General features: G+C 41.0%; 2 protein-coding genes across 4 annotated transcripts in view; one reads left to right on the plus strand and one right to left on the minus strand.

Annotated features, from left to right (window-relative positions):
* Positions 1-6,217, plus strand: part of aoc2 (amine oxidase copper containing 2) — a 10,540-nt gene extending 4,323 nt beyond the window's left edge. The window contains exons 3-5 of one of the 2 annotated variants that reach the window (XM_044182141.1): positions 1,003-1,169; positions 1,999-2,131; positions 2,302-6,217. In XM_044182141.1, coding sequence (XP_044038076.1) covers positions 1,003-1,169; positions 1,999-2,131; positions 2,302-2,592 — 591 coding nt within the window. In that variant the 3' untranslated portion in view covers positions 2,593-6,217. Of the gene's footprint in view, positions 99-1,002; positions 1,170-1,998; positions 2,132-2,301 lie in introns of those variants that run through there. The other variant, XM_044182142.1, reaches the window with a different exon arrangement.
* Positions 6,218-27,256: 21,039 nt separating this feature from the next.
* Positions 27,257-79,940, minus strand: fbxl16 (F-box and leucine-rich repeat protein 16). Of its 2 annotated transcripts, XM_044182151.1 has the most exons (7): positions 79,540-79,932; positions 60,701-61,415; positions 57,942-58,184; positions 52,161-52,426; positions 37,990-38,074; positions 32,522-32,585; positions 27,257-31,397 (listed from the first exon to the last, which is right to left on the minus strand). In XM_044182151.1, the coding sequence occupies exons 2-7, from the start codon at positions 61,406-61,408 to the stop codon at positions 31,249-31,251; spliced, it is 1,515 nt and encodes a 504-aa protein (XP_044038086.1). In that variant the 5' UTR covers positions 61,409-61,415; positions 79,540-79,932; the 3' UTR covers positions 27,257-31,248. The 2 variants fall into 2 exon arrangements, with proteins under 2 accessions (XP_044038086.1, XP_044038085.1); XM_044182150.1 differs by lacking the exons at positions 27,257-31,397; positions 32,522-32,585 and adding an exon at positions 36,588-37,150 and having other exon boundaries at positions 79,540-79,940.
* Positions 79,941-144,179: the final 64,239 nt, after the last annotated feature.

The following is a 144,179-nucleotide window of genomic DNA, read 5'->3' on the forward strand; positions in this document are numbered from 1 at the left end:
TGTCCAAATGACTACAACTGAAACCTTTTCTACGATGGAACACTCCTGGACGAATGAGGGACTACACCGTCCTCTCAGCTAATTGTTTTAGTTTTAAGGCCAGTAAACTCATCTCATTAACCTGATTTCCAGCAGTAGCACATAGCTGTTTTCATTGAAAAAGCTCTAAAACCCATTATACATTACCTGCCCAGTACCAAACAACAGGCAGACAAAGTTAGAGCCTAGGGAGGGTCATAAGACTATAAAGGTACCTGAGCTGCCATTTCAGTGACTAAGGTTATGGCAGCAAGACTTACTATCCAAGGTCAATGATTTGGTCGTCCAAGAAGAGCAAGCAGACAGTGATTTGGAGGAGGAAGTGTCAGAGCAGGAGGACAATATGATCACATTAGCAATTTTTGTTTTGTTTTGTTTGTTGGTTAAATGTTACTTAATGTTGAATTAATAGTTAATAGTTATAATTAGTAGTTATGAGGATTTTTTATGCTATAACAGTGAGGACAGTGTTTGATGGTTGTAATGGTTTTAAATGGTTATATAAAAAAACCCCACAGTTCCAGAATGTTCTTGCCATTTTCAGTTTCAATACAATATATTTAAATCATTATTTGGTATAAACACATGTTATGATGGGATTCTTGGGAAAATTGACCCAGACCATACTGTGAAAGTGTAGAATATGAACAGTATGTAAGGGTTAAGCAACAACCCACATTAGTATTCCTGCTAATGTCTCTTATGTAACTTACAAACAAGGACACACGTCTTGTCCTGCATCTTAGCTTGCTGAATTAGAACAACCAAACAAACATCTACCAGGGAAAATCTTACTGCCCATTCATCATTTATTGCTGGCAAACAATGATGTATTCCAGTGTTCCTACTGTTTATTAAAATTAATTAAAACAATTTAAAACTGTTTCTTCATCCATCAGTGTTGCAGCTAATAACTCTTGAATCTTGACTGTGGGACTAATGCCTACTGTGGCACATCTACAGGAGGCTGCTCTGCGTTACGACACCAAGACTCCTCGCTACCTCCACATCGCCAGCAACAAGACTAACCGCTGGGGTCACCAGCGGTCCTACAGGCTGCAGGTGTTCAGCTTCACCGGGGACCACCTTCCAGAGAACCAGGCCGAGGAGAGGGCCATGTCCTGGGCCAGGTGAGACTGGACAGCCGCAAAGTCAAAAAACCTCAGATTCTCAAAAGTTTGGTTGCGAACACTTCTTTTCCCTTGATGATTAAAAATTGTGTTAGACAAGATGTGTGATACTCTTAGGGCTAAGAATATGACCTCCAGCAGGCTCAATTTAAACTTTGGGTACATTTTATTTATAAATAATTCTAGTAAAAATCACAGCCAGTATGCAGCATGGAAAGAGGATGAGACCCCCTGTGGACAGGGAAGTCCTAGAGTCAGACTCTGTGTGAACTGTGATTTTTTTTTTCTCCAGTTAAAGTACTTTGGAGAAAGGAAGATACATACGCTGCCTGATGGCAGAACACATGTCCTAAATTTCAATGATTAATTTTTGGACCACTTGGACCACAAGTTGTTATTGATATGCTGTCACTGGGCCAAATATTACACAAAACATGACATTAAATTTCAGCCATATGCAGACGACACACTGCTGTATGTCACCCTAAGACCTGATGATACGACTAATACATCTTGCAATTTGGGTGTGATTTTTTTATTAACCGTAACCATGATCTTTCCCTTGTAATAATCAATAAGTAATACATATTGATGAACATTGTTAACTATGCTGTAGTAGCCATGCATAGATATTGAAGAAGGCGAGAATTTAAGAAATGTTGACATTATACGTAATCTGGAGTTATGCACAATCCTTCAATACTAACGTTCTTCTCTGGTAATAGGGTTGAAATCCCCTATCAGCCACAATGCAGCCTGAGATCTTCAGGCATGGGTCTGCTGGCCATCCAAAGCCGTCTCTCTCTGTCCCTCTTCTGTCTGTCTCCAGGTATAAGGTTGCCATCACCAAGCATAAGGACTTAGAGCAGACCAGCTGCAGTCTGTACAGTCAAAATAACATCTGGACTCCAGCTGTCGACTTCAGCAAGTACATTGAAGACAATGAAAGCATTGAAGATGAGGCATGTAAAAATAATTTATATATATATATATATATATATATATATATATATATATATATATATATCTATGAAATATAAATATAAAATATACAACCACATATGTAGTCTTGAAATGAGACTTGAACTTAGCTGAAGGAATTTGTATGATGTGTATGAAAATGTGGCTGCAGGACCTGGTTGCCTGGGTGACCACCGGTTTCCTCCACATCCCTCACTCCGAGGACATCCCCAACACGGTAACCGTGGGCAACGGGGGCGGGGTCCTACTGCGGCCCCACAACTACTTTGATGAGGACCCGTCCATCCACTCTGCTGATGGGGTGTACATTGGCCCGGGCACCGAGGACAGCTGTGACAACAACAGGATGGCCTGCCTTGCTCAAGAGACCTGCAGCCCCGTCATTGAACCCTTCACCTACCACGGCTTTGATGGAGTCATGAAGTTTGAGGATTGGGTCTGATTTATTTTGCCCTGCGTGGTTATGTCTGATGAACTCAGACATGTGCTTCGGCTTATTTACTGATATTTCAAGAAGCTTGTGTCAATGTTAACAAATTTATAGAGGGAGTTTGGGATAGCAAGTTATTTGTGCTAAATGTGTTCTAAAGCTGCACCAGGCAAGGAATTGAGTACATTTTTCAACAAAGTATGCTAATTCCCTTTGTGTCCGAGAGTGCAATAAGAAGATCGATACCACTCTCATATCTGTGCGTTAAGTACAGAGCTAGACTCAGGACGTGGTTAGCCTAACTTAGCATAAAGACTGAGAGCAGGGGAAAACAGCAAGCCTGGCTCTATCCAAAGTTGAAAAATGCACCTACCAACACCTCTAAAACTTACTATTTACACACTCTATCTTATTGGTTTAATCTGTTCACAAACTGAAATGTAAAAACATCAATTTGTGGTTTATTTGTAAGTGAACAACAGCCAGGCGCAGTGACAGTGCATAGCTTTCCAGAGTTTGTTTTCACAGGTTGTGCCTGTACTGAGACCAAAACCAACACTGTGCTCACAGACTATATCTGGCAACCTCAGTTATTAGCCTATATGACTGAGAAAAGTGGAGAAAAGAACTCCATCACCACTAATAGAGTCCTCTATAGATTCCCCCTATCCTAATCATGCTGGTATGGACACTGGTGGGGAATGTTCTCAGTGACCAGAAAATTATGCCTCAAAAGGTCAGAGTAAAATTCACAAATATCTCCTAGAAATAGCAGCAGTTTTGGCTGTCACTGACGTTGGCACGTGCAGCTTTAAAGGTCCAGTGTGTAACATTTAGGAAGAGCTATTGGCAGATATAGAATCTAATATTTATAAGTATCTTTCAATTAATGTATAATCACCTGAAATTAAGAATCGTTGTTTTTTTCATTACCTTAGAATAAGCCATTTTTTAATCTACATAAGGAGCAGATCCCCTTCCATGGAGGTCGCTATGTTGCACTGCCATGTTTCTACAGTAGCCCAGAACGGACAAACCAACCACCTTGCTCTAGATAGGGCCGTTCGCGTTTTTCGCACTGTAGTTTCTCCTACACGCTTAGTAGGGGAGGGTGATGCAAGCGGTATTCAAATGGTTGCGAACTGCAATTTCACCGCTAGATGTCACTAAATCCTTACACTGGACCTTTAAAGGTCCATTTTGTTGGTTGGCATGCTTTAGCGCATTAACTACAAGTCATGCATACTTTACATAACTACGGAACATTTTTCAAATCATGTAAGCTTTTGCAGCGATTTCCTAACTACCAGGTAACCATTGGTTTCCAATCATTTCACTAAAAATCCACTTACAGAGACTTGAAACATGCTTGATAATGCTAATCCAAGTCCTAGAATGTTACATTAACTTATTTTTAGTGAGTTACATTATCATCACATGATAATGCATAAGTTTTTCCAAATTATTCCTATTGTTGTGTTCAAGGATGTTCTGATATGTGATACTTGGCTGTCAAACTTTATGCAAGGGAAAACATTTCCAAGTTGTTCATGTTTGCCTCCTGTTTGTCCTCAGGGTTGGATTTCCTGATGGCACATTTGGCTCTTAAATTTCAGATGGCCTTGTCCAGCAGTATCCATGAAAGCATCAGAAAGGAGATTATTCGAAGTCAGCCCCTACCTGCATGTTCATTACGATAGGACAATAAAATAACTTTAACAAATATAAAGCAGACAGTGTTTACTGTGATGGAATAGCTATATCAACCAAGTTTTAAATCTCTGCATGATGACTTTCATACTGTACTAAAGTGAATGGAAACCAGGGCCAGGGTCCCTCACCAAATTTATTCAAGTAATAGAATAGATAGAATAGAACTATACTTTCTGTATATTGTGGTTTAGTGGTGTATATTACCAAACAAATTTGCAGTTTGTAAAAATGATCACAAAATAATTGCCATGCAATGAACCTGGGTCCTTCTTGGCCCCTTGGGTAGTTTCCCAGTTGGTAAACAAGCCTTGGCGTACACATATGGCTGCCTAGAAGGTAGGGAATCAATCTAAAAGTGTATAGTATAATTTCAGTGATACAATTCTAATCTGGAAATCAAAATCAAAACAAAATACCTAAACTTGTCAAACTTACAATTGTAAAATTTGGCATTTAGTTCTGTCACTGTGTTTGCATAGTAAAGTGAAAGAATCCTTACTAATATCAGTCTAAGAACATAGTGACAACATGTACCGCACTACTTGGCCTGATGACATTTTATATTCTTTACAAATGACCCTCAAATTTGCTAACTCACTGATGCAGCAAGGATTCTGCTCAGCTGCTCTGATGCACTCCATCACTGTGGATTTGACGTTGTCGTTGTGTGTTGCATTTCGAGTGACGCAGAAGACACAATTTTCAATTTCAATTCAATTCAGTGGCTTTGAAATCCTATTTGAGTGTCCAGAGTGTCCAGACTGAGACACATCTGTAGAAATCCAATTGGAATCGCATTTCAAGGTACAAGGTCATTTATTTATCATTTTACAACACAAGGTTGTATAATGAAATGAAAGTTTGTAGTCCCTTCATGCTAGAAATATATATAAAAATATATAAATATAAATATATATATATATATATATAAAAATATATATATATATATATATATATATATATATATATATATATATATATATATATATATAGGGTCTACATGCACAGCCGTTGCCATTAGCTGCTTCAAACCACCTCCAAATGTGGCTTGGATCCGATTTGCAAAAATTGCATTTCATGTGGTTTTTTTTGCTGTCCAGACTTTCTATAATCAATCTGGATACAATCTGGATGTGCCAAAAAACAGATTTGGGCTGGCAATCGGAACAAGGCCTTAGTCTTGTTGTGCCTTTTTTGGTGGTATCACCAAAGTTAGCAACCATACTGACGGATTTGGTTTGTTTTCTTATTTTCTCATTTAGTTCACTAATTGTACCTATAAAACTGAAAATTTGAATTTGTCATTGTTAAAATAAAAATCAAAGTTGTAGTTTCACAGAAATGAGGGATATGCCAACACTAGTGGGAAATGTATTACTTTACTTACTTTTACTTACAAGACTATTCACTGCAAGCTGATATTTTATTAGTAGTAATTGTTGTCTGGGATTCATTGCTCATTTTTGTCAAAACCATATGATGACATCCTCAGAAATGTGATCTATGGTTTAAGATTTTGTAAGCGAAGAGGCTATCATCTACCATCATTTCAGTAATGTTTTCAATCATTTTTGCTTTTATGCCAGCAATCACTTTTTAGGATGAAGTCAAAATATATGCAAATGGCAATGCAAAAGACAAAATTCTTTGTTTCTGTCTCTGTTTCTTACTGATGAACCACTGTGATATAAACTGTGATGCAAACATTGTAAAATGACACTGTATAGTCAGCAGTGTGTAAATGTGTGCACTGACAAATATGACCATTCAGTCCAAAGCAGGATCTCTCTCTGATGTAGCTCGAGGCTGGGACTACTGAATATCTGATGTCTGATTCACTTTGTATATTTTTTCTACAGTGCAACATTCTGAGGAATGTTGTTGTTGTTATTTCCTCTCAAAATTAAAAATATGTTGAAGAAGGGTTCCGGAGGTCTGCTGCATTTGGTCTTTGCAAACAGACACACACACACACACGCGCACACACACATTTTTGTATAGTTTAATACATTTGATTTTAAAATATTAGTGTCGTTAAGTATTACTTTGAGGACATTTAAGGCTACTTAAAGTATTGTTACACAGACAAAATAGAAGCTCAAGATGCCATTATAGTCCCACTCTTCCACATTGCATTGTGCCCCCCCCCCCTCCGGCAGCGGCGGATGGCTGCCCACCATTGAGTCTGGTTCTGTCCAAGGTTTCTGCCTGTTAAAATGAAGTTTTTTCTTGCCACTGTTGCCAAATGCTTGCTCATGGTGGGATTTGTTGGGTCTCTGTAATTAATATTATAAAGAGTACGGTCTAGACCTGCTCTATAGGAAAAGTGCAATGAGATAACTTCTGTTATGAATTGGCGCTATATAAACAACATTGAATTGAATGGTTTTTCCAGGAGGGAGGATATTGAAACCAGACCAAAACCAAACAGCAAAATAAGGGTAAAACTGCCACATGTACATACACAAAAACACACACACACACACACACACACTCAGTGTAATACATACCCACTCACCCCCAACTCCTACTCTACATACTTAATGGGAACAGAATCAGGGGAGGGGATATTAGTGCATATAAGGTTTCAGCCCGTTCTCATTCTCAGGTCGTCAAATGCCGACATTTTGTCACACCCCTTGGTGTCTCATACAGACGCACAAGGTACCCTTGAGTCTACATGAGACACCAAGGGGTGTGACAAACCTCTTACTCCTTGGTAAGTGGTTCTTTGCCTCAGATGTCGAGTGAAATGTTTCTGTTAAAGCTTTCTTTTTCCTTTGTGACTTGCACTTGTTTGAGAAAGGCAGTAACAGGATGTGAAAAACAAAGGAGAGCAGAGCTCCCATGAAGACCCTTACAATGTTATCCCCAGAGACCAGTGGTGGAAGATGTACTTCGATCTTTCCCTTAAGTAAAAGTACCAATACAGCAATGTAAAATAACCAATACAGCAATGTAAAGCAATGTCCTCTATTACAAGTAAAATTCCTGCATTTAAAACCCTACTTAAAAGTACAGAAGTGTTATAAGCCAAACGTAATTAAAGTATCAGAAGCAAAAGTAGTGCTTGCGCAGTAAAATGTCCCCTGTAACTGATTTATTATTATATGACATTATTAAATTGTTAATACTGATGCGTCAATGTGTAAGCAGCATTTTACTGCTGCATGAGTTGTCATGAGATGATTAATGGAAGATGTTAGTTATTTAAATATATAACCTTCATTTAATCAGGTAATTCAAGGCAATTCAAAGTGCTTAAAGGCATTAAGACAATATATAAAAGAAACAGAAGGCAATATAAAAACATAAATAAGATTCTAAAAGAAAATATACAATAAGCTAAAATATAAAATGATCATCTGAGAGGACTGCTTCAAAATGGAGCAGGAGACCAGAAATGTACTTTGGCCTTAAACCATTCAGTGCTTTATAAACCAAGCATCATATTTTAAAATCAATAATTTGACAAACAGGAAGCCAGTGCAAATGTAACCCACCCCAAATTTGGTGGTTGTATTTAAGACTCATTAGCAGGGATGATGTGATTGTATGATCAATATTTATCATCATAATAGGACATTTAATATATCCATCCAAGCTAACTTGAACTGAAGTTTAAAACTGCCTCAGATAAGTCTGAGTTTCCTATTTCACTTGATAATCAGACACAAATAGCTCAGACTAAGCCACTTTGTTTTAACTGAGTCAGTTTTTTCAACATTTCACAGCACTTGGTAAAAGCTTTGTGGTAATGTCCTCTAGGTGGCAGCTGTGCTGCGCTGGTGTGTTTTTTTTCTGAGCCTGCTGCAGAGGGAAAAATGACAGCATTAGTTAGCTCTCTGTAAGAAAAGGAAAATATTATCCAGACCTGTGGATTTTTTTGTAGGTATCTGAAAACTGCTGAAATTAGCTGGACTGTAAGGCGGGCTGTGAGAGAGACGGCACGGATGTGTAGTTTGGATGAGAATGTGAGTTGTTACATGGTATTGTTGAACTGTCAATAATATTCGTATTACAAAAGAGTTACTGTGTGTTTGTGTAATCATTCTCGGTGTGAAGTCTACAGCCAAAGACAAATTATTCAGTGTCAGTGCATTTGATAACTACCCTATCTTTATCCTCGAACCTGGACATCACTATAAGAGTAGATGTGGTAATCCCAGACCTGTTATGGACAGACAGGCAGGGGCTGGATGCCTCGGACGGACAACCTGGAAGCTGAACCAGGGTGGAGCTGGGGAACTCGGGTGGACGGTCCGGGGGCTGGACAGATGCAGAGCTGATCTCATGAGGTCTGTGACAAAGTTCAACACCATCTGGAGGCCTGGCGGAATGCCGGTGCCACAGGAGGAAGGTCACAGGAGACCAGACTGGGTCCTTCTGGAGGCCGGCGGCGAAGACGAAGGCTGGGACCTTCTGGAGGCTGGCGGTGAAGACAAATGGGTGACGGCCATATGGATGCTGCCCAGCGGAGCGCCAGTCCGTCGAGCCAGGAGATCAAGAAGGCCACCTTGGATCGGTCGTTGGGATACTGGTGTGGATGCAGCCCACAACCAGAGAACACAGCAACAAAAATCTATCGCAGTCCTCTGCCAAGCCTGAGAAGGTCGTTAGTTGGGAAAAAATGCTAGAGGACTTTGGTGGTGAAGGAGTGACTGAGGGAGTGCTGGAAGTGACGGTTGGAATGACTGGTGGTGGATGGGTATAGAGATATCGTCGGATAATCTCCTCCAGGTCCGGGAAGGGGTCAGCGGGGCTCATGGCTGTAATCCTTTCAGTAGGTCTGACCTTCTGTTATGGACAGACAGGCAGGAGACACTGAGATGGAGATAGATTGTTCTTTATTGGATTACAGCCAGAGAGTACAGGTGTACAGGTATGGAGAGGGGGAAGTCTGTAGGAGGGAAGATTCTCTGGTGTGTAGATTGCTGGAGAAGGAGATTGCTGGACAAGGGAATTGGCGTAATGCTGAGTAGCATGGGGAGTCCTAGTTGCAAACGAGGTCGGACCATGGCTGAGGTGAGTGCAGGGCTTTTATGCAGGCTGTGATTGGGAGCTAATGGGGAGCAGGAGTATGATAGGGAGCAGTTGTGGATGATTAGTAGATGGTGGAGCCTGGCGTATTCATGACAAGACCTTAATAGCTCTGTTTTTTTTACAGGAAATGTTAGTCTGATTAAGACTTGGTTACACAATGATCTGAGAACTGGAGTGTTGTGATCCACTCTCCCAGTCTTAGTGAGCATTCTGAATCAGCTGCAGCTATCTGATCCAGTTTTTAGAGAGACATGTAGACCATTAGAGTAATTTATTAGTTGAGCGCAAGATCTCTTTTGCAAGAGAGACCTGAGTACAGCAGAGAGAAAGAAGAAAAACACAGCCAGACATAAAAAAGGCACTTAAGATACAAAGAACATATCCACACATAACAAAAGTACATATTGATACAAAGAACATATGCAGACATGCTGTAAATGTGATGTTTTTGAATCTACTGCCCAAAAGCTACTGGGAAATGTAGTTAACTCGACGTCACTCGACACTTCAACATGTGTGCTGGGGGTAGCCGGGATCGAAACACTGACTTTCCGATTGGTGGATGACCCACTCTACCACTAAGCCACAGCCACCCCACATAATAAAAGCACATATAAATACAAAGAACACAGCCAGACATAACAAAAGAACATACAGCATCAGAGACAATCAAAGACATCACTAAATAGATTCAAAGTTTAAAGTTTAAAATCAGCAAGCCAAGCCCAAATAATTTCAATTAATTTTTCTCTTGATGCTGCCAAAATGACAGTGCCATCCATCAGCATTAAAACATGAAACCATTTTAGGAACCCATCTTCTCTACATACTTGTTTAAGCATTCTCATTAGTATGTCTGTCACAAACAGTTGACACGTGTGTATATTCTGTACAGATTTACCTGTATATTACATACTTGTAAATACCTGTACATATGGATCCACTATTATCTTCAATATTCACCTATGCAATTCCAATGAAGCACCTTCCCATATCCGTACAAGACAATGTACAGCATATATTAGCTTTACTAAACATGTACAGAATATTACTAGGCACTAACATGCCTATTTACATACAGTGGTGTGCAAAAGTGTTTGCCCCCTTCCTGATTTCTTTTTTTATGTTTGTCACACTTAAATGTTTCAGATCATCAAACAAATGTAAATATTAGTCAAAGATAACACAAGTAAACACAGAATGCAGTTTTTAAATGAATGTTGTTATTATTAAGGGAAAACAAAATCCAAACCTACATGGCCCTGTGTGAAAAAGTGATTGCCCCCTAAACCTAATAACTGGTTGGGCCACCCTTAGCAATCACTTTTTGTGTGACAAACATGCAAAAAAAATAAGAAATCAGGAAGGGGGCAAACACTTTTGTGTACACCACTGTGGATTTAGCTTGTAGTTTTTTAGTTGTGCTTCAGTTTCAAGTTAAGATTTTAGTTATTTATATTGTTATTATTTCTCACCTATGATTCTTATGTGTAATTCGGCATAGCAGCTACACTACAAGTTATTCAGAGTTACTCAAAAGTAGCTAAACACACTGAGGCTATTTCATATCCAGAAACAGCTACTGTTAGGTAATATAAAAAGCACATGTACTTATCATTTTCTACATTGATTTATTACACCACAAAACAAATAAATCTGGTTGTTGTTGTGTTGTCAGGGGTTATTTTTCTTTTTCCTTTCCTTCACGCCTCGCCAAGCTAAGATAGAAGTTCAAACAGTTCCAAACTACTGTCGGATAGCTGTCAGTGAAGGTGGAGGCTCAGGGAGACTGAGGTCTGTCACTCCTTCCCATGTCAGTCAGTGTGTGGGTTTGAATGTATTCTTTTATTTGTGAAGGGGGTGTGTTTAAGGTAAACAACCTGCATTTATTGATTTTTTTTATGGCCACTTAGGGGCAGCACATAAAGCTTTTAACATAACAATGACATATTATGGTAATGGTAAATAGACTGTACTTGTAGTCTTTTGACAACTCAATGTGCTTTACACTACATGTCACATTCACCCCATTCACACGCATTCATACACTGATGGCAGAGGCTACCATGCAAGGTGCTAACTGCTCATCAGAAATAAATGAATAATTCACACACCGATGGCACAGACTTTGGGAGCAATTTGGGGTACAGTATCTGAGGACACTTCGACATGAGGGGTGGGGGAAGGCGCAGATTGAACCAAATCTTCTGATTAGTGGGTGAACACTAATCTTAGCATTAATTTGGAGTGGTGTTTGTGTCCACCTGATGAATGTAAATACAATATTCATTCTCCTTTTAGCTCTGTTTTTGGTCTCCACCAACTCCTGAGAAAAATATCTGTCTCTATAGCTGCTAAATGCTCCACTATATTCACCAGCTATTCTCTAACTGTCTGTCTGCTGTTTGGTGCAGCTACCTGCTGCTGCTGCAAACCAGAATGGAGAGTGATTGGCACCAGACTAGATCATCAATATCTCTGTCTACTGTAAATGTGATGTTTTTGAATACACTGCCCAAAAGCTACTGGGAAATGTAGTTAATCTAGTAGCGTAAAAGTGTTGCACCCTAAAACTGCATATCTAAAGACAAAAAGCAAAAACAAAGAATTTCATTTCAAGAATCAACAATTGCTGGTTTGTGGGGTCAACACGATCCAGGATTCACAAAACACTAAACAAGCACTTAAACTTTCACTTAAGGTATCTGACCAGCCTGAAGAAGGCTTGGTATTAGCTTTTTCCACAGAACAGTGCTCATGGTCTGAGGCAGGGGAGTTTTAAAAACATTCTCATAAACACATTGTCAACACAAGTCACAGAACACTTAAACGCATTTCTGCTGCTAGGGGTCTCTCACATCAAAATAATAACAAAAGATGTTGTTTGATGACATCATGAAGTAGTGTGTGATCATGGAAGTTGTTGTCTTCACCACAATTGCCGTCATTGCAGTCATCTTCTCAGGGTTATCATGTTCATCTTTCAGGAGGTTTTTACCGGGAGCCAAATTATCTGCAGATACTCCTCTTTAAAAGAAACAGACCAGGTGATTAAAACTGGTAAACAGTGAATAAAATAGCTTCACATTAAAAATCAATGTTCCTCTGATGCTGTTCGGCGGACAAAGGACGTCCTGTAGAGGCTGCGAACCCAGCTGTCGCTAATGATTTCTCAGCTTATTTTGATGCAGGAAAACCTCCCTCAGGGCCAGATGGAGTTAGGTCCCCTACCTCAATTCATTTAATTTCAATTTTATTTATATAGCGCCAATTCATAACAGAAGTTATCTCATTGCACTTTTCCTATAGAGCAGGTCTAGACCATACTCTTTAAAATATTATTTACAGAGACCCAACAATTCACACCATGAACAAGCACTTGGCGACAATGGCAAGGAAAAACTTCCTTTTTAAGAGGCAGAAACCTCGAACAGAACCAGACTCAGGGTGGGCGGGCATCTGCCGCTGCCAGTTGGGTTGAGAGACAGAGAGAAAGAGAGAGAGCGAGAGAAAGAGAGTGAGCGAGAGAGAGAGAGCAGGAGGTAAGAGATACACACAGTAGCACAATGCACATTCCACATAGAATTTTATAATAATGATGTAATGGTAGTGGTAATATTAATGGTAATAGTAATAAGACTAATAATAATAATAATAATAATTGTAGTAGAGGTTTTCAAGCAGGAACAGAAGGTGCCTCACAATCATAGATCCAGACTCTGCAGCAGTCTAGGCTTATAGCAGAATAACTAAAGAATGGTTCAGGACTCACCTGATCCAGCCCTAACTATAAGCTTTATCAAAGAGGAAAGTCTTAAGCCTACTCTCACTCTGAGTGTCTAACTCAGGAAGACACTCAGGAAGACTCCTCCCTGAGGGCAGGGCCTAAGCTTAAATTTTTGAGTTCTCAGACCATTTTCACAATTTAGAATGACTTCTGGATGGGAGCCGAAACGTCTTGATTCTGAAAACAGTGTCCAGATGACTACGACTGAAACCTTATTCTTCCAGGTTGTTGGAACGCCATTTCCTTTCAAATTTTCGTGATGTTTACTTTAATTTGTGGGTTATACCATGGAGCTAACCTTCTTTGTTTTATTGTCTTCTTTTTTAGAGGAGCGATAGAATTGAGTGTTGTTCACAGTGAGCCTGCAGCGCTATCAACTACATGGTCAATTTGGGAGGGGCTGCGATTTGCATAGGAGTCCCCTGTTATATTGAGACATAACATTGAATTAAATGCAGATTGGATCGCTTCCTTGAATCTAGCCACAGCAATATCAGATAGACATCTAGAGTAAGAATATTTGCCTACTGGAGTGTAGTCCAGTAATAGCAGTTCAAAAGTTATCAAGTAATGGTCCGATAAAGAAGGATTCTGTGGAAATACTATTAAAGGTTCAATTTCAATGCCATATACCAGAACAAGGTCGAGGGTGTGGTTAAAACAGTGAGTGGCTTCATGTACACTCCATTTGAATTTAATAATGAGATAAAGGCAGTAATAAGGATAATTTTCAATGTCCACATGAATATTGAAATAACCTACAATAATTACTTTATCTGTTTTAAGGACTAAACTTGATAAAAACTCTGAGAATTCAGATAAGAATTCAGAATAAGGACCAGGAGTGCAGTACACTATAACAAATGGAACTGGCTGTCGTGTTTTCCTGGTTGGGTGTGAAAGACTAAGAACAAGGCTGTCACAGATATGCCAGGCCTCACCAGCCTGTAATCACCCACACCTGCTCCAATTAGCTTCAATCACAGCTAGTATAAAAGCACACCACTCACATCAGTCAGGGTCCAACCTCGTTTGAATCTAGGACTCTCTATCACTCAGTAGCTTACCTATTTCCTTTGTCTCAGCGTTTCCCGTGTCAACCAATGTCAGTGTTTCAACAACACTGACTAATTTCACCCAGTATGTGAGTTGTCCTACTAGAGAGGAAAGGACACTGGACCTGCTGTATGCTAACGTTAAGGATGCACTCCCCCAGCTATGTGGAGTCCTTCAACATGTCTTCAACCTGAGTCTTCAAAGGGTCCCTGTTCTGTGGAAGACATCTTGCCTCATTCCTTTGCCAAAGATGCTGCATCCCAGTGGCTGCAAGGACTACAGACCGGTGGCACTGACCTCCCACATAATGAAGACGCTGGAGAGACTACTGGTGCTGGAACAGCTGCGGCCCATCGTCAGATCCCTCCTGGACAAGTCGGCAAGCATAGTGAGGATCATGTTTTTTGACTTCTCCAGTGCTTTCAACACCATCCGGCCAGCACTGCTGGGTGAGAAGCTGGCAGCGATGCAGGTGAATGCCCCCCTCGTGTCCTGGATTGTTGACTACCTGACTGGCAGACCACAGCATGTGCGCCTGCAGCACTGTGTGTTGGACAGCGTGGTCAGCAACACTGGGGCCCCTCAAGGGACTGTCCTCTCTCCCTCCTTCTTCAAAATTTACACCACAGACTTCAGCCAAGAAGTTTTCTGATGACTCTGCTGTGGTGGGTTGTATCACTGGTGGTGATGAGACTGAGAACAGGGCTGTGGTGGGTATTATACTGTGTACTCTGTTTTCAGTTTAAATTCCCTATTTATTGATATTTATTCACACTTCTATTACTGCTGTGCAATATCCACCGTCTCATAATCATATTAATAAGCTACACTTAACTTGACAGTACTCACTATTGCACATTATTACATTGTATACCGTACATACATATTAACCTATCAACCTCTAAATCCACTTTGGTACTTACACTTATTTTAGCTTTTATACTTATATCCACTTCTACTTAATTTATCTTACCTGTATTATAGTGTATTATATTTAGATTTGCTTAGTACTTCTATTCCTTGCATTGACGTGATAGTGAGCAGCTGTAACAAAAGAGTTTCCCCTCGAGGATCAATGAAGTATTTCTGATTCTGAAACATGGTTCCGTACCATGGGAAGTCAATAATTAGCTGCTGTAGTTAGTCAGCCCCCAGTAGCCGCTGAGAAACCAACTCTGATTATTGGCAGCTCCATTTTGAGAAATATTAAGTTAGCGACACCAGCAACCATAGTCAGATGTATTCCTGGGGGCAGAGCGGTCGATGTTGAATCCTAGTTAAAACTACTGCCTAAGGATAAATGTAAATACAGTAAGATTGTTATTCACGTTGGTGGTAACGACTCCCGATTATGCAAATCGAAGGTCACTAAGGTTAATGTTGAGTCAGTGTGTATGTGTGCAAAGACAATGTCGGACTCCGTAGTTTTCTCTGGGCCCCTGCCAAACCTGAACAGTGATGACACGTTTAGCCGCATGTCTTCATTCTGCCACTGATTGTCGAGGTGGTGTCCAGCAAATGATGTGGGCTTTGTAGATAATTGGCGGACTTTTTGGGGAAGACCTGGTCTCTTATTAGGATAGACGGTATTCATCCTACTTTGATTGGAGCAGCTCTCATATCCAGAAATCTGACCAAGTTTATTAGTGGACCTAAACCATGACAACTCAGAATTGAAACCAGGAAGCAGAGTTGCAGTCCTACAGGCTTCTCTGTGCTTCCAGAGCAGTTGCCCACCCAAAACTCTTTACTGACGGTGTCTGCCTCCTCACTTAAATTACTAAAACCAAAAGTTAACAGAAGAGGAGTTATATATAAAAACCTAAACAAAAATGCTGAAATAGCACAACAAAATGGAAGAATTAAATGTGGACTCTTAAACATGAGATCTCTGTCATCTAAAGCTGTACTAGTGAACGATTTAATATCAAAGTATCATATTGACTTATTTTGTCTTACTGAAACCTGTCTGGGTCATGAAGAATACGTTAGCCTAAATGAATCCACTCCGCCCAGTCATATTAATACTCATATTCCTCGAGGCACCGGCCGAGGAGGTGGAATTGCAGCCATCTTCGACTCAAGCCTATTAATCAACCCTAAACCTAAACTAAATTATAACTCATTCGAAAGCCTTGTTCTTAGTCTTTCACACCCAACCTAATAATAAATAAACAATAAATGTATAACTTCATGTGACACAGATTGTATTCAGCAGAAAAAAACAAATGACAGTTTAGTTTAAGTATTTTTCCCATGACAACAATGAAGGCAAGGATTTAAAAAACTCCAGTACAGCTAAAAAAAACAGTGTCAGTATCAACAAATAAAATGCATTCCTATAAACATAGATTAAGGATAGAAGTACATTGAAAAATGTATTGAAATCCTGTGCTTGTGAAAACATGTCAAGGGAATTTTTGGGGACTGAAACACTTAACCATTTCAAAGGTCTTGTAAAAATCTGATAATAAATCAGTTTTTAGCGATTAATTAAAAATGAAAAAAATGCATACTTCACTATTCCACACAGGTCATAAAAATGACCAATGAACACAGAAGACTATGAATTCCCCAAAGAGAAAATTAAAAATTGTGCATTATTATAAATATTATATCATAATAATAATAATAATAATAATAATAATAATAATTGAAGCCTAGATAAAGATTTTGTTTCTAATACTACAGTCCTTGATATTAGTGCATGCAGCCAAGTTACTTCTGAATTGCAGGTAAAACATTATTTATTCTCAATTAAAGTGGCCATGATTATTTTTGTAATATTTCTATCACAGAGAAATGCTTACATATTGATAAAATTAAAGTTAAATGATCCATTTTTGAAAAAAACAAATAGTCTTTGCAGTAAACAAATCCTCATTAGGTGAAAGAATGGGTACATACAGTTCCACTGCTGTAAATGGAGGCCCCCCCTTTGACAGGCAGATATCGTTGAAGGATGCAAGTCCTCTCTTGGCAGTTTCTTAAAAAAAAATAATATAAAAATGTAAAAAAAAAAAAAAAAAAGCAGATTTGCAGTGGATTATGGGAGAGACCTTAAAAGTATATTTTAGTTTTTTTCGAAATGACCAGAAACAGAGGTCCACACCTCAGTGTAGAATGATAGACCACTGTTGGTAAAATAGGAATGTGTGTGTGTGTGTGTGTGTGTCAAACTGCAATAATTGGCTCATCTAAATCACCTGTGTTTCCCCAGTGAGCTCAAAGGTTACCATGGTGATGGTAACTGCTGTGTGTGACTCCTGCCTCAGAGAGTTAGTATCATTGAGATTTTAGTTGAGGCACACCTCTCAAATTCCTGCTTCAAGCTCAAAGACTGTAACTCCTATCAGCAAAGTTAAAACACCTTAAGAGAGAGGAGAGCCTGCTGCAGAGGCTGTGTGAGATTTGTGTGTGTAGTGTAGAAAATGTGGGAATGAGAGCAGGTTAGAAATGTCTCTGTTTCTGCCTCCCTCCTGAAAATTCTGGTCTACACGGCAGTTGGCCGGCACTGATATTACTTTGAAGCTGACTGTGCCAACTGTGGGAGTCTGTTTGATTCCACAGTTACATGTCTGCAACAAGTTTTCTGCCACATACACACCCATTATAAACTCAGAAAGGGAATGAAAATTTCATGAATTTTGAACTGCGATTGTGTAAAAAGTATAAAAGGGATAAAAAAGTAGAATTATTGTGAGGATGTCCCAAGGATTGTGAATTTTTTAAAGTTTGAACTGAGTTTCTACATGAATGTATGAAGGAGTGGGAAGAGGATGAAGAGAAGAGTTTGAAGGTTTTTCCAATTGACTCATTATAACTTAATTTCAAACAAAGTTGAATATTTTGAAAGATGTTAATGGCATTTGAAAAGTTGAATAATACCCAGAGTTTACAGAAGATGTGGAACATGTTGATATTTGAATGGAGTTTCTAGCTGAAAGTATGAATGAGTAGTTAAGACTTGAAAAAGTGAGTAAATGTGGACATTTTGAACATTCATTTTAATGGAGAAAATTTCCTTGAAAACCTAGAATATTTTGTAAAGTATGAAAGGTATGAATGAGAAAGGTAATAGCTGGCATGTCCTAATTGAGCTGAATATTTTGATTTGAATTACGTTTTTACATTGAAAAATGTGGAATTACTTGAGTGCCAAAAAACGTGGCGGAATAATAGTAAAGATCTTTTTTGTAAAAGAACATAGGTTGTGAATGCTTCCTTTAGGATGCAGAAAAAGTCTTGAAACTTTTTGCCTAGACTTGACCTGGTAAATACTTCAATTTGAGTAAAATTTTGGGCTTAGGGGTGGCACGTCGGCTCTATAGCGCACCCTAATGACTTTTAGCGTTCAAAATGGCTAGGGATAGTGGAAAACTCATTACACTTGGCACACGCGTCAGAAGTGGTGTGTTTTGTTTTCTGGTATAGTCTGAGGCTTGGGTGGGACAAAATGGCTCGATAGCACCCCCTACAAAAGTTCAACAAAGCAGCCCCCGTGGTACATTTAAACTAGATGTACGAAATTTGAGAGGCAGATGTATCATCTCTAGACTTTAAAAAAAGCCTACTGGAGCCTAAACCCTACACTAACCCAAAAGGAAGTCAGCCATTTTGAATTTAACATGCCATTTTTCGCCATTTACAGGCTCTGTACTTTAACAAACTCCACTTAGAGAATTAATGGGATCGACTTCAAATTTGGGCAGTGCAATCTAAAGACCATTGCGACGCTAAATTGCAAAGCTTTTTAGGTTTCCTCAAACTGCATTGCCGTGGCGATGCGGCAAAGTTTAGCGAATTTTACAGATTTTTTTTATTTTTTTATGTTGAACTGCTGGTAGAGAATTAATCCGATCGACTTCAAATTTGGGCAGTGTAATCTAAAGACCGTTCTGATGCGATGTGGCGAATTCTGGGTTCCAAAATTTGTAGCAGTGCTACCTCGTTCCATAATTAGTAACTGTGCTACCTCAGCTCCACATCGTCAGATCTTTTTAAAATTTTACATGTTTGATAAGAGTCCCAGTCTGAAGATATCTACATACCAATATTCAGACAAAGTCATAGCGCCACCTTCTGGCAACACGAAGTTATAGCCAGCCAGGGCTGACTATGGAAAAATCTATGTGTAGCAGCAAGCCTGCTGCAGACCTCAGAATCATTGTGTTAAGAATAAGGATGTAAGCACACATCTTAAAAGGGGCCATCCTACAGTTATGTGAAATGTTTTTGTGTAGCAGCGAGCCTGTTGCAGACCTCAGAAATGTAATATGTTGAGAATAAGGATGCAAGCATACGTCCTGAAAGAGGTCATACCACAGTTATGACCAAATGTCTATAAAAATGTTTGAATGAACAATGCCGCTTTACCGAAAATGATTTGTGGTAATCATAAAAAAGAGTGCCCTCAGAAGACATTGCCAGATCAGATATGAGAGCTAAATAAGTGTCCCGTTCAGATCTACGTTCCTGATAAACTTCACATTAGATATCTGTGTAGACGCCAAAGGCAATGTTAAACTCGGCCATGGTCAGATTTTTCAAATTTAACGAACTCCTCCTAGAGAATTGATTGGCTCAACTTCAAATTTGGGAAGTGCAATCTAAAGACCTTTGTGACGCTAAATTGCAAAGACTTTTAGGTTTCCTCAAACATGTCAGTATTGAGTTATAGTCATAGCACCACCCAGTGGCAACAGGAAGCAAGCCATGTGTGGCAAACATCATCTGATCTCCATAAAATTTACATTGTGTGGTCTACACTTGATGTACAGCAAAATCATGTATGATTAGTGCGTGTTCTCCACCCCCACATAGTGGATGCAGGAAGTGATATTTAACTCCTTTGAGCAGTGCCTGATGGTGGTGAACATTCAGAGCAGTGTCAGTCGGCCTCCAGTCACAAGACCGCCGCTGTCGCTCCCCCAGAGGCACGCTAGAGGTGAGGGCCGTTCAATGCTGCTTGCAGCTTTAATTGGGTGTGAATAACCTATGTTCTTCTACAAAAACGTTCTTTATTATTATTATTATTATTATTATTATTATTATTATTATTGTGAATGCTGATCAGGAATTCCCACTATTGTTATTAAAATCTTTATTATTCTGACTTCTTCTTCAGTGCATTTTTTGCATCGTTTCAACTCCTGCATACTTTCAGCTACAGAAACCATTCATTTATCAAAATGTACAGCTCTTGAAGGACATTCAAGCAAGTTTTACAATGTAAATCAATGGAGCAATGCTCAAATCCTCTTCAAACATACTCCACTTTGATGATGACAGATGACATTTAAACTTTAAACTGGTCACAAGACTTTAAACTATTAAACTGGTATTCAGCTTTTTGATATGTTTTACAGTTTTTAAATGATCAGAGTTTCAGTTGTAAGCTTTTTTCAGTCCTTTTCTAATTATGTTTATAATGGGTGTGTATTGGGTGAGCTAGATGACATCATCGCTAGAATGCGGGGCAGTTGTAAAATCTTAAAAAATTCTGTTCAACTTGCTCTTATTCCCACAATTTTCACTCTTCATACATAGTTTATACATCAATTAGTAGACAAACGTGTCCTAGTTCAGATAATGTAACTATTTACGCCACAGGACATACAGCTTGTGAATTATCTGCCTCAAAGCACCAAGAGAACCCTTCAACTGTCGTGTATTTTACCTCTCACAGTCTCAGGCAAAAACAAAAATGTGCTGACTTTTGAAACTGTGATTTCTTGGTTATTTTTAACTTTATCCACACAAATTTCACATCTAGATGTTAATCAATGCCTTCCGATGCTGATGGTGAGGTCATTTTGCCGGTATGACCTACAGTTTAAGCTTCATTGTGTCTTTTTTGAAGGGAACATTTACAGGACTCTCTCTGTCTCTGAGCACTTTCAGACTACACAGATACAGTTACACATAAGTGATGTTGATTGGCTGATTACACATCAAAGCAGTTTGTTCCTCTGTTCTGATTGGTGGATAAAGGTTGAGCTATTTTTGGCAGTTTAGACCTTTCTGTCTGTCTTACTCCCTGCCTGTTTGTCTGTCTGTCTCTCTCTCTCTCTCTCTCTCACTCTTCCTGCCTGTCTGTCTGTCTCTCTGCTATCATTCTGTCTATCTGACTCTTACTCCCTGTCTGTTTGTCTTTCTGTTTCTCCCTGTCTGTCTGTCGACTTCAAATTTGGGCAGTGTAATCTAAAGACCCTTCTGATGCTAAATTGCGAGCTTTTTATGTTTCCTCAAGCAGTGTTGCCATGGCAATGCGCCGAATTCTGGGTTCCAAAATTAGTAACAGTGCTACAATATTCAGACAAAGTCATAGTGCCACCTACCTGCAACAGGAAGTTACAGCCAGCCAGGGGTGACTATGGAAAAATGACTATGGAAAAATCTGACTGTCTGAATAAACTCTGCTCAGACCTCTGGATCCAAACTGATTTATTCCCCTCTCAAACAGAAAAGGTGTAAATTTGCATGCTTGCCAGACAAGACCAAAGCTTTTCACCCTGGAGTCTCTGGATTAGTTTAACTAAAGGAGGAGAAACTAAAAACATCTTCTCCTCCCTTAACTTGTCTAACACACACACACACTTGCAAACAAACACACTCTTTCTTCTCTCACCCCCTGATGTTGTCTAAGAGATAAGGTTTGCCAGACACCTATCATAACAGTGATGTTTGCTTTAATTTGCTGGTTTGGGGGTTATACCACAGAGCTAACCTTCTTTGGTTTATTATCTTCTTTTTTAGAGGGATGATAGAGCCAAGTGTTGTTTGCAGTGAGCCTACAGCACCATAAATTACATGGTCACTTTGGGAGGGGCTGCGATTTGCATAGGAGTCCCCTGTTATATTAAGATTGGATTAAATGCATATGGGATCACTTCCTTGAATCTAGCCACAGCAATATCAAATAGACATCTAGAGTAAGAGTTTTTGCCTAATGGTGTGTAGTCCAGTAATAGCAGTTGAAAAGTTATTAAGGAATGGTCCGATAAAGAAGGATTCTGTGGAAAGACTATTAAATGTTCAATTTCAATGCCATATACCAGAACAAGGTCAAGGGTGTGGTTAAAACAGTGAGTGGGTTTATGTACACTCTGACAAAAGCCAGTCGAATCTAATAATGAGATAAAAGCATTACTAAGGATAATTTTCAATGTCCACATGAATATTGAAATCACCTATAATAATTACTTTATCTGTTTTAACGACTAAATTTGATAAAAACTCTGAGAATTCAGATAAGAATTCAGAATAAGGACCAGGAGCGCGGTACACTATAACAAATAGAATTGGCTGTCATGCTTTCCAGGTTGGGTGTGAAAGACCCAAGGCTTTTGAATGAGTTATAATTTAGTTTAGGTTTAGTGTTGATTAATAGGCTTCAGTCGAAGATGGCTGCAACTCCCCCTCCTCGGCCGGTGCCTCGAGGAATATGAGTATTAATGTGACTGGGCGGAGTGGATTCATTTAGGCTAATGTATTCTTCATGACCCAGACAGGTTTCAGTAAGACAAAATAAATCAATATGATACTCTGATATTAAATCGTTCACTAGTACAGCTTTAGATGACAGAGACGTGATGTTTAAGAGTCCACATTTAATTCTCCTATTGTTTAGGTTTTTATATGTAACTCCTCTTCTGTTAACTTTTGGTTTTAGTAATTTAAGTGGTTGGGGGGCAGACACCGTCACTAAGGAGTTTTGGGTGGGTAACTGCTCTGGAAGCACAGAGAAGCCTGTAGGACTGCAACTCTACCTTCTGGTCTCAACTCTGAGTTCTCATGGTTTAGGTCCACTAATAAAATCTGTCAGATTTCTGGCTATGAGAGCTGCTCCATCCAAAGTGGGATGAATGCTGTCACTCCTAATCAGACCAGGTCTTCCCCAGAATGTCCGCCAATTATCTACAAAGCCCACATCATTTGCTGGACACCACCTCGACAGCCAGCGGCGGAATGAAGACATGCGGCTAAACGTGTCATCACTGTTCAGGTTTGGCAGGGGCCCAGAGAAAACTACGGAGTCCGACATTGTCTTTGCGTACGTACACACCGACTCAACATTAACCTTAGTGACTTCCAATTGGCGTAATTGGGAGTAGTTACCACTGACGCGAATATCAATTTTACTGTATTTACGTTTATCCTTAGGCAGCAGTTTTAAATGGGATTCAACTGAAAGAAGTTGTCTGTGTATTTTCTTTGAAGCAGAACACAAGGTCAAGAATTCAGTCCTAAGAGACTGATCAATTTAATGGTTGAATTTTAATTAATTTGTTTTTGTTTTCCTGGTTAACCGGGTGGTACCCCTTAATGAGTATATTATAGTGTAATTATTTGATTTGAGTAGTTGATTTTCCTACACTACTACTACTACTACTACCACTACTACTATTTCATTCTTGACAACTACAACTAGTACTACAGTCTTTACTAATACTAATACTGCTACTACTACCACTACTACTACAGTTCTTACAACTACGACTACTACTAGTGTTTACTACTACTACAATCTTTACTACTTCTAGACCCTACTAATACTACTATTAATAATAATACAGTCTTTACTACTACTAGCACTACAGTCTTTACTACTACTACATTTTTCCCAACTCTTCATACTCCTTTCTACACTAGCTCCCAGTCGTTAGTCAAGCAATGCAGATTAACTACCAGCTTACTGTATATTTTGCATTCTTCATCCCTTTCCCTTTGAATGGGTTGAGAAGTGTTTCAACCCATTCAAAGTCCTTCAACTGCTTCTTTGAACAAATTAAAGCCAGCAATGCAGTTCAACTGTCTCATTGAGGGTCGTCATATTTTGGCTCTGAAACTCTTGAGCAAAAACACAAATGTGGGGACTTTTAAAACTGTGATTTCTCGGTCACACACACACACACACACACACACACACACACACTAACTGGTGTTTCAAAATAAAAGCCCCCAGATAATTACAGGAGTTAATGCAGTTCAGCTTCCAATTCTAGCAATCCATTTCACATTTCTGCATTTTCAGCAGTGCTTTGCAATTTATTCTTCTTCTGTATGTTTTTCGATCAACTAATAATTCTGCATACTTTCAGCTACAGAAACAATTCAAATCTAAAAATGTTATGCTCTTTAAGGACATTTATATTTGTATTCGACTTTTCCAACTCCCAATAACCAAGAGAGTGAGGAAGGGAGCACCACGCCCACGTCAACATACACACAAACAGAAACATAGACAGCGGGAGACAGACAGGGGAGCGCTGGGAACACAGGGAAGGGGAAAACACAAGGAAACACTAAGGAATTTACTGGAGTACGGCCACAGCCGTAGAAATTTATGAGTCACCAAGTCAAGTTTCCTGAGCTTTTTGCTTTCAAGTCTCCAGTCAAGTCGAGTTTTCAGGCATTCAAGTTTCAAGTAAGTCGAGTATCACAGCAGATGAGTCCAAGTCAAGTTGCAAGTCCTCATTTTTGCTACTCAAGTCCGTCTCGAGTCCGAATTAGGATTAGGTGGAAATGCAGACTTGACCTTAGGGCTTTTACCATTTCAGTTTTTGTGTGCTTCAGTGTTGCATATTTCCAACTAAATTTGCAATTAATCAAATTGCCAAACAAATCCATTGCCACATAGACAACCTGTGGCCTTTATCGAACTGGTAATCCAGCTTTGACCACTCTTCATCATTGCTAATTCAGCATGCAATTTCCTGTTGTTGACACATTAAATGATTTAAACCAGCATTTATCAAGATTTTTGATTTTAACATTGAATCAAATGACACTGTAATATGAAACGATCACCCATAGCTTGTCAGTGAAATTGCAGAGAATTATCATCCAACTCATCTCAACTGAGCTCTTTAGTCTGTTTTATCTCATTGCTTTGTTTTTTGTTTTTTTGTTTCTCCTGTATGGTTTTCAGCCATTTCCGGCAAAACAGCTCTGACAAATCGACTGAACTCCACCTGCCCAGCTCCAGACAGAAGACAAAGTTAATGGTAGCTGGTGAATATAGTCCAGCAGTCTAGCAACTAAAGAGCCAGATATTTTTCTCAGGCGTTGGTGGAGTCCAAATCAGAACTAAAAGGAGAGTGAATATTGGATTTACATTCATCAGGGGGACACAAACGAGACTCCAAATAATTGCTAATGTTGCTCTATGTTGACTGAACGTGTATGTTGGCAACCATTTGTTAGTTGTGTATTTGATGTCTGTTGGACCTCTTTCTGATTTCTAATAAAGTTTTAGCAACTATTTGTCCTCTGTGTAACCTTCATGTTACCTTGAAAACACATAGTGTTACAGCATAGTGGGTAGAGTACTGAAAATGTAGTCAAGTAAAAGTACAATTTCTCCCATAAAAATAGTTCCAGTAAAAGTAAAAAATTACCATTTGACAAACCTCCAGGAAAAGAACTTGCTAGCTGCCTAGCTTACTATTGTTGCCTGTATCTGTTGATCCATATCTTGATATGGACATGTAGCCAACCAAACCACTTGCTTTGATATGAAGGGCACTGAGCCATTGAACTCCCACAATCCTCCAGACTTCACACCTGTATGTGAACTCTGCCCCTGGACCCAGCTTCCTGTTACCATTGGCCAGTCTGACTTGTGACCTGTGATGTCACCAGGTCAACAAAAACCCAGCTCACGCCAGTGTTCTTTCTTTTTCCACTCTCTTCAGGTCATTGTAACCTTAGTTCTCAGCCACTGCTAAGTTGATGCTAGTTTATGTTATACTCCACACAGACAGTCTTTGCATGCTAATTAACTCCTTTTAACTTGGCGCTGTTATCCTAAACAGACTCATACACTTACACCTCTAATTTGGCCTACACAATCACACATGGTGGAGAGGAACTTTAAATCTTCTGATTCACATGTTTCTTTGTTCTGACCACGTGTCCATGCTCATGCACACGAGACATACATACAGAGGCAGAACAAAAGAAAACACACATTCTTTCTGGCACGCACCCAGACACACACTCAAACACACACTCTCACATACATGTATTTTGTTCTTTAGTTTAGTACATTTTAGTTAGATTTCAAATTGTTTGTTTTTGCTTTTATTATATTCTTTATAAATGCTTGTGGATAATTATGCTGGTTTCTTTAATGTTGTACATAGAATGAATGCTACCAACCTCTTCTAGAACTCCAAATCCTATAACCTAATAGCTATTAATGGTAATTTTGATTATAGTTATTAATTTAATTATTAATCAGAGTTCCAAATTAATGGTTAAGTATATTTTATGAGACTCAGTCAATTTATGGCTATCATTTCTCTTCTTTAAGAGTGGTGCCCTATAAAGATATTTATTATTATCATCTTTGATAATTCTGATTCCATAATTAATTGATTGCACCAACACAATTTGGTGCCCCTTTAACCATTGTAATTCCCTACACTACTGAGTGAAAGCCAAGACATTCTATTTAATTAATTCACCATTGGGCATCACTATAAAACAAATTGCAACCAATGCAAATTAGAGAAAAGAAATAGGCTAATTTCCATCAAAAGAAAGCTATACTCTGCACAACAAGAGGATTCTAATATTCAATCCAGTGATCTGACTTAGATGTTTATACAGTGTGTAGCCTACATTTGTTTTTATTTGTTTTGTTAGACTAAATACACTTTTAATACACCATTAATGAAAAGTGTATCTGCTGGCTTGTGAAAGAATGATGCAGGCTGCTTTCAAACAAGGCCATCAGTTGCATAGTATGCAGTTACTGGATTTGAGTTACATTAGTAGAACAACCAAACCTTAAATTGAAAAGGTATTTGCCTGATTTTCTCAATTTTTGCATTTGCCCAGCTCATTAATATATGGCACAAGCACATGTCTCTTTGTACCGCAAGGGAGGCCGGTTAAAGCTCTCCTGCATAACTGCATGCACACAGCTTGGATGACAGCTCATTTCGGTTAATGTAGTAAAATGCATAGTAGATAACAGAAGGTAGAAATTGCAAATGTACCTTGACAAAAGAAGCACATTATCAGTAGATGTGTAACTATGTGGTGTTTGTTATTTAGTCCACCCCATACTTTCCAACATTACATTTTATTTGCTTAAGAGCTGCAGGAAAACTAATAATACATATTTGACCGGATCCATCATTTTTTGCAACATTTTCATCTTGCCATTGAAATCATTGATATATGCATGTGTGAATAGTCTACACACAACACAGCTTTACACACGATCAGTTCATTTCCATTGTTACCAGAAGTCCAAACCACTTACTGACCACATCTGGCTCTGGCACTTCTTGTCAACAGGCATGTTGGTGTGATGTTGGTATGAGTCAATGCTTTTTTCAAATGGTCTAGAACATCTGCAGGTACCAAAGCACAAAAGCCGCTGGTCATTAGTGCAAAGGTGGTCTTCGGTCAAAGTAAGATCAGTACAGGCACAGGTGGGCTAAACACTCTGAGACTGAAAGAGCACACAAATCCTGCCAATTTCAACATTATCAGTCAACTGTCAGTATTTATTTTACTGCTTACTTAAAGTTGTGCTGTACAAGGGTTGTAACAAAATGGTGTAGACCAGATGTAGACCAAAGACTGTAGACAGTAATAGATGTGACAGGAATTATTTACCTTAGAAAATGTACCTTAGATAATGTACCTTGGATTTGTTGTTAGTTGTTAATAGCTGAGAAATGCATGACTGTGCATGTCAAAGTTCATGATATGTAAACTTACATTTGAATTCTCCGGAAGCTCATTAAAAGCAAAAATACTGAAACAGCACAAAACACATTTGTGTTGAGTAGTAATCAAATTGTGAGTCAGGGTGCAGGAACAGAGCTGCAGAACACATTTTGAAATGTATGTTTTTAGGGTGAAAGAGTAGGGATGGGACCAATTATCGACTTATCAATTCATTATTGACAACTTTACAATATAGATATTTAAAATGACTTGATTTTTGCACATGAAAAATGTTTGCATGCTGATCTGACACTGTAAATTAAACCACTGTTAACTTTGTGTAATGAAAACCATTTAATTTAGTTATTAAAAACTAAACAGCAATTTTAAATAAGTAATTGTCATTTTTCTGTCTAATTAGGCATTTTAGTCTTTAGTTCTCCCAAATCAAAACTTTAGTAATTTAATGATAATTCCATGAGCTGGCCAAACTAAAAACAATGAAACTCTTGGCTACATGTCTTGTACAGTTACTCGGCAAGTAGCCCCAGAGGGCGCAGTAACGAACATCTATCAAGTAACTGTTGCTTCCAGATGGCCTTCATTTATTAGTAAGGTGTGGCATAAATATCAAATTGCACTTGAGTGGACAGTTACAGTAATAATAACAAAATCAACATATCAACACACTTGCCATCCTAGTATCTATCATGCCACCATGAAGTTCCAATAAAGTCTTAAGCTCTCCCAAACCAAAGCTAGTGAGTGCAGAGCTAGTGTTAAAGCTAGCTTGCTGGATCATGCTCAAAATGTGTTTAATATATAAAGTTTTTCCTTTTCAATAGTTATGTCCGTAATAAGCTTCCACAGAATCCTCATCTTCAAATCAGACATCTTGCCATTTGTCTTTGTAGACAGTGTAAACATTTCTTAGCCATCACAGAGGTCAATCTCAGACTCATACTCTGTATTTCCATTTTCAGGACAATGACAGTAAATATAACTTGTCACCACTGTTTATCCCATTGTTCTTAATGATGGACCCAACGGTAATACAAAGTTGACACATACTTGCACAAAAAATATACTCTTGCGCATTATGAAGATTAAAAAACTTTAAGTCAGTCTTAATGATGTGAACTGTCACTGGTGTCTAAAAGAGTGTATGTTAAATGTGTAATAAGTAGATTATTTCACTCAGGGGTCTGAAATGTCAGAAAATAATAATAACAAAAACAAAACCAGTAATAAATGCATAAGCTAATTCAGGCCCAAATTTGAAGCAAGTTCCATAAAACAAAATCATTTGAAAAATGCCTCTTCAATAAATAAATCATGTAAATAAGACACAAATTAATTTAAAGAAATAAATAGATTAATAAATAAATAAATAAATATACTGTACAATGAAGATATTCAGAACAACCTGTAAAATGGGCCTTCTTGAAACAAAAATGCAGACCAACTAAAAACATGCATGGTCTGCCATGTCCGTACAGTACACACTGAGTCAGTTTCAGTGTAGCCAGCAATCAGCTAGAGACAACCAGCCACATTTTATGTGCTGCTACGGATGCATTTGGCACAACCTAATACTGGCTGACACTGATCCAATCCCTTCAGTGGCTCACTGTTGGGCTCATTCATTTCTTTTTAATATCAGATGATCGTGGGAACGAAACTACTGGCATTTAAATTATTTGTTTTTACTTTGTAACATCAATAACGTATTCATGATAAATAAATACTTTGGTTTATGGGAAACTTACTTACTACTGTTTTCCTTCTTACCCAATGTCAGACACACTTTCAGATGCCTTTTTGTACCAGTGTTGAATACAAAGCTTAGCCTTGCTTAGCTCAGATTATGGATGTATATGGGAATCTAAGGTCTAAGAAAAAATATGCTTTATAACAACTTGGGTTTGCAACAAAAAAAGCAACAAAAGCATAGCCCTGAACAATGACAGCTTCCTTGATTGATGTTAATTTATGTTTTTGCTCACATTTTATATACTTCCAAAGGCAGTTTTGCCTTTAAAAAACAATTTGTGGATTTAAGTTTCACATAAACTCACTTCTCAGTTTGCAGATATTAGGAACATTAGAATGTAAATGGCGATTGTAATATGTCATTTACAATTCAAACATTCAGTGTAGTTAGACCAGCCATCAACTGTAGGGCTAAGGACTAATAGGAGCTGTTACGTGATCCCACTGACATCAGTTAATTGAGCTAAGCTAGGCTAAATATGAAAGGCCATTCATAAGATTCTCTGACTCTGGGTTAGTAGGAAAATGTGTAAATTTCCCTCAAACAAAATTATCTTTTAAAAACTGCCCCAGTACAAGAGCCCTGAGCTCCTACTCATTTCTGACCATGGCCTGTAGTGTAGACTGCTCTAATAACAAATACTGAAATCCCCTAGCCTCCCTTTTTACCTTTTGAGGTAACCTCATGTTAGCCAGGGGGTCACACAATGCAGCTTCAGGACCACAAAAGTTCAAATCAAATTCATCATTCTGATAAGACACAGATATGGAAAAAGATTGTGGTATCCCAAGAGGATGGGAACCTGTGAGTCACTTCACACACAGAGGAAGGGAGAAAAAGAGAGATCCATCCCTGTCACTCACTTCCTCAACTGCTTTAGTTGCCTCTGATTCCTGTTTCTCTAGCTGGCATTTGGTGTCTTTCTTTAAACAAGAGAAAACTTAACATTTGATACCTTCTGAGAAAAAGAATAGCAGTTATATTACACAGAGTGATGGAAATAGAAACGTCAGTACTCATGGTCTTGAGGACTTACATTTGTTTCACTTACCATATACAGTATGTGTGTGAGTGTGTTTACAGTGTATGAGCGCATGTGTGAGTTCCACCATATCAGCTCAAACACAAGTCATTATTTCCCCTTTCCTAATTCATTTACGTTGCATCTGGATCTGCGCATGTAACTCCCTTCAGTGTCCATTCAGCGAAAAGAAAATCATCAAAGTCTTTAGAGAAGCTCTCCTCTGTACAAAAGCCTTTTGTTGATTCTGAAAAAGAAACTTGCTGTCAGACAAGATGTCACACCAAGCTCTTCACTCCAGTATCTTCTTAAATGAAGCTCAAACGCCATCCCATCATCCTCTGGGTCAGGCATTTACCATCATCTGCCTTTATGCCTATCTGTCCATCTGTGGGTCAGTCTACTCAATGAGGTGTGGAGGAAGACGGGTAGGGGGTCAAGTAATGAGCAACCGTGTGGTACAGTAGGAGCAGTTCAGTCTCCTGGCTAGCATTTGAGAAAAGAGTGAGGAAGAGTAAGGAGGAAGAAGGTAGAAGTATGGCGATCGGTCGGTCGGTTGGTTGGTGGGATAGGTCAGTGGTCTTACTCAATGACCATGCAGTGGGGCAGGTGCTGGGAGTAGTATTTGAAGAGCTCGGCAGTGGCTCCAGGGCAGTTGGTCAGCTCCAGCTCCTCCAGCTCCTGCAGCTGGATAAGGCCTGATAGACCAGTGGTGGTCAGCAGGGGGCAGCCTGGGTGGACACAGCAGGAGGGACAACATTCAGCTGTGGGCTGGGTAACAGGTAAATAGGATGCTAATCCGGCCAAAAGGTTACAAAATGTATCTGCAGTGTATCTGCTGCAACTAACATTTTTTCTCATTAATGGTTAGTCTGCTAATTACTTTCTGATTACTTTCTCGATTAAGATATTCAGTGTGCTATCGCATAGACAAACAAAAGCAGCAAATCCTCACAATTTAGAAGCTGGAATTAGTTGCAGTTTATATTTTTGTCGATTTGCTAATTAATCAATTGACTTTCAGCTCTGAAGTGTATCTACTTTCTATGAGCAAATGTAAAATATTTGCATTTCCGATTGGTAACAGATTTTAAATTCAACTGAAGTTACAAAATGCTAATGTGACCTATCTGCTAAAAATAAAGCTTGTATTTTGAAAAATGTAGTTTGTCCTGAGTGTAGTGGTAGAGGAAAGCCCATGGGGTCATTAACATCAAAAGGGTTAATATACCAAATTCCATCACAATCTGATTATTAGATCAGCTAATGTGGAGCACTGTGGGTTTTAATAGCATCCCTGCAATGTACTGTACTCTTTGATTGGATTAAAATGTAAATATTTACCTAATGTCTTATAGTGTAAGGGTGATTGAAATGTGTGAAAAGTGTTGCAATATAGGGCCCCTGTAATTATTAAATGATGGAATATAATGGGTTATTTTAATTTTTTGGCTGCCAGGCCAGTGAAAATATACTAGGGGCCAGGAAAACTCTGATCTACTGGCCAAGTGGGGGAGGAGGAGTGCGTCATCAAGTGGGTGAATGTTATCAATGGTATCAATAGCACCTCTAATAGCTTGGCATGAGTGGTCTGAATACATTGAATACAAACTAAAATTTACATACGTATTGAGTTGAGATTCTCTTTACCATACATATATGTTCTTCCTTCTTAACTTACTGTGTATTACAAAGTATCTAATGCATGCGAGAACAACAAAGGTTTTTATATTTAAAACTTAATGTAATTATATTTAAACATGGGTTTCAGTGTGAATAGAATCTAGACAGGTCAAGACACATTTTAATACTAGTAAAGGCTTTCTGTGGGGAAAGACGGAGTGATAAATCATACCTGCAAGAGACAGTAGACGAAGACTCCTCATTCCAAACAAATGCTGCAGTCCAAAATCTTGCACCTGCAATCTCACACGAACAAGTATTCCAATTAAAGACCATCATTTCAGAAACCCTAAACATTGTGAGTGACAAGTTAAAGAGCAATTGTTTGTATCACTTTTATATCAATAAATTACTAAAACATTAAAGTTTAGGCAATTTTCTTGCAATAATCATCTTTATTCCTACTCTAGATGTCTATCTGATAGTGCTGTAGCTAAATTTAATTCGGTGCTATGTCTCAATATAACAGAGGACTCCTATGCTATTATCAGTACCTCCCAAATTGACCATCTTCTTGATAGTGCTGTAGGCACTATGTAATTTAAACATCTTCTTAAAAAGCCCACTCTTGATCCAGGGGTTTCAGCCAACTATAGACCTATATCTAACCTTCCCTTTCTCTCTAAGATCCTTGAGAAAGCAGTCGCCAATCAATTGTGTGACTTTCTAAATAACAATAGTTTATTGTCTATTGCTGAACTATTGCAATTCCTTATTATCAGGCTGCCCGAATAAGTCCCTTAAGACTCTCCAGTTGATCCAGAATGCTGCGGCACGTTTACTGACAAGAACTAGGACAAGATATTATATTTCTCCAATATTAGCTTCTCTGCACTGGCTCCCTATAAAATCCAGAATAGAATTTAAAATCCTTCTCCTCACCTACAAAGCTCTTAATGGTCAGGCACCATCATAGCTTAAAGAGCTCATAATACCTTATTACCTGACTAGAACACTGCATTCCCAGAATGCGGGGTTACTTGTGGTTCCTAGAGTCTCCAAAAGTAGAATGGGAGCCAGAGCCTTCAGCTATCAAGCTCCTCTCCTTTGGAGTCAGATCCCAATTTGGGTTCGGGAGGCAGACACCACCTCCACATTTAAGAGTAGGCTTAAGACTTTCCTCTTTGATAAAGCTTATAGTTAGGGCTGGCTTGGGTGAGTCCCACCACCTACTATAGGCCTAGACTGCTGGGAAACTTCCCATGATGCACCTCTTTCCTCTCTCCTTCTCTCCCTCTCCATCTGTATGCATTTTTATCCCATTACTGCATCTTCTCTCTCCCATGGTTTTGTGCTTTCTTGTCTCTCTCTTCTCTCTCCTTCTGTCGCTTTCAACAGGTATTTCTACCTCTGGAGCTGCAGAGACTGGACCTTTGGTTGTGGGTCACCTGCTGTCCCCATGTTCCTGCTCGACTACTGCTACTACAGTTGTTGTTACTGGCTTTATTATTATTATTATCATTATTATTCCTATGACCATCATTCCTATCATTATTACTTTATTAATATTAATATTACCATTACATTTTTACAATTTTAAAATTCTAGGTGAAATTTGCATTGTGCTTCCCTCTCCCCCGCCCCCTCTCTCTCTCTCTCTCTCTCTCTCTCTCTCTCTCTCTCTCTCTCTCTCTCTCTCTCTCTCTCAAAACCTAACATGGCAGCAGCAGATGGCCACCCACCACTGAGTCTGGTTCTGCCCAAGGTTTCTGCCTGTTAAAAGGAAGGCCACTGTCGCCAATGTGCTTGCTCATGGTGGGACTTGTTGGGTCTCTGTAAATAATATTATAAAGAGTACGGTCTAGACCTGCTCTATAGGAAAAATGCAATAAGATAACTTTTGTTATGAATTGGTGCTATATAGATAAAATTGAACTGAACTGAATTTAGTTGTCCAATTAAACAAATGCTTGCAGGTTGTAAAATCAAGTAGCAAACTCTTAACTTGTAGAGTGCTGCAATCTCTCATAGTGTACACCAAGTCTGCATTATAGTTTTGTACAATTGGTAACACACCAAATTTATTATACTTTTGCATTTTTCATTAGTTTTTATTTTTGTCATTTTGACTTTTTGAATTTCAATTTAGTTTTAATTAGTTTTTAAAGTGGGTTTGCTAGTTTAGTTTTTATTTTTTGAAAATGCTTAGTTTTAGTGTTAGTTTTAATTTGTAATATGGGGTATTTGTCAGAGGCAAGATTAAAAAAAGACAGAAAAGTATTGCGTAATAAAAACAATACATCATACAACAGTACAGTACATCCACTCAAACAAGGCTGCAGGCCCCAATGGCGTTTGCCCTGGGGTGCTAAAAGCCTGTGCCCCCGAGCTATGTGGAGTCCTTCACCATGTCTTCAACCTGAGCCTGAGTCTTCAAAGAGTCCCTGTTTTGTGGAAGACATCTTGCCTCATTCCTGTGCCGAAGAAGCCGCGTCCCAGTGGCTTCGAGGACTACAGACTGGTGGCACTGACCTCCCACATAATAAAGACCCTGGAGAGACTGGTGATGGAACAGCTGTGGCCAAGTGATCAGTCCCTGCCTGGACCCCCTTCAGTTCGCCTACCAGCCCTGGCTGGGAGTTGAGGATGCCATCATCTTCCTGCTGAACCGCATCTACACCCACCGGGACAAGCCGCCAAGCATAGTGAGGATCATGTTTTTTGACTTCTCCAGTGCTTTCAACACTGAGAAGCTGGCAGCGATGCAGGTGGATGCCCCCCTTGTGTGCTGGATTGTTTACTACATGCACTGTGTGTTGGACAGCGTGGTCAGCAACACTGGGGCCCCTCAGGGGACTGTCCTCTTTCCCTTCCTCTTCACCATCTACACCACAGACATCAGCTACCACACAGAGTCCTGCCACCTTCAGAAGTTTTCTGATGACTCTGCTGTGGTGGGAAGTATCAGTGGTGGTGATGACTCTGAGTACAGGGCTGTGGTGGGGAACTTTGTCTCATGGTGTGAGCAGAACCATCTGCAGCTCAATGCAACAAAGTCTAAGGAGCTGGTTGTAGACCTACGAAGGGCCAAGGCACCAGTGACCCCTGTTTCCATCTAGGGGGTCCGTGTGGACATTGTAGAGGATTACAAGTACCTGGGAGTACACATGGACAATAAACTGGACTGGGCTAAGAACACTTAAGCTCTTTACAGGAAGGGCCAGAGCCGCCTCTATTTTCTGAGGAGGCTGAGGTCCTTCAACATCTGCTGGACAATGCTGAGGATGTTTTATGTCTGTGGTGGCCAGTGCTATCCTGTATGCTGTTGCATGCTGGGGCAGCAGGTTGAGTAGGTTGAGGTTGAGGTAGCGGACGCTAACAGACTCAACAAACTGATCCGTAAAGCCAGTGACATTGTGGGGGTGGAGCTGGACTCTCTGGCGGTGGTGTCAGAGAGGAGGATGCTGGCCAAACTACATGCCATCTTGGACAGTGTCTCCCACCAACTCTATGACGTGCTGGTCAAACAAAGGAGTAAAAGACTCATCCCACCAAAAACACCACAGAGCGCCACAGGAAGTCATTCCTGCCTGTGGCCATCAACCTCTTTAACTCCTCACTCTAAGTGTCAGTTTATATGACCTTAAGTCACTAAACTGGACATTGGATCATTAACATCACTGTAATACTTGAAATAATTGTGCATTATTCACTGTTTAATAGTCCTGTGCAATATACTCTGTTTTCAATTTAAATTCCCTATTTATTGATATTTATTCATACTATTACTGCTGTGCAATATCCACCATCTCATAATCATTATTATGATATATGATTATATGATTATTATCATAATCAATAAAGTATTTCTGATTCTGATTCGTACTGCCTGGCTTGGATCTAACGTTAGCTTCTATTTCACGGGAGGGGGGCTTGTTGCTTACCTTGTTAAGTTAAGCAAGGTTAGCCTTCTTCTGCAATTTATTTCAAAAGGACTTTCAGATTTGTGATTTCTCCCCTTGAGAAATGTTTCACATATTTTATCACCTTCCATTACTACAAGGCACTTGCTTTTATACGTGACACAGTTGTATTCAAAGTAATCCCAAATGGGACTCTGGTACTTTCTTCCAACTTTCGCCGCCGCTGTGATGCCAGCCACGGCGTGGACAGATTGACAACATCGGACCGTGAGGTGTTGACAGCTGGCGTAAAACTGGCACAGCTAAAAAACTGGAAGATAGATTTCATGTCCACTAGGCTTGTATAGTATGAAATAAATTGACAAAGACAAAAAGGACATTTTCTCTATAATTTTAGTTTGTTTTAGTTAGTTTTGTAAACACACAATACAGTTTCAGTTAGTTATTGTTTCTTTGTAAAGCCTCGTTTTTATTTTTATTCCAGTTAACAAAATGTTTATTCACATTTAGTTTTCGTTATTTTGTTAGTTTTCGTTAACGATAATAACATTTCTCTTTACTGACTTCCTGTTTTGAAAACTGTTCAGACAGTTCTTTACCGACATGCAGTACAGCACAACAGACAAAACTATACATATTCACTATACATACATATATAGGATAGCTAAAGATATAGAAATACAACAGTGCTAGTCAACCCCGTCTTCTGCATTTGGCCACAAGTTCTCATTGAATGTTGCTGAATGTAGCACATTGCCGTCACATTTACAGGAATTTTGTGTTATGTAAGGTTGTGTATGTAAATTTAAGATTTTTACAATAGTCTGTAATAGACTGTAAATATAGAGTTTGTGTTCATGAATGTGGTCAGTGAATGCATTTTGTATCAAATCAATGAAAAGTGATCCATAGTTCAGTCCACAATGACTTCTGTTGTGCTGAAAAAGTAAACTGTGTGTTAGCAATTGTAAAAAAACAAACAAACTTAAGTTTTGTCAATTATTGTTGTAAGATAATGCAGTTCAGACTTTTCTGTGCTTAAACCAAATTACCACTCAGCAATCCTGGATGTTAAAAGTGATGGATGACAAGACATATGCAAGTTACAAGAGTGCTAATGGATTTTCATACCACAGAGAAATAAATACAAACCAATGGCTGTCTGGAATTATAGAAAAAATGATGTCCAAAAATCTAAAAGTACATAGCTTGCAATGTAATGTAATAATGGTCAGAACATGTTTTAATAAAACTTAACCCTAACCCTAACACATTGGCATGATCCTTTAAGCCATTTCAGATTTGACAGGTAATAAATGCACTTTAAAAATGCAGAATCCTCACAGCCCCCAGAGGCTACAGTGTTTATCATAGTCCCATATGAGAGTTGGATGGAACCAGCTACAATACTGACTATTTTGCTATTCTTAGAGCCTTACTTCAAGTTCGAGTAAAGTACAAAGTTTGTGATATAGTTGTGCTACAGGTAAGGTCATGACATCATGAAACTCAACAAGGTTCATCCTGTCAGTAGCATAAACATACTCAGCAAACTTCATGGCAATCTGCTTGTTGGATATTTATATTTCTTGCTAGAAGTTATTAGTTTCTCAGATATTGTCCATGTACATTGCCAAGTTGTTTTTCACAGCCTGTAATCTTGGTTGCTAAATGATAAATAGTAGAACATCTGCTCATCTAAAATACATCAAGAAAATCCAGTGTGGTGTAAACTCTTCCCATGCTTTGTTACATATTTTTGTGTGTGTTTTGTTACCTGACAGCACCAGCGCAGATAGAGGCTCCTTAATGATGACATGGTGGACAAGTAGCCCAAGCCAGTGTCTGTGATCCGCACACACCTAAAAGTAGACACAATACACAACATTACACCTGGGTAAACCATGACTTTTCCTTATCGACTGATGCAATAACAAACTGGTGGAAACAAAACATTCACACGCTCACTCTTTTAACAGGTTGCCATTTATGTACTGTAATTCCTATTTGCATAGTTACTAACATATATGCCAATACCAATATACACTCAATGGCCAATGTTATTATCTACTGTATATCTGTACACCTGCTCAGAAAATATCTAATCAGCCAATTACATAGCAGCAGCTCTATGGATAAAAGCATGCAGACATGGTCAAAAGTTTCAGTGGTTCAGCTCAAACATCAGGATGGAAGAAATGTCAAATACGCGGCTGTGGCTTAGTCCTACACGCTTCTCTGCGCTTCCAGAGCAGTTACCCATCCAAAACTCCTTACTGATGGTGTCTGCCCCCCGACCACTTAAATTAATAAAATCAAACGTTAACGGAAGAGGAGTTATACATTAAAACCTAAACAAAAACGCGGAAATAGCACAACAAAATAGGAGAATTAAATGTGGACTCTTAAACATAAGATCTCTGTCATCTAAAGCTGACTAGTGAACAATTTAATATCAGAGTATCATATTGACTTATTTTGTCTTACTGAAACCTGGCTGGGTCTTGAACAATATGTTAGCCTTAATGAATCCACTCCGCCCAGTCATATTAATACTCACATTCCTCGAGGTACCGGCCAAGGAGGTGGAGATGCAGCCATCTTCGACTCAAGCCTATTAATCAACCCTAAACCTAAACTATATTATAACTCATTCGAAAGCCTTGTTCATAGTCTTTCATGCCCAACCTGGAAAACACGACAGCCAATTCTATTTGTTATAGTGTACCGCACTCCTGATCCTTATTCTGAATTTTTATCTGAATTGTCAGAGTTTTTATCAAGTTTAGTCCTTAAAACAGATAAAGTAATTATTGTAGGTGATTTCAATATTCATGTGGACGTTGATAATGGTATCCTTAGTACTGCGTTTATCTCATTATTAGATTCGATTGGCTTTTGTCAGAGTGTACATAAACCCACTCACTGTTTTAACCACACCCTTGACCTTGTTCTCGTATATGGCATTGAAATTGAACATTTAATAGTCTTTCCAGAGAATCCTTCATTATTGGACCATTATTTAATAAATTTAGAACTCCTATTACTGGACTACACTCCATTAGGCAAAAATCTGATAGTGCTGTAGCTAAATTTAAGGAAGCGATCTCATCTACATTTAATTTCGTGCTATGTCTCAATATAACAGAGGACTCCTATGCTAATTTCAGTCCCTCCCAAATTGACCATCTTGTTGATAGTGCTGTAGGCTCACTGCGAACGACACTCGACTCTATCACCCCTCTAAAAAAGAAGATAATGAAACAAAGAAGGTTAGCTCCATGGTATAACCCCCAAACCCGCAAATTAAAGCAAACACCGCGAAAACTTGAAAGGAAATGGGGTTCCAACAACCTGAAAGAATCTCGTTTAGTCTGGCAAGATAGTCTTAAAACATATAGGAAGGCCCTCCGTAATGCCAGAGCAGCTTACTACTCATCATTAATAGAGGAAAATAGAAACAACCAGGTTTCTTTTCAGCACTGTAGCTAGGCTGACAGAATCACAGCTCTATTGAACCATGTATTCCTATAGCCCTCAGTAGTAACGACTTCATGAATTTCTTTAATGATAAAATTTTAATTTTGTTAGAGAAAAAATTCATCAGGTCCTGCCTTTAACTGGTGCTGACATCTTCAAACACAGAAACAGCTGTAGAGCCTGATGTGTGTTTTGGCTACTTTGCTCCTGTCAACCTTCTTCAGCTGACTTTGACGATTAATTCATCTAAGCCATCAACCTGTCTCTTAGACCCCATTCCATCTAGGCTGCTTGAAGACATTTTATCCTTAATTAGCACTTCTTTACTGGATATGATCAATCTTTCTTTATTAACAGGCTATGTACCACAATCCTTTAAAGTAGCTGTAATTAAACCGCTTCTTAAAAAGCCCACTCTTGATCCTGGGGTTTTAGCCAACTATAGACCTATATCTAACCTTCCCTTTCTTTCTAAGATCCTTGAGAAAGCAGTTGCCAATCAGTTGTGTGACTTTCTAAATAATAATAGTTTATTTGAGGATTTTCAGTCAGGTTTTAGAGTGCATCATTGCACAGAGACAGTACTGGTGAAAATTACAAATCACCTTTGTGTTTGTTGTTATGTGTTCGCAAGTCATAAAAGATATATATAGTCTCTCTCTCTCTCTCTAGGTCGCTGTCCCTTTATATTGCATCGCTTTGTACATGCCCAGCAAGCCGGCCAAGTACGGAATCAAGTCCTGGGTGGCCTGCGACACAAAGTCCAGCTACACCTGGAAGATGCAGATCTACACCGGGAAGCCCACAGCTGGCGGAGCCCCAGCCGCCACCCCCGAAAAGAACCAGGGGATGCGCGTCGTGCTCGACCTGATCGAGGGCCTGAGGGGTCCCCGCAACGTCACCTGCAACAACTTCTTAACTTCCTACGAGCTCGGACGGCAGCTCCTCCGCTGGAACCTCACCATGGTCAGCACGGTCAGGAAGAACAAGCCTGAACTCCCGCCCGCGCTGCTCGCCATCAAGGGCAGGGTGGTCCACTCCTCCCTTTTCACTTTCATGGGCACCACCACCCTGGTCTGCTACATGCCCAAGAAGAACAGGAACGTGCTACAACAGGAACAAAGGCGGCGTGGACAACCTGGAGAAGGTCATCGCCACCTACAGCTGCAGGAGGATAACTGCCAACTGGCAGCAGCAGCAGCGGCAGGACCTGCCGGCCGCCTCCTCTTCCACGGCCAACAAGAGGAAGAGGTGTCAGATATGCCCCCCTAAGAAGGACAGTAAAACACACACCATGTGCCGTGGGTGCAACAGGTACGTGTGCAGAAGCTGCACACTGCTGTACTGCCCCGTGTGCACTGAGGCTCTCTGTGGGTCAGTCTGAACCGAAGGACACAGGTGGCGCTACAGAACTCCGAGGCCGCGGGAGGGTTAAATGTACATGACAAGCAACCGCACGTACATTGGTGTTGGGAAAGGGGGGCGTTTTTAAAATCCATTCCCAAGCGCACAGCACCCCATGGGCGAGGAAGCGAATCACACAATAAAGACAATAAACACACCACAGAATCCCTGTTCGTCTTTATTTCAAATTAGGGGTGCATGAAAATCATGTGGGCTTTACAAAGGCATGTTGCTGTTCATAATATTCTTTCAATCCTGCACCTGCAGGGGTGGAAGGGGTCTGGTCACCCCGATCGCCTTTGGTGGTCAGGGGTCATCATCTTTGTACGGATTGAACCCTATGAAGTCCTTTTAGATGTGGCGGAATACCAATCTCTTGAGGAGTAGTGCATCAAACCACTCATGGTAGGGAAGGTTTGTGTCACTGTTTCTGGCGTGGCTGCTAGTACCTGTCCTTTGTCAGTACGCTGTTTCGTAAGCTGTTTCCAAGAAACCGTATAACCAGAGCTAAGATGTACCATGTGTCTCTTTCTATTGGTTTCAATGGTGAATAGGTACCCCACATTGTCTTCGTCCGCCTAATACACCACCACCACTGGGTTGTTCTCTTCCCAACACATTTCTAGATCGTCCATCATGTGCCAGTATTCGGGTGACATCGGACTGTGCACACTGCCCCACCACGCGTCTTTGAGCCCCTGTAGCATCGCCTGCATCGCCTCCCCGGTGTGGGACTCAGCCCGAATGTGGCTTGGTTTAGGGATCAAGTGTCCGTTTGTGATCTCGTCCTTCATCTCTTGTACCAAGGCTTTAAGAGACCGATATGAGCCTACTACAATGTCGGTGCAGCGGTACCAGCTTTGCCGAATGATCAAAGTGCAGCCTACGATGCCATCAGCAGTCTTCACCTCAAAAGTACACAGTCCTCCGGGTAGGGCGGCGACGGCAATAGCGCCAACGTCGACCTCGGGGTCGCTCAGGGCATACTCGATCCTCCATTCAGGGACCGAACCCCACCACTTATCATGAACAGCTCCCACGATTTGTTCAATGGAGGCCAGTTTCCCACTGCTTGCCGCTGTCCTGCGGTTGACCAAATGCGGTGGTCACAGGGCAGAGTGCGTCAAACTGACGTGGGTTCACATACGCCATTGCTATACGTAAATGCATGGATTGCGAAGCTGACAGGATTGAGACGCTTGCAAATGCAACAGGTAAGGGATACGGACTCGGGTCATCCCCTGCAAGCGTCCGAGTACGCCGTGTGTGCCACCGGGACTCTCGTACGCTTAGACTGTACTAATGAAGTTACGCTTGGAGACTAACAGATGCAAGAAGCTGCAGTGCAGTGAGCAGTCTGATACATCAGACGGCGGTGCGTTAGGCGCACCCTGTAAAACCATGGAGATACTGGGAGATGGAAACTGTTTCTTCAGAGCAGTCAGTGAAGCGATGTGCGGCGCGGATGAGTACCACAAAACACTTCGCCATTAATAGAGGAAAATAAAAACAACCCCAGGTTTCTTTTCAGCACTGTAGCCTGGCTGACAAAGCCATGTATTCCTATAGCCCTGAGTAGTAACGACTTCATGAGCTTCTTTAATGATAAAACTTCTTTAATGCTAAACTTTAACTATTAGAGAAAAAATGCATCATGTCCTGCCATCAACCAGTGCTGACTCAGGAACAACTGTAAAACCTGATATATATATTTACTGCTTTGCTCCTACCGACCTTCTTCAACTAACTGCAACGATTAATTCATCTAAGCCATCAACCTCTCTCTTAGACCCCATTCCAACTAGGCTGCTTAAAGAAGTTTTACCCTTAGTTATCAGAATCAGAAATACTTTATTGATCCCTAAGGGGAAACTCTTTTGTTACAGCAGCTCACTATCACGTCAATGCACACAGGAATAGAAGTTTCTAAAAAACAATAGTTTATTTGAGGATTTTCAATCAGGATTTAGAGTGCATCACAGCACCGAGACAGCATTGGTGAAAATTACAAATGACCTTTTAATTGCATCAGACAATGGACTTGTCTCTGTACTTGTCTTGTTAGAACTTAGTGCTGCATTCAACACCATTAACCATCACATCCTATTACAGAGACCAGAACATTCAATTGGCATTAAAGGAACTACCCTAAGCTGGTTTGAATCCTATCTATCAGATTGATCTCAGTTTGTACATGTTAAGGGTGAGTCCTCCGTGCACGTCAAAGTTAGTCACGGAGTTCCACAAGGTTCTGTGCTTGGACCGATTCTATTCACCTTACATATGCTTCCTTTAGGCAATATTATTAGGAAACACTCCATAAACTTTCATTGTTATGCGGATGATACCCAATTATTTCTATCGATCAAGCCAGATGAACACCTCCGAGACACATAATCTAAAGGTATAGTTGCTCTAGATGGCATTGCCCTGGCCTCCAGCACCACCGTAAGGAACCTCTGAGTTATCTTTGATCCGGGTTGATCCTTTAACTCCCGCAGGAAATAAACTTCAAGGACTGCCTTCTTTCACCTATGTAACCTTGCCGAAATCAGGCACATCCTGTCTCAAAATGATGCTGTAAAACTAGTCCATACATTTGTTACTTCTAGGCTGGACTATTGCAATTCCTTATTATCAGGCAACTTTTGGTTGTGGGCCACTTGCTGTTCCTGCTCAACAACTGCTACTACAGTTGCTGTTATTGGTTTTGTTATTATTATTGTCATTATTATTCCTGTGACTATAATTCCTATTATTATTACTTTATTAATATTAATATTACCACTACCATTACATTATTACAATTTTTAAATTCTAGGTGGAATTTGTTTTGTGCCCCCCCTCTCAAAACCTAACGCGGCAGTGGCGGATGGCCGCCCACCATTGATTCTGATTCTGCCCGAGGTTTCTGCCTGTTAAAAGGAAGTTTTTTCTTGCCACTGTCGCCAAGTGCTTGCTCATGGTGGGATTTGTTGGGTCTCTGTAAATAATATTATAAAAAGTACGGTCTAGACCTCCTATATAGGAAAAGTGCAATGAGATAACTTCTGTTATGAATTGGCGCTATATAAATAACATTGAATAGAATTTAACTGAAGTAGAGTGGGTCGCCCAAGATCAGCAGTTCGATCCCCGGCTTCCCCCAGCCCACATGTCGAAGTGTCCTTGGGTAAGATACTGAACCCAAAATTGCTCCTGAAGGCTGTGCCATTGAATGATTAGTTTCTTTCTGATGAGCAGTTGGCACCTTGCATGGTAGCCTCTGCCATCAGTGAATGAATGCATGTGAATGGGGTGAATGTGACATTTAGAGTAAAGCGCTTTGAGTGGTTGGAAGACTAGAAAGGTGCTATACAAGTATAGTCCATTTAAATGACTCAAGTAACTAAGTGATTCAAATGATCTTTGTGGTCATAGAATGATTGTTGGTGAGTGGCTTGATAGGTCAGAGGAGAATGGCCAGAATAGACAGGAGGGTGACAGTAACTGATGTAACCCTTTTGCCAACCAGCTTGTTATTAACAAGGAATAACTACAGTATATAGACTCCTTTAACTTCCAAATTTAACACTGGCAAAAGAGACATCCCGATGTATAAAACCTTTTGTCTAGGGTAAAAGTATGATTCTAGCTTCAAATTAAATGAGAGGATTCTCAGGTATAATAATTTATAATTAGTTAAAAACAGGTAGCTCTAAATGTAATTACCTTGTGGTTATTTTCCTTTTACAGTGTTGATTTTACAGTGTACAAATGCGAGACTCACACAGTGGATACGTTTTATGCTTTTATATTGAAAAGGTTCAGTTTTAAATCAAATATATTCACTATAAGAAATTCCCCCGACATAAATTATTTACCAGTCATTCCCACCACGAGTGCACTCGATTTTGAGTCAGCAAGCTTGCGTTTTGTTGGCGCGCGCGTTGGAGCTCAAATCCCTTTGTAATAGTGTTGAATAATCCTACCAGTCTGCAGTTCACCATTACGGCCAAAAAACGAAGGAAGTACATCGATGAGATGGGCACACGGAATCCGCTCTCCTGGCTGTCGTCCTCAACACAGGCGAGTGCGGGATCGTCCGGTGATCACGCCGTCTCTCTCTCCCGACTGGTTCCGAGGTGAATTAGCAAAGTCACGGTGCTAGCAACTTTAGATTAGCTCTTCCAGCTCATTCTTTAGAAAACTATTTAAACTCGCTCCAGGCTGCACGAGTCGTCGGCGAGTCCTCCGCAGTCCTCCGAAACAAGGGGAAGTTTTCCCAGTGTGCTGAAGCGCGGCTTTTTAAACACTTTTTCCTAGGTTTTGTGAGCTCCTGTAATGTGCGGCCACGGTCACTGCTGCTCCATCCTTCCCGCTTCTCCGGTGGTGTTTTTTTCTCTCTTTTCTCTTTCGCAATGCTCTATTGTTGCGTCATTACGTACACTCCAGTAAATCAAATAATAACAAAACAAACATTACTGGGTTTCTTTCCTATTGAATAAACTATGAATTCTTATTCTATTTATAAACTTTTAACACTATACAAATGCATATTTTAACTGTATAATAAACAATGAAATTATTCATCACAAATGAAATTACAATGCCTCAATGCAATTATAATAATGAAATGGTATACATTCTCGTAAATAATAAAACAAAATACCCTTATATACTAAATAATCAGGTTATTACACTGAAATAACCACATATTTCAGCAGTGGTATGCAGAAGAGCATGTATGCACAAACTTGGATACTTGAGGTGGATGGGCTACATCAGTAGAGGATCACAGTGGCTTTCACTCCTGTCAGCTACAAACAGGAAGGTGAGGCTACAGTGCCAGGAAAAAAACATGCCTGGTCTCATGAATAAAAATTTCTGCTCCAACATGCAAATGATAGGGTCAGAATGTGGCTTAAACAGCATGAAACCACAGATCAATCCTGTTCAGTGTGTTGATGGTGTAATAATGTGGGAAATATTTTCTTGGCACATATTAGGCCACTTAAGACCGAGCATTATTTAAATGCCACAGCCTGGGGCCTGTTCCATGAAGCAAGATTAGTGGGTTAGCCAGCTATCTGAGGGGGAGGTTTTTTTCTTGGGGGAGTGCACATGCGCCAGCCCGCATGCTGCCCGTTGGCGTAGCTCTGTCTCATCGTCTTACTTTTTCCAACTTTTAACTTTCTTTTTTCTTCCAAACTTGAGTAACTTGTGTGTAAGTATAGTTTAAACTACGCTCTTTACGAAAATGAGGGTAGAAAGTGTTTTGGTACTTTTTTTCGCCGTGGAACTTCTTCCTTTACACCAGGGAACAGCTGATCGCGCTGAAGCTGAGCAGCATGGTGCCCAGGACAACCGATGTCCCTACTGAGATCTGGAGGAGGACACACCGAGGATGCAGTGGTGGAACGAAGCGGCGAGGGAAGAGAGAGGGGTGTAGACAAAAGAGACTTAAGAATAAGAGATTTAAGCCGTGTCTGCCTTCTCTCGTAATGGGCAACGTGAGATCGCTGGCGAATAAAATGGACGAGCTAACGGCATTAGCCCGGAGTCAGACGGAGTTCCGTGAGTGTAGTTTGATGTGCTTTTCTGACTGGCTACACCAGGATATCCCGGACCATAACGTTTCCATCGACGGCTTTCAGACTGTTCGGGCCGACAGGGATCACACCGGGAGCGGTAAGCGGAAAGGCGGTGGGCTTGCTGTTCTGGTTAACACGTTACCATCAAGCAGAGTATCTGTAGCCCAGACATTGAACTGTTAGCTGTGCGACTCCGACCATATTATCTGCCATGTGAATTTTAACATGCCATTGTTGTGGCTGTTTACATCCCCCCCTCTGCTAACCCGGCATCGGCGTGCAACGCCATTCACACCGCCATAGCACATCTACAGACTTAACACCTGAGTGCACTTGTTTTAATCTTGGGTGACTTCAACCATGTCAGTGTTTCAACAACACTGACTAATTTCACCCAGTATGTGAGTTGTCCTACTAGAGAGGAGAGGACACTGGACCTGCTGTATGCTAACGTTAAGGACGCATACAGCTCTTCCCCCCTCCCCCCTCTGGGTAGGTCAGACCACTACCTGGTTTATCTTAAACCCTGCTATGTGCCTCTGGTTAAAAGGCAGCACGCGGCCACAAGGACAGTGAGGAGATGGTCAGAGGAGGCCTATGAGACGCTGCAGGAGAGGAGTTGAAGGCAGCTTGGACAGGGCCAACAAATTTAATCTGTTCTTTAACAGATTCGACACACCGGCTCCTGCTCATCCCCCCTCTAACTCTGCTGCTGTCGGCCCTCAAGCTCCTCTGAGTACTGCAGGACTGGACTGCAGACCAGGTGAGAGGACAGCTGATGAAACTCCAATCAAACAAGGCTGCAGGCCCCGATGGCGTTAGCCCCGGGGTGCTAAAAGCCTGTGCCCCCCAGCTAAGTGGAGTACTTCAACATGTCTTCAACCTAAGCCTGTGTCTTCAAAGGGTCCCTGTTCTGTGGACGACATCTTGCCTCGTTCCTGTGCCGAAGACGCCGCGTCCCAGTGGGTCCAAGGACTACAGACCGGTGGCACTGACCTCCCACATAATGAAGACCCTGGAGAGACTAGTGCTGGAACAGCTGCGACCCATGGTTAGACCCCTCCTGGACCCCCTTCAGTTCGCCTACCAGCTGGGAGTTGAGGACGCCATCATCTTCATGCTTAACCGCATCCACACCCACCGGGACAAGCCGGCAAGCACAGTGAGGATCATGTTTTTTGACTTCTCCAGTGCTTTCAACACCATCCGGCCTGCCCTGCTGGGTGAGAAGCTGACAGCAATGCAGGTGGATGCCCCCTTCGTGTCCTGGATTGTTGACTACCTGACTGGCAAACCACAGCACGTGCGCCTACAGCACTGTGTGTCGGACAGCGTGGTCAGCAACACTGGGGCCCCTCAGGGGACTGTCCTCTCTCCCTTCCTCTTCACAGACTTCAGCTACCACACAGAGTCCTGCCACCTTCAGAAGTTTTCTGATGACTCTGCTGTGGTGGGATGTATTACCTGTGGTGAGGAGTCTGAGTACAGGGCTTTGGTGGGTAACTTTGTCTCATGGTGTGAGTAGAACCATCTGCAGCTCAATGCGACAAAGTCTAAGGAGCTGGTTCTGGATCTACGGAGGGCCAAGGCACCAGTGACCCCGGTTTCCATCCAGGGGGTCAGTGTGGACATTGTGGAGGATTACAAGTACCTGGGAGTACACTTGTATAATAGACTGGACTGGACCAAGAACACTCAAGGTGTTTACAGGAAGGGCCAGAGCCGCCTCTATTTCCTGAGGAGGGTGAGGTCCTTCAACATCTGCCGGACAATGCTGAAGATGTTTTATGAGTCTGTGGTGGCCAGTGCTATCCTGTATGCTGTTGCATGCTGGGGCAGCAGGTTGAAGGTAGCAGACGTCAACAGACTCAACAAACTGATCCGTAAGGCTAGTGACATTGTGGGGGTGGAGGTGGACTCTCTGGCGGTGGTGTCAGAGAGGAGGATGCTGGCCAAACTACACGTCATCTTGGACAGTATCTCCCACCCACTCCATGATGTGCTGGTCAAGCAAAGGAGTACCTTCAGCGGAAGACTCATCCCACCAAAAAGCACCACAGAGCACCACAGGAAATCATTCCTGCCTGTGGCCATCAAACTCTTTAACTCCTCCCTCTAAGTGTTAGTCTGTATGACCCTAGGTCACTAAACTGGACATTGATCATTACATCTCTGCCATACTTGAATAATTGTGCAATATTCTGTGTATTACTCCTGTGCAATATGTTAGTTTTTCCTCTTTATGGATATTGAAATTGTATACCTCCATTACTGCTGTGCAATATCTTAATAATCTCAATAAGCTACACTTAACTCGACAGTACTTGCACCACTACTTATTACTTATACTATTACATTCTATCATTATACTGTATTATCATCATCAACCGGTAAACCTACTTGGTATCTCACACTTATTTTATCTTATACTTATACCCACCTGGTACTTAATTTATTTTCTGACCTGTTTTATAGTGTATTGTATTATAGTTTTTGCTAGTACTTTCTCCTGTGTGCACTGACGTAAAGGCGAGCTGCTGTAACAAAGAGTTTCCCTTCGGGGATCAATAAAGTATTTCTGATTCTGATTCTGATCTTTGGGCTTAACTCAGGTTTTCTGGTATCATGAAGCTGGCTCATTGTTAATTGGGGTAGATCACCATGGTAACCTATGCTGCAAAGCTAACCTGCTTCAGAGGCAAAGATCAAAATCTGCCAGCAGCCCGACCACCAACTAATCAGCTCACTGGAAAAAAGGAATCATCATTCCTCCAGGATCACGACATGGACATAAGTACTGACTGTAAAATAAAGTGACAATAAAGAGCAATAGATATGTTTATAGAGGTCAAACTGCATTTCTGTTCCAGGCTTTCCATGTGTCCACTCTGGGTTTAAGATAGAACTTCTTAAAATCAGAGGGAAAGACAATTATAGTTGCATTATAATTGCACAAGGATTTTTTCATTTCCAAAGGGATTCCTGACAGTGTCGATGCTTTCACACTCTAATCCCATCACTGCAGCTCAGAATAACATGAGGTGATATAAAATATAATTGGATATAAAATACCCTCTGTTGTCTTTTATTATAAAAATAATCCACACACTGTTAAATATTTCCCATGATAGTAAATGCAACATTTATATCAGATAGACTTCATTAACAGGCATTAACTACTTTTCTCCTCTCTCCTCTCCTCTCTGCTTTGGCAGCAGACACAGTCTTACGATAGTTTAAACTTTTTTATGTGCATCACATATTCATAATAGTTTGTTCAACATTGCTGGTGTCACTAACATGACAGTGAGTTCAGTGTAGGGCTGGACAATAGAAACAAAATAAACACTGACTGCAACATTTCCTTGATTATTGTCAATAAGGTACATTGCTTGACAACATATTAACAACCAATCACATAAACAACAAATCTATTTCCAACCAAACTAATTACCTCTTTTAGGAAAGGGCAGCCCACTTCCCAAAACTGGCACAGCAGGGTTACTGAAACATACCACATGCTGTTGTTTTAGTATCAAAAGTCAGACAGATGGAAGAGACCAGAGACAAGAAGCGTGTTTCATAAAGGTGGCTCAGAAAAACAGGGCTTGTTGACGAACAAACAAATACAACTAACATCTCCTGTCTCTGCTTTTCCTGTATAAAACAGAACACATCATCTGTTCACAGGTAACTCATGCTTGACCCTGTAACATCAACATTTGGATATAAATCCTTTAGTCCAATTTATCCCTGCATTTCCACCTTGTAGACTTGCTGCTAAGAAGAAAATATTTGTCCACTGTTTTAAACTGAGCTCAGTAGAAGTACCATCTTCATCATTCTAGAGCTCTGCTACCTTGGAACACACCTCACACTGTGATTTATTTTCATCCATTTCCCATCTGCAGCACTACAATGTGTTGTCAAGACTGTATGGACTGTGTTAGTATAGTATTGTCCTCTGCATCTACTGTACATTATAAGCATGAGTTAGTTTATCAAGTATAGTATATCAAGAGTCCTGCAAGCCATAATTTATTCTGGCTCACATGCATTTCTTCTGCTTTCACATACATATGTTTTCACTCACACATATCAGTACACTCTACTTTCAAACACATGTATATTAAATACATACATCACGTATATTTTAACTCTTACATACACTCAGTGGCCACATTATTAGATACATCTGTACATAGCATAGCGTATCTTGATAAACCTCATAATGTACAGTTTTTGGTGACGTTGTCAAGAAATGTGAAAATTCAATTTTCAGTTTATTATTGAGGTTAAAGGAGGTGTTATACTGGACTATATTATATTGAGGTGTTTCTAATTTTTTGTCCTTTCCATTTACATACATGATGGAGTCAGAATATTAGAAACACCTCTCAATATAATGCAGTCCAGTACAACACCATCACTAACTATGACCTCAATGCTAAAACATATAAGGAAGGAACTTTTAAACATCCAACAAGTCAAACTTTTTTACCATTTTTCACTGACCCGGAAAGTTTTACCAAGCTTTTAGTTGGAGGAGCAGCTCTATGGGATTTACAGCCACGCCGAAGGGGGAAGCTAGCCGGAGCGCTGATTTCAAACTGCGCTCCTATCAATGCATCTGCCGAACATCTGCTGCTCCTCAACAGAGCAAACGCGGACTTTTGAAGATCTGCCACCCTATGCCTCTCCAAAAGCTTGCTTTGTGAGCACATCCTGGACACTACACTACATCTGCCAGGCTTCCAACTCCTCCAAGTGGACAGCGTAACCAAGCTATCTGGGAAAATGGAGACAGAAAAGGCGGAATCTGCTTCTATATAAACAAAGATTGCTGTACAGATGTCACAGTTTTAAGGAATTCATGCAGTCCTCACTTAGAGATCATTTTCATAGACTGTAAACTGTTTTATTCATTGTGGGAGTTCTCCTAGTTTATTCTGGTCAGTGTTTACATTCCACCTTAGGCCTGATGGACGAACAAGGCAAAGCTGGAATTACAGGCCTGCTTTGACTGTACTGATTGGAGTATTTCTGAGGCTGCAGCTACAGACCTGGATGAACTCTCTAACATCTTACATCAGGTAAGGGACCTATTTATGTTTGGTGCCAGATCCAAACTGGACAGGAACAGACTACAACGGACAGTAAGGACTGCAGAAAAAATTATTGGTATCAACCTGCCCTCCATTCAGGATTTATAAATGTCCAGAGTCAGGAAACGGGCAGGAAACATCACTGCATACGCATTACAACCTGGACACAACCTGTTCCAACTTCTCCCCTAGGAGAAGGTGCTACAGACCACTGTATGCCAAAACAATCAGACACAAGAACAGTCAACGCTCTGATGAACACTTAAATCAGTCATACAGTGTCTGAGTAATTGTTTACTTGAGTACAGTTATGGCTACTCTACCCACCTCTGCACATATCAGTCTCTCTCTGCTTTTCACAAGGATGAAAGCGCAAACACACTTACCTGTCCAGCACCAGTTCTTCCAGTTTATGCAGGTCACAGGCAATGTACTCCAGGGCCATGTCAGTGATCCGAGGGCACCAGGACAAGTCCAGGCTGCGGAGCTTACGCAGGTTCTCAGCAACCAGCTCCACACCATCGTCAGTGATCTTGGAGCAGCCAGAGAGGCTGAGGGCAGTCAGGTTGGGAAGGCTGTGCACCATGTTGACCACACCGTGATTGGTGATCTCCCAGCAGGAGTGAAGCCGCAGAGTGTGGGTGGTGTAGCCCTGTGGGTGGAAGGTAATTTCAATTTATTTGATTATGTAAGTGAAAAAAATGGCTACACAGACAATATTGTTCTTTTTCATTTGCAAACCAGCCACCTCCATACCTTGGTTTCTCAAAATCTCAAAATAAATCAGTTCAAAACTTCTCCTGGATACAGACTCAATACCAAAATCAAAAACCTTCCACCCTCTGCATCTTCATTAAACTTGGCCCCTGACAAATTTCCATATTAATATTCTTTCACTAGCAAGGACCATGCCACAACAGTGGATGTTAAAGGTTTGATGAAATAAGGTAGTATAGGATGTTGGAAAAAGGGTGAATGGATGTGAGGAAGGGCTTAGTGGTTGAGCGGGTCATCCACCAATCGGAAGGTCGGAGGTTGGATCCTGGTGACCCTCAGCCAACATGTTGAAGTGTCCTTGGGCAAGACACTAAACCCCAAATTGCTCCCAAATTGCTATGAGTGTGTGTGAATGATTAGTTAGTTTCTTTGAACTGATGAGCCATTAGCATCTGCCATCAGTGTGTGAATGGCGTGAATGTAGTAATCAGAAGACTAGAAAGGTGCTGTACATTACATTTACATGAACGTGGGGGAGGCAGTTGTCCGTTTAGGCCAGTCTGGGATGGATGTATTGGAGACTGGGGAGGAGGACACTCAGTGTGGGGGATCCGTCTCTGGACTAGAGTCACTCAATCCGATTACGGGCCCCCAAAAGAGTCAATGGATTTAAATGGAGCTGAGGTGAGCATGACAGATATTTTAAGATTGTTGCAGATGTTGAAGCGATATGCCTGGGACGACCAGCAACCAAGGACTTGTGGAATGGTTTGAACCAAGATGCCCAGTCTGGCTGCTGTGGAAGCTGTGCCGAAAGAATGGCTGGAATAGTGTTCTGAAGATATGCCAGACATGCGGAGGACTTAGTGAAAATGCCTATGAAACCAGAATCGAGTGGCCATTCTCCCTGTTTCAGTGAGAAAGAGTGGGTCTTGAGGTGAGGTCTTAGTGGCGCACCTGCAACTGATGTATTTGGTCAGCAGCTCATATGGGCTGAGGTAGGAGTCTAGATGGAAAATGTAGAATGAAGCTCCCAGCTGGTCAGTTTTACTTCTCCGGGGTATGAATAAGAGAAAGTCGGACGTATGGACGGTGATGTCAGATAGACTGAGATGAAGAGAATGGTTTTAGGTAGATGAAGTTGGGCTGAATTCGAAGCACCGTAGGAAACTAGAATCCATGTTCTTCATGGCTTTTTTCAGAGTTAGGTTGTCCACAGGGTATGAGTAGCCTGAACGTAGAGAATGGATGCAGAGGCTGAGAAGGTCGGAAGTGAGTGGCGAGCATTTTGCTATGAGATTGGGTTCCCTTTTTTGCAAGCCTTTAATTAGCATTAGATGAGATTCAACTTTATTGTCATTACACATGTACAAGTACAAGGCAACAAAATGCAGTTTAGGTCTAACCAGAAGTGCAATAAGCAAGTGCAGGATATAAAGTATGTGCATTAATGCAGGATAGAGCCATATTATGAAAATATTTTACAAGTGGTATATACAGATGGCATTACTATAAACAGAAGTATACTGATATATATGTACAATAATGAACTGGACTGGGCAGAACAGTAGTTCAATGAATATTAAGTAGTGCAAATTACGGACAGAAATAGTTAACAGTCCAGTAGATGAGTTATTGCAGTATTAAGTACATAGTACTGGAGGGAAAATGATGCAGTATATGTATAAATAAATAGTCCAGTAGTGCAAATGAACATGTGGTACATGTAGCAAAAACAATATAGCAGCAGCAAAAACAATAGAGAGCAGAGCAGTTCCCATACCAGCGTTTGACACAGTTGGTTAGGATGCTCTCTACTGTGCAGCGATAGAAGTTCACCAGGATAGCTGAGGACAGTTGGTTCTTCTTCAGTGTCCTCAGGAAGAAGATGAGCTGGTGAGCCTTCTTGACCAGGCAGGAGGTGTTGGTGGTCCAGGACAAGTTCTCCGAAATATGGGTCCCCAGGAACTTAAAGGTGGAGACACACTCAACAGCCATCCTGTTAATGTGGTTGGGGTCATGTGTGCCTCCTCTCTCCTTCCTGAAGTCCACGATGACTTCCTTGTGGTGGTGAGGTGTTAAGGAGCAAGTTATCGTCTTAGTACCAAGGTGCTGGACCTCCTCCATGTAGGTAGTCTCATCGTTGTTGCTGATGAGACCAATCACCGTAGTATCTGCAAACTTGATGATGGCGTTAGATCCATGCACAGGATGTTGGGATGACAGTGACAGTGTTGAATGCAGAGCTGAAGTCAACAAACAGCATTCGTGCATAAGTGTTCTTATTGTCCAAGTGTGTGAGTACAGAGTGCAGTGCCATGGAAACTGCATCCTCTGTGCTCCTATTGCTGCGGAAGGCAAACTGGTATGGGTCCAGTGTGGATGGGAGGAAGTCCTTTAGGTGTGCCAGGACCAGCCGCTCAAAGCACTTCATAACAATGAGTGTGAGTGCTACAGGGCAGTAGTCGTTCAGGCACGTTGGACTAGAGTGTTTTGGCACCGGCACAATGGAGGTGGATTTAAAGCATGCTGGCACAGCTGCTTGGGCGAGGGACAGGTTGAAAATATCTGTAAAGATCCCAGCGAGCTACTCTGCACATGCCTTGAGTACGCGACCGGGGATGCCATCTGGTCCAGCAACCTTGCACGCATTGATCCGGCTCAGTGCATCTGTGTAGACATCTGTGGAGGTGAGTGTGATGGTCGAGTGGTCAGCTGAGGGTGTGAGCTTGGTGGCAGTTTCCCTATTGTCTCTCTCGAAGCGAGCATAAAAAGTCGTTAAGCTCGTTCAGGAAGGAGACATCTGTGGCTATGGGGGTGGAGTGTCTGGGTTTGTAGTTGCTCATGGCCTGGATGTCCTGCCACATGCATCGAGGGTTGGAGTTGGAAAAGTGCTCCTCTAACTTTAGCTTGTAGCAGTGCATGGCCTTTTTGATGCCCCACCTTAGATTTGCCCTGGAAGTGCTGTAGGCCTGTGTGTCATCTGATCTGAAGGTAGTGTTACTTGCCTTCAACAGGAGGCGCACCTCCTTGTTCATCCATGGCTTCTGATTTGGGTATGTGGTGATCTGCTTCTGAGTTATAACACTGTCTATGGTGATGTTGATGTAGTCCAATACAGAGGAGGTGTAGCTGTCTATGTCCGTATAGAGCCACAGGTGGCCTGAGAGGCAAACATACTCCAGTCTTTGTGTTGAAACCTGTCCTGGAGTGTGGAGTCTACCCACGCAGGCCATGCTTTGATGGTCCTCACTGATGTCTTCACACGATTGATGAGAGGTGAATACTTGGGGGTAAGGAACAAAGAAAGGTGATCAGATTTACCCAGGTAGGGGAGGGGGGTCACGGCGTAAGCTTCAGCCATGTTTGTGTAGACATGGTCCAAAGTTTTGTTTTCTCTGGTGTGACAGGAAGCATGCTGGTGAAATTTGGGGAGCACTGCCTTTAAGTTTGAATGATTAAAATCTCCTGCAACAATAAATGCAGCCTCCGGGTGAGCAGCCTGTTGTTTACTGATGGCGGCATGAAGTTCGCTCATAGCAAGCTTGGCATCAGCATCCGGAGGAATATAAGCTGCTGTTATAATGGTGGAAGTGAACTCCCGTGGCAGATAAAACGGTCTACGTGAGACATGAGAAACTCTAGGTATCTCCTAACAATAACAGAGTTTGTGCACCAAGCTTTGTTAACATAAATGCATAATCCTCCGCCCTCTGGTCTTACCGGATTCATTTGCCGTCCTATCTGCCTGGAGTGTGTGGCATCCAGCTAGCTCAATAGCATTGTCCGGTATGCCGCTGTGTAGCCATGTTTCAGTGAAAATCTTCGACTCGTCCCTGAGATCGCCAGAACACCCGATGCTATGCACCCTACAAGGCCGGGCGGAAGTGCTCGCAGGCGGCGTCGAGATCGTAAATGAAGCGTGGGATAGCTAACACCACACCGGCTCTCTTTACCCAGCATTTTCCTCGCAAAGGTACAATCATTGGTGAACAAAATGGACGAGATTCGACTCCACATCATAGGAGGAATAGGAGGTAGAGAGGGAAAAGGCAGCTGGTGCACATTGCCTTGAAACAATTCCAGCCAGCTAGATAGGCTTAGAGAGTGCTTGGGGTGAAGTTGTTAAGGATGGCTTCTTACGAGGTGTTTGAAAGGTTCTCCAACTGTGGAGTTAGTTGTATGTTGTGGCTGAAAATGGTGGGACTGGTATGGGATGAATGTCCGATTCTGGGGCCAAGAGTCTGAATTTCTGAAATGAGAAGTAGGACAGTGAATCAGTGATGCTGTTTGGTGCCCAGGAACATGAGCTGCACAGAGAATGAACTGGTGTTAGACGGATATTAACGTGAGCCTGCACATGAACTGCATGATTGCTGGAGAACAAGATTGACCTTTGTTTATGATTTCTACAACTGCTGTGTTGTTGGAGTGGAAGAGTATGGACTTCCTAGACCATTCGTGCCTCCAAAGATTGGCAGCTATGATGACAGGGTACAGCTTATGGAGCGCAGACGAAGGAGAGTGGGACGAGAGATCTGAACTCTACGGAGGAATTTTTGAGATCGATCCGGAGTTGAAGAGATCTCATTAGGGCAACTTGAGTGGAAGTGCCCACAAGGCCGAGGTACGTGCACCACAGAGCACAGGAAGCTCTGCCGGGAAGGTTGGCTGTGGTCTGACTGCTGCGGGAATATGATGGCTTGAGGAGAGTTACTTTCAAACAGATCTTCGACTGAATCAGACAGATTGATCTTCAGTTTGGGATGCACGGTGAGTTGGTTATTGGTATAATCGAAGGTAGCATGAGTCTTACTTTTTTAGATTTATGCAAGCGTGCAATTAAGCACAAAGCACAGTCTGTCATTGAGAAAACTGAGACAAACTAGACAGGATGGGTTGACAAGGTATAAGTAAGATTGACAGGTGATTAGAGGTGTAGTTGAGGCATGGGCCTGAACCTAAGTTAACTAGTTGACTTCATTTCATAGAATTAACTATTTATGGAAGTAATTATGTAAAGAGTTTTTTATTCATAGTTTTTAACTTTTATTTAAAAACTCAGTAACTAAAATTAAAAAACACTTATAGCTGAAGGGCTATAAAGTTGTAGAGAATGATAATTCTCTGTGAGACTGTTACTATGTGTGGCCCTTATCACATTACACATAGTCAATGATCCATTGTTAATAGACTAGTGCAGGTTTGATTAATAAGAAAATTGTTAGTTTAGCAAGTTAGTTTAGTTTTTTTCCTACTAAACCAGATGGTTTTTTGTTTTTCATTACTATGATTATGCTTATTAATAATAGGGATAAGAATTTTATGGAAAAGAAAATACATCGTGTGTCAACTCAAAAACAGAATACTTTAGATCCACAATGAGAATTAAGGTGTGTTAATGTGGACAGTTAAGTACCAAGCTGGTTTCTCTTATTTTCACATCCTACCTGTTTGGCTGTGAAATAGGCCATGGCCGTGTCAGTGACGTGGTAGGCCTGCAGGCTCAACTCTGATAGGTTGGGCAGCAGCTGTGAGATAGCAGCAATAGCGTCATCTGCCACATTGATGCAGTCACTGACACTGAGGGAAGTTAGCCGGGCATTCAGACTGGACCACAGGCCGGCCTCCGTGAAGTCGTTGCAGCCTGACAGTTCAAGGTGCATCAGGCCTTGCATTTGCTCCAACATAACCTGAAATATAAATGCCACCAGTTTGACTCACTGATGTAGCTGGTGTAGATAGTAGAGTAGATAGACAGTACATTACTAATCAGAAAAACAACAAAATTCTGGACCACATAAATTGAAGAAATACAAAGGTTGTGCATACGCAGTATTACTCTTTACTCAATAAGAGAGTTTATTGCAGCTTTTGTTTGTTTTGTCTTCAGTTTTTTTTGTTGGTTTTGTTTTGCATTTTTTGTTTGTTTGTTGTCCCTCACTTTTCTGGTAAACATTAAGTCTGAAATATAAACAGGAAGTGTTGAGTTTATGGTTGGTTAGCATCAGTCGCAAACAGTGGAAATAATTTGGAAATAATTCATGAATAAAACCAGTATTCCTATTACAGAAGAGAGAGTGACAGCAGCAGAGTGGTCAGCATGACATGACTCAATGGTTATACTGCTGAAAAATAGTGTCATGGATGTACATTATGCTGAATCTAACATGAGAGCTGTTATAATAAATGTAATAAATATAAATTTATTTATTAACAACTATAACTCCTCCTGTGGACCATAAACAGATAATGAATGACAATATAGTAAAACACATTTGAAATAATATAAAATATGTCTTCAGAAGTTTTAATTGCTGACAAATACTGTACATTAATACACTTAAAAATGTCCTTATAGCTGCTTAAAACTGTGTTATAAACCATTAATTAAATGTTTGTATAAAGCTTATAAATACTAAATAACGGGACTCCTAACGGGAGTAAAGTGTTCCCAATTTCTTTTCCCATCCTTTATATCAACCAACCTTTATCTGTTCATCTTGGCTACGGCCCCAGCTATTTTTAAGATTATTTGAATAATGGCTTTTATTTGAGAATTTACAGTACTCCAGGTCAGTGCCATCACTAGAGAAATCAAGGAGTTGAATAAAAAAAGATGATGAAGAGAAAATGAAATATGCATATTAATATCAACAATGCTGTCAAGTGCATTGACATATAAATATTGGGTACATAAATATTACTACACTTTAGTCTGGTTTTGGTTATTAATCTGTATATATTATCTTTGGACATTAAGCAACATAAATGCCTCTTGTTTGTGTTATAATAACAGAGCATGTTAGACAGCAGTGTCAAAATATCTGAAGACACAATTTTTCATAATTGTGACCAACTTCCACTCATTAAGACCAAAGAAACAGCCAATCAAGTTACTAGCTCATGACACGTTTGTCTCGATTGACAAAGGCTTTGTGAAAAAAAGTTGCATCATGAAATAAAACATGGCAAGAACATTTTGAAATAAAAACAGCTAGAATGAAATAAAAATGAGCTGCAATAAACTCTGTTATTGTGAAAAAAAGAGGATGAAATAACATTTCATAATGCAGAGCTAAGTTTAGATTTTTTCACAATTTTATTTATATTAAACATACTCCATACTCTGAGAATGGACACTGTACAATATTGTGCTGTCAAACTAAAACCTAGACTTTTTTTCATTTGGTTTTTAATCCCCTTTTTGTTTTTTTAAATGGAATTCTCCCTTTTAAGATACAATAAAATGGTAATGCACAAATCAGCACTCCACAGCAGGAAAGATCATCATATATAGCTCATGCAGGCAACAATTCCAGCTTTCTCCATGGTAACCATCCCCTCATCCCAGAATAGCAGAATAGCCTAGCAGAATAGCAGGTATGAACAGCCATCCGACAAAAACTCTGCAGGCATTATTCCTCTTTTGCACTAATTCCATCAGTACAACAGTCTTGTCATATTCACTCTGCTGCTCTCACTTTCTCTTTTTAACACTGTTTTCATTCTCTAATTATTTCCTATCACTTCTCCTTTCCAATCAATTTTTAGCTAGAGCTAATGAAACTCAACACTTCCTGTATATATTTCAAATTAAAAGCTTACCAAGGCTTTGAGCCACTGGAATGCTTTTAATGCAAAACATGTGTGCAGGAAGTGTTGAGTTCCATTGATAGCAGCTTAACACTGAAAGCAAAAAAAAAGGCAAACTGGAAGCAAATGGAAATAATGATTGAATGAAAACAGTATTTGCGTTAACAAGAGAAACTTAGAGTAGCAGAGTGGTGAGTATGACATGACTCTGTTGTTGTACTGATGGAATTAGTGCTGTGGAAATTGAAATTATACTAAATTTTCAAGACAACATGTAACAAAAAATAAAAACAGGAAGAATTCTTACTAAAATAAGATCAAATATAATATAAAACAGGGTAAATAATAGTAATATTTTTGTGGCTCTTTCCACAAATAACCATAATATATTAGTGGCTGCTCACAACTGTTGCTGACCACAGCCACTGCTTTGTTGCCTCAATGGCTGCTGAGACTGCAAGGGAGAGCTGGAATGGCTCTAGGTATAGCTAGGAATGCTGTAATCTGCCAAGCACTCTGAAATACCCACCATGTGCAATTTAGAATCATCTCTAAGATCAGGGTAAATTCTCATCCAATAACCTCTGTCTTTTCCAAACACATCCTGACTCACCTCCAAACCAGCATCTGTGATGGTGGACCTCTTGAGGCTGACTGAGCGAACACCTTTCTTGGACAGTGGGTAGTTGTCAATGAACTCACAAATGTCCAGGTCTGACACGCCCACTAAGCAGAAAGATTGGAAGCCACGCAGGGCAAAGGCCTGCAGACTGACAAACTCCTTCTCCCCATTTGGCAGCAGGGTATAGAGCTCCTTGGCATGCAAGATGGGTGTCACGCCCTCCCAGAACTTGGGCTGGTACAGCACCTTGCGCCATGTCTTGCATACCTGCGCCAGCACACATTTTTCAGCTGTGGTAAAGTACCAGAGCAATCGGTTGAGCAGCTTCTCATCCAGGATAAGCTGGCGCTCCAGCAGCATGGGTTTCGGTAGAGTGAGAGGGGGAAGCTGACGAAAGGATGGCTTCAAGCCCACCAGAGGCTTTCCAGGCTCCAGGTCAGAGCCCAGGAGAGAGGCTGCTGAGTTGGGCATGCCAGGGCCATCCAGGTGGTGGTGGTGGTGGTAGGGAAGGGACGACGGTAGAGGGGGCAGGATGGAGGGTACTGAGGAGGACTGGCACAGGCGGTTCTTGGCAGCAGGTGTCCCCTTAGTGATACTCGCACTGCCCAGACCATTAGGCTGGCTGGGGGGCAACTTCACCATTCCGTTACGAGTCACACAGGGAGGCTTCAGCTCGCTGGGGGTGGACATGTTCAACATTGGGAACCTGGTTAAAAAGAAAAGATCCATAGTGTGCTGTTAAACACTGAAAACTTGTATTTAAAGACTAAGGACTGGGTTGTGTAAAGACTTATTTAAACTTTTTTGAAACTATGACAAGATTAATAATATACAAGCATTTTGCTTCAAACCAATGGAGTAGCTAAACAACTATAAGTACACAATCCCTCCATGTTTCACTAAAATGAACAAAAGAACTTTGTGTATAGCAGTACTTTTACATTTTGCTCTGGATGGTTTTAGTGAAGTTAAAAACAAACTTTAGTGTCTTTGAGGCATATATTACAGCACAGTGTGCAGTATGCTAATAGACACTCTAACACACTGCACTTTCAAAACTTGCAAACTTAGTTTCAGAGTTTCAGGCATTTTAAAAGCATTTTCTTTATGGAGTGGGTGACCATGGCATTTGAGGATCATTTTATGCACATTTCCCCAAACTTATACATATGGTTTCTTTGGGATCTCTATTAGAATTTAAGTGTTTTGTGGGTTGTAACAATGCTGGGCCTAACAACATGTTTTTGTAGGCCAGGGTTTCCTTAGGAAAGATTAGTAGAGCTGGTAAGTGTTGAACAGCTCACCCTCTATTCTAACTGTTGGGAATCCAAGCAGACTACACCTGCCATCAAACTTAAAGGAGCAAGCTACGAACTTTTCATAGCCACCTCTCAATGGGTAAATTTCCAGGGGAGTATTACTTTGAAATTAGAGTTAAGCAATATGACGATATATAAGACCATGAGACAGTATAAATTTGTCATTTGCCATACCGTTCATACTGTGGTATTTCTCCTTTTAATATCTGTGGTTGTGTTAGACCATTGTAAGAAATGTTGCAAATCAATAAGCAGCTCTGATTTATGGCACTATTTGATTTACAATATTTTTGCATCAGTGTGGTGAAGAAGGAACTTCCTCTCTCATGTTTGTCAATTGATATTCCAAAACTATATAGTACTATATCAAGATTTACATCAACATAATGATATAAAATTGCATATTCAAATTATCTATTTTGCCTGACCATCGATGACAAAAAACATTCAATTTATGATATAAAACAGAGAAAAGTAGTAAATCATCACATTTGAGCAGTTTTTACAAGGACATATTTGGTTTTGAAAACAAGTTTGCTGTTAGTCAAAATGTTGTAACTATTATCAGCATGCTGTTTGAATAGGCTACTTCTCTTTTGTTGTTTGCATTCATCAGAGCTGGGCGTCTCTGTGATCTCGCTGTATCAGCTGCAGGAGGACAGCTCACAGGCTCAAACCACTCAGTTATGTAACATGCTGACTATAGGGCTTCACACAAAACAGCATCTCTTTGTCCCACTCTACTGACACCATCCATTTACACATGCATCTACTTATATGTTCATACTGTCTATAAGTGATCAAGAGCACTTTTCAATATGACCACATCGAGCAGCATTTTAAATTTGATCAATTTATAGTATTTGTTGATGGTCCCTTAGCAAATGGAGACTTCCTCCACTGTAGCATCACCGAGGTTCATTCATTACATAATTCAACAATGTTGTCAACTAGACTGGCTACAGCAAGCACTGTGAAACATATCAAAAAGCAGACATGTTTCAGAACAATGTCAGGATAACCCATCAGGGAACAGATGAAGAAGATATTCACTCAGATGTAACAGGCTGGGCTAAAGTAAAATGTTGCAAGGTCATCGTAAGGTAATGAATGCACAGCTACAGCAAAATCTACCATTCCTCCATCTGTTATGTCAGACGTATGTTATGTAGCTAGTGTGTCTCTGTCAGGCAAAGATGCTAAAGCATCTGCAGGCTCTGCTGCCTGTTCCACCAGAAGCAACATTAACAGACATCCGGCTCCTCACAATAAAAACCCTTAACACCAGAAATACTGACAACTGACTACATTGTAAAACAAAAAAAAATCTGTCTAACTTAATGTTCAATTTGATTAAGTTGAAAAATATAATATCTATAGCAAGTTATCTACTACAACTAACTTTATTTATTTCCTTCTTTTTTCTAATGTAAGGACAGCTACGTGATGGAGGCGTGTCTTTTCATAGGCATGTGTTCTGTTGTAATTAGTAGTAAAAACATTACAACCAAATTTGAATGCAACAACTCTTGTTGTAAGTCTCATAATTTTAATGGCTAAATTCCATATACACAAAAAGTCTTCTCTTGATCGAATTTTATGTATAATTAAGCTGTGCACGTTGGTGGGCTGAGGTTGCTGTGGTGTTGTTACTAGAGGTTGGTGGATACAGCTCTGAATATTTGTGTCTATTGGACACTGCATGACTGAAAATATTATTTCCTGTGTGGAGTACATGGCTCTGGAGATGACATAATGGAAATTTTGTATACATTTGATGAAGTACATGCCACCTAGGCTTTACTTCCTTTTGTCAGTAGGCGGTGCTGCATAAGTGAAATATTAATGCAGCAAATACATTTACTGGAGGTCGCCTCTCATGGATATACATTTTCATGAATATTGTACGTTGCATGAAAGAGTTAAATATAATTTCCTATGTTCACTCTGTGGCGCCAGAGAAAACGCAGTCAGTATTGGCATGTAGACATCTTGAGGCCTGGATCTTATCAAATGTAAAGTTTGGGGCAGATTTGATAATGTACCGTCGAATTACAACAGCTTCCTGTTTCATGGCAAAACATGCAAATTGTCCGGCTCGCCATGGCAACGGTGTTCCATGGGAACTCAAAAGCTTCCTAATATCCTGATTTCACTGACAAAATTTGAGGTGGATCCTGTAAATGTGCTAGGAGTTCATAAAAGTATTTTGTGTCATCACCTCTCTCTCCCCGGCCTTTCTTGTCTCTATCACTATCAAATAAAGCAGAAATGCCAAAAAAATGATCTCCAAAAAAACCCCACATAAATCTACATTCAGAAACATTTAATGTAGCTTATGACCTTCAGTGAAGATGTGCTTCACGACAGTTGTTGCTATTTTAATAAAAAATTGATTGGCTTGTATAATTGAAACTGATGGCAATATCGAAATTTCTTCAACAACTTAAGATCAGTGAAGTCTGTAGAGTATCCTGACTAAGTTTTGGGACAATTTGCCCAGCGGTTTCTGATGAGATGTCGAATGTACAATTTTGAGAAAATTTTGAGCCAGATGAAAATGACATGCAAGATTAAAATGATGAAAGAATTTTGACTCTAGGCCAAGCTGTTTTTGAAATAATTGCGAAAATGTAAACTTGGTTATTACAGTGTCACCTGAGGTCAATGATTGTCATAATATGTGCCTGAGTAATGGGTGGAATTTGCAACCCACCTGCCAATTTTGGTATTTCTATGTCAGACGGTTTTTGCTGCACAAACACTTTTAGCAGAGAAAAATAAAAGGAAGACAATAGGCAACCTTCGACTTAATATGACCTCAATAAGCACTTGAAAACATACCACATGCATGAATTGCTACATTGTTGGCAAGTAGGACATGGCCACCTGGGGATGTGTTTAAAAATGAGATGAAATAGAAAATGTTGTGCATACAGTACTAATTACAGCAAGATATTGAATATCACTGCAGACTCACCGTTTGACATATGGTAAATGGTAAATGGACTGTACTTGTATAGCGCCTTTCTAGTCTTCTGACCACTCAAAGCGCTTCACATTACATATCACATTCACCCCATTCACACACATTGATTCACTGATGGAAAGTGCTCATCAGTCCAAACTAACTAAACCAAACTAACTCATTCAAACACACTCACATCGAAGGCACAACCCTTGGGAGCAATTCGGGGTTCAGTATCTTGCCAAAGGACACTTTGACATGTGGGCTGGGGGAAGCAATATAAATTTCATGTAAATCGAATAATGTTTGTTACATATGGCTTGCATCCTATTGCCAGTAGTGCTACCGGTTGCCAGTAGGTGGCGCAATGAATCAATACTGACATGTAAAAATCTAACCTCCCTGTTCTAGTCCTGTGTTGTCTGCCTCCTTGTTCTCCTTGTGTTCTCTCTCTATTCTCCTCCTGTGTTGTAGTTCTTTACATTCCAAATAAAAGTGAACAAACATTCCATAGTCAGTCAACTAGGTGTTAGTCACCAGTGCTGCTGCCACAAAAGACTCAGTAGCTGTATGAGTTCATAATTGATATTCATATTAAATATTTTGGCAGTAAAAAAAGATTATAGCCCAAGAAGATTGGGCAATGTACAGTTGAGTTACAACGGAAAAGAGATTGAGATGTGGGAGTTACTGGCCAAAATGCGTTTACCTTGATTAGAGTACCATCTGCTGGTGGACATGTGTCAGTGAGTTGTGTGCACCAGTCTATACCTCCCCTGTGAATTGCACTCTTATGGTGTAGGCTGCAGTACCACTTTCACCAAAGAAGAAATAAAAATAATAATAATTTAAAAAAATCTGAGCAATTTCAATAGGGTTCCTAGCACCGCTGGTACTTTTACGCTGGACTTCCGGTTGGACGAAAGTTAATGAAGCCAAAGTGAAATATGTCCGAAATGATTAGAAGAATGTGTGTATGAAATCTGGTGAATATTAGAGAGCTTCCAGCTAAGGCCTGCCACACATTAGGGGGCGCTTCGAAGCCCGCTAAACATGCATGAACCTAGTCACTATATTCTTGCAATGTTCACAGGTTCTGATGTGTTTACCAAGTTTCTTGAGTTTTCGTGTATACCAAAGGCGTCAAAATGTGTTTGAATGCTAAAAGTAATTAGGGGACGCTATAGAGGCAACGTGCCATGTTGCCGTTAGCCCTGGCACTTTTGTTCTCAGGCCCTATTATTATTATTATTATTATTATTATTATTATTATTATTATTATTATTATTATTATTATTATTAATAATAATAATAATAATAATAATAATAATCCCTAGAAAACCAATAGGTTCCATGCACTGTCAGTGCCAGGGACCAATGCCCTTGGCACTTTATAGCTTGGGCCCTAATAATCCCTAGAAAAACAATAGGTTCCTGGCACTTTCAGAACCAGGGACCATTGGCCCCGAAACTGAAAGTGCTCGGGCCTAATAACCCCTAGAAAAATAATAGGTTACTTGCACCATTGGCCCTGGCACCTCTGGTTGTCTGGCCCTAATAATAATAATAATAATAATCCCTACAAAAAGAATAGGTCCCTCGCACTGCCAGGGACCGAAAACATTTTTTTGTTCAAAACAACTTACATAGTTTCCTATACAAACACTTCGGGGTTCAGCATCTTGCTCAAGGACACTTCAAGAAGTGGAGCCAAAGAATGAACCACCAACCCTTTAAATTACTGACCCATCGCTCTACCAATTGAGCTACACCCAGGGCCAGATTATAACACATCCACACAACTCCAGCTGAATTTGCAAACAGAACTTTTTCTCTTCATTTCAGCCCCCCATCCAGACTAAAATTGCCTTGCCAAAAACAGCTTTCCCAGAGTACATAAATCTTAAAATGCCAGCTTGGTGTTTCAGTGTGTACAAGGTAAACAGAGCGTTTCCAAAATGATGACAAAAGCTGTCCAGTGAGGGTCATTTGCAGTTAAGAAGACAACATTTAGTCGCCTCTAACTTTCTCTGTGATTGTTCATTTTCATTGTCACTATAGCTGAATACACAGCAGAGCTGTTGTCATTAACCTGTATTGATGATGATTTTGTCATTGCAGCTTGGGAATGACTGCTGATTAACAGGTAGTATTTATGAGAAACGATTATATAACTATTTCATACTCATTCTGTTGTCTGACAACAGAAATAGACAAATATCTAAATGAGAATAACTATATCATGAGTTCGGCTGTATGAAAAGACAGCATAGGTGACCACAGCACGAGGAGACTGACCCAAGGTTTAACGAGCTGTCACTCGGCAGAGTAACCAGCTTTGTTTGTAGCTTCCCAGACAGTCGGCTGTGTAGCAGTGAAGTTAAGAAGACAACTGTCTGTCATTTATTTCTCTGTGATCACTGTCTGTGTTCACTCATGTCAATATAGCCAATGATACAGCACAACCGTTGTCAACCTGTATTTATGTTGATTTTGTCAGATGATGATGTGATCATGAAATAGTGATTTGGTCAGCCGGGCTGTCTGTCCCACTCCTTACCAGATGTTGGCTGTGATGCAGTTTGCTGTTTGCCAACTGAAAAGAGGACAAAATAGAAGAGATTCTGTTGTTTTCATGTTGTCCAGGTGTTTTACTGTGGACTCTACTAAAATGACCAGGAAACACTAGTGTGGACGCAAGTCATTTTCACACAAAAACAGCGTTTTAAAAATTAGACAGCATACTGTAGATGTAGTCTTAAGTGGTGCAGGGCAACGGTGAGCTGTGGGCCCCTGATCAGACCCCCACCCTCTGTTAGTTTGGTGGATAATTTGATTTAATGCAAATGTATTTAAGAGTATGCAGCATTTAAATATAATATCAAGCTCAGTCATTCTTGTCTGTGATCTTTCTTTATATCTTCGCATTATTAATGAGATGGTGAGATAACTGTTTTATTCTGCAGCTGTGGATGTCTGGCCTTTATCGCTGTCAATGAATACAGTGTTAACTCATCCTTCAATAACAGGCCACACAGTGATGTAACCATTCACAAAGTCACCACGGTCACTCCCTCCTGAATCAAACAAGAGCAAGCATCTGTCATTGTGCCTTCACATGGGAAAAAACATAGAAAACACTGTTAAAATGGTAAGAAGATGCTGCTCAATCAAGTGCACACATTCAGAAAGAATTTAGGCATACGTTTTACACTACAGATAAAATAAGAAGCATGAAAGAGTGATTTCTAACAGAGCAAACATGCAAACACAGTGCATCAGAGATTGGGACTTGCAACTTGGAAGAAAGCAGGGGAAATTCTGAAATAAAAGGCTTCAGCTGCTTTCGAGATTTCACAGTAAATTTATATAGCGCCAATTCATAACAGAAGTTATCTCATTGCACTTTTCATATAGATCAGGTCTGGACCGTACTCTTTATAATATTATTTACAGAGACCCAATAATTCCCACCATGTGCAAGCATTTGGCGATGGAGGCAAGGAAAATTTTCCCTTTAACAGGCAGAAACCTTGAACAGAACCTATTGTGACAGTAAACTAATATAAACTAACTTCTTCATCATTGTGTCTGTATTTATTTATAGTAACAGTGAGCCAACAGGGCCAAACGGGAAAACATAACATTAACATCTTACATTTTTATAATCTAGGAATATCTTCTAAGGGTTCTAATGTTTCAGGTTACAGAGAAATAGAGAAAAGAAGATTAGAGAAAATGGCCAATGAGAGAGGGGGGCTGGTGTTTAAAAAAAAAGACAAAAAAGAGAGGAAACACAAAGAACAAAGAGATATACAGAATGCCCACAGTGTTTAAAAAAATAACAAAGACAAAAAAGAGGGGAAACAGAGGGGAAACACTGTGAAAAAGACATAGGCCTATGCAGGACCTGTGGGAAGAAGTAGGCATGTGATTCGCTCTCCCAAATTATTTGTTTACCCAATACTTACAATAATACAATAATATATTTAATCATTGTAGGGGTCTGATTTACTCTCCTTACACCAACGGGAATGACTTGGATAGAATGTTGACTGAATTCAATGCAATTCAATTTTATTTATATAGCGCCAGTTCATAACATTGCACATAAGTTCATAACATTGCACTTTTCCTATAGAGCAGGTCTAGACCGTACTCTTTATAATATTATTTACAGAGACCGAACAAATCCCTCCATGAGCGAGCATTTGGACTAGTGGCAAGAAAAAACTTCCTTTTGACAGGCAGATATAGGATAGAACTAGACTCAATGGTGGGCGGCCATCCACCGCTGCCGTGTTAGGTTTTAATAATAATAATAATAATAATAATAGGAATTACAGCTATAGGAAAAATAATGACAGTAACAGAGCCAATAACATCAACTGTAGTAGCAGTAGTTGAGCAGGAACACGGGGGCAGCAAGTGGCCGAACCGTCTGCTGGATCGTAGCACACCAACTCCCCAGAAGGGATCCGCCTTCGCCGCCAGCCTCCAGAAGGGTTCCGTCTTCGCCACCGGCCTCCAGAAGGGTTTCGTCTACGCCGCCGGCCTCCAGTGACCTTCTGCCTGCGCAGCCGGCATTCCGCCAGGCTTCCAGATGTTTTTGGTCTCCGATGCAAACCTCAGGTGTTGCTCTCCACACAAGTCCAGCCCCCGGGCCATCCGCCCGAGGTCCGCAGCTCCGTACATTTCCAGCCCCAGCTCCGCACATGTCCAGCCCCCAGGCCGTCCGCCCGAAGTCTACCACTTGGCCCTCCAAAATGGAGCTGCCAATAATCAGAGTTGGTTTCTCAGCGGGTGTGTCGCTGAGTGGGGAGAACTTGTTAGAAAGTTAAACAGGTTGGTGGTGAACCGTGAGCGTCTGCTTAGGGCTATGCTTCCTTCGGATAGTCACCCAGCCTCCCTGGTTTCTCCCTGGGACAGCTAACAGGATCTACCTCTGGTCAGTCCAGAGTTACTAGTGTACGTTTAAATGTATATCAGAAAGTTAGTCACTATAATAAAGAATTGAACAAAATGAACTGTGATGAGCTAGAGCAGCAAAAATACACTACTAGTAACACACACCGGTGACTGGAAATTACCGCAGCACAAATTAATTGGAAAGTGAATTGAGAGAGGATTGACAGGGATTTTATTTTAGTAGAAGGTCAGAGAATGAGTTTACTAGACCTGTGGAGTACATAGAGTACAATAGCTGGTACCAAGAGTATAAAACTTGTTTTACCATAAAAATAATATTTTTTCACAGCCAGTACAACACAGAAACATACAGATATGGACAATACATAAACTGTATCCCAGCTCACTTCTGCTATGGCAGAAGAGACAAAACTCTTCTCCATTTTATGGTCCTCTATCTCTGACCAGATGGTAGTAATGTGAAGTGTTAATTGAGGGGGTGAGCAGTGTAATTTGCTATTGTGAGTGCTAGGTGTGTGATGACTCCGTTGTTCATATCTGAAAGATTGGGTGTGGGAAGGCAGATGATTTTGCAGGCAGTATGTGTGATGCCAGTAAGTTTATTTTGGTTGAAGAGTGCTGAAAATGCAGAATCTTAAACAGCTTGATCTACAGAAAAAAAAGTTAATTGCAGAAATCACAAAAGAGAATAGCACAATGCTGAATAAAACTAGCGCTACTACTAGAACAAAAAAACACGACACAACAAACCAATCCTATAGGATAAGCCTTCCAGACGCATCAAAACAAACATAAATGATGGTGTTTGTCACTATGTGTGTCTTTGTCTATTGCTGTTTTAGAATGTTTTTTTTTTCCTTTTCAAACCTTGGAGAGTTGTGGCAAAGAATAAGATGGGGATCTGACAGAATTACAAAACGTGAAAATGTTTATGAAAACTGGATAGACGGGAAAAAAAAGTTGCTTTAACTTAAATACATTAAAATGCTAATCGATGTATTCACTACACAGGCGGAACAAAGAAAAGGACAAAATGGCTGAGCAACCTTCAGGGGAAGGACGTGAGTCCAAAGTCGTGGTCCAGGAGGTCACTCACACATTGGAAAAAAAGCCACTCCTCACCCTTCTCAAACAAAGGCCTTGGGAAGTGCATCCATTGTGGTGAGTTTAGTGTAAATATACAGTAATTGAGGATACCAGGTGTACAGACATGTTGAAGTATGATAAACTAAATCCAGCTGAGGTGGCTTCAGAAAAAACCCTGTTGTTCCAGTTACAAATTAGTGGGTCCTCCCATTCTTGCAAGGTTGAACTAATGAGTTCAACTTGCCAAGTTCCAACATGTTTAAACATGTTCTCTGTATTGAGAAGGTCCTACAAACAAGCTGACATAGCAAGAGCAGAAGAATGAGAAGACTGAGCCCTATTTAAACTCTATTAAAATCTATTGCGCATATTCTAAAGTGCATGGTGCGTGTCCAGCTCCACTTTTGCTAGTTAAACAGCGCATAATCTGGGCACAAAGTAAGGTGCAAGGCTCAAAGGGGTTGTATTTAGTAGGTTGTACAGGAACCTTAGAAACAACTGTAAAACCTGATATATATTTGACTGTTTTGCTCCTATCGACCTTTTTCAACTAAGTTCAACGATTAATTTATCTAAACCATCAACCTGTCTCTTAGACCCCATTCCAGCTAGGCTGCTTAAAGATGTTTTACCCTTAGTTAGCACTTCGTTACTGGACATGATCAATATGTCTTTATTAACTGGCTATGTACCACAATCCTTTAAAGTAGCTGTAATTAAACCGCTTCTTAAAAAGCCCACTCTTGATCAAGGGGTTTTAGCCAACTATAGACCTATATCTAACCTTCCCTTTCTCTCTAAGATCCTTGAGAAAGCAATCGCCAATCAGTTGTGTGACTTTCTAAATAACAATAGTTTATTTGAGGATTTTCAGTCAGGATTTAGAGTGCATCATAGCACAGATAGCACTGGTGAAAATTACAAATGACCTTTTAATTGCATCAGACAATAGACTTGACTCTGTATTTGTCTTATCTTAGTGCTGCGTTCGACACCATTGACCATCACATCCTATTACAGAGACTGGAACATGTAATTGGCATGAAAGGAGCCACACTAAGCTGGTTTAAATCCTATCTATCAGATCAATCTCAGTTTGTACATGTTAACGCTGAGTCCTCTGTGCACGTTCTGTGCTTGGACCGATTCTGTTCACCTTATTTATGCTTCTTCTGGGCAATATTATTAGGAAACACTCCATAAACTTTCATCGTTATGCGGATGATATCCAATTATATCTATCGATCAAGCCAGACGAAACTAACCAGTTAGCTAAACTTCTAGCATGCCTAAAAGACATAAATACCTGGATGACCTGCAATTTTCTAATGTTGAACTCGGACAAAACTGAAGTTATTGTACTTGGCCCCAAACACCTTCGAGACACATTATCTAAAGATATAGTTACTGTAGATGGCCTGGCCTCCAACACCACCGTAAGGAACCTTGAAGTTATTTTTGATCAGGATTTATCCTTTAACTTCCCCATGAAACAAACTTCAAGGACTGCCTTCTTTCAGCTACGCAACATTGCAAAAATCAGGCACATCCTGTCTCAAAATTATGCCGAAAAACTAGTCCATGCATTTGTTACTTCTAGGTTGGACTATTGCAATTCCTTATTATCAGGCTGCCCAATTAAGTCCCTTAAGACTCTCCAGTTGATCCAGAATGCTGCGGCACATGTACTGACAAGAACTAGGAAAAGAGATCACATTTCTCCAATATTAGCTTCTCCGCACTGGCTCTCTGTAAAATCCAGAATAGAATTTAAAATCCTTCTCCTCACCTACAAAGCTCATTATGGTCAGGCACAATCATATCTTAAGGATCTCATAATACCATATTACCCGACTAGAACACTGCACTCCCAGAATGCAGGGTTACTTGTGGTTCCTAGAGACTCCAAAAGTAGAATGGGAGCCAGTGCCTTCGGTTATCAAGATCCTCTCCTGTGGAATCACATCCCACTAAGACTTTAGACTAAGACTTTCCTCTTTAATAGAGCTTATATTTAGGGCTGGCTTGGGTGAGTCCTGAACCATCCTATGCTGCTATAGGCCTAGACTGCCATGAGACTTCCCATGATGCACCTCTTTCCTCTCTCTTCCTCTCCCTCCCCATCTGTATGCATTTTTATCTCATTACTGCATGCTACTAACTCGACATGTTCTCTCCCCGTAGTTTTGTGCTTTTTCGTTTCTCTCCTCTCTCCTTCTGTCACTTTCAGCAGGTACTTCTACCTCCGGAACTGCAGAGACTGGATCTGTGGTTGTGGGCCACCTGCTGCCCCAGTGTTCCTGCTCGACAACTGCTACTACAGTTGTTGTTATTGGCTCGGTTATTATTATTGTCATTATTATGCCTATGACTGCATTCCTATTAATTTATTAATATTAATATTATCACTATCATTACATTATTACAATTTTAAAATTCTAAGTGGTATTTGCATTGTGCTTCCCTCTCCCTCTCCCCCACTCCCTTCTCTCTCTCTCTCTCTCCCAAACCCAACACAGCAGCGGTGGACGGCCGCCCACCATTGAGTCTGGTTCTGCTTGAGGTTTCTGCCTTTTAAAAGGAAGTTTTTCCTTGCCGCTGTCACCAAGTGCTTGCTCATGGTGAGATTTGTTGGGTCCCTGTAAATAATATTATAAAGAGTATGGTCTAGACCTGCTCTATAGGAAAAGTGCAATGAGATAACTTCTGTTATGAATTGGGGCTATATAAATAACATTTAATTGAATTGAACTGATCAAGATCTTGCCTCAGATGCTAGCATATGGCAATAAATAATAATCACCCACCACCATGGGCTGCAGACAGTTCTATTTAATTTCAGAACTTTGCCCCTTCAAATGACACATGCAAATAAACATTTAATTAATCAATTTTTAAAATAATTTATCAGAAATATATACACCTATATTTCACCACATAGGTCTTGCAAAAATTTTGACTGTATTCGGCTTGATAATAGATGTCCTGAAATAAAATTTTTACAAAGGCCTGCTTCTGTGGAGGCCGCCTTTTTAATGCAGGGGCCAAACTGCTCAGGTAGACCAAGATGTCGTCCTCCCTCCTCTCCTGCCTACGTTGTGCCCTGTGGGTGCAACACTGTGTATAGTGTAAATGCTGAGCTTCATTGAACTGATTTTCATCATTCATTACTGGACTGAACAGAGGGTGTTAGTATATGTTTGCATTTAAAGCATAAATCTAAATGTGCTATCATATGTATGTGTTTATTATTTGTGAAACATGTCCTTTAATACAAGGATTAATGGTCTGTTTATAATGGTCAGCGTATAATAGCAGATTTCTCAAGGAAAGACATTGAGATCATGTGTTTCCATTGCTTCTTTGGTTTTCCTCCTGCCTGTCCACTCTTTGTTGATTTATCCTCTTTCCCCCTCTTAACGTACATATACGAGGTTTCCATCTTTTCTGGACCTTTTCCACTAAACTGTTAAACAGTAAAGTAGACCACGGTACACACATTACATTAAAACAACAGCCAACAAATGTATGTTTTGCTGCTAGCTAGCAATTATGCTAGCCAACTATCTTGGCACCAGACCGTGTACAACAGAAATAATTGATGTAATGCTATCGTTATCCTATATGATAACCTTTCACAACGACTACATGTAATTTCTGAAATGCATGATGTCCATAGCATAATGTTAGCTAATGCACTTGGAAATGAATGGTTCGCTATACGTTCCTTTGACAACAAAGTATGTTTACCCCTCTTTTGTAGCGTACTCACCTTCACAATCAAGTTCAACTGCTAGGCTTCCGTAGATCTTCTCTTTATATTTGTTGTCTTTATAATCTTTACTATGTTTGTCAAAAAGGGCACTATGTTGCGAGACCAAATGGATCAATCGACCAATATCCATGTCTATGTTGTGTGACAGTATGAATAACGGAATTATGATATTGTCCACTATGACAACAGTCAAGAAAATGTATTGATCACATGAGCAAAAGTCTTATCGGTTAGCTTGTTTTAATCAGCATCTGACATTAGCAGAACTCAAACCATCTGCAAAAAACAAAATATCTGCAATTATTCGCATTTGGTTGAAAAGACCTTAAGAGTGTCTGAAAGCAAAACGTGCAATCGTAACAATCAGGTAGGTTTAAAACCTGAGGATAATGTAGATCTTGGTGGCAGAAATCCATTTGGTCATCTGGAGCATCACTGAAGTCTCCTCTGATGATTAGAACAGCATCTTTATTAATAATTTATCAGCTTTAAAGGTGGGGTATACGATTCTGGAGAAATCTAATACAATGACAAATACCATGATATAGAGTGAACAACAACACAGCAAGTAATATAACTAACGTTAGCTAGGTTGTGGGTTAGCAAACTGTCGCTACAGTTGCTGCTGTGAAGCTAACATGCAGAGAGGATGAGATGGTTTCTCAGAGCCAGCAAACCAGCTCCAGACAGCAATACTCACAACTCTCCTGCTACTATAGCTAACATCACAACAACAACATAGCTTGGCAAATAAGAAAGTAAGCTGAATGTCCGTGGGCAAGTGATTTAACATTATCTGACACACAAATCATGGCTGGAATAGCGTTTTGTTTGTTTAGCATTTACAGAGCCAGGGCTGTGTATATTTCAGCGAACACACGCAGAACGGACAGCTAGCGGACGTGAGGAGATATTCGCTAGTGGATTAGAATCGCATACCCCACCTTTAAAGAGAGCATGTAAAATATTTCTTGCTCGAGGTATCCTATTAGGTCTATAAACATTACAAACTTTAAGATCAAGATAATCCAGCGTCCTTCCACTGAAACCTCAAGACTCCAATATATCACCACTAAATCTAAGAGCACAGCAACTCCAGCTGAATGATGTGTTTTATGAGAAAAATAAACTTGAGAACCCCATTGAGATCACCAAAATTGTTCATCACTACTGCATGAATATGTTTCTTGTAAGAAAATTATTTCTACATTACAAAAGATGAAAACTGCTTTACTTTTTGTGCTGTCACATAGTCCCTTTACATTAATAGAGCATAAATTTGATGCGCCAAACTTAAATTGAGTCATAAAATTAGTGATTTGAGTCGCTTATTGATTTTAATAAAGGTCTTTAAAAAAACTCTGATGATGTTGCTTTCAAAAGAACTCTAGCTTGATGTCTGCAAGAAAAATAAATTCCTATGAAAAGTACCTATAACAGTGAACATCAACTACAGGTACCATTTTAAACATATTCCAAAGCTGAACCATGTAGAGTTATTAATTGGTAGTCAATACCACTGTGGTTCATGTCATAGTACCTTTGGTTAGAGCTTGGAGAAAGTTCCTCTATCCATTGCAAGAAGGTAGTCACCTTCTCGTCAATATGGGTCAATATGGCTGGCTGGGAGCTGAGGATGCCATCATCCGCATCCACACCCACCTGGACAAGCCGGCAAGCACGGTCAGGATCATGTTTTTTGACTTCTCCAGTGCTTTCAACACCATCCAGCCAGCCCTGCTGGGGGAAGAAGCTGGCAGCGATGCAGGTGGATGCCCCCCTTGTGTCCTGAATTGTGGACTACCTAACTGGCCGACCACAGCATGTGCGCCTGCAGCACTGTGTGTCGGACAGCGTGGTCAGCAACACTGGGGCCCTTCAGGGGACTGTCCTCTCTCCCTTCCTCTTCACCATCTACACCACGGACTTCAGCTACCACACAGAGTCCTGCCACCTTCAGAAGTTTTCTGATGACTCTGCTGTGGTGGGATGTATCAGCGGTGGTGATGAGTCTGAGTACAGGGCTGTGGTGGGTAACTTTGTCTCATGGTGTGAGCAGAACCATCTGCAGCTCAATGCGACAAAGTCTAAGGAGCTGGTTGTGGATCTATGGAGGGCCAAGGCACCAGTGACCCCGGTTTCCATCCAGGGGGTCAGTGTGGACATTGTAGAGGATTGCAAGTACCTGGGAGTACACTTAAACAATAAACTGGACTGGGCCAAGAACACTCAAGGTGTTTACAGGAAGGGCCAGAGCCGCCTCTATTTTCTGAGGAGGCTGAGGTCCTTCAACATCTGCCGGACAATGCTGAAGATGTTTTATGAGTCTGTGGTGGCCAGTGCTATCCTGTATGCTGTTGCGTGCTGGGGCAGCAGGTTGAAGGTAGCGGACGTCAACAGACTCAACAAACTGATCCGTAAGGCCAGTGACATTGTGGGGGTGGAGCTGGACTCTCTGGCGGTGGTGTCAGAGAGGAGGATGCTGGCCAAAATACGTGCTATCTTGGACAGTGTCTCCCACCCACTACATGACGTGCTGGTCAAGCAAAGGAGTACCTTCAGCGGAAGATTCATCCCACCAAAAAGCACCACAGAGTGCCACAGGAAGTCATTCCTGCCTGTGGTCATCAAACTCTTTAACTCCTCCCTCCTAAGTGTTAGTCTGTATGACCCTAGGTCACTAAACTGGACATTGATCATTACATCTCTGCCATACTTGAAATAATTGTGCAATATTCTGTGTATTACTCCTGTGCAATCCGGTACTTAATTTATTTTCTGACTTGTTTTTATAGTGTATTGTATTATATTGTTTGCTAGTACTTTCTCCTGTGTGCACTGACGTAAAGGCGAGCTGCTGTAACAAAGAGTTTCCCTTCGGGGATCAATAAAGTATTTCTGATTCTGATATGTGTCTGGTACGCGAAAACCGGCATGCTTTCCTTGCCTGTTTCTTTTTAGCTTGTCTGAGTGTTTAGTCCACCTTAACTTGCATTTTCCGCTGTTCAGCATCCTGTTATCCTGAGATATCATCTGTATTTTGTTAATGAAACTGCGCATGGTGAACTGCAAAATATCTGCTCAAACTGCATTATCACAGAGCACACCTACTCTATGCACAGATTCAACAACTGATCTTTTTCTTTTCCTCAGGCAAGAATAATGCAAGAAGTTTTATGTTTTCACATTGTCTGTAGCTGACTTTCATGCCATACAGACGTAGATTCCATCTTATGCTATAGTTCTCAGCACTCTCAATTCTCTTTTACAGTTGCAACACTTGCTCCAGGATCCTTTTCACGCTTTCTTAATTTTCTCTCTCTCAAATTTCCACCTCTTCCAGCTCTTCACACACCAAGGCAATGGCATCCATGTTCTTGGAAATATTTTGCTCAAGGGTGGTATAACAGTTTGAAAGCACAACCACTATTTTTAAAATGTCAGCATTAGACATGTCTTCTAAATATCACATGTCTTCGCAATGCACTTTTTTTTGGTTTTGGGCTCTTGGCTGATGTAACAGGCAAAGGTGTAGCAGACCATAAAAAGCCTCAATATCTGTATAAACAGTGTCTGCAGTCTTTTTTTTAAGTCTCTTTTCGGTGTCTTGATAGTTTAGCCACTTTCCAACTTGCTACAACTTATACCTCACTACATATCAACCGCACCTGTCGTCATCTTGAATCAACCTCCCTCCTGGAGGAGCTTTGTCAAGTCTGAAAAAAGAACTGAAATTATATCATAATGATATAGATGTTATCTCAGTTTGGGCTTGGAGACTACTACCACCATCATTGTGTCAGTCATTACAAACTCATGCTTTGCATCCAAACGCTGTTCAAATCCACAGAACTCTAAAATTCTGCAGGAAATCCCAGTTTTCAAACATACTAAGAGGATTTTTCCAACCTTAAAGCTACTTTAAGGTCCAGTGTGTAGGATTTAGTGGCATCTAGCGGTGAAATTGCAGTTTGCAACCATTTGAATACTGCTCGCATTACCCTCCCCTTCCGAGAGTGTAGAAGAAACTACGGTGGCTGCGAAAAACACGAACAGCCCTATCTAGAGCCAGTGTTGGGTTTGTCCGTTCTGGGCTACAGTAGAAACATGGCGGTGCAACATGGCAACCTCCGTGGAAGGGAACCCGCTCCCTATGTAGATAAAAATGGCTTATTCTAAGGTAATGAAAAAACAATGACTCTTATTTTCAGGTGATTGATTATACACTAATAAAAAGGAGGAAAACTGTATGTTAAGGGGTCCAGTGAAGATCATTAACTCTATCATCTTTAACATTAGAAGGTATAGAAACATGTCATGGAAGAAGCCTACAGAGACCGAAAAAGAGCTGACAGAGCATCAGGGGTGTAACCACAACAAACACACAGAAAACACCTGGTTAAAAAATGACTAAAAAGAAAGAAATCACATTGCTACACAAATGAGAACGGTGAAGACGTTGCGTCACGGACAGACACTGACGTCATTGTGTATGTTAATAATACGCAGCTCGATGCGGCTGATCAGCTCCGTCTCCCAAAGGCCCCACCATGCACACAAAGACCTGGAATACACAGCGCCATTCACCCACATCACCCCGAGCTCTCTGCAGTCGAGGCGGAGGAGCCGCAGTGTGGATGCTGCTGCCGTAACCCACCATGCCATCATCCATCACAAGCACAGACATGCTACACACACATTCTGCACCCATGGACACATCCTCGTCCGGCCTTATTTTCGCAGCATCCCTTACCTCTCAGATGAAAATTCACTCGAGCACTAATCCATGATCAGCACGTTGTTGTTGCTGCTGCCTCTGGATCAGGTTTCTGCCAATGTTGCGGCGCAGAGAAGGCGAATTAAATAATGATTAGGAGGCAGCCCTGCCCGTTATGTCCTAACGAGAGATGCGCTTATCGAGCCCATAGATACAAGAAGAGCACCCGGGTCCAAAATCAGAATTAGTCAAACGTAGAGGACAGACGATACATAGACTCCTCTGCAAAACCGTTAAAAGCTTAGCAAAAGATCTTCTCTGTTGTGTTTTCGATCGCCTAGTCCTCCTCCACAACAGAGTGGCCCTCTCTGTTTCGTAATTTCTCCTCCACACACACAAACACACACACACACACGCACACACACACACACAGAGCGGAACAGCTCTGTCTCATTTAAAGAGATAGGATAGGGCAGCTGGAGCAGTGCTGTGTAGCCACTCTGTCTGCTTCTTATGTAACCTGAACAGCAGCTTCTGATTGTTCTGCAGCCCAAATACACTCATAGCATAAATGAACCACAGGTAACTGCTTTACCTGCTGCATGTGTGTCAAAAGTCTAAGGGTTAAAAGTCAACAACAACATTGCCAAAGCATGAAAATATGATTTGTCCAAATATTTGGACAGCACACAATACAACAGTAATATGAAAATTAACACAACATTAAGATTGATATATATTAATTATATATATATACAGTATATCCTATGCATGTATTTGATCCATTTGGTCCGATAACAAAACCGGAAGTTAGCCGATGGAAGTCTCTTGTGCATGCGCAGTATGCAGTCATCCGGGTAATTTACTTTACAGCGGGAAGTGGCTTTTTTGGCTTTATGCACCACTGAGCAACTTTCATAGGAATGAACAGGGCCCCGCCTCCAACACTGTATCCAGTTCTCTTTATACATCCATGGTGTGTGTGCTGATGAATGGTTTATGTTTAGGGAAGGATAAAGGGGTACAGTAGCCATATTGAAATGAACTATACTTATACTATAACTTGCATTTAATATAAAATAGATTAAGTTGGTCCCCATGTCCACCACAGAGGACATTGACTAAAAGGTTAAATTTATTGCATGTCACTGAAAACTGCTAAAAAAGTTGTTCAAACCTTTTTTTTAACCTGAAACAAAATAGACACACCCCGACAAATGAGGTTTCATTGGAAAGGCCAGATGTCCCAGTACTACATGTTTAACATTGTCAACTACATGTATGGAAGCCTATAAGGGACTATATTAAAATGATAATGTAAACTTGAAAATGAAAATGTAATTCCACAATAGCATTATAATTTTACACATATGTATGTTCTTTGAGTAAAAATGAAAAAGAAATAATCCAAATTGCATTATCATTTTCACATACTCACATGTGCATTCTATGACCATATTAAAATGAAAATGGAAAAGCTGTTTGACATTTAATTTTCAAAGTTGTACCCCGCTGTAGGACTACAACCTGGTTTTCCATTTATGCAAGCATTATTTAAGTCTCAATTAAAATTAAAATGCAATTTTCTAACAATTTGAAAATAAAAACGGCATCTGACATTTCATTTTCAAAGACTAACCTGCTAGACAGTCGGCAATATTCAAATGCAATAAGAGAAACAGCACCCTCAGTCTATTGCATTTACATTTATATGTCACCATGCTCTTTCACATTTAAATGTGAAATTTATCAACAAATAAAAATAGAAACATTAAGTTCTATTTTCCCTTTTATTACTACCAAATTCCGTAGTTCTTTTCAGGAAACTCCCTGAAATTTCAGGCTCCGTAAAGTATTAGCAAATTCTTTACAACCTCTTCTCCCACTTCAGGAGAAGTGTTCTTTTTATGCAATTTAACCAACTAGCAATTTATGCAATGAAACCAACTAACCAGTTAATTTGTTTTTACCTTTCTTTAATTGTTTTTTTCTTTTTTGGGGAGAAGGGCTTGGGAGGGACAGAGATTAACCTGGGAGAGTTGGGATGGACAGGAGATATCATACATCATTTTCCGAATGTTCTCACACCATCACAACACTGCCATTCGATTATTTCAATAAACATAAGGTTTATTTTTGGAGGGGAAATTAATATAGTACAAACAGCAGAGGAGATTTGAAGTTTTGACTTTATTCCACATTAAGCTACGTTAATCAGCAGTTTATTAGCTGCTGTCCACAGCAGCAAAGCAGGTTATTCAGTGGAGGAAATGCTGTTCATGTTTGTGGTAAAATCATCGCTTGTCTGAAGAAGACACCAAAATATCAGTATGAACCTTTAGAAAGTAAAGCAAAAGTTAATTAATAAGTAATGCAATTAGTCCAAATACACTTGGAAATACACAAAACTAATGACTAAATTAACTGTCCAAAACCATAAACTGGTGGTTCTCTACCTGGGGTTGGGACCAAAATGTTAGGTGAAGAAGATTAAAGAAATAAGTAAGAAAAAAATAATCAGTTAGTTATTTTTTGCTTTGCAGTGTGAAACTTGACCCTTTCACCTCTGTTGGTCTCTAAATGTTTTTCAAATGAAACCATCTGAAAGGGAAACAGCACTCTTTGCTTGAATTGCTCACAACTCATACCCACTCTAAGGCCATAATCTGTGATGTGAGGTCACACTTAATTTTAAGGGTTCACAAGCAAATCTGTTTGGGAATCACTATCATAAACCTCCTTCTGGGGGGTTGTCCTGTTACAGGCATCACCTCCATAAGGAAGTGAGGGTATGGCTCACTGCCTCTCTCTGTTTGTTCTGTATCTTCCAGGCAAGCATAGCGCAGCCGCCTCTAACTCTCTCTCCGTTTCTTTCTTTTTGTGAGTGTCTCTCTCTCCAAAGATGCCGGAGCTGGAGAGCTTTCTATTTATGGAATCCTACCCGCCTGTTCAGCCTCCCACCCCCTTTGGCACAAAGAGTTACACCCACAAGCACGCACAAAGCATCCATGGACAGCACTCATGCAAACACAACACACAGGGCACATGCACACACATATACTGAAACAGAAAGTGAATTCATGCATTCATGAACAAATGCAGGCATAAAAATGTCAAGTGCAAAGGAAAGCCTAATAAAAACCCAGAAACACACATCATAGTGCACAGACTATAGCATTAATAATGCAGGGATTCTTAGTGGAGAAAGAGGAACACTCCCTGTAATGGATAGAGGGGGAGGGGCCTTCTACAATGCAGCATGACAAATACCCATCCATTTCTTTATCTGCCCTGTTTGTGTGTGTGTGTGTGTGTGTGTGTGTGTGTGTGTGTGTGTGTGTGTAGTAATAATAATAATCTGTCACTCATCCATTTAGACTATCAATCTCAAACACATCTACTACAGATAAACACTAAAAATACTACGTTGTTGCAGCGACAATCTGCAGTCTTACCTAATCTTGTTTGTCATGTCAGCATGTGATGGACAGTTGGATTAATGCTTGTATGTGCATGTCATAGTGCAGATTTACATTAAACTAGTGTTCTACAAAGTAAGGTGTCATTTAAGGAGCATTTCAGTGTTTTGCATGCTTAAGCCCATTGTAGGTACCCTGTGGTTTCCTCTAAACAATCACAGTTTTTGTCCACTCAGAGGTAGCGGAAGGAAGTTGTACAACACGCTGTTGTATAACATTGACATATAATCACCTTTTAAGTTGATATAGTGAAGTTGCTTATTTACACATCTAGCAGTTACAGAGAAACATTATCATTCATTTGGAGTAGTGTTTGTGTTTACCTAATGAATGTAAATCCAATATTCACTCTCTTTTAGCTCGGTTTTTGGTCTCTACAAACTCCTGAGAGAAATATCTGGCTCTTTATCTACTAAATGCCCCATTAATTTTACCAGGTAGTCTCTAATTGTGTCTGTCTGCTGTTTGGTGCTGAGTAGGTAGTGTACAGTGGGTATTTAGAGCTTGTTGAAAACAGCTGCCGAAAATGATGCTATGAGAGCGGTGAGAGTGAACCAAAACAGTAAAGTTGTGGGCAGGACAGCAATGACTCCTAAAGTAACTTATGATATGACATGTTTTACCAGAGTTGCTGACAACAAATAGTCTGTGCTTAATTAGTTTTTTTTGTTTGTCTAGTTCTTTTTACTTTTCATGGGAAAATAATATTGTAACATTGTATGTACTGTTAGACAGTATTCCAACCATGAAAAGACACTTACCATAAAACTTCAATTAATAGCAGAGGCTTTCATTTGCTTCAATTACTGAACTCAACCTACCTTGGGACAGGCATCGATATGGGAAAGGCCTTTAATTCCTTTCGCACAAAACTTTTGCTTAGAAAAGATGGGAAATACTATCAAATTGTTTATTTAAATCAATATGAATATTACTTGTATAAAAATTGGGCTATCGAATAACATATCAATTACGAATCGTTTATTTTATCTAGCTCCGAGAGACAGCACATCTAAGCCAACCTCATGCACAGAGAGAGAGAGAGAGAGACCCCTATCAAAATACAGGTAGCCTACCTTAGAAAGGATGAAAGCCGAAGGTTACCGTAGGCATTGCTACTTGGATTAGTTTTTATGAAAAACTGTTTTTCTTCTTTTGAACAGTGGACCCTTACGGGCTAAAGGAATATAAATAATCAAGGAATAGACACATATTTGGACTTTATGACTGCTTCAAAGGTAGGGAGTCACCACTTTTTTTTCATATCTCTTGTTTACCATGCCGGTAAATCTGAATTAATTTGGTGCTCATGGTTTCCGTAAAATGAACTGAAGGAGTGAATTGTGGAGAATCTAACCAATCTTGACCCGCAGTACTTGCTTCATATTTCTACTATGTTTAATGTTTTGCACCAAAATACCAAAGCAAATTCCTTGTATGTGTAAACCTACTTGGCAATAAAACTGAATCTGAGTCTGATTCTGATCTAACGATGTGTAGCATGTCCATAATGACAAAAGTTTAAATGTTTATATTTATATACGCAATATAAGCAACTTATAACTGTCTCAAGTGGGCAACCCATTGGGCTTTAAGAGGTTTTAAAAATCCAAAGAACTTCTATAAAAACCAGACCTGCCGTCTAATTGAGACCTGCGTTTATTTGTCAAAATTTATAGCCACACCCAGCCAGTAAAAGGGACTCTACGTTTAATCACTCGAAACAATGAGATTCTTCTGGGGTTACCTTCTGTGGTAGAGAAGCTCTGCGATGCATGACTTAAACTAAATGGACAGGCAAGATACAACAGTTGATTTGGGGAAAGTGATAGACTATTTTACACCAAAGGAACCTTGAAACATCAGTCATCAGCCTCATCCCCTCACAAGTGAGGCTGTTGTGATATCACCTGACACTAATGTTCTTCAGACATTTTGAAAACATGTCATTATTTGGGTTTTAAGAATTCTAATAATCATATTCAAAACTATATGAAGATGAATGAATGAACACTAATGCACAAACAGACAAACACATGTGCGCTCGCATAAGAGCACGCACTGCAGTGAAGATGACTCAGCCACTGGCGCTGCCATGGAAACACTGCCTCTTAGCAATCAGTCACTTAGTAACTATGCAGTTACTGAGGAAGGAACCTGTGTGTAGGGGTGTGTGTGTGTGTGAGAGAGAGTGTGTGCATAATGACACTGGCTAGTTCACTGAGTGGATACCAAAATTAGAGTAATTATGAACAAATAACTTTTGAAATGCACTTGGGTTTTTTCAAGATGATTTTATCAGTTGTCTATTAATTAATAAATTATTTTATTTACCGGATATAACGGAAAACCTTTGAGAGCAAAGATACAAACCCGTGTCAAACCCAGCAGAACAACTTTTTATTATTTGTTATATTTTGACAGAGTATGAAGCATCCCTAACAGCAATCATACACTGTCACTATCATGTCACCTTATCATCATTAGCATGTTACAGCAGTCAGAGTCAGCAGCACTATAGGAATTTACCAAATTGCTTCTTGTTTTTCTCAGGTGAATCTGCTTTATTGTTATTGTGTAAACTCTATGATAATTATATTCTATGATGACTCTACCAGTAACTAGCACACTGGTGTGCTCCTCGCAGATGTGGAGTGTAGTGTGAATAAGTGGAATTTTGCTCCCTCCACAGAGAACTGAGTGGACTTTTGAGACCTCTGGGTCGAGAAACAAGTCTGCAAGGACTCACGTAGGACACTGATGGAAAGTTTAGTGACAGCTGGCCAATTTACGACAGGATGGGCGTGGAATCAAACTCGGACTGACCCTCTTAAGGGGCAACCTGCACCTGGGATGTCCTCTTCAATTCCCTAACTGAAGTCTCTCCTGGAACAGCCTCTCTCTAGCTCTCTTTTTCTCTCCCTTCCCCTCCTCCTGTGTGTATGTCTGAGTGATTGTCTACAGGTGTGCCGAAGTCAGGGTGGAACCTCCCAGCTGCACTGCATCTCTGTAATCAAAACCTCTTCTTAAGACTGCCCAGCCATCTGCACAATGCCAGATCGTAGTCTCTGCCACAGTCAGTGGTCACTATGTTCCAGCCATGTCTGTTTTGCTTGTTATTAACACTGTTTGATACAGGAACAACAGAAACTGACCAACAGGAACTGGTTACAAATATCCACTAATCTGGAGAAGATACTGACAGTGTGTTTGGTCTCATTTAGTAGCTGAAACTATAAGAATGTGAATATATATATATATTGCGTATATGTCTAGTAAATTGAACATAGCTTTCAATAAGACAAAATGCATATTGAAAGGCCAGTTCTGTGTGTGCTTATTCGGGGGCTGTTTTCCCACTCCTCTTTTGCATTCCTTTGGCAGAAGCCCAGGGAACACTGGTTGGCATGTGTTTTATTTTCATTTATTTAATTCGCTATGCATATGTATAGGCAGGTATGTTGTCATAATGGCAGATGTGCCTAATTGTTGGCCAGCCTGGGTCTATTAGTTATTACTCAGTGGATGATATCATGTGCAAGGATATCCTGTTTATCCATGTGTTTGGTATCTTTCAGCAACTGAAAAGGCCATGCTTTCAAACATGGGAAAATGTGACGTGGTAAATTTTATTAATTCTTTAGAAAGAAAAGGTAACAAAGAAAGAATTAAGACAGGAGAGATTTAGTATGGGAGGAGTAAAGTTTTGTACCATGGACATTGGACACTGCGCCCTCCTTGACAGAAGATTATAAAATAATTAGAAGCCCAAAGGTCAGCCTTTCATTCTTTTTGCCCTTCTCTCTTTGCTGCTTTTCTTCCTCTTGGTTCCTCTTGGGCAAGCGGGCTGCTGGACCGGAAATCAACTGGATCCCCGAGCCACACCGAACATGCTGAAGGCCAGCATCTAGAGAGCAGAGTCGCTCAGGAGGGTGACCAGGAGGCAGGGCTGAAGGGCTGAGCAGGTCCGCGGAATGACCAGACGTGCGGAGCGAGTCAGGAGGTTGGTGACGAAAGTGAAACCCCTTTGGAGGTCAGACTGGAGGCCAGCGGCAAATACAGTAGCTCTCTGGAGGCCGGCGGCAAAGGCGGAACCCTTCAGGAGGCATGGCTGGAGATCAAGACCAGGGTCTAACGACTGGAGATCTGAGCAGGAGACCGGCAACAGGGCAGCAGGACTGGAGACCAGCGACAGGGCAGCAGGACTGAAGACGGGCAACTGGAGTGCAGAACTGGAGACCGGCGACTGGAGTGCACAGGCACATCAGGTTGTTGATTATCTTGTATTCTTCCTCGGAGTAGTCTGCTGGGTCCATAATGTTGGTCAGATCGTACTGTTACGTTTAAGTGTAAAGCCAGGGACAGGGAGAGGACCCAAACACAGACAGAGCAGTTTCAGTTCAACAATTTTTTAATGAAATGTACAAGGCTTACTCAGGTTACAGGCAAGCAGTGGACACAATCGGGTATGCAATCCAAAAGGAGGCCAATAAGTCCAAAAACACAGAAATTAGAATCAGAAATACTTTATTGATCCAAAGGAGAAACTCTTTTGTTACAGCAGCTCAGTATCACGTCAGTGCACACAGGAATAGAAGTACTAAGCAAAGCTGGGGTCAGGAAGCTTAACACAAGTACGACAACGATCTGACACAGAAAAAAGGAAGACACAGACTTAAATACACACAGCTAGGGGAGACAATGAGACACAGGTGAAACTGATCAAGACACAGGTGAAAACAATGACAGCAATCAAAGACAGGAAGCAAAACTAAAAGACACATGAGGGAAGGAAACTTTTTCAAAATAAAACAGGAAATGACTGAACCCAAACCCAAAACCATGACAAATATAGCATATGAATGCTGTGATAATGTCCATAAATATACCGTCAAAGCCAGTATCAGATTGTCGGTGCAGTGTGCAGCTCACACTACATCTGGCTTATTACAATCAGGATGAAATCCTTGATAGTCTGGGCAGGAGTCATTGTGTTACCATCAGTATTAAAAGAAGTCCACAATGAGCATGGGAAAAAATGTACACTAGGACAGCTAGATTTGTGGCTTAAATTACAAATGCACAGATATACACACACATACTTTTTGAGTTACAAGTAGAAATTTTTGCCACACTTTTACAGCCAAACTCATGGACAACATGTGTATTTGTGAATGTGAAACTTGTGAGGGGAACTTTGAGTGCTGAGTTTTCTGCTTTGAATCTGTACTCAGATGATCACGAAAGTTATTTTTGACATTCTTTTTCACAATTTTCTACAACTACAAATCAATTCTTTACATCCCCAAACCTAATTTGTTTTCCAGATTTTTTTCCACAGGTTTACAAAGGGTAATACACAAACATAGGCTTTTATTAGGGCCCGTGCACGAAAGTGCCAGGGCCAGACGGTCCCTGGAACTGAAAGTGCAAGGTTTGTAGAGATTATTATTATTATTATTATTATTATTATTATTATTTTATTCTGCTCTTGGCTCCCCCCAAGGTGCGCTTGGAAGCAAGGGCCCGTTCAATGCTGCTTGCAGGTTTAATTATTATTATTCTGCTCTTTAAACTCATTTTTGAGGGTCTTAGGATGCTTGAAAACTCTTGAACACCGTCACAACTTGCGAAAATGGCAATGTTTTGACCACTGCCTGCCTGTTACCCATGCAAGGAATTATTATTATTATTGTTCATACCCGTTCTAAATGAATCACATTTTTGAGGGGCTAAAGGTGCTCGAAAACTCATGAAACTTGTCTTACACACTTGTCAGACGTGGCGAAAATGTACGTATTTTGTGGGTCTTGTGCATGGGAGTGGCAAAATGGCTTCACAGTGCAGGGCGTGTCCGTGGCATGGCATCGAATTTCCATATTTCTCCATTACACAGGAAGTTGTAACTTCAGTGTGCATGGTCAAATCTGCCCCAAACATCACATGTTTGATAAGCCTCCCTGCCTGAAGACATCTACATACCAATATTCAATCGTACTCATAGTGCCACCTACTGGCAACAGGAAGTCCTTATAGTTTTACAAACTACTCCAAGCAGATTAACCAGATCCACCCCAAATTTGTTCAGCAAAGTCATAAGACCTTGATGATGCTTCATTGTGAAGATTAAGAGTTTCCATCAAACGCTGTTTCCGTGGCGATGCATTATTCGAAGTTAAATAGGAAGTTGTTGTAACTTGAGTGTAATCAATCTGCCCCAAATTTCACATGTTTGATAGGCCTCCCTGCCTGAGGACATCTACATGCCAATTAGGAGTTTTACTCATTGCGCCACCTAGTGGTATCAGGAAGCATGTCTTGCATGACAATCATCATTTGATTTACATGAAATTGGTGTTGTGCATATTTTATATACTGTAACATGACGTATATTTAGTAGGTGTTCTTTAACGCCACAAAGGGGACATAGGAAATGACCTTCATGCAGCGTCCAGAACACATGCAAATTCAGAGCCATGTCATTCCACCTCCAGCAGCCATGCCAAGGCTGGCTTGCACCCTGACGTGCGGTCAGGTGCGAGGGCCCGTTCATCGCTGCTTGCAGCTTTGATTATTATTATTCTTCTTTATGATTCAAAATTTTTCTGAATGAATCACTTTTTTGAGGGACTAATGGTGCTCAAACAGTCGTGAAACTCATCAGGACTAATGAAAAATGTTATATTTTATGGGTTTGTGAAATGGACGGGGCAAATAAAGCCTGGGGGCGCCTGAACACATCTAAGAGAGTAATATGCGACCCTTTCTGCCACTTTTTAATCGACAGGTGATGGATGGTGACCTTTGACTTTGATTGAACATGAATTAAACCCGCACACTTGATCCTCCCTTCCTCTGGAAGTGGGTGGCGCTATGCGTGGACCAATGAGTGTGAAGCAGGCGTGGTTAGCAGGAGCCAATGGGTGTGAAGCAGGCGTTGTGAGTAGGAGCCAATGGGAGTGAAGTAGGCGTGGTAAGCAGTAGCGAATGGAAGTGAAGTAGGAGTGGGAATGAAAAAAACCTTGTAAATTAAATAATATGATTAAATAATTCAATCATTTAAGTGAAATCAATAGTATCAAAAGTATAAAAAATAATTTACAGATTTACCATCTGTAAAATATAATCTTTCAAGAGAAAAAGACACATCCTTCTCTGTTATCTGTCTGGTGCAGAGTGAGGTGTAAATGAACTGGAAGAATGTAGGAGGGTAGGCGGAGTTTGCATGAACCAATGGGAGTGCAGCAGGCGGGGTTAGGGTTAGCCAATGGTTAGGAGGAGCTTGCGTGAGGCAATGATTTTGTGAAAATGTGAACTAAATAAATAAATGATTAAAGTTTTTAAGTTGAATAAATGTCAGATATCCGTTGATGAATGTCAATGTGCAGCATCCCTTACAACTCCTGTGCAGACTGTGATATGTGGCTAGCATTAACCTGCACGTGTAGCATCTCTTGCAGCTCTTGTGCAAATTGTGTGAAGGCGGACTGAGGAAAAGAGGGTATATCAAATTTCCTCCGTAATACCATCACCCCTAAAGGTCAGCTATCTGTGAAGGCAGTTTGAAATTGCCGTGTGAAACTCATCACACATGGTATATATAATTACAATTACTCTTTTGCAATTAGTCTTTAACACAGAGCCAGATGTCAAATGTACTTGTAGTTTCTGAGTGAAGCTCCGTGTGTGAGATCTGTATAATAAACATCATAAATAAAAGAAATGTTAATTCTCAGAGGCTAATCTCTGCACCGAATATGGACACACACACACACACAGGAGCCAGAGAAGGTCAAGAGGTCAACCCTTGTTTTCACACAGGAATCCTAAAAAGACAGGGGACACTCTGACATGGTAGATATTAAACTGAGACAGAGAGCAGGAAGACTTCTGACATCTGACAATGGGAAATGGCTCAAGCAACCGGTAAATTATTAATATCTTTAAAACTATTTTTCATGTGTTTAAACCTTTAGGCAAAACATAGGGAGTTTTTTCATTCTTTGCAGTGACTCTAAACAGAGGGCTGAACCCTCAAGCAGAGGAGTCTAGTAACTATAGGTCTACATTGAGTATTTTTAATACAGAAATATTTAAAGACTTTTATTTCCTATCGTAATTATAAATTATGTCTTTCAGAGTCATCTGATACTGACTCCTCATCTGTGCTTTCTGAGGACGTGGTATTACCTGGTGAGTTGCTACATTTTTTAAACCAGTTTTTTACCTAAAACATACACGAATATTTATCAAAAACTTTGTCTCATGCTAGACCTGTGGGGCGGTTTGGACCAATATTTCCAAGAAGGGCTATCGCCATCATCCCAGCCACAGGATGACACAATTGTGTTTGCCTCAGGCAGTCAAAACATTATACGTTTTCCAGAGACTGTCCAGTTGACCGGAGTCCTGGACAGTCTCTGGGGATATGATACCACATCAGTATTTTGGAGAAGAAGTGTTAGAAGTACTAACAAAAAATATAATACACTATAATACAGGTCAGAAAATAAATTACGTACCAAGTGGGTATAAGTATGAAATAAGTGGGTTTACCGGTTGATGATAATAATACGGTATAAAGTAATAGTGCATGAACTGTCAAGTTAAGTGTAGATTATAATGAGACGGAGCATATTGCACAGCAGTAATAGAGGTATGAATAAATATCAATATCAATAAATAGGGAATTTTAAACTGAGAAGAGGATATTGCACAGGAATATTAACACAGAATATTGCACAATTATTATTAAGTATTGCTGAGATGTTAATGATCAATGTCCAGTTTAATGACTTAGGGTCATATAGACTAACACTTAGAGGGAGGAGTTAAAGGCTGGAATGACTTCCTGTGGCGCTCTGTGGTGCTTTTTGGTGGGATGAGTCTTCCGCTGAAGGTACTCCTTTGTTTCACCAGCATGTCATGGAATGGGTGGGAGACACTGTCCAAGATGGCATGTAGTTTGGCCAGCATCCTCCTCTCTGACACCACCGCCAGAGAGTCCAGCTCCACCCCCACAATGTCACTGGTTTACAGATTAGTTTGTTGAGTCTGTTAGTGTCTGCTACCCTCAACCTGCTGCCCCAGCATGTAACAGCATACAGGATAGCACTGGTCACCACAGACTCATAAAGCATCTTCAGCATTGTCCAGCAGATGTTGAAGGACCTCAGCCTCCTCAGGAAACAGGCCCTTCCTGTAAAGTGCTTGAATGTTCTTAGCCCAGTCCAGTTTATTGTCCATGTGTACTCCCTTGTACTTGTAACCCTCTACCATGTCCACACTGACCCCCTGGATGGAAACCGGGGTCACTGGTGCCTTGGCCCTTCGTAGGTCTACAACCAGCTTCTTAGACTTTGTCGCATTGAGCTGCAGATGGTTCTGCTCACACCATGAGACAAAGTTCCCCACCACAGCCCTTTACTCAGAGTCATCACCACCGCTGATACATCCCACCACAGCAGAGTCATCAGAAAACTTCTTGGCTGAAGTCTGTGGTGTAGATGGTGAAGAGGAAGGGAGAGAGGACAGTCCCCTGAGGGGCCCCAGTGTTGCTATCCATGCTATCTGACACACCGTGCTGCAGGCCCCCCCAGCTGTGGTCTGTCAGTCAGGTAGTCCACAATCCAGGACACGAGGGGGGCATCCACCTGCATCGCTGCCAGCTTCTCACCCAGCAGGACTGGCCGAATGGTGTTGAAAGCACTGGAGAAGTCAAAAAACATGATCCTCACCGTGCTTGCTGGCTTGTCTAGGTGGGTGTGGTTCAGCAGGAAGATGAAGGCGTCCTCAACTCCCAGCCGGGGTTGGTAGGCGTACTGAAGGGGGTCCAGGAGGGTTCTGACCATGGGCTGCAGCTGTTCCAGCACCAGTCTCTCCAGGGTCTTCATTATGTGGGAGGTCAGTGCCACCGGTCTGTAGTCCTTGGAGCCACTGGGACGCGGCGTCTTCGGCACAGAAACGAGGCACGATGTCTTTCACAGAACAGGGACCCTTTGAAGACTCAGGCTCAGGTTGAAGACATGTTGAAGGACTCTACATAGCTGGGGGGCACAGGGTTTTAGCACCCTGGGGCTAACTACATTGGGGCCTGCAGCCTTGTTTGAGTGGAGTTTCATCAGCTGTCCTCTCACCTGGTCAGTAGTCAGGCACACAGCAGAAGTTACAGGCGGGGGAGGTTGGGAGTCATTACTGTAAAGAGGCCCCTTAGCCTGACAGCTAGTTGAGGGGGGAGTAGGACTCTCTCAGGAAGATGGAGGAGGGGGGAGCAGAGGACTCAGGAGTCTGAGGGCCAACAGCAACTGAGTTAGAGGGGGGATTAGCAGGAGCCGGTGTGTCGAATCTGTTAAAGAACAGATTAAGTTCATTGACCCTGTCCAAGCTGCCTTCAACTCCTCTGCTGCCAGTTGGGCTGAAGCCAGTGATGCTCTTCATGCCGCTCCAGACCTCTCTCATGTTGTTTTGCTGGAGTTTCCGCTCCAGCTTCCTCCTGTACGTCTCCTTGGCCTCCCTGATCTTCACCAGGTCAGCCTGGATTTCCCTCACCTCCTCCCTATTACCATCAGTAAAGGCCCTCCTCTTGGCATTCAGGATGTATTTGATGTCCTTTGTTACCCAGGGTTTGTTATTTGGATAACAATGGACCACCTTAGTGGGGACATTGCAGTCCACACAGAAGTTAATGTAGCCAGTGATGCACTCCGTGAGCCCATCAATGTCCTCTCCATGAGGCTCACAGAGTGCATCCCAGTTTGTCACCTCAAATGCAAAAGTGCTTTAAAATATAATTTCTACAAAGTTGGCTCTCATAAGGTATTATAGCCACTGGTTTGAGTTATAGTGTGGTTTGAGTTATAGTGTTTCTCATAAGTATTATCTTGGTGTTTTTAATATATATATATATATATATATATATATATATATATAATGAATAAGCTACTATGAAGGTGAAATTCTAGGGTTTTTTCATTTGTTATTCTCATCAGTCTCTCAAAGTAAAAACTGCTGTTTCCGGGTCCTTACCCATTGTCTTCACAACAAGTTGTGAGACACACACACACACACACACACACACACACACACACACACACACACGTTTATGAGGTCTGTCTTTCTGTTTACATACCAACCTTATGGGGACTGTTGTGTTTATGAGGTCTGTCCATTTATGAAGTTAATGTTTCTCTTTGTTTCTCTCTCTCTCTCTTTTGTCTCCAGCAAACAGACCCAGGTCCAGACCGTCCAGGTATTTGTATTTCACCACATCCATGTGTTGTGCGGTGAAGTCAATTTGCAAATTATCAAATCAGATAGTTATTAAACTTCTCACCCCTGCTTAATGCAGATGGAATAGTGGACTACGGTGTATATTACAACACAACTTTGTAACAGATGCGTTGCTACAGCAGGCATTGGCATACGCGACTCCTCGAGATGCGGCGCAGTTAGAGTTGTGTGGGGAAAATCTCCATATTAACGCCTCAGTCGTCTAACAGAACTGACGCCTTACAGGTCATCTTTTAAACGAATTCTGGGGGAAATTCTAGACTTTTAAATCATAAAAAAAAGACGTTTTCTGTACATCGTCCAGAACAGAGAAAATCAACTAAGTTTTGCCATCTGTTTGGCTCATCTGTTACCCGATATCAGTGATAGAGAAGCCTTCAAACGCAGTAGACAGATTCAAAATGAAGTAGGGTTAGATGATCAGACTGCTGTATCCTTCAGTGACATCCTAAAATTTGAAACGGCGTTGGACTGTAAAATTGTAGTGTTTTACAGAACCAAGGATGACAGGGCTCTCTGCAAATTCTTGACAGATAGCCAGAGTAAAGATAAACAGATAGACGAAGTAAAACCCTGATTTTGTTTCTCTTCCAAAATCACTACTATACGGTTAAAAATCTCAAAGCCTTTCTAGGTTCACCTTATGTTTGTGAGCACTGCTTTACAGGTTTTAGCAGGGTGTTGGACCATACTTGCGACGCTCGTTGCACCATATGCTTTGACCCTTTGAGACAGAGGTTCATCAGTGCTACATCCAAACGTTAATGAAAAAGTGGTGTTTTATGATTTTGAAACCTGCGTCAATGAGAACTTTTTTTCCTAGCAAAGGTTAAACCCTTCTTGAGCCGTTGTGACCTGGACAAAATTATCCATGCTTGTGTTAGTTCCCGCATAGACTTCTGTAATGCGCTCTATGTGGAAGTTAACCAAGCTGGTCTTCAGTGCTGCGGCCCGCCTGCTCACTAACAGTCGGAAACCGAATTTCAGCATATATGTTAGCTCTGTACCTGTGGTGGTCTTCACAGATCACAACCCTTTAACCTTTCTCTCTCCTAGTCAGAGGCTGGTTCGCTGGGCTCTGTTCCTCCAGTCCTACAGTCTGGATATACGTCATATCAAGGGGCGGGACAATGTGGTGACAGATGCATTGTCTCGGGCTCCTTGCCAATAATGTTGTTGTTATGTATTTATTTGCTCTCTGCTTTGTTCTCATCTTCCTAGGTGTCCCTCCTTTCCCGTTAAATCATCTTCAAAGATTGAATTGCTGGGGATGGAAGGGGGAATTAGAGGGTCTGGGGATGTAAGCAGTGAGGTGATATTTGGTTACTTTGTTTATGTTCATAGAGAGATGGAAATAGATACATATTAAAAGTATGGATTGGTTGTTTGGGTGCCAGCGTTCCCTCTGGGACCCTGACTTTATGGAGGAGGGTGTGACAGCCCCAGAGCCCTGTGCCTTGGTCTTGTGTACTGTGTTTTTTGTGTGTCTTGCAGGTTCTTGTCTGGATAGAGCTGAGTACCATGAAGTTAACTGAACACCTGGCCAGTGTTTCTAAGTTACTTAAGCCTGCCTGCCCAGACGCCAGTGTTGGTCCCTTCACTCATGACCAAGTCCCAAAATGAATGGGTGCCTGGTTGTCTGACTATTCTTTGATAAAGTTTAGTACTTTTTTCTCAACTTTTTTAATTTTTTCTAATCTTGTACAGGTGAGGGGCTGGGGTGAGTCTGTTTTTAGCATCTGTCTTCTCTAAATTTACAGTAAGAAGTTGCAAATCAATCAGTGTGCTCCAGTCCTTTTTCACTCTGAAGTGTTCTGTCCTTGATCTGAGAAGCACCTGATTGAGCTACACACATACGGAAGAATGCGCATATGCATATACACACAGGCATACACACACACACACATATATATATATATATATATATATATATATATATATATATATATACAGTGATACAGATATATGCATACTGGTACATTGTATCAATACATCATATCAACAGAATAATCAAGAAGTGATTTGTGATGTAAATAGTGAGATTGGATATCAGACAATTATTTGTTATATTTGTTATTTGCTATTATCTTAAAACAATCTTTTTCGAGCATTACTACTTTCATTCATTATTCATTCATTCATTTATTCATCAAACTACTACATGCACCTATATATAAATATACAGTGTAGGTGATGATTAATAACCAAACACTTCATGAAGAACTGCAGCTGACAGGTACAGAGTCAACTCCTTATCAAATTCAACTTTGAATGAAAAAGTCTGAGCATCAACACAATGTCAAACAGCAGCAGCTGTATATCAGAAGAACAGGACTATATCAGATTTGTGCAGTATGGCACAATGGCAGACATTTTATAACAACCCTTCCTCTGCCACATGCACCTTCCTCTGTGTCCCTTCTGCCCCACATTCACGCTTTTTTTTCCCTTTTTCAATGCCATTCAATGTGCTATGCTACCCAGCTAAGCTATAGGCGGGGATGCAGCATCTAACAGACCCAGCTAGCCCTCCCACAGCAGGCTTCTCCTCCACACAGAGCTCTGTGTGTTTGGATGCATTGACGTCATGGCTGACGCACGGTAGCCTGGAGTGGCCGGCTCCATCAAATGCTTGTATGCTCAGGCTTGAACAGAGGTATTATAAGCCAGCAGAGAAAGAGATACATGGAGAGAATGGGATGGGAGGGGAGGGAGGGATGGGGATGGAGGGGTTGTGAGGTAGGCTTTTGAATGAACAGCAGAATAACATGCTGTCACTATCTGCTCTCTGAGACTAACAGGATAAGTGCTCACATGTGAGATGTGGTTATTTATCAGGGACAATAAAGGTAAACATTTTACATAGACAAAAATGCAACCAATGTCATGTATACAGGGTGTCACGCTGGAGCTAATTTGCAGCCCTCGTCCCAGCCCCAGCCTCTTGATTAGGCTTTTGAAATTGAAGTTGCTCATTTGTTATGGAAGCTGTTCAAATTTCCATTTTTCCTAGCACTTTAAGGACTTCTTGTCTCATCAAAATAATATGAGAAGCCCCCAAAGTTTTCATCTTTTGCGCAAAAGATGTTATCCTGCACAAACAATATAAGCCCTTCAGGACTTGGGGGCTTTGTAATAAAAAATAATCAGAAACTTTACTTATATAGCACATTTTATACACAAAATACAGCTCAAAGTGCTTTACATTAAAAGTAAATCAAGGGTAAAATCAATGTATTCCCAAGTATGAAAATAAATTCATATGCATATCAAAAGTGCATATAGAACATGTGTATGGGAATATGGGAGTATGGGAATACATGACTATAAGGAGTGCTCACCCACTGTAGGTGTGAAAGGTGGCTTAAAAAGGTTTTGCATTTGCTCATTCGCAGTGGTTGGACTGTAGTCAGCTTGGATTCACAGCAGTTACGATTGGTAAGTTCTATTGGTAAGTATCTACGTAAGTACCTGAATGTCCTCCTCAAACCACTCTTGCAGCAAAATGCACTCTCTCCTTCACTCTCACTCTCTGCTTTCTTAATTCTCAATATGTGTGGAGTATAACAAGAATCATATGGCAGCTTTTTGGAGAAGTTTCCCATTCACGCATGATAAGACTTGTTTTCATATTTAACCACATTCAGAAAAAGTGCCATGATGCTGGTGGTAAAAGCTTAGAAGGTGTCAATGAAATGCCAAAATTGAGAGAGAAAAAATTCATGTTTTTGCATTAGTGTGGACATGGCCTGAGATGGCTGAGTAAGTCATCTGTCACGATGTACTGTACTGCTGTACTTGATTACACTCAGTGCAAGAGGCGGCACCATAGAAGTGAAAGAGGCAGGCTTTGAACTGCCCGTGTAAATCCCTGGATAAGCAAGGAAACTGTGGACAAAGGTGCCTTCAATCAAGGAGCACTTGAGCAAAGCACGGAAACCCCAGCTGCTGGTGTCGAGCTGCCCAGGCCATGTGAAGTCAGGTTATACTGGATTGCTTCCAATGTGGATGTGTAAAACTGCAGATAGTTTCTACATTCATTGATTCTGGGCTGTTGTTCGGCATAGGCGAGCTAGGCGGTCAACTAGGGCACCACCAGCTGGAGAGACGCCAAAGTGGAGGAAGAAATATTTTGTAATTAAATGCAGAAGCCATTTCTATGTTCAAGTCTGTCACTGACGTCCAATGTGCCCCTTACATTGTTTAAAAAAAAAACACTGCTCACACTGCACACACACTCACTGATGCTGAGCAGAGACTGTAGAAAGACGCTGTATTGGAGGCTGACGTTTGCTGCCATATCATTAACCTGCTGGCTGCCACTTATTTTACGACCCCAGGGATCTTTTGCTTTTGTTCCATGCAAATGTAAGCCTTTTTTCTCATTCCCAGGTTTTCAAATACCAATGCTTTGTCATGCCCTTCGGTGTCTCATACAGACGCACAAGGTAGCCAACTAACTCCAATGTAAACCCATTCGTGGTAATTTTAGACACTCAGAGCAACTGCACCGGCCATCCATTCACTCCAGTATTTTTTTTTTGTAATTAAAGTTTTTATTCATTCAAATATACATAAACACAGTATTACTGCTTTTAGTTATAAGCTATACAAAGGCCCTTGATAAATGTGCATATTTAGAACAACCAAAACAAACAAACAGATCATCAGTGTCCCAGCAATGCTGAGAGCAAAAAAATGGTCCCATGACCTCTTAAAGTTCTCACCTTCATGATTGACTCTAGCTAACATGTGTTCATATGATACTATTTCTAACATAGATTCCATCCATTTTTTAATATTTTGAGAGGATGTACTTAGTACAGTAACACTAGTATTTTAGTTATGTAAACTATGTCAAATTTGTATAATGAGCAATATATCTACTACAATTCCATAATCTGAGGATTATTCGGGCAGCCGTGACAATCATTACCTTTATCACTGCAAAGTCATATTCTGATATATTGGGCAATTCTGTTTGGTCACCCAGTAGGCATAGTTTTGGTGATACATGTACCGTCGAACCTAACCACTTCCCTATGTATTCTAGTACTCTTTCCCAAAATGGGTAGACAAGTTTACATTCCCAAATGCAAACGGATTGCAGACTGCCTTAGACTGAGCCAGTACTGGGTTTGAAGAGTAATTATGTCTATTAGTAGTTGGCCCGTGTGAAAGAACATCCAGGTTTTTTGGTTTGAAAGGGCTTACTAACTCCTGTTTGATTCTAGAGCCAGTGGTTCTAGAGCTATCGTGAGGAGCAATGGGGAGAAGAGCACAACCTTGCCTAGTCCTCCTAGAAAGGCAGAATTTTTTTTTTACCAGCCCATTTGTGAGAACAGCTGCTCTCGGACTGGAATAGAATATGAAACCTACTTGATCACCATTTACGATGTCTAGTAGTATTTTCTCTAAATGTGACGCCAGTGTCTTTGTAAAAATCTTACAATCTACCCCAAGAAGACTTATGGGTCTGAAATTAGATGGGTCTGAGGTATCTCTGTCCTTTTTAGGGGTAAGAAAGATTAAAGCATCATTAAATGTACCCGGTAGAGAGCCTGTTTCAAATGCCTCCAAATACACATCATATAAAATGGGAGCCAGGATATCAATATATTTCTTGTAATATTCAACCAGGAAGCCATCCAGACTGGTGACTTCCCTGTTTTAATGGATAAAATAGTAGCTCTAATCTCTTCTATTATAGGAGCATGCAACTTTTTTTTGCTCACTAGAGATAGTGGGTAGTTGAAGACCTGAGAAGAATGCATCCACCTCTTCCGTGCTAGGCGTACAGGTGCAAGATCCTTATAAAATTTTCAAAAACCTTCTAATGAGGTTACTACCCCATTACCATTACCCCATCTTAATCATTGGAATGTTGTTAGAATTATTCGGTTGCCTGGCTGATAGTCTCCCATTTTTTTCACCCCCTTCGTAAAAATCGGTTTTAGGTCTAAATAAGGCATGCTCAGCTTTTTTGTTTTATATGTCATGCAATTGCTATTTCAGATTGCAAACAGTTTGGTATAAATTATCTATATAGTGTCTTACCAAATCCTCCAAATTACTTTTTCTTTCTTTATATTCTCCTTCTTAACTTTTGAAAAGTGAGCGATGATTTGATTAATTTCAAAAAAGGATTTAAGATCCTCTGATAATGTGTCGCTAAATGACTAATTTTGCAGCAGCATAGTATTGAGCCTCCAACGGCCTCTTTTTACCTTATCTGTATTCAAGTCAACATGAAACTCCACTGTGCCATGGTCACTGAAGACGATGGCACCTATCTCACAGTCCACAACTGAGTCTACTAAGGTGTTAGATCAGGAAAAGAAATCAGTCCTTGAATGTGACTTGTGGAAGTGAGAGTAAAAGGTGTATTCTCTCTCACATGGATTCACTGATCTCCATATATTCACTAAACTCAAGTTTTCTGCCAACATCTGCATTGAAGCTCTATCCCTGGGTGAGGATTTACCACTGGGCTTGCTCTTATCAATCATCCCATCCATTACCTGGTTGAAATCACCTACCAGTATAACTTGACCATCCATATTTCCTACCACTTTCATGAACAAAATCAGGTTCTTCCTTGTTAGGTGCATATACTGTATATTGCACAGCACAGTCCGACTTCCATTCATCAAGGCTTCAGTACAAATAAGTTTGTCATTGTGTTGTTTCAGCATGACAAAGCTTAGATTGTAATTGATGAGAATCATCAACCCATTTCATTTTCTTGAGTAGGAGCTATGAAAAACTTTCCCTACCCAACCTCTTTTAAATTTCACTGCTTCCTCGTCCCTCATTGTATTGTATGAGACTCCTGAATAAATGCTCTGTCTGCATTTTTATACTTCAAATAAGCCAGAACCTTCCTCCTTTTAATTTGGTTTCCACATCCATTTATGTTCTACAATATTATATTAGTGTACCTGTTAGCCATAATTTTCAAACCAGTAAGTACCCTGTGATTGTAACTGCAATTTGCCCATCATGGCAGTAATTTTAACAAAACAATTATTTAATGGGTTAGCCAAAACATTATTAAGCCTACTCAAATATACTGTATTAGTGCAAAAATCAAACATGAACAAAAAGATCATATCACCGAGTAAAGCAACACATAACATGGTGTTGCTAAGCAGTCCCCTCCCTTCTTAACTCAACTAAACTAACTTAACTTGGTCCATGAGGCGCATTGACAGTTAACTGGTGGCAACACAACCATATCGGCCCCTATCACACCCATCATAAAAGTCTTAATTCCATAGATTCACACGACATCGACACTTCATGTTTTTAATATCGAGTCCCATGGTCTTCTATTTAACACCTTGCATAAACTTCTCTGCCTCCTTGGTGTCTTGGAATGTTTTCTTTTGTCCTTTCCATGTAAAGTTAAGCATTGTAGGGTATGCCAGCTTGTGCCTCACATTAAGCTCGCACAGATGTCTCTTCACTGGGATAAATGCCTTCCTGTTATCCGTGTAAGCCTTTTTCTTTATTAAATGATTTGAACTGCACCTGCTCTGCCTCAGTCTCTGCAGCTGGGTCCAAACCTCTGTTTGTTTACTAAGTTCCTTGCTTGACACATGACAGACGTTTAATTAACATTCTCCTCCAAAATATGTAGTTAAACTTTAGCTCAGTTCAACACTGAGCCATTTCTCTTGGTGATCAAGAGATAACGAACAAATTAGCTTTGTGAGGGAATTAACCTGGATACGAATGGATACGTAAAGTGACTGAATGAAAGTTACAGAAAACAAAGACAACAACTTTATCAGTAAAACATTTATTACTCACATTACTAACAAAGAAAGACACAACAATGACAAAAAACGCTAACTACACATACAATGATGCTACACTAACAAGAAATTAATGAATGCTACCATGAATAGAAATCACATCTGAACAACATGAGAGAGGTCTGGAGCGGCATGAAGACCATCACTGGCTTCAGATCACCTGGCAGCAGAGGAGTTGAAGGCAGCTTGGGCAGGGCCAACGAACTTAATCTGTTCTTTAACAGATTCGACACACCGGCTCCTGCTCATCCCCCCTCTAACTCAGCTGCTGTCGGCCCTCAGACTCCTCTGAGTCCACTGCTCTCCCCTCCTCCATCTTCCTGAGTCCTACTCCCCCCTCAACTGGCTCTCAGGCTAACGGCCCTCTCATGACTGATGTCTCCCACCCTCCCCTGCCTGTAACCTTCTCTGTGTGCCTGACTGCAGACCAGGTGAGAGGACAGCTGATGAAATTCCACTCAAACAAGGCTGCAGGCCCTGATGGTGTTTACCCCAGGGTGCTAAAAGCCTGTGCCCCCGAGCTATGTGGAGTCCTTAAGCATGTCTTCAACCTGAGCCTGAGTCTTCAAAGGGTCCCTGTTCTGTGGAAGACATCTTGCCTGGTTCCTGTGCTGAAGACGCCGCGTCCCAGTGGCTCCAAGGACTACAGACCGGTGGCACTGTCCTCCCACATAATGAAAACCCTAGAGAAACTGGTGATGGAACAGCTGTGGCCTATGGTCAGACCCCTCCTGGACCCCTTCAGTTCGCCTACCAGCCCCGGCTGGGAGTTGAGGACGCCATCATCCTCCTGCTGAACCGCATCTACACCCACCGGGACAAGCCGCCAAGCATAGTGAGGATCATGTTTTTTGACTTCTCCAGTGCTTTCAACACCATCCAACCAGCCCTGCTGGGTGAAAAGCTGGCAGCAATGCAGGTGGATGCCCCCCTCATGTCTTGGATTGTTGACTACCTAACTGACAGACCACAGCACGTGCGCCTGCAGCACTGTGTGTCGGACAGTGTGGTCAGCAACACTGGGGCCCCTCAGGGGACCGTCCTCTCTCCCTTCCTCTTCACCATCTACACCACGGACTTCAGCTACCACACAGAGTCCTGCCACCTTCAGAAGTTTTCTGATGACTCTGCTGTGGTGGGATGTATTACCTGTGGTGAGGAGTCTGAGTACAGTGCTGTGGTGGGTAATTTTGTCTCATGGTGTGATCAGAACCATCTGCAGCTCAATGCGACAAAGTCTAAGGAGCTGAGGTCCTTCAACATCTGCCGGACAACACTGAGGATGTTTTATGAGTCTGTGGTAGCCAGTACTATCCTGTATGCTGTTGCATGCTGGGGCAGCAGGTTGAGGGTAGCGGACAGACTCAACAAACTGATCTGTAAACCAGTGACATTGTGGGGGTGGAGCTGGACTCTCTATCTGTGATGTCAGAGAGGAGGATGCTGGCCAAACTACATGCCATCTTGGACAGTGTCTCTCACCCACTCCATGACATGTTGGTCAAACAAAGGAGTACCTTCAGTGAAAGACTCATCCCCCCAAAATGCACCACAGAGCGCCACAGGAAGTCATTCCTGCCTGTGGCCATCAAACTCTTTGATTCCTCCCTCTAAGTGTCAGTCTACATGACCTTAAGTCGATAAACTGGACATTGGATCATTAACATCACTGTAATACTTGCAATACGTGCAATATTCTCTGTTTAATACTCTGGTGCAATATACTCTGTTTAATTTATTGATATTTATTCATACTTCTATTACTGCTGTGCAATATCCACTGTCTCATAATAATCTTAATAAGCTACACTTAACTTGACAGTACATGCACTACTATATACTACTATTACTTATATTACACTACTATTACTTATATTATTACATTGTATTATTATACCGTACACACTTATCATCAACCGGTAACCCACTTGGTACTTAATTTATCTTATCTGTATTATTGTGTATTATATTTTTTGCTTAGTACTTCTATTCCTGTGTGCACTGACGTGATAGTGAGCAGCTGTAACAAAAGAGTTTCCCCTGGGGGATCAATAAAGTATTTCTGATTCTGATACAAGATTTGATGCAATTTAGTGCAAAGGCAGGTTAGGGTTAGGGTTAAGGAAGGGCATTGTGTTGTGGGTGGACTCGTTCGACTCCTGTTTCGGGTTGTCTGCCATGGGTGGGCTTCATTCCATTTTAAATTGCCACCAGTCAGCCATAACCGAAATTCACACGCCACTATCTCTGTTAACAAAAGGTGTTTTATAGCCTGTGATTGTAAAATGAGAAGTTGCTCATTTAATTTTATTTTTCCAAGAATTTGTGGCTGAGGATATTTAAAGCACTCCAACGTTGTGTGTGTGTGTGTGAAAAGGGCAACTCCATGAACACACACAAAATCTTAATCAGTCTGAAATAAATGATGGTTTTGTAAAAGAAGCTCTCTGTGATGGAGACCAGGACTTCGTGGCCTGTGTTACAGACTACCTTACCGACAGGCCACAGTATGTCAGGCTGCAGGTGACGAGCAACACCCCAAGGAACTGTGCTGTCACTGTTTTTGTTCACTCTCTACACCTCCGACTTCTGCTTCAATTCGGGAACGTGCCACTTACAGAAGTTCCCGGATGACTCCTCCATTGTTGGTTGTATCACAGATGATAATAAGGAGGAGTACAGAGACCTAGTCGAAAACTTAGGTAGGAACATAGGATGGTGTGACAGCAACCACCTACAGCTCAACATCGGGAAAACCAAGGAGCTGGTGGTGGACTTCTGGCGCAGCAAGGGGGGCACCTACAAGTTCCTAGGGGTGCAACTCAACAACAAACTGGACTGGTCAGACAACAGGCTCTGGTCCTTCAATGTGTGCACTAAGCTACTATGGATGTTCTACCAGTCTGTACTGGCCAGTGTTATCTTCTTTGCTGTGATGTGCTGGGGAGGTACCATCGGGACTTGCAGTGCCAAAAAACTGGGCAAGCTGATGAGGAAAGCCAGCTCTGTGGTGGGGATGGAACTGGACAGTGTGGAGACAGTGGCAGAGAAGAGGATGAGAGGGAGGCTGAAAGCTGTCATGGACAACCCCTGTCCTCTCTATGCAGAGTTGAGGCGGATCGGTAACACGTTCAGCCACAGACTCATCCAGCCACGTGCCTAAAAGCACTTAGGGGGTACTTTCGTGCCATCAGCCATCAGACTCCACAATGCCACTGCACCCAGTACCTCCTACCTCCACTGTTTGAGACTCAGAACCATACACCACTCACAGTTAAACTCTCAGCACTACAGATATTGCACAGGTATATACAGATACTGTATGAGTGTATGTACTGAATTTATATTTTAGAAACACTGCACATGTATAAACACACAGATCCATTCACTGTATATATTATTCCTATTTTATCTTACTTTATTTTATTTTACTTTAATTTTTTATTACATTGCCTTGTGCTGCTGTGTCAAATTGAATTTCCCCTACGGGGGATCAATAAAGATACATCTTATCTTGTGCAATGAGATAACTTCTGTTATGAATTGGCGCCATATAAATAAAATTTTAATGAATTGAACTGAATCTTAACTGGAAAGATGGAACTAAACTTTCCATCACGCACTGGCTCAATTTGTTAAAAGAACACGCTACTCACAGCATCCTTACAGGGCAAAATCACACAATTTCAAGACACCTGGTCTCAATTTCTTCAGTACTTCAGGAGCTGATTCCTCACAACAACCCTTATCACCAGCTTTAAACTCATCATATGTATAACACATCAATCTCTCTTCATAACACAATGTTCTTGTGATTGTATACATTATAAAGAAATGTCTTCATTTGTCATCTGTCCCCCTTGTGTCACCCCTTTTTTTGTTTTGTACTGAATTGTTTTTTTTTGCCCAAAGTATTGTATTGTTATTGTCTCTTGTTTACATAATCTTAAAAAATTCCCACTGACATAATCTCTTTATGGATCTTATAGAAAAAACTACAGGACACTATAAAAAATCTAGAAAACAAGCATATTATGTTCTCTTAATGCAGAGCAATTCAGCATATCTAAATTGCTTTACTAATTTTGATGCAGGCCTAAAGTGTGCACTGTAAGTTGTATAATGAAGGAAATAATAGAATTTAAATAAATATTGGATCATTAAAGGAGACCACGTTTAATGAAAGTAAAATAAAGTAAAAGTCTCATACTGATAATACCAGTACAATGCATCTCAGTACAGAAATGACGATGTTGTCAAAGACAATCCTGCACAGATGAACAGTAACCTGGATAATGTTAGAATCATACAGGGGTATCCTGAACATGATTAAAATCATGGTAAGACATAATAGGGACTACTGTGCGTGTAAAGATTTTACAGAATTGTCACCAAAATGTCCAGAAATGGCCCTGCATTAATTCATTCCATAGAAGGTGAATGTGCCCTCCGAAGCTGTGGCCTGTAATGAATGTTATCGGCTGACGTTGGATTCCCTCTGGTGGTGGCAGGCTGAGATGCAACACAAATCCTTTTACCTCTGCTTACAGTGCAGTCATGTGATAGTAATTTCTTTGGCTTTACTCCAGCACATTGGATTTAAAGTTAAACAAACTACTATGAGATTAAAGTGCTGACTTTACATATACCGTATAGAGTGTTGTCCTTACAGGCCCCCTATTTTGAGGGCGATGCAGCAGGACAGTGATACAGGAAAGGTAATCAAGGATTGTTGAAAAAAAAGTAGGTGGGGGATTTCTCAGAATAGGTGGGATTTGCACAGTAGGTGGAAACTTTGTGGGCTATAAAGATGATGTGCAAGGCTTCAGGGACCACTCTGGGGTTTGTTCTCGTGAAAGAATTTTTTTTTTTTAATTTTACATCAAACTCTGATCTTCTCCAATGACTTATTATAAATGTCTCCAGTTTTTGTTCATCTGAGTTTGGGTGCCTTGAGTCCAGACTTAATCAATGGCCCTGACCTGGGCTCCCGACCTTCTACATCCGGTTCCTCGCCTCCACACGCGCCTTGGGGGGAACAACAGCCGTGGTCTTGTGACCGGAGGATGACTGACTCCGCTCTGAATTTTCACGACCATCGGGCATTGTGAGAAGGAGTTAAATATCACTTCTTGCATCTACTTTGTGGTGGTGAAGAACACGCACTAATCATACATGATGTTGCCATATATCAAGTGTAAACCACACAAAGTAAATTTCATGTAGATCGGATGATGTTTGTTTCATGTGGCTTGCTTCCTATTGCCAGTAAGTGGTGCTATGACTATGACTCATGAATGTCACATAATTGTAAGTGGGAGTCGTCCATCAATAACCATATGAAGTCTGAGGCTGATCAGTTGAAACATTGTTGAGTTATTCCCACTTCCTGTTTGGCATGGTGTCACGCGTCTGCCATGGCGACCACATTCGACACATCAACAGATGTTGCTGTATATCAAGTCCAGACCACACAATGTAAATTTCATGTAGATTAAATTATGTTTGCCACGCATGGCTTGTTTCCTGTTGCCAGTAAATGGTGCTATGATTATGACTCATGAATGTCACATAATTGTAAGTGGGAGTCGTCCATCAATAACCATATGAAGTCTGAGGCTGATCAGTTGAAACATTGTTGAGTTATTCCCACTTCCTGTTTGGCATGGTGTCACGCGTCTGCCATGGCGACCACATTCGACACATCAACAGATGTTGCTGTATATCAAGTCCAGACCACACAATGAAAATTTCGTGTAGGCTAAATGATGTTTACCACACATGGCTTGCCAGTAGGTGGCGATATGACTATAACTCACTACTGACATGTAAAAGTCCTCAGGCCAGGACTCTTATCAAACGTGAAATTTTGGGCAGATAGGACAATGTACTCTCAAGTTACAACAACTTCCTGTTTCATGGCGAATAATGAGCCATCATGACAATGGATTTTGATGAAAATTCACAAGCTTCACTATTAATTAAACATCATCAAGTTTGAGGTGGATCTAGTTAACTTGCTATGAGTAATTCTTAAGAGAATAGGGCCTGTAACTTCCTGTTGCCAGTAGGTGGCACTATGGCTACAGTATGTATGAATATTGGCATGTAGATATCTTCAGGCTGGGATTCTTATCAAACATGTAAAATTTAAGATAGATCTGATGATGTGGAGCTGAGGTAGCGAGTTAGCACTGTTACTAATTCTGGAACAAGGTGGCACTGTTACTAATTCTGGAACAAGGTAGCACTGTTACTAATTTTGGAACCCAAAATTTGCCGCATCACCAAGGCAACACCACTTGAGAAAACATAAAAAGCTTCGCAATTTAATATCAGAACGGTCTTTACACTACCCTAAATATAGCCTGTAAATGGTAAAAAATGGCACATTAAATTCAAAATGGATGACTTCCTGTTGGGTTTAGGGTATGGCTCCTAAATTTCGTACATCTAGGTGAAATGTACTGCGGGGGCTGCTTTCTTGAAATTCTGTAGGGGGTGCTATTAAGCCATTTTGCCACACCCAAGCCCCAGACTATACCAGAAAATAAAACACACCTCTTCTGACGTGTGTGGCAAGTTTTGTGAAATTTTGACTATCCCTAGCCATTTTGAAGGCTAAAAGTCTTTAGGGGGCGCTATAGAGCCAGTGTGCCACACCCAAGCCCAAAATTGGACAAAATTTAAGTATTTAAAAGTTCAAGTCTGGGCGCAAAGTTTCATTACTTTTTTTAGCATCCTAAAAACCTCAAACATGTGTTTAAAGATTTGAAATTGACAAAGGAAATCCAAAATGGCTGACTTCCTGTTGAGTAAACGCTCTCAAAAGAACCTTAAATATGTTCTGTACGATGAGAGCAACGAACCCCGAAAATCTCATGAAGATCATAGCAACTTTTCTCCAACCATGACGCTCGTTTGGGGGTACTATAGACACCCAAGCCCAATCACTACAGAACTTGTGATGTGTGTGCAAAATTTCAAGACTTTTCAAGCATCCTAATCTCAAAAATGTGTTCAGAATCAGAATCAGAAATACTTTATTGATCCCTGTAGGGAAACTCTTTGTTACAGTAGCTTGCTTTTACGTCAGTGCACACAGGAGAAAGTAAGCAAACAATATGATACACTATAAAACACTATAAAAACTATAAACACTATAAAAACAGGTCAGAAAATAAATTAAGTAACAGGTCGGTATAAGTATAAGATAAACTAAGTGTCAAGTACCAAGTGGGTTTACCGGTTGATGATGATAGGAAAGTATAATAATACAATGTAACAGAATAAGTAATAAGTAATAAGCAGCGGTGCATGTACTGTCAAGAGTAATGGAGGTATATAATATCTATATAACAATAAATAAGAAAAACTAACATAAATAAATAACTAACATAAATAAATAACAAATAAGAAAAACTAACATGGCAAAACTAATATTGCACGGGAGTAGTACACAAAATATTGCACAATTTTCAATAATGGCGGAGATGTAATGATCAATGTCCAGTTTAGTGACCTAGGGTCATACAGACTAGCCCTTAGAGGGAGGAGTTAAAGAGTTTGATGGCCACAGGCAGGAATGACTTCCTGTGGCGCTCTGTGGTGCTTTTTGGTGGGATGAGTCTTCCGCTGAAGGTGCTCCTTTGCTTGACCAGCACGTCATGGAGCGGGTGGGAGACACTGTCCAAGATGGCGTGTAGTTTGGCCAGCATCCTCCTCTCTGACACCACCGCCAGAGAGTCCAGCTCCACCCCCACAATGTCACTGGCCTTACGGATCAGTTTGAGTCTGTTTGTGTCCGCTACCTTCAACCTGCTGCCCCAGCATGCAACAGCATACAGGATAGCACTGGCCACCGCACACTGATAAAACATCTTCAGCATTGTCCAGCAGATGTTGAAGGACCTCAGCCTCCTCAGAAAATAGAGGCGGCTCTGGCCCTTCCTGTAAACAGCCTGAGTGTTCTTGGTCCAGTCCAGTTTGTTATCCAAGTGTACTCCCAGGTACTTGTAGTCCTCCACAATGTCCACACTGACCCCCTGGATGGAAACCGGGGTCGCTGGTGTCTTGGCCCTCCGTAGATCCACAATCAGCTCCTTAGACTTTGTCGCATTGAGCTGCAGATGGTTCTGCTCACACCATGAAACAAAGTTCCCCACCACAGCCCTGTACTCTGTCTCATCACCACCGCTAATACATCCCACCACAGCAGAGTCATCAGAAAACTTCTGAAGGTGGCAGGACTCTGTGTGGTAGCTGAAGTCCGTGGTGTAGACGGTGAAGAGGAAGGGAGAGAGGACAGTCCCCTGAGGGGCCCCAGTGTTGCTGACCACGCTGTCCAACACACAGTGCTGAAGGCGCACGTGCTGTGGTCTGCCAGTCAGGTAGTCCACAATCCAGGACACAAGGGGGGCATCCACCTGCATCGCTGCCAGCTTCTCACCCAGCAGGGATGGCCGGATGGTGTTGAAAGCACTGGAGAAGTCAAAAAACATGATCCTCACCGTGCTTGCCGGCCTGTCCAGGTGGGTGTGGATGCGGTTAAGCAGGAAGATGATGGCGTCCTCAACTCCCAGCCGGGGCTGGTAGGCGAACTGAAGGGGGTCCAGGAGGGGTCTGACCATGGGCCGCAGCTGTTCCAGCACTAGTCTCTCCAGGGTCTTCATTATGTGGGAGGTCAGTGCCACTGGTCTGTAGTCCTTGGAGCCACTGGGACGCGGCGTCTTCGGCACAGGAACGAGGCAAGATGTCTTCCACAGAATGCGGACCCTTTGAAGACTCAGGCTCAGGTTGAAGACATGTTGAAGGACTCTACATAGCTGGGGGGCACAGGCTTTTAGCACCCCGGGGCTAACGCCATCGGGGCAGCCTTGTTTGAGTGGAGCTTCATCAGCTGTCCTCTCACCTGAGAGGACTGCTGTGTGCAGTCAGGCACACAGCAGAAGTTACAGGTGGGGGAGGGGGGGGAGTCGTCGGTCTGGAAAGGGCCGTTAGCCTGATGGGGAGGGGGAGCAGAGTACTCAGAGGAGCTTGAGGGCCGACAGCAGCTGAGTTAGAGGGGGGATGAGCAGGAGCCGGTGTGTCGAATCTGTTAAAGAACAGATTAAGTTCGTTGGCCCTGTCCAAGCTGCCTTCAACTCCTCTGCTGCCAGTCGGTCTGAAGCCAGTGATGGTCTTCATGCCGCTCCAGACCTCTCTCATGTTGTTCTGATGGAGTTTCCGCTCCAGCTTCCTCCTGTACTTCTCCTAGGCTTCCCTGATTTTCACCTTCAGGTCAGCCTGGATTGCCCTCACCTCCTCCCTATTACCATCAGTAAAGGCCCTCCTCTTGGCATTCAGAATGTCCTTGATGTCCTTTGTTACCCACGGTTTGTTATTTGGATAACAATGGACCATCTTGGTTGGGACATTGCAGTCCACACAGAAGTTAATGTAGCCAGTAATGCACTCAGTGAGCCTATCAATGTCCTCTCCATGAGGCTCACAGAGTGCATCCCAGTTTGTCACCTCAAAGCATTCCTGCAGTGTCTCATAGGCCTCCTCTGACCATCTCCTCACTGTCCTTGTGGTCACAGGCTGCCTCTTAACCAGAGGCACATAGCAGGGTTTAAGGTAAACCAGGTTGTGGTCTGACCTACCCAGAGGGGGGAGGGGGGAAGAGCTGTATGCATCCTTAACGTTAGCATACAGCAGGTCCAGTTTCCTCTCCTCTCTAGTAGGACAACTCACATACTGGGTGAAATTAGTCAGTGTTGTTGAAACACTGACATGGTTGAAGTCACCCGAGATTAATATGAGTGCACTCGGGTGTTGAGTCTGGAGTTGTGCTATGGCGGTGTGAATGGCGTTGCACGCCGATGCCAGGTTAGCAGAGGGGGGGATGTAAACAGCCACAACAATGGCATGTGAGAATTCACGTGGCAGATAATATGGCCGGAGTCCCACAGCTAACAGTTCAATGTCCGGGCTACAGATACTCTCTCTACTCAGCAAGCCCATCACCTTTCCGCTTACCGCTCCCGGTGTGATCCCTGTCGGCCCGAACAGTCTGAAAGCCATCGATGGAAACGTTATGATCCGGGATATCCTGGTGTAGCCATGTCTCTGAGAAGCATATCAAACTACACTCACGAAACTCCGTCTGACTCCGGGCTAACACCGTTAGCTCGTCCATTTTATTCGCCAGCGATCTCACGTTGCCCATGACGAGAGAAGGCAGACACGGTTCAAAGGGGCAGAATAACAATAATAATAGTAATTATAATCTCTATAAAAACAATAGGTTCCTTGCATTTTCGATGGGCCCAATGGTCCCTGGCAGTTTCGCGCTTAGGCCCTAAAAATAACTAGAACTGCAAGTCGTTATGAACAACTTACACCCAGCAGCCCACGAAGGCAATGCAAGTCGGAGGTGTAGAGCAGCACAGAGATTGGAAAACGTTCAGTTCAAAAACAGTAGTTTGGAAAATTTATTTTAGCAACAAAAGCACCACCTAGTGGCCGATTGGCAACAAATTTTGCACAGAGCCTCGGTGGGGGACGGGAAACTACTGGCCCAAGTTTCACATTAATTGGACAGAGCTACATGGAGATATGACATCACTTTCTGTTTTGACTGCAACCCACAGGAAGTTTTTGCTTTATAACTTGTGCATTTTTTGGAGTATCAAAATAGGGGTCCAGCCCACTCAGGCTTGGACCCCTATTAATTCCTTGCTTTACAATTGGTCCTCTGCAGCGGTCGCTGCTCGGGCCCTAAATATTTGTTATCACGGTTCATTTTGCAGTATCCAACATATTAATCACATCGCACATTTTATAGCACAAATAATTTTAAAAAATTATGAATGAATTAACATTTGTAGTACTCTTTAAGAGGAAGAGCATGTAAAGGAGACATGCAGAAAGTGTGGACAAGAGGTGATGATACACCTCCTTGGCGAGCATGTCTCGCATTGCCACGAAAGGTGAGACTCTTGTCTGTATGTATTGTAATGTATTTCTCAAATGGCACTGTGCAGTATAACAGTCTGCAAAAGTAAATGAATAATGTATTCATTTCAGATATCCTTTGTAAATCACATTGTTCTATATCTCATGTGTCTATATCTAATATACTCTGCTTTCACTTTAGAACTGCAGTGCATATGGATTCCCTCCCAGTGTAAGACTCTGAACAAAAAACAATTTCCTTCAAAATTCTGTTGCTTAACTTTTCTTTGAAAGTGTAAATTCATTGCCTTACCCTCAAAGTATTCCAGATGTCCTCTACAAATCTGGTACATTTTTGTCTGTAATGTGCTGCTTATGGTATTGTTCTTTCATCCATATAGTGTACCCAGGCTGTCCACGTGCATGTCTCTGCTGCATGAACACTTGGTGTTGTGCAACAACCAAAAGGGTAAGAGTTCTTCAAACCACCAGATGTTTAGTACTGGCAACCTAGAGGGGATGGCAATCTTAAAATACTTGTGCAAATGAAAAGTAATACATTTCTTCACTCAATACGAAGTGATTCGAAGTAGTCAAAATTTTGACTTCTGTATCATAAGATTATACCATTTATTGCCACAAATGGCTATATAGTTGAATTTGGCAGTATAAACTGTGCTCTCAAGATAGCCCGGTACAAATCAATGTACCTATTTGGCTGTAAGCATAGCACAAATAAACCCCCCATGAGTGCAAACAGAACAGCCTTAGAGACACATCCTCTGATGATGTGATGATGCTACATTGCTTTACATAATAAGCCAGTATAGTGTTACAGAACATATATAGATGATTGAATAGATTAATGCAGGTGGTGGAGGGAGTTTTTACAACAGCATAGTGCCAGCAAGGCAGCAGTGAGCAGCAGGAAGCAGCAGAGTGAAATGCACTGATGACTGAGAGGCAGAACAGCTTAAATGGACCACCTTGTTGTCAGTTTGTGTGAGATTGATGTGCATCTCTGATCACCTGATAGCCGATTGGGCGCATGACTACTGTGTTTATTCTGTATCTTGTTGCAGTTGCTTATTGTGTGTATGTACATCCTCTGATGAACTAACAGTAAATGTAAGTTTCCCACTTTTTATTGGTAACTGAATTTTTGGCTTTGGTGTAAGCCATCATTGTAATCTCGATTTTTTTTCAGTGCATCTTATCCCTCCAATATTGGTAAAACTAATAATCTTTTTTTGATTTGTGGCTGATTCAGTAACAACAGTACAATTACCAACATCCCTGACAAAAGAGGAGTTTGCAGAGTTTTGATGGGGCCAGTACCCACAACTACAACACAGGGCCTTTGACTTGTGCAAAGTCAACCGTTACCAGGTGGTTCAAACACTATCTGAGAGCACGCCAAACAACATCAAGAGGGTGTTGGGGAGGTTGGCCCTCTATATAAGGCCAAATGTAAGTGATCAAAACATTTAATGAAAAAACATTCAGCTACATAGCTTTGCACTAAACATTAAATTGATGTATAACTTGTGTAATTACATTCAACAGCAGCCTTTAAGTTATAAAAGAGAGGACAACACTTCCAACCTCACGGATCTGGTGAGTGAAAATAATAAGTGTCGATGTGAAGGCAAATAATGACAGCTTTTCCTACTTATCACACACTCATGAAAAATACTAACCACTTTATTTTTATACCTTTCCTTTGTCGATGTGTTTTAAATACAAGATTATTACAGACAGCAGTGATGAGGATGTGAATGCTGTGATGGTGAGTTAAACAATGTTTTAATGTTGCCTAAAGTCATGACTGACCTATGTGTGTACATTTACGAAGATGCATTACATTAAACTGTGATTATTTCACTCTGTTACAAACTTTCTCTGACCCCCCCCCAGTGTTTCAGTGTGTTACAAACAAAAGGTAATCACTGACTGCAGCAATGTAGAGCCAGATAATGCTGAAATGGTGAGTTTTAAAAAATGGACTCTTGTCTACAATCATGACTGATGTATATATGTTACTATGAAACGTTTGGCCTCCTCACTCCAAAAGCAACGCTCACATCAATGGACTGGTCTCTGCTGGTTTCAACACTTGTGCGGGTTAAACAGGAATTTCCACCTGTGCTTGCCCCGAACAAAATTGTAACCTGCAGCATTTAGGAGACAAAAAGCTCAGGTTCTGGTAGATGGTTCTACCGTTCGAGCCATCAGGTGGTTGAAGGAGATGAACCCTCGGACAAATTCGTCTTGGAAAATTTCAATACCAAATGCGGAGTGTTCCTGACGTCTTTACGGCTGCCCATCAAGGTGTGGATGAAAATGATGGTTGAAAAAGCAGAAAAACTGAAGGATCTCTTCCTAAGGAGTCAGACATTGAGAGACATTCTGATGATGAAAAAGACTCAACTCCTCCTCCTCTGACTCCGCCCTGTAATTCATTCCGCTGAAAACGGGTACCCCAGCAACTTCAGACTCACACACACACTCTGAGAAAAAGCATGTCTCTTCCTCTTCTACCACAACCAGAAAGCACAGAGTCGTCTCCAACTCTGAGAAAAAACATGTCTCTCCCTTGTATCCCAGAACCCGGGAGCCCTGATACCATCGCTACCCCTGTGGCAGCACCATCGGAGGCCGAGATCTCACCACCATCTTAGGATATGACAAACCTGTTTTGCTATGCATCAAGAACCTAGCTGCTGGTGCAGGCTCCCAGAGGAGAACCCTGCAGCAGCGCAGGAGCTTGATACGGTTCCTGAAGCAGCAGCACCGCTGCACATTGGGAGCCCTACCCTCGATACGACACCCCCACCTTCACCGCCGGGGACCCCTGACTGGATTCTACCTCCTCCTACACCATCTACCACCTCGACGGTGCCTCTTCTTCTTCTTCTTCGGTATCCTCAGCTCCAAGAGCCTCACCACCCCCCTCTCCCAAGAAAGAGGACGAACCTGACGGGGCGGTCTCTAACCTATTTCTGATCAGAGAGCCGTGGTTTGCCTGTTGAGCAAGGTTCTGACCGCATACAGATCTGAAATCTGTAACGGCTGTCAAAATGATCACCCAAGTCAGCTACAACATGAATGTCTGTTTAAGATGCCGGATTATTTCTTATAATGGCACTATGATGAGTTGACGAAACAGCTTTGGACGGATTGTTTCAGCATTGAGCATTTCAATGGGCACTTCAGGCATGCCATATCCACGTGTCTGCATACAGGGTCCACAGCGCTTCCGAGGCTTCTTCATAACCTCAAAAGATGCATCGGAGAGAAAATGGAGAAGATGTACAATGCGCAAGATGAGAAAAAGATTGAGCTGATGAACTATGTTGCAGACTTTTGGAAGGGAATTGAGTGATTCAAATAATGGGTAATTATTGCAGAAAATTTGTGACTTATATAGCGGAACGTGTAATTGTTAATCAATGTTTTATGTCAGGTGATTAAAAACAGAATCACCCATGTTGTGGATAATGATTTTTTTATCGGAACAAGACTCATATACCCTGCATAAACCGGCCAGGATACATTTTGTCAGAAATAGTGTTTGTACCATGACCTCTAAATAAGTTCCAGGCAGACCTTTGTGATATGCCGGCCGTGACCGAACACAATGATGAGTACAATTATTTACTAACGGTCATCGATGTATTTTCAAAACGGACTTATGCCAGAGCCTTAAAGACAAAAACGGGTCGAGTTCTCCAAGGCCTTTGACTCTATTTTAAAAGAAAGCCAGACCCCTGAAAAAAGTTACACACAGACACGGGCAAAGAGTTCTTTACCAATAGCTTTGAGGGGTTGATGAAGAAATGAGGAATTAATTATTTTGCAACAGCCAGCAAACTGAATGCGTCTGTTATTGAAAGATTTAACCGTGCGCGGAAAACGTGAATGGAGTGGAGGTATTTTACGGCTACAAACAGCTGTAGGTACGTGGACGTCTTACAGAGATTGCTTGACAGCTACAATAACAGTTATCATACAAGTATAAAAACCTATGCAGGTGACGTCAGAAAAGTTGAGTGTTTGAAAACCTGTACGGTACATTTCCCATACGTGACAAAAACAAATTAAAAATGAATTTTAAGGAGGGAGATTTGGTGAGAATATCCAAACTGAGAGGAGTGTTTGATAAAAAATATCAACAGAGTTATACCAATGAATTGTTTACAGTAACCAAATGCATAACTCGCCAACGCCCTGTGTACAAACTGAAAGATTATGACCAAGAACCTATCCAAGGCACGTTTTACAAAGCAGAGTTGCAAAAAGTAAAGGTTGGTAAAGACAAAGTGTTTCAAGTGGAAAAAATTCTGGACGAGCGTGTTGTCAGGGGTAAAAAACAAATGCTGCTGTGTTGGAAAAACTGGCCTGAGAAATTCAACAGCTGGGTCAAGGCAACAGACCTTAAAAATGTATAAAAACAACAGGTACGTCGAATCTGATTCATTACAACATGGACCAAATCTCAGGAAAAGGGTTCTATGTTGTCCAATCCTCCAACGCCAGTCTCAACGTATTTAAAAAAAAACATGAGCTCCAGCTACCACATTGATTTAGCACAGCATATTGATTTAGAAGGCTTGTGGGAGGTAGCTCTGACAGAGATTTCATACCCCCACTTCTGGTGTAACATTATAATGAGGAAGCCTCTTTTGAATGGAGGAAGAAAGCCAAAGATGAAGTTTCAGAGAGCGAGTTGTTCACCTGTCAGAGGTTTAGGGGAGGTTATTATCAAAACCTGGACCAGCTCAAGACAGAGCTGAACGCCTTTCTTAGAAAAACTGACTCTGATATTTATTTAGGGTTTAGCGCCATTCAAAAGATATTTGATTTTCAGGCAGGAGTCCAATATCATCTACAAGTTCATCGCCCTGTGGCTTACATGTTGGGGGTTAAGCCAGGAAAATGGCTTGTTTTCAATCAAAAGTTGGCTACCTATCTGGCTGATATAAAGGGAGGATTTTATCACATGTATTGTTATAGTGATGTGGTACGACATCAACTGGTTGGTGACACTTACGCTCCGCTCTTGAGAACGATCGCTATACAAGGGACGTACGGAGACGTCGTCACGCAGTATTTTAATCCACCCTGCTATCTACCGGTGGTCAAGCGACACATTGAAAACATTCACATTGAGATAAAGACGGATCAAAATAACCCTGTAAATTTTTCCTTTGGGAAGATTATCGTGAAACTTCATTTTCGACCTTCCAAAAAAAATCCTCTGTGACAAAAAAATTATGTATTAGAGCAGACCTGGGCAAACTACGGCCCACGGGCCACATCTGGCCCTTTGTATGCCTGTCCGGCCTGCGTGAGACCAATCATAAATTATAGGGATGCACCGCAAATTCGGCCACCAAAAATTTTCAGCCGAAATACCTAAATCACCGAAACAACAAGGCCGAAACACAATTGTAATGACGCAATTAAAAAGCGCAGCCAGCACATGGTTATCTGGATAAGAGCCAACATATCTGCAGTGTGGACTTGTTTCAATATCTCGGAGCGTGAGTGAGCTGTGAGTGAAAGTGAACAGCGACAAGTGACGCTAGCCAGGTTACCCTCAAGATGTCTGCTCATGCTAAGAAAAGAAAAGTTGATAACGAATGCCGTGTTTTCAACAAGACATGGACTGCCAAGTATTTCTTTACATAAATTAAAGGTAAAGCTGTGTGCTTAATCTGTGGTACACAGGTCGCTGTGTTAAAGGATTATAATTTGAATCGCCACTACACGACCAAGCATGAGGATAAATACAGAAATCTGTCTGATGAAGAGCGCACGCGGGAGACTGATGCGTTGCTAGCAAAACTGCAAACCCAACAAGGACTTTTTACGAAACTTCACACCCCCAGAGATGCAGCCGTCAGGACAAGTTATGTCATTTCTCACAAAATCGCCAGAAAAAGTAAGGCGTTTTCTAACAGAGGAAAATATTAAGGAGTGCTTATTGGACTCTGTTGCGCTGATGTGACTGCAGTGCAAGGGCCTTTTTGTGCACGAGATGTACAGTGCAGTGAAGGCTTTCATGAGAAAGTTGCAGCTTATCTCAAGCCAAGTAAAGGACAACATTTTGACCCACTTGCCAACACTAAAGGAAGCCAAAAGATCAGCTGATCACCTCCATAAATACTCAACCATGTTAGAAGCACTGCATGCAGAGTTTTCAAGGCGATTTCAAGATTTCAAAACTCTATTCGGGCAGCCTGATAATAAGGAATTGCAATGGTCCAACCTGGAAGTAACAGATGCATGCACTAGTGTTTCGGCATCATTTTGAGACAGAATGTGCCTGATTTTTGCAATGTTGCGTAGGTGAAAGAAGGCAGTCCTTGAAGTTTGTTTCATGTGGGAGTTAAAGGATAAATCCCGATCAAAGATAACTCCGAGGTTCCTTACGGTGGTGTTGGAGGCCAGGGCAATGTCATCTAGAGCAACTATGTCTTTAGATAATGTGTCTTGGAGTTGTTGGGGACCAAGTACAATAACTTCAGTTTTGTCTGAGTTTAACATCAGAAAATTGCAGGTCATCCAAGTTTGTATGTCCTTAAGGCATGCTTGAAATTTAACTAACTTTACTTTCATCTGGCTTGATCGATATATATAATTGGGTATCATCCGCATAAAAATGAAAGTTTATGGAGTGTTTCCTAATAATATTGCCTAAAGGAAGCATATATAAGGTGAATAGAATCGGACCAAGCACAGAACCTCGTGAAACTCCGTGACTAACTTGGGCGTGCACGGAGGACTCACCGTTTACATGTACAAATTGATCTGATAGATAGGATTTAAATCAGCTTTGTGCAACTCCTTTAATTACATTAAAGGATTGTGGTACATAGCCTGATAATAAAGACATATTGATCATATCCAGTAAAGAAGTGCTAATTAAGGGTAAAACGTCTTTAAGCAGCCTAGTTGGAATGGGGTCTAAGAGACAGGTTGATGGCTTAGATGAATTCATCATCGAAGTTAGTTGAAGAAGGTCGATAGGAGCAAAGCAGTCAAAATATATATCAGGTTTTACAGTTGTTTCTAAGGTTCCTGTGTGTGAAGATAAGTCAGTACAGGCTGAAGGCAGGACTTGATGAATTTTTTCTCTAATAGTTAAAATTTTATTATTGAAGAAACTCATGAAGTCGTTACTACTGAGGGCTATAGGAATACATGGTTCAGTAGAGCTTTGACTCTCTGTCAGCCTGGCTACAGTGCTGAAAAGAAACCTGGGGTTGTTTTTATTTTTTTCTATTAATGATGAGTAGTAAGCTGCTCTGGCATTATGGAGGGCTTTCCTCTAACACTATCTTGCCAGGCTAAACGAGATTCTTCCAGGTTGTTGGAACACCATTTCCTTTCAAGTTTTCGTGATGTTTGCTTTAATTTGTGGTTTTGGGGGTTATACCATGGAGCTAACCTTCTTTGTTTTATTATCTTCTTTTTTTGAGGAGCGATAGAATCGAGTGTCGTTCGCAGTGAGCATGCAGCACTATCAACTAGATGGTCAATTTCGGAGGAAATGCAGATTGGATTGCTTCCTTGAATCTAGCCACAGCAATATCAGATAGACATCAGATAGACAAAGAATTAAGAGTTTTTGCCTGATGGCGTGTAGTCCAGTAATAGCAGTTCAAAAGTTATTAAATAATGGTCCGATAAAGGATTCTGTGGAAAGACTATTAAATGTTCAATTTCAATGCCATATACCAGAACAAGGTCGAGGGTGTGGTTAAAACAATGAGTGGCTTCATGTACACTCTGACAAAAGCCAATCGAATCTAATGAGATAAGTGCAGTGCTAAGGCTATCATTTTCAACGTCCACATGAATATTGAAATCACCTCCAATAATTACTTTATCTGTTTTAACGACTAAACTTGATAAAAACTCTGAGAATTCAGATAAAAATTCAGAATAAGGACCAGGAGCACAGTACACTATAACAAATAGAATTGGCTGTCGTGTTTTCCTGGTTGGCTGTGAAAGACTAGGAACAAGGCTTTCGAATAAGTTATAATTTAGTTTAGGTTTAGGGTTGATTAATAGGCTTGAGTCGAAGGTGGCTGCAACTCCACCTCCTCGGCCGGTGCCTCGAGGAATATGCGTATTAATATGACTGGGTGGAGTGGATTCATTTAGGCTAACATATTCTTCATGACCCAACCAGTTTTAAAGACAAAAGACAAATTATTTCAATATGATACTCTGATATTAAGTAGTTCACTAGTACAGCTTTAGATGACAGAGATCTCATGTTTAAGAGTCCACATTTAATTCTCCTTTTGTTGTGCTATTGTAGCGTTTTTGTTTAGGTTTTTATGTATAACTCTTCTATTAACTTTTGATTTTAGTAATTTAAGTGGTCGGGGGGCAGACAACGTCACTAAGGAGTTTTGGGTGGGTAACTGCACTGGAACCACAGAGAAGCGTGCAGGACTGCAACTCTGCCTCCTGGTCTCAACTCTGGGTTGTCATGGTTTAGGTCCACTAATAAACTCAGCGAGATCTCTGGATATCAGCGCTGTGCCATCCAAAGTGGGATGAATGCCGTCTCTCCTAATCAGACCAGGTCTTCTCCAAAAAGTCCCCCAATTATCTACAAAGCCCACAGCGTTTGCTGGACATCACCTCGACAGCCAGCGGCGGAATGAAGACATGCGGCTAAACATGTCATCACTGGTCAGGCTTGGTAGGAGCCCAGAGAAAACTATGGAGTCCGACATTGTCTTTGCATATGTAGACACCGTCTCAACATTACCTTTAGTAACCTCTGATTGGTGTAATCGGGAGTCGTTGCCGCCGACATGAATAACAATCTTACTGTATTTACGTTTATCCTTAGCCAGCAGAATTAAATAGGACATCGACCGCTCTGGCCCCAGGAAGACAGTATATATAAACACAAAGATTATACTTATGAGAAACACTGAAGAGATATAACTCAAACCAATGGCAATAATAGCTTATAATAACCAGAGTCAGAAATACCTTAGGAGATCCAACTTTGTAGAAATTGCATTTTAAAGCACTACCTCTTTAATTTCACACGTGCAGAACCTTAGGAAATCACCTTTATAACAACTTATCCCTATTTATAAACACCAAGATAATACTTATGAGAAACACTGAAGAGCTATAACTTAAACCAACAGCAATAATAGCAGTATTACTTTATAGCAACCAGAATGTCAATAATACCTTATACGAAAATTACATTTCACAACACGGCCTCTTTAGTTTCACATGTACAGAAACTTCCATGTTTGCTTATGATGTAAAATGAGAGAAAAGGAAGGGTACATGTGTTCTCTGCTGGGTAATTATTACATTTATATGGCCTGATATGGCCACTGGAACTGGTTCTCCTGTGGTTGCGACCCAGTGAGAATCCTGGATCTCTGTCCGCTGGTTGAGCACTAGACAATTTCAAACTGCCTTCACAAATGATTGAGCAGCAAGGAATCTTCAGAAAGAGCACCATAGTTTTGGCCTTTTAGGGGATGTATTGACGATTGAGAAAAGCCATGGACATCTTTATGGTTATATTTACCCTGTGTGAGGAGTTTCACATGCCAATTTCAAACTGCCTTCACAGATGGCTGACCTTTAAGGGTGATGGTATTATGGAGGAAATCTGAGATACCCTCATTCCTCAGTCCGCCTTCACACCGTCTTCACAAGAACTGCAAGAGATGCTGCTCATGCAGGCTAATGCTAGCCACATATCACAGTCTGCACAGGAGCTGTAAGAGATGCCACACGTTGACATTCTTCAACGGACATTTATTCAACTTCAAAACTTTAATCATTTATTCTTTAGTTCACATTTTCACAAAATCATTGCCTCATGCAAGCTCCTCCTAACCTGTTTTCCCATTGGCTAACCCTGACCCCACCTGCTGCGCTCCCATTGGTTCACACAAGCTCCGCCTACCCTCCCACATTCTTCCAATTCATTCACACCTCAATCTGCACCAGACAGACAACAGAGAAGGACGTCTTTTTTTCTCCTGAAAGATTAGATTGTATAGATAGTTAAATAATTTGTAAATCATTTTTGATACTGTTGATTTCACTTAAATGATTGAATTATTTAATCATATTATTTAATTTATAGGTTTTTTTTTCATTCCCACACCTACTTTGCTCCCACTGGCTCCTGCTCACCACGCATGTCCCTCTCCACATCCCTGCATTTTCGGTCATTTGCGGGAAAGGTGTTGTTGTCAGGCTGTGTAATTGAAAACTGCAGTTGGGGGAAAAAAGGCAAGAAAAAAAAATCAATGTCAGCTGTGTTAATTGTATGTTACATTGCTTTACAGCTCTACGGAACAATGGCTTTGTCTGTTGCTAATGAAATTACTGTGATTGTCAAATTTCCAATAAAGAATTTGGCTGGGGAGAGAAATCATTTGGAAATATAGGCAGGTGTACTGTGGACTATTTCCCACCAGATTGTCCTTTTTAAAGGTGCAAATCATAATCAGGTTATTCTAACTAGCAAATATAGATAAATAAATTCAAAAATATAATTTGAAAAGCTGTTATGAATTTGACCGTAAGGACTACAAAGTTACTCTACCAATAGTAATTTCAGCAAAAGAAATATTACCCCTATATATATATATATATATATATATATATATATATATATATATATATATATATACCCCCAGTGTTTGCCATATTTTGCAGCAACATTACTTGGTTAACTACATAGTTACACCCACTTTGATTACATTACTGTGAAGGTTTCAGTCATAGTCATCTGGACACTGTTTTCAGAATCAAGACGTTTCGGCTCCCATCCGGAAGTCATTCTCAATTGTGAAAATGGTCTGAGAACTCAGAAATTTAAGCTACTCTGTGTTGTTTAGGCCCTGCCCTCAGGGAGGAGTCTTCCTGAGTGTCTGCTGTTTACCCTGCCTAGTTTCACCTGAAACAGATCTTCTTTTGTTTCCATGATGGCCCAGTAATCAGGCCTATTGTTTTCTGGCTGCACCTCCCTCATCACTGTTAAGTACCTGATTAGCATATGATTGGCTATGGATTGATTGGAACCTATAGACTGCTGGGTATGATGCTATCTGCCTGCCGTGTCCATGGAGGTGTGGGGCCCCGTGTTCTGTCCAAACAACTTTTCGCACAGCTGTCAGGGCTCCCCACCACCCCAGTGGACATCAGTAGATGACATAAAGCTGCGTGAACAACTACACAAGGTAAGTTAGAAATCTGGCCCATTTGGTCTATTTCTTTGATGTAAATTAACTGTGACACATATCTGTCCAAAAGTGTAGTGCATACATTACAAGTTGTCTAATCTTTCAAAATTGTGCTGAGTGCTGCGAAGTTGAATGAAAGTGTGTAGGATGGCTAAGAAGATACATTGTTGCTGTTCTGGTTGCCATTTTTTTAATCTAATAACTAACAGCAGCATTACCATAACCATAACATTACATTTTGTAGTGTTGGTAAGAGTTCTAGTCAAAGACCAAATTAATGACCAATTTACAGATTACAAATCACATATATATCCATACATGACCTCTTTCAGAACATTATTTTACTGTTTTTAATATGAAATTAAATATATACACACATACAGTTTATGTCAGGGATACTCCAGGCTCCACTACCCACTAATCACCCACACCTGCTCCCAATTACACTCCTGCTCCCCATTAGTTCCCAATCACAGCCAGTATATAAGCCCTGCACTCACCTCAGTATGTGTCCGACCTCGTTTGATTCCAGGACTCTCCATGCCACTCGGCATTTCGCCTATATCTCCTGTCTCCAGCGTTTCTCCTGTCTCCAGCGTTTCTCCTGTCTCCAGTGATCTCCCTGCTTGCCTCCAGTGATCTCCCTGCCTGTCTCTAGTGATCTCCCTGCCTCCCGTGATCTCCCTCCTACAGACTTCCCTCTCTCCATACCCTCTATCTCGGGCTGTTATCCAGTAAAGAACATTCTGGTCCATCTCTGTGTCCCCTGCCTGTCTGCCTGTCTGTACTGTAACAGTGTGTGTGTGTGTGTGTGTATATATATATATATATATATATATATATATATATATATAGTAATATGGGACATTCACACGGGGGAACAAGGGTTCGAATCCCCCTCGGAGCGCAATGAGCAATGACCCATCATCCAGTGTGGGTCCTTAGGCAAGACCCTTCACACTGCTGCCTACCTCATGATGATGAGTGTATGCGATAATAAGGCTCTGTTGGAATGCTACTACTCCAGTAACCCTAGTCAGAGGGGTTACATGCACAGGATGTGGGATGAATGGTTACTTCGAAACCCACTATCAAGGCTTACGGCGAAGCAACTAGTAGCTCAGTGTTCCAACATCCACAAGCGGCAACTGCTATCACAACTTGAGATTGACGAGATACAACACAAATGCTATGGCAAGGGCGAGCCAGGACTACAGGTCAGAGGGGAGCAACCAGCAGCTCCCCAACCAGAGATTGGGTACGAAGCCCCAAGAGAAATCACGCTGAACGAGGCAGCGACTGACCTGAAAGATAAGATCATGGCGAGGATGAATACAAGGCAACCCCGACGCCAACTACAACGGCTAAGTGAAGTACCATCAGAAAGTCTCCTAGAAGATGTGAATGCAGCATTGAGAGCGATCCCTACCACAACCATCACTGAAACCAATGAGCTGATATATGCCTCAGCAGCAGTGATCCTAGAGATGCTTGGCTACAAGGCAACCATGGGAACCATGAGAGCCAATACCCACCATGGAAACGAAGGTTGGAGGCAAAAATCAAGGAGGGCCGGAGAGAAGTGAGCCAACTGACAGAGGCTGAGAGAGGTGCAATGAGAAAGCAAGTACCCAAGAAGTACAACCAGATGCCCATACCTGAAGCACTCGAAACTGCCAAACAAAGGCTCCAAGCCTTGGCCAGCTGCCTAAAGAGATACACGAGAGATAATGAAGCCAAAAGAGTAAACCAGCTGTTCGCAACTCAACCTGCGAAAGTGTACGCTCAATGGCAGGGTAATAACAGCAGAGCAGACCCACCAAGGCTGGAAACTGAACAGTACTGGAAAAGTATATGGGAGAGGGAGGCATCACACAACAGCGATGCACAGTGGCTGGCGGCTCTGAGAAAGGACCACAGCAACCTCCCTGAACAGAATCCAGTCACCATCACAGCGGCAGACATCCAAGAAAGAGTCTTAAGTATGAAGAACTGAACAGCACTGGGCCCTGACAGGATCCACACCTACTGGCTAAAGAAGCTCACTGCACTCCATGAGCACCTAGCAGCACAAATGAACCAGCTGCTAAGAGATGGGACGCACCCTGAATGGCTTACCGAAGGGCGCACAATCCTGATCCTGAAGGATCCCGCAAAGGGTACAGTCCCATCCAACTATCGGCCAATAACCTGTCTCTCCACAACATGGAAGCTCATGTCAGGCATCATCGCGGCTAAGTGGACACATGGATCAATACATGAGCAAAGCACAGAAGGGCATTGGCAGAGGAACCAGAGGAGCCAAACACCAACTCCTGGTTGACAGAACAGTCACCCAAGACTGCAGAGCCCAACACACCAACCTGTGCACTGCCTGGATTGATTACAAGAAAGCATATGACTCAATGCCGCACACATGGATCACTGAATGCTTAGAGATGTACAACATCAACAGGACTCTAAAAGACTTCATTGCAAACTCAATGAGGCTGTGGAAAACCACCCTTGAGGCCAATGGCAAGCCACTTGCACAAGTATCCATCAAATGTGGCATATACCAAGGAGATGCTCTGTCCCCACTGCTGTTCTGCATAGGTCTGAACCCCCTCAGCCAAATAATCAACAAGACTGGTTATGGATACCAACTCAGGAACGGGGCCACCATCAGTCACCTCCTCTACATGGATGACATCAAGCTATACGCTAAGAGCAAGCGGGACATCGACTCACTGATCCACACCACCAGGATCTACAGCTCTGACATTGGGATGTCATTCGGGCTTGAGAAGTGCAGTCGAATGGTGACAAAGAGAGGGAAGGTAGTCCACACAGAAGGGATCTCACTCCCAGAAGGAACAATAGCAGACATTGAGGATGGTTACAAGTACCTTGGAATACCACAGGCAAATGGCAACCTCGAAGAGGTAACAAGAAAGACAGCAACGGCCAAATAACTCCAACGAGTAAGGCAAGTCCTAAGAAGTCAGCTCAATGGCAAGAACAAGGCCCAGGCAATAAACAGCTACGCCCTGCCAGTGATCAGATACTCTGCGGGAATAATAAGGTGGCCAAAGGAAGAGATACAGACCACAGACGTTAAGACGCGTAAGCTCCTCACCAATACCAAGTGATGGCAACATCAGGAAAAAGGAACATGAGAAATTAGAGAAGTACCAAGGGCTCAGAGAAGAGCTGGAGAAGGCCTGGAAGGTGAAGGCAATAGTGGTGCCTGTGGTCATCGGAGCACTCGGGGCAGTGACCCCCAAACTGGAGGAGTGGCTACAGCAGATCCCTGGAAGAACACCAGACATCTCGGTCCAGAAGAGTGCAGTACTAGGAACAGCACAGATTCTGCGCAGAACCCTCAAGCTCCCAGGCCTCTCTGGTAGAGGACCCGAGCTCGAAGGATGAGACCACCTTCGGACGGGTGAAGGACAAAGTTTTTTTTAAAATTAGGAACATGTTAATATCATTGCTAATATCAGTTACCAAAACAACTAAGTTCTGCAGGTAGTTCTACATTACCATTAGTAAAGGTGACTGAAAACTTGTGTATGATTATATCTTGTTAAAGACAGAGCATGTTTTTTAGGAAAATCCTACTTATTATGCCTTTAAGTTACTGTTAATCTTTACTTATTTGTTAAGAATACAATGTATTTATAAAGACTTCTCGCCTTGATTGTGTGTATTTCTTCTTCCCAAAGAAACACCACAATCTATCATCACATATTCCTTATTGGTTGGTATTGCATAGATGACATAATTTCTATTCGCCTTGTGTAGGCCAATGACATGTTTTTACACAACTCCCTAAACACATATGACAGCATTTCGAAAGCGAATTACATTTCATAGTATATAAATAAAATTTAAAAAACAAAGAATAGGATTAGACCATCACTGGCAATAAGCCTTCACTAATAAATTTGTAATGCTCTCATAGTGAAACACCTTAATTTTGCACTGTCAAATGATCAATACCACTTTTTGTTGAGTACCAGGAGTGTATCTGCTTGTTGACTTTGAGGAACAAAATCGCTTTAGATTAAAGCGTCAGCTAAATGACAAAATGTAAATGATAATAATATCCATTTGGGTATGTAGGGCCGTCACTTCCCCCGGCCCCGTTCATGGCCAATCATTTGGCCTGCAGCCACAGCCAATCTATCCCCACCCCCACCTCCATTTGTTATAAAAGGAATTACGAACCACCACAAAGTTTCTGCTGCTGCTTCAGAAGAAATCTGGAAGGAAACGAGAAACACCGACTTATTGCGCCTGTGTTTACCTGCTTGATACATGTTGGTAAACTGTAAATAAACCATAACTACCTACTTTATAAGGCCAGGCTTTATTAATGTGACTGTCTGCTAAAAGTTGAAAGTGTTTGCAGTGATTATGATATGTATAAAAGACTGAAAAGAAAGTAGGTCTGTCCTGTTGAAGTTTTCCTGAGGTGAGACCATTTTGTGCTACTAACCTGGCCTGGAAATTCAGTTAACGTTGGTGGTAGAGTGTTTCAGATATTTATTGTTTATTGTTACAATTAACAACTGAAGGTAGGGAATTGAATATTAGTTGTTAGTGATACCTAAGTATGTTTTCAGCTAAACAAGATTTTGGCATTGGAAGCATTCTGGTTTTTGTTTGTAGTCCGAGTAGTATTGACCATTCACGTTTGAGCAGGCTTTGGTTGCATGCAAGTAAACAGTCCGTGTGGAGAGCAAAAGAGGTGGAACACATTAGCCGAAATGCAATCTTGGAACCCATTGGCTATCGTTTGATGAAGATTTTGCTTTTTGTCAATGCCATAACCCTAGAGATTAGTTTTTAATAGCTTTTTAAAATGTATCTACACTCAAATCGTCGTCAGACGATAGCTGATGGGTTCGGAGATTGCTAATCGAACTGTAAACAATAGCTGGCACACGGAAGAGGAAGTCTTGGCCCGGATTTCCATTATCTGTTAATAGATCCACTGGCTACACAGAAAGCCCTACATCCATGAAACAGATGAAAATAGTGGTGTTTCCTACTGTGGGAAAAAGTACTTTAATTACTTAAGATGAATATTAAAGTAAATGGAAATGTGTTTATTACTGACTAGAGTGAATATGTGCTTTATTTAAACGGTGAGAATATTGAATTAAGTGACAGACTTTAGTGAACTGACATATATTAGACAGAAATGCGTAGTGTTTTCATGGTTTTGACTAGCTTAATGAACCAACCAGACAAGCATTCTGGAAGGAAACAAAACATACCGTGTCCTCATTGCTCCTGTTTTTAACTGCTTGATACAGGTTCCTTTTTCTTAACTGTGGCAGGCCTACTCATCCTGGGACCTGTAACACACCACCAAGAACAGGCTGCAAATGATTCCAGTTTACGACCAGATTGACTTCAGACTGCTTCGGGTTTCTTCTGTTGGAATGCAATGGCTAGGTGAGTTACAATGTTGCTACAAGTTTCAAGAAGTTTCTATTTTACTGACCTAATATAACCCTACGTGCTTCACTTTGCCACTTTGAGCCACAGACCAGTTAGCCTAATTGTCATACTACTCAATGTAACAAATGTCTCAGATCTCTCTAGCCCTGTTTGGGACTAACACATGCAGTGATTAGTGCTAGTCCCAAATGGGGCTAAGATCTCTCAAATGTATACATATAAAACATAGAATGGTTCATTTTGTGAAAAGACACATTTGGAGAATAAAAATGCATTTTCCCACTTAGTATAGCTTCCTACGCACTTCGCTGGTTTATATACCTAAGAGTCCCTAATTATCATGGTTGCCCAAGTTTATTTTGAAGTCAAAAAGATGGTATGGTGTGTGACGACCATCTTTGCCGCAAACGATTTTAAAATAATCTTGGACAAGCCACACAAAGGTGAGATTTGACACTTTATTGCAAATATTTTCTAACCATATGTGTCAGTCAGATGAAAGAGGGTTCAAGAGCATTTGCCAAACTGAAAGCTTTTCAGAGCACTGTCTCCTTATGTGTGTACACTGTGTAGATCAGGGTGCTCAAACGTTTTGGCATGGAGGGTGAATATGGATGAGGGCCATGGAGCCAAAAGCACTAGCAACATTTATTTTTTAAAGGTAACAATTAAGCAATAGTTTTGGTCAGCTTTTCTCATTATTGTTTAATGGCATGTCTTGTAATAAATGTCTTACCTCAAAATCACTGCTCAAACAATAAATATTGAAAAAAAAAAATAATATCTTGTCACTCTCTGGAACCCTTTGGAGGGTAGGGCCAAAGAGAATGTTGTGGATGGCCACATTTGGCACATGGGCCACACTTTGGGCATCTGTGGTCTAGATAGGCTCTGTTATTTGGTTCACTCTTTTTGATAAACATTTTTTATTTCCAAAAAGGTATTTAGTTGTCTTTACAGTAACTTTAAGAGTTATATTAGCATGCATGCATGAGAACATTCCAGTCCTTGTTAGTCAAGTGAAAACATTGTTTTGACCTACAATAATTTCTGAAAATTTTCTTCAGTCAACAGATGTCAATCCCTCCGGAGATATTGGATGAAATTTCTGAACTCTTGAGCACATTGAGTGGGCAGTTGCAGCAGTCGTCCACCGATCCAGGTGTAGATGTTGAATATTTTCGCTGTCGCCCCGAGAACATCAACCATATTCTGTCAAGATTTGCTAGCACTGGAACACTCCAACATGAAGATGAAATATTCTCTCGCCATGGAGGAACTGGATATCCAAAATGTGACAGGCCAGGTGACAGGTTCAAACAGGCCAATCTTTTCAGTTCATCACACAAGATTACCTACAATACCATCTGGAGCAGCACTTTACAGTTCGAGAAGATCTAGTCTGTAAGCGTTCGCACCATACAGCGAAGAATGACCCAGTATGGCCTATCTATGCGGCAAACATACAGTGGCATAACTGACAAAGAACTTCAGGAAAAAATGGCAAACAATTGCCAACTGCCCTAACACTGGCTACAAGGTTGTCACTGGGTACCTCACTTCCATTGGTCACAGGTGAGTGAATCTGTTTTTTTTTCTCAGGAAAACGATGTATAGTTACAGCACATACAGCCAGTCCAGTGGCAGATTATAGCTTCAGAAGTGTTTTCAACACATTTCAACTAAACATGGCACAATATATTTGATGCGATCCCAGTTGTTGCTTTCAATTTCCCCCTTCATTGATGTTCCATATGAATGGCATGATTAGTCTACCCACATCAGTAAATCATCATCTTCCAGTGTTTTCTTTTTGCACAATTTCAAAGATCAATCAATCAATCAAACTTTATTTCTATAGCACCTTCCAACAACTAAAGCTGAACCAAAGTGCTGTACAACATTAAAAACAAGATAAAAAACAATAATGATAATAACAAATAATAATAAAAGTACAAATAGGTCAGCAGAGCACATTACAACATTAAGATAAAGAGAAGTGTCACAGGGCCACTAAGTGTTAAAAGCTATTCTAAATAAGTGGGTTTTTAGTTTGGCTTTGAACAAAGGCAGGTCAGTGATTGAACGTAAGTCAATGGGCAGAGAGTTCCAGAGTTTCGGACCGGCCACTGCAAAAGAACGGTCGCCCCACTGTTTGCACCGGGACTGGGGGACCTCTAGCAGATGTTGCCCAGCAGATCGTAGAGCTCTGCCGGGATGGTAAGGGTTCAAAATCTCACACAAATTGGAAGGTGCAAGGCCATTGGCTGCATTAAAAACAAATGTCAAAATTTTAAAATGAATTCTGAACCGGACAGGGAACCAGTGCAGTGGAGTATAGGACAGGTGTGATGTGCTTGTGTTTCCGACTGTTAGTGAGCAGGCGGGCCGCAGCATTTTGCACAAGCTGCAAACGGTGAAGACCAGCTTGGTTAACTCCCACATAGAGCGCATTACAACTAACAAAAGCATGGATAGCTTTCTCCAGATCACAATGGCTCAAGAAGGGTTTAACCTTTGCTAGGAGGCGGAGCTGAAAGAAGCTTGCCCTGGCCATAGAATCAATTTGCTTATCAAATTTTAGACTGCTGTCTAATTTCACCCCCAAATTTTTCACAACGTGGTTAAAATGGGGGGTCAACGCAACAAGACCAGGAGCTGAAACACTGGGCAGGTTGGATGTGCCAAAACAATACATTCTGTTTTGTCCTCATTCAAACAGAGAAAATTCTGAGACAGCCACAATTTGATGTCATCTAAATATCTGTTTATGGATTCAAGACTGTCAGAAGAATTGGGGACAAACGGCAGATAGAGTTGTAAGTCATCTGCATACAGATGGAAGGACACATTGTGACTTGAAATAATTGAACCTAAAGGCAGCATGTACTGAGAGAATAGAACAGGGCCCAAAATGGATGCCTGTGGCACACCAGAGGTCATAGGGGCTAAAGAGGAGGAAAGGTCATCAATCATAACAGAGAATGTCCTATCTGTTAAACATGACCTAAACCCCTGCAGCACAATTCCCTTAAGGCCAACCTGTTGGGCCAGACGTCTCAGAAGGACTGAATGGTCCACCGTGTCAAACGCTGCAGTAAGGTCCAACATTACCAGCAGCACAGGCTTTTTTGCATCGAGGGACAAGAGAATATCATTCTGTACTTACAGAAGAGCGGATTCGGTGCTGTGAAGATAGCCTAATACCCCCGTGTGCTGCTTGTAATGAAGACTAAATGGGGAAACTGTTGCAGGTAAACAGTAATGCATCTTGGCAATGATTTAGTTATTTCTGCTGTTTTAACACAACTTCCTGTTGGGATTACATAGCTGCTACTTCAGTATAGAGACCCAATACAGCAATCCATATAATTATAAATAACACTGATTGCTTTATGAGCATTGCAAAACATAGCATTCTATGATTGGATTTTATATGTCCATACTTTTCAGTTACCACAGCATGCATTACATTTCCCTTTCATTGCAATAATGTTGCAGTCTATTACATCCCTAATCACACAATAATTGGTTGTGTAGTTATTTAAAAAAAATTTATACACTTTTTTTGATTGCATTTATGTCCACTACATGGATTGGGTTCCCTTATTATATGGTATTAAAATATTACATTTTCTCATTTTAAATTGTATTTCATACCATTTTGTGTTTTTCACTTCACAGCTGGAGAATAGTCATACATGGTAGGAATGATGGCTTCAGTTGGAAGATTACTCATTCAGTATGCACAGCTCCAAGGAAGCATTCGAGAACATTTGATGCCCTGTTGTTGTTGCTGGCCCTCAGGTATCTGCATGAGATCATGTGCTGTGCATACTCATGGGTTTCCTTGATGTGTCCGCAGTGAAAAAGGAGGAAAAAATGTTGTACATGCTGGAACATCCAGAACGTGGTCCAATTTTTTTGTATTTCTCTATTTGATGTCTTTCACATTCATATGCTGGTAATCACTACAAATATGTTTTTTAAATGAATATTCATTATAGGGGATTACCCTGAAAATTTAAAGCATCAGTAGAAATACATTGCTTCAGCTGCATTTATGAAAGTCGAATAGACGCAGTAAATTGAAAAATTTGCCTTGAAGCCCAAGTTTATTCTGAGATTTGTTATAGAGTGAGGATTCCCTCTTGTGGTTGTGGTTACTACAGAAGTACTACAGAATGTTAAAGTTCCCACTATCGCATAACCTTCGGTGTGCCCTGCAGTTAAAAAAAAAAATCTTAGTCTGGGCCAGAAAAGAATGAGCATCTTTTTGTACTTTATATTCCCCTGGACACATTACAGAACATTTCTATGGATTACTTATGCATTGATGTAACTTCCCAGTTATAATCTCATTAATTAAATATCAATAGTTAACAATGTTATGTAATCCTTGTCTCAAACAATGCCGCAACTACCGCAATGGTGCTGGTCATTTCTAATTTCTCACAAAATTATCATGTTTGCAGCATCAGTAATTTCTGTACATATTTGCTGTAAAACATGACTTACTTTTTAAAGTCAGAATGAAGGAGTTCATCACTGGGAAGTCTGTCCATGATTAAATCATAGAACGTTTGTGGTGTGACTTATGGTGCGTGGTTGTTGGCAACTACTATGCTCCCTTTAGACATCTGGAGGACATTGGAGAATTGGCTCCAAACCAGGATGTCCATCTCATCTGCCTACATTATGTGATGCTGGCAAGGCTGAACTGGCATTTGCAGTTGTTCAACCAAACGTGGGACAGACATCCGATGTCATCTGAGGGTAACAAATCCCCAGCAGCTGTGGGTGGACAGCTTTTGAATATAGAGCAAATACCCAATGAGGTAAAGTTGTCATCCAGAAACATTTCATTACAGCTGCTGATTACATATGTTACAGACATAATCTAACAGTGAAGTCAGAGGGACGCACCAAAATACAACTTCTTTCTTATCAAATGTACAGTATGCTTATTTTTATAACATAAAAGAGGGCTCATCTTTATCACACAAGCAAAATATTGGAGTTGACTGGGTTTCATAGCATTATGTAAAATCTCGATTCCTCATTAGAGGTACAGTATATTGGCGATGACTATTGATCAAGATGGATATCTTTGATATTTATGAAAAGATAGGACATGTCTCCGAAACCCCTCTGGAGGCCGACAGCAAAGGCGGGACCTCTCAGGTGATCGACCTGATGGCTCAGGAGACTGCTGTGACTCCACAGAAACTGATCATTGCATCAGCTCAGCAACAGGAGACGGCTGCAGCTCAGGAGCAGGAGACAGCTGCAGCTCAGGAACGGGAGTGCTGCAACTCAGCAGCATCTAGTAACAGTACAGAAAGTTCAGGCTTCCCAGCTGGGCAGCAGTGAGAACGAGCAGCTGGGCAGCATTGAGGATGAGCAGCTTCCCAGAAGGTGGCTCCAGGCTCAGAACAGGCTGAGGCGCAGAAAATTAGCAGGCTGGTGGCTAGCAGGCAGGGGTGCAGGCTGGAGACTTGAGACTGAAGGTTGGCAGACTGAGGTGCAGGGTGGAGGCTGGCAGGCTGGAAACCAAGCTGATGGCTGCGAGGACCTCCAACTGCCAGGCAGGTGCCCAGGTATGGATTCGTAACTGGGGCTGGTTCAGGAGTGCAGGCTCGTTGCTGGCTGGTTGGAGGGCGGGCTGGGGTTGATTGCTGGCAGGCAGGGATGCAGGCTGGGGTGAAGGCTGGAAGCTAGCATGCTGGTTGCTAGCAGGCTGGGAACTGAAGACCTGGATCTGAGGCTTGAAAAGGAAGTCTGTGAGAAACTTGAGAACCGCACCCCTCAGCCAAGGACGAGAGGACAATTTCCCCAGAGCCAAAGCACAGCCGAAGCACATTGCCTCTCTATGATAATCATCGACTGTTTCCATCCACATATCCCCAAGGCACTCCAGGTCACAAATCAACTCAAAAAGTTTGTCTGACATAATGTCCGCTGGGTCCATTATGGTCAGGTCATACTGTTACAGTTCAGTAACACAAACCCAAAACCATGACATCTAGTTATATCGGTAGGTTTCTAAACAACAATAACCCTATCAGGGTTTTTTTTTAATGTGATCTTGGAATTCTAAAATTCTAGCTTTTATTGACCAGTGTTGGGCCTCACCACGTGTGGAGAACAAAGACAGAGGCCTAGTTGGAAAAGGCAAAGCCTTGACTAAGAGGCCTGAATAGAAAACAAAGGCCAAACAGTAAAATAGCGCCAAATCTCCACCAGTTAAGTCACACTTGTGTGCTAGATTTAAGAGTGAATCCAAACATTGGATTCATGTCCTGTTTACGCTGTGTGTTTTCATGCTTAGCATGTTCCAGTGTATCGATACCACAACGCTGGGCCATTTAACCATTTAATCCATAGTAATAATTTTGATCATATTAATAATTGTATTCATATTCAGAAATATCTTTAATATTTTTGCTAATAACCAAACCTGCCCTACCTTAATCCCAACATTTTGGTGCTCCTTGTGAGGCCGTCTAATACCAGTTTTAAGCAATACTTATGCATAATAATCTAGAATTATTAATTTTGAATTACATTTTCACATTGTTTGGGGCGGACATTTTTGAAATTCTTCTTTGGGTTAATATTCTGCACAAGGTGCTGAGCATACTCAATTGTGGACTCTACCAGTGGGCACCAGTGGATAGTTTTGGATTGTTTATTTAACAATTTGGCACATTGTTTGGTTTTTGAGATCTTATCTTAGGTACGATTCTCAAAAGGACAAAGGTCACCTCATTTAAGCATCCTGCAAAGTAGGTAGAGATAGAGTAGTTAGCATACTAACACTAACTTGTAAACCAGGTTGAAGCTGCTCACCTGTGCACTTGCATAAGCACACTAACAGCTTTCCCCTGCCACAACAATAAATTAAAGCCACCGAGTGTCATCTCTAACAAGAGTGGTGAAATGAGTCACCAGACCTCCATGAGCCAGTCGACCCAACCCTGCAGGATGCGGTCGCTGGTCTCATCCACCTACCTGAATGGTCTCAATGTGGCCATTTGTGAAGATAAGATACAAGAGCTCGTATCTTATATTAACCACCCATCCAGGAAGCCACAGCGCACCATCCCGGATGTGTTTGGACAAATTCTCCTCCTTTGTCAGCACGAAGCCCAGCTGCAAACTGAGGATCAAGAGGAACGCTACACCATCTGCTTCGTAGCTATCACGCTGTGCAACAGCACAATGCCAGCTTTCACCAGGAAGTCCTGACCACCCAAACCGAGCACCTCCAAAGGTTCCTAGTCCCTGGGGAAAGTTCCTGTGGTCGAAACGCAGCTTTAGTGTAAAGGCACGTCTGACTTTCCTGTTTCTGTGGGTTGCTCAGCGTGATCATGACATAGCATTCGTGACAAAGGTTGTGAGATCAAGACCCATGGGACACACAATGAACATTTTATATCAGTAGCCATCAACCCTGCTACTGCAATGCATGTTTTAGGTATCTCCCCACTCTAACACACCTGATTCTAATTATTAACTCATTATCCAGCCCTTGCTTGCTTCAGCTGCTTCCTCTCACACTTTTTGCTCAATTGTCACCAAACTGACAAATGATCAGTTAGCTTAGCATGATCATGACTTGCCCTTTGTATGCAAGGTTGTGAGTTCCAGTCCTGGGTGATGCAGAATAAACATGCTAATGTCTAGTCAGCCAATGTGTTGTGTGGATTAGAGAAGCATGACTTCAAGGTTCAATAACATTGGTCTGGGATGGACTGTGTTTGTCTCCCTTTTTCTCATCTTCTGTCTTATTCTCTTCTTCCTCGTCCTCAAAATGGCCGGCCCCAACTCACAGCTGCACAGCAGCTATAATTGTGAAAATTGGATTGAAGGAACCTATGAGTTCACATTACAAGGTACAAGGTAGATTTAACATTTTACAACGCAGGGTTGTAAAATGACATTATGTTGTAGTTGCATTTATGCTACTCACAAAAATAAACGTGCAAAAATTATTATTAAGTCATACAACTACCAGTATTTTACATGGAGTGTTGAGGATGAATTAAGTTAGTGATGATTCCTTACTTCACTTTAACAATTTGTCACACTTTTTTTCAACATCATTGGTCACAGCGCTTGTTAGTTTGCGAGAAAGCTAGGGACAATCGCCATAATTGTCTGCTCAGTTAGGTAACACCAGCAGACTAAGAAGGGGCCGTCACACATCGTAATCTGATTCTGATTAGGATGTGTGATGGCCCCTACTTAGTCTGCTTGTGTGTTTGCTTTGTCAGTAACTGTGTCTACCCATGTTATCTTTTGAGGTGCCAGTGAGCTGATTGCTGTATCCAACCAGATCTGGAGCACCTGGGCACAGTGCTCTACAGGATATAAAAGTCCCAGCTTCCCGTGTGGCGCACTCTCTTCCCTGTCAGCGCCTGCACTCTATTGCTTTGCTCAGCGTTTTGTTTTACTTTTACTCCACAACACCTTATCCTACACTATCCTCACACATCTACATGAACACTACAGATTTCACTGACTAACACACCTCATATCCTAAGTTCAGTTTATTTTCTTTATTACAATAAATAACTTGTATTTATTGGCATTTTGTGTCATTTCCCATTTTTGTCATGGCCTATGGGCAGGGTTATAACAGACGCTTGAGGAAAGTTACTACGAAGGCATCACTTAAGACATTAAGATTTTGTCAAATAATGACACTGGGTTCTTATCCATAGCTTCTATCATTATAATTACTGTTACACGTCTTTTCATTTATTTCAAGTGTACTGAAGTCATACAAAACTACTTGTAAATTTGTTAATAGTAATGTTGTCATGAATGCAAGATATGATTTTAATTTGTTAAACTGTTGCTAGTGTGGTAGTACATTTTTGTTTAATAAAATGGATCAGACTAAAATTAACTTTAGAGTAAAAGCACATTCTTAAAAGCTGTCATTCATTAGTTTCCTATGTTAATTGGAACTTTAGTGGTGATCTAAACATTCAACAAAATATAATAGTACAAATGAAATATGTACTAAATGAATATAAATGAAAATTTTAAGATGGTATTTATAGGTAAACATTTTGCATAGATCTCAGGAGAAAGTAAAAAATGAAAAGCTAATGTTATATGCTGGACATTTCTTTAAGACAAATTTGGAACATTCACTGAGAAACTATACTAAAAACAAAGAATTATCTGCACACTGAAAAGTTTTGAAGACCCCTAAGAGGTGTCATTCATTTGCGATCTCTGAGAAGGTCTTGTAGGTATTGCACAGATATTGTGAGGCCAATACTGTATAGTGAGGTAAAAGAAAAAAAAAAAACTGATCGAATGCACTCATTTGCCACAGGTGCATTCCATCAGATGATTGTTTCTTTTTGCCTCACTATATAAGCCTCACAATACCTGTGTATTTGCCTGAGGAAGACCTTCTCAGAGTTTGCAAGTTCCAAATAAATTATACATCCTAGGGGGATTCATAATTCTCAGTGTGCAGGTAAATCAGATTAGAATGTGAAAGGTAACATTTTCAGTCAGTAGTAAAGACAAAAGGAGTGCAAATATAAACAGAATTTATTTAAATGTGAACCATGTTTTTTTCTAAATAAAAAGGACATAAAACAAAAAAAGGTGGACAATATTTAAAACTATAAATGTAAAAGTAAACACATCTATTAAAATAAAATCAACAGACTGGGCATGTGCAAGAGGTAACAGCTATGCCCAGAAAGCTGCAGAGTCCGTGGTGTGGAAGGGGGAAAAGGGGATAAAGGGTGGGATTGTAGGAATGAGGAAGAGCAGAGGTGGTAACAGTGTTATGGTTACAGATGTAATTTTTTAACAACCATAATGAACATAAATAATAAACTCAACATTAGCCACGATGGTGAGGGCTATGTTTAAGCGTAACAAAATGGTTCCAGGACTGTCATGTCTAATGTGAGAGTGTTTGATCATGGCACCATTTAAGCTACGAACAAATGTAGCCATATACTGTTGACAAATTTTCTGGCCTTGTCGATCTTCACCGGATTGGCACCAGCACCTTTGGGTCAAAGACGAAAACATGATATTCATGCCAGGCTGCTGGAGATGAAGCTGGTGTAGGTCCTCCTTCATCATGTTGATCAGCTTGATGCTGCTGACTTCCCCCATGATGTTGCTGCCACAGTGAATGATGAGGACATCCAGTGCTGCTCTTCCTCGCAGGGACTGAGAAAAGAATGGGAGAAGGCCTTTCCACTGCTGTCCACCCCAGCCAAACCACCAGACATAGATGTCCAGCACGCTGAGGTTGCTTCCCAGCTTCTCTGCAGCTCTCTCACCAGTGATCCACACTGTGATTATTGGAGGAAAATAAATGAGTGTAAAATGTTGCAAGTAATGACAAATATAAAGTTAACTATAACGGGTGACTCAATTTTTTAATGTTTACAATACTATTATGTCACATCTGTAGGAGAAAATGGAACAAGGGAGCAACACTTCAAAATATAGATGACAGTCTTTAAATAATTTTTTGTTGTTGTTGTCCTTTGAAGACAGACAATGTAAAATGATCTGTCTAAAGTCAAGTAACCAAGACTGGTACTTACAGTTTATGCCTTGTGTAGCAGGTGTGGTGGAAGCATCACAGGTGGCCATGACCTCAACAAGGACTGAAAGAAATAAACATCTTGTAACAAATATAAAAGTGCCTTTCTTTCCCACCAGTCATATCTCGGAGAGCGCTGTTGGTAGCAGTAACATTACACAAATCAAAATCAATATAGCGGTGTGGGGAATTACAATCTTTGTGGTAAGCATCCATACTGAGAATCAAAGTGCAGATTTTCTAATTTCTTGTTTTGTAAAATTCCGTAATAGGCTAAGAAAAAAGCAGTAATAATAATTATGACTATGCAAGCTTAATAGCTACCATCACATGTAACTTAACGTTAGCTTAGTAACTTTAACTTATATGGGATTTAAGCTCCAAAGGGGCTGAAACCGTTTTATGTTTGTGCCGGTTTATTATTATTATTATTATTATTATTAGTATTAGTATTATTTGCCCCTCACGCTGTAAGTCTGAATGACTTAAAAGTTCTCTCACAAGTCCAGCTCAATGTGCTCAACAAAAAAGTCTTTTGGACCACTAAAGTCCGCCTAACTAGATTTTCTGCCATTTTGAATTTTTTGAAAAATACATTTTTGACATCTCCTCCTAAACCGTAGATCTGATTGCTACCAAATATTCAGTGGGTCATCATTGGACGAAGCTTATCAAAAGTTTCTAAAGCTTGTTGATATCTTATTTAGTTTCATTGACCAATGAATGTCAAAATGGGCGTGGCTTAGCACATAATTAGACCAAAGTCAACAACCATTGGGCCAATAATCACAAAACGTACAGGATGTGTCCACATAAATACCTAAAACATACCCTAAAAGTTTAATTCAAATTGACCACTAGGGGACACTACAAATGCAAAAAACTGGGCGTGGCATAACAAATCAGACTATAAATCAGGCATTGTTTGTACAATCATCACAAAACTTCCAGGATATGCCCAGGATATGTATGACTCAAAACTAAACTTATATGAAAATCTAAATTCAGGTTAATTGACTTGCTTCAAATTGTTCGTTAGTACGTATTAAGTAAACATTACACTGATCAGTGTGGCCAAATTTCTGCCAGTTTCGACAAAATCTAGTGTTGCAAATTACCACAATTATATATTTAAGAAATGTTGAGGGATTATAAATCTTGTGCAGTATAATCTTAATAACAGATACATCATTATTTCAAGTTTTGTTGTATAGTTTCAGGTAAACTTATCTCAAGTATAAGCTGGGATGACGACTGGGTACTAACCATAGACTGCCAACTATACCAAAGGTTTAACTGGCTAGCAACACAGAGTAGCGTGTTTCAGCAACCAGGCACCTCAGCTCCACCCACGCATTTTTGGTTATCTGGGAGTTGGGTCGAGTGACGCACTGCCAAGATGGCGACGGCCGGTGCCACCTACTTTGAGCTCTACAACGGCTCTTCAGAAACCCATGGGTGACGTCACGGAAACTACGTTCATGTTTTATACAGTCTATGGTTGTGTACAATAAAATATTACAAAGTCCAAAAGCTCAAAGTCTGCGCTGGCAAAGGTTGAATGAGATTCACTGTGCAACAACAACTGAACAAGCAGAATGTGTTGGTCCTCAGACCAGTGGAGAGGTAAATGTGTCTACAGCGTCTCATGTTCAAAGTGTAACACATGGAAAAAGTGGGCCAATCAAAGCAGTGGGCGTTCCCGTGCTCTACAGGATCATGCCGCCGCAGCTGCAACCAGATGTAACTATCTTGTAAAACCCTCCAGGTGATAAAGGCACAATGGCTAATGTTAGCTAGCATTAGCATCCTATTTTGTAGAGAGAGATTTTGAATAAATCTGGTAAACAATTGGGCCATGGGCCAAGGATCGAGTGACTTTTTTTTTTTTTTTTTTAAGTTTTCTCAACATTGCAAGAGAGCATTTTGAACATTTTCACAGTTTGCTTATTGTACTCTAAAAATGGTCTGTGTGTATTTTCATGTAGAGCCAGATGCTAATTAATTATACTATCTATTAATAAAATATTGAGGATTGTACAGCTTTAGTTGGAAGTATGCTCTCTGCCTGCTTTCTAGTTTTAAATAGGTAATTGTTTTTCTTTTGACTGTATACATTTGGTACATTCACATACATATTTTAAAAAGTAAAAGTCCAAACTTGTGTTTTGGTGTTAGTTTAACTCTTATTTTACGTTTGTATTGAATGTGCCTTATTGTCTTAACTGCAATTGATAAATATAAGAATACATTCATAAATAAAAAACTGAATCCTGGAAGCCTTGCCAGACATAAGGTGGTGCAGACAACCATGGAAAAAAAGAAGGCACTCCATCAGACCAATGCATATTGAATCTTTTTGATTGCCTAATGCTCGAAGAATAGATATATAATATTACTGCATCTAAAGACGGAGTGCCTTGGTTTTTGGAGGAGAAAATGTTATACAGTTTGACACTTTGCAATACTGATTAATTTTAGTGTCACCCAAATGAGGCCATATAAAGCTTTGTAAATACCCCTTCTTCTGACAGCTGATCTGCGGCGTAATATAGTGCATGGCGCAGTTGGGCTTATGCTAGGAATACAGAAGTTCTACGGTTAGTGCCAAAGAAAAAAGGCTGTCTGATGGTGAGGTAAAGCGGTGAAAATATTCTTAATATAGTGTACACTTAAACTGATATACATTTTTTTAGGTGGGCCTATTTTATGTGGGTGGCTAAAATATGTTTTTCTGCTGCCCCCATCCACAGCAGTGCATTGTTCTGCTTCCCTGCCAGGACTCCTGTCTGCCTCTCCAAACTGGAGGTGAGCTGACCGCCGTCCACTGTAGGTAATACATTGACCATGGATAAGTACCCCATACAAACCCACTTCAATATACCCAAACTATCCCTTAAACGTTTTTATGTTTAACCAGCTTAAAATGTGATAACATGTGATAACAGTGTGATAACATTTTTCTTCTACAAGAAACATTTCTTGTTATTACAACATACCACTTTCAGGGCTGTAGTCAGGATTTTTGAAATACTGAGAATATGAGTGCTAAAACTGGACTAGAATCCAACACAAGACCAATTTTGAAATGACCCTTTTCAGTTCAGTTTCTTATTGCATTGAAATCACTATCACTGTCAAACAAATTGATAAGACGAGCACAACTGCAATATCTTTCAGGTTTTGCCCTAAAATACCTGACAAGTGTCTAACACTCATTACTCAAGTTCATCCAAACAATAAGCCATAATCTAAAAGTTACACATGGCATGATAGTGAAATAGTATATAAAATATAGTAGAACAAAAGGAGAAGCATTAGCTTAATAAAGCTATATGACTGTTACTGTCCTGAACCCAACCACAACATAAAAATGCAAGATAAAAATGATATGTTAAAAAAATTTGAATTTATTTAAATAATAAAAATATTTTGGAGCCAGGAACACTGCTTTTTTTAAACTCTTGGGTGTGGAGTAGCCAGGCAGGGATGGAAATAATTAATTTTAAATTTGCTGGTTGCTACAACCACCAAAAATGGAATGTTCATTACAAGGGAAGTAAGAGATGGTGGAAAAGATTTGACTTGGAAAATTACAATTTGATTCAAACTTATTTCTTTGCAAAAAAAAAAAAAAGATTACTAACATGTTCCACAGATTCAAGGAAGTTGTATACAATTGTTGAAAAGATACATAGGCCTAATATGTCTTTAAATATATACCAATACATAATATGCCCATTGAAAAATAAGAAATAAAATACTGTAAATGTAATTCTTATTTGCAATAAAATAAAAAGAGGTTTTTATCACTATTGATCAATGAATTTTAGTG

The sequence above is a fragment of the Siniperca chuatsi genome, linkage group LG21 (assembly GCF_020085105.1).
Source record: "Siniperca chuatsi isolate FFG_IHB_CAS linkage group LG21, ASM2008510v1, whole genome shotgun sequence".
Lineage (NCBI taxonomy): Eukaryota > Metazoa > Chordata > Actinopteri > Centrarchiformes > Sinipercidae > Siniperca > Siniperca chuatsi.

Bases quoted from the DNA above. Each gene is read 5' to 3' on its own strand.
- fbxl16 (XM_044182150.1), bottom strand. From the start codon at position 61,408: ATGTTGAACATGTCCACCCCCAGCGAGCTGAAGCCTCCCTGTGTGACT. The intron at 58,185-60,700 runs GTGAGTCAGGAT...TTTATATTTCAG, and splicing joins TCACAGATGCTGGTTTGGAG to GTTATGTTGGAGCAAATGCA. The intron at 52,427-57,941 runs GTAGGATGTGAA...TTCCACCCACAG, and splicing joins CCTATTTCACAGCCAAACAG to GGCTACACCACCCACACTCT.